Below are 136,792 nucleotides of genomic sequence, written 5' to 3' on the forward strand. Positions count from 1 at the left end.
ATAGGCTGGAATCAAATATATGGCGGGGCTCCTATGATACGTTTTATTTTGATTGAAATCTGGGCCTTTTTTTTAGAGTATAGAAGATTGCTGTAGGTATTAAAAGCAGGTAGTTTATTGCTAGAGACTACGGGTTTTCATACAGTAAATACATGGAAAATAATCACTTATAACTCAGAAAATATGCAGTAAAATCTAACTCGAAATAACTAAGATAGACACATAAAATTGAAATTAAACCATATGTAGTGTTCAAGTACGAGAAAAATACCTGATCACTGTAGAGAACATTTAAACAAAAAAATGTGTAGTTATTTTCATGTGTGCGTAATATGTAAATTATATACAGCTTTTTAACTTTGTGCAGCAGTCCAAAGTTCTGCAGCAACAGTCGGAAGAATAATATGAAGGGAAAGGGGAAAAAAAGAAGGAATGTCACAAAACTGCATTTTCGAGAAAACGGCGTTTTAATATTGGAAACCGCGTAAAAAGAATAGGGTTAGTTAAATCTTTTGCCCCTTTTTACATGGACATTTCTACATCTACGCATGCATGGCATATACAGTCAAATAGTACCAAGAGTCACCAACAGATAGGACAGAGCACCCGAAAAGGCACATACATGAACATTCCTTGTTTTTTCCCCTTACCCTTCATATGTTGAGCATTTCCGATGATCATAGGGTTAAGATGTGTTCGTTACGCTTTATTAGCAATGATGATTGTCTTAGATCGTACAACACATTTTTTAAAATCGAAAATAATCATTCTGTTTTCACGAATGTGATCGAGACACATTTAAGATATACAGGAACATTGAAATTGGTACACCTTAACTTTTTAAATATTTCTTCAATTCTCTTTCAGATTTTTCAGCCACAATAACTCGCAACATTTCTTACGGCAAATTCTTCCCATGTATCTGGGTGGAGCTTGACCTTGATGTGAACAAAGTTCGTTTTTGTTATTTTTAATTTTCTAGGGAGCAACAGAATCTTTAGCTGCCCAATTAAGTCCTGATTTTTATACTCAAAATGATTTTTTCTTCAATTGAAGCAGAGATCTCCCAGAATAATTTCAGTGCATCATTTTTGTCTTATCAGTAACATTAAGAAATAGAAATTTTGTCTTTAGTTATTACGTTGAAACCATTTTCTTTTCATTTATTTTGTTCTCTATGATCAGACCAATCGTATTTTGCTGCTTCTGTAAATTTTCCTGAACGTAATTTCCCATTACATGAAATACTTGTTTAATATTGCAAGATAATATTAAGGATATGTATATAAAGAACATTGAATATTCTAACTTACAAATTTAATGTCTTATACAAATCGTTATTCTTTTCAGTATGCGGTGCTGGCATGTCTAGGATTATACGTGTTGGTTCATCGAGAATGAAGCTTGGCAGATAAGAGGTGAAAGTGTGTTTTGTGAAGGAATCTGTTAAGAAATCAGAAGAGCTCTCTCAAAGAGAGTGATAAGATATTACGTATAGTACTTGATTGAGATGGTTGTGCGATTGTGTGAACTTAAGTGTGTCCGATGGTGTCGGGAAAAAGTCACGGAACAATTCTGGTCATGGAATTTATCTTTTTTTTTTTTTTTTTTTATTACCTCTTATCAACGGACGATTTGAAAGAGAAGAAAGAAAGTATTAACATGTTCTTTTGTTGTCTTCTGGCTTGTGTTCTTCCAATCAAAGATTTCATTGTGGTGGCAGTTTGGAAACTGCTGCTTTGTTGATTAATTAGTAGGAAACACTGTGCACACGACTAAAAATAAATTAAATTTAGCACAATTACTTGTTAGGATCGTGAGCTTGCTTGTTTTGTGTGTGAGGATGAGTTAGTTGGAAGTGACTGCAGGAGTGAATGCGGTGTAATTAACAAGTTCCAACTTGTTTTTGCTTATTCCGGATAAACCTTGTTTAATAGTATCGTATATTCACAATTTCACGGAGTCATGGGAACAATTTTTTATATGTGGACCTCATTTTGGAAGAATGTATTAGCATCAGTTCACGAATAAATAAGGTTAGAAATTATAAACATTTGAAAAATGTTTTATTTGGTATTTTAATACTAAACTGGTTTAGACGGTAGTGTGTTGTGTGAAAATGAACTGATTTAGAAGTAAAAATAAGATGCTAGATTTTATCAGTGCATGTTATACATCCACAAAATTTGACGTTAACCAACTCTTACGTTTTTACTTTCGAAGGACGATAAAACAATAAAATATGGTAATCGTAAATAAACCGAAAGGATCTCTTTATCTGACGCTTTATGAGTTACGACTTCACACTTCATCTCAGCTTACAGTAGCATACCGGTTGAGAATGCTCCAAGAGCATTGCAAGAACGAGCTTAAAAAAGAATGGAGTGGGAAGGATAACTGTGATTGTTCCTACATGTAAAAGTAAATCTTTCTATCCGCGTCTTGTTCTTTTTCTCGCAAAAATTAGCAAAATATCATCTCACTATGACTTACAGTTCCCAAGATATGGCTCCTTAAATCTCCTGAAATACGAACTTTTTTGGCCCTATCTGGGGAACAGTGGCCAGTTGGCCAGTACCAAGTTGATCAGTGGCCATCAGTTACTATTTGGCACAAAAATGTTCACCATCCTCTTAGGTATTGATCAACACCAATATCATCTCTCTATAACTTACGGTTCCCGAGATATGGCTCCTTTTTAAATCTCTGGAAATCGGTCATTTTTTGGCCAATGTCTCGGGAACGGTAAGAGTGACGCGTAAAGTTAATCACTTTCTCAGATAGTTTTAGATGCTTTATCGAATGCAGGGTTCAAAATTGAAAAATTCGCAAATAACAAATAGATGGACAGACACACAGACATAGAGAATTCAGTAACAAACTTTTTAAGTTCGTTGATAAGGAATCTCTGATTGCCAAAGAACCGTTTTCGTTTTTCTATCTTGTATCTTGTTCCTCTAACACACTCTTTCATAAAATACGTGGCTTTCCCCATATCAGGGCTCCATTATACAATGAACATACGCTGACAATACTGAGCAAAGTCTTTTTCTCTTTGGTACTAAGTTCGTTTTTACCTTGTGCTTCCTTCTAATTTGACATTATTTATTTATTTATTTGGGTGCTTCAAAGGATCTGAAATGCACTCCATAACGATATTTCGTTGATAATAATGTTTCTGGTGTTCTATAGGGTTATAAGTGACCTTAATTTCTCTCTCTCTCGAACTTTTTGGTCATCTTCGTACAGATAAAAAAATTTAAAAAAAGAAGAAGAAAAAGATTCTCATGATCCCCGCCCCCATGAAAATACAATTGTAATTACTTTTTATTTATTTATTTTTACATGGCTGCTGTTTTATGGGAAAAATCGTGAAAGCTCTTCTTATTGCCCACAAGTTTGGAAAAAAAAAATGAAGTTTTGGTAACGTGTCACTGAAAGAACTTGGTTAAACTAATAAATTATATATATATACTAATGAAGAAAGGAAACAGTCGATTTATTCATTAGTATTAGAATCGATTTCATTAATATATACATGAAATCACAACCGTCATAAGGTACTCGATATATGGACACAGAGGTCTGTGGTATAACCCACGTAGTCCGAGATGAGAGCACCGACCTTCAGAGAGAGTGGATAACTGTTCTGGGAAGCAGACTGGGTGGCGTAGTGGTTAACGCATCGGCACGGTATGCCGGAGGTCCTGGGTTCGAGTCCGGTCCTGTCACTTTCACTGTGTGTTAATGAATTATTTTATATAGCTGACGAGGAACGATCCCATAACTTGGACGTTTTTCTTATAGATTTTTTCCGTAGATGAATAGTATCTTCTTGCCTAGTAATTGAAAGGTCCCAGGTTTAAATCTCTTGAACGACCATCCTGACAATTCTCCGAAGATCTGATATTTAATTATTCTAATTTTTAATTAATTGATGGTACATTTAATTTATTGGCCTTGGTCAACTTCCTAAAAATATCCTTGCCATTTTCATCATTAGTGTTTCAGCTGTAAAATATTCATTTGACTGCGGATGATCTAGAGAGCAGCTAATCACAATTGGGTGAATTCACCTTCTGTAAACTCTCACCAATGATACACAATTTTTTCACAACTCTGTGAATTTTTGAGTCGTGAGCAATTCAACATAATTTGAGTCGTGTCACATAAACTTCATAACTAGAGTCAGCTATAAACGTTGATCTAATCAATAAGCAACAAATTTTTGAAAGCACTAAATGGCGTTCAGTAAAAATAAAAGTGTAATTATAAAGGTGGGTAAAGTTTGTGTGTAATGTCCAGCTAGTTATCAAATAATGGAAACATTTGTAATACCGGTATGCAAGACTTTGTTGTGGAAACATTGTGGATACATATAAAGAAATGAGTTAACATGTTTACTCAAGATTTTATGTGATGCAAGGAGGATATGAGATATTACATAAAAGACTAAACATTAAACGAAATGAAATAAAAGTACTTAAGAAGAAACCTTCGGTGGTACATCCGAAATTAACACGTTAGATGACTTGTACGCATCTGGGAACAAATCAAAATACATTAACACTTTTTAAATTTTTTGGCATATATACTATGTTGCGCATACATATCATCAATTATCACTCCCTGAAAATTATATGCTTTCTACAAAATGTTCCCCCCTCCCTCCCTCTCTTATGTTTAGGGGTATAACGCTGTAACGAAGTTCATTTTCCGTGCTTTGCCTTCGAAGATATTAGATTGTTACGTCACTGAAAGATGGACCTTGAAACGAAGCCGCACTTTTTTGAGCAAAGCAATATTTCCTTCTTCACATAGCAACAGTGGAAAGGATTGAATAGCTTTACGTATATTGCATAGTATTTTTCAAGGTATATTATAGTCAAGTACCTGTTGCCGGGACCGGAAAATTTCACTATTTATCCCAATTTTCCTCTTTCCGTACGTTATGAACACATGCACATGGTACATTTGAAAATTTGTTTTATTCTGAAGAGAATGAGGTATGAACTATGATACTCGGATGATTAGTACTGCGCTTGGAAATTTTTATTTTGTATCGTACATTTTCCCTATTTATATTTGAAATTTGGTATTGTCAAACAGGATTAAAAAATATTTTTCCCCCTCATAACTATTGTAGATATAGCAATGAAATTTGGCACATGCATTACGTACATACCATAGTAATTTTCAAGGTAGATTATAGTTGGGCACCTATTCTCTGAGACTCTGAAGGGGCGCCAAATTTTCAAAAGGGATTTTTGGAGGGAAATTTGTCTTCTCTTGTGCATCATATACACATGCGCGTACTACCATTTGAAAGTCTGCTTCATTTTAAAGAGAACGACATATGAAAAATAATACTTGGATGGATATTAGTGGAACAGTAGCTACTTAACTATAAGTGAACATTTTCATAAAACAGTACACGGGTTTAAAAGGTTTAAGCTTTAGAATGCAGATGGATTTTGGAGAGGTATGATGCTCTTGTTTAATTTTGAAGGAATTAACAATATTCATATGGATCGAAAATGATTTGATTCTAAGATACGTAAAGTTTGTCCGAAGACGATATAAAAAGGATTTTAGAATCATATGAAGGGAATAATAAGAAGAAAGGACAAATTTGGTTGCAGTACAAGTAGTAGCAGGAATAAATAAAAATGTTAAGAATGAGACATCAATCAGAGAAAGAAATTCTTGAGATGATGTTGCTCTTAAAAGACAGTACAGAAAAAAGTTTGGTTGCGAACACTGTAAGTGTATATTGTGCTATTGTGTTACAAAGACTTACTTCCTTTTGAGGTTTTATGCTTTCATTGCCTTTTTCAAATGGTGTTTCGCATACCACTGTTTACTTTTAAAACATGTACACTGAATATTTATACATTGGTTGAAGTATATTTAACAGTACCTTGTATACACTGACCTACTTGAACGAAATTCAAATCACAGAATGTGTGTAGAGGCAGGGTGATCGTAATGTCTGAGAAGGCATACCACTAGTAGTTTGATGGTCGTCGGCCACGTGAAGAATGTAAGTTGTGTTTGAGTCTCATCTTGTCTTTAATGCCAAGACGATGCCTATTGTGCAATTAAATGATCATATAGTGATGCTACCTTCCATACTAATCTAGTGCCTAACGCGTGCGTCTTTGGTGTACGGGTTCCCGGTTCTATTTCCGCTGGAAGAGCTTCATATACTCTTTCCTGTTGACTTCATGCTGTTCTGCCAAAAGTGCTAGGCATTTTGCAAAACAAGCACATACAACCCTCATTTTCAAATCCTTAGCTAAATTAATCTAATATTTTTTTTTTTTAAATCGTCTGAAGCGTGGTTAACAGATGATGCGTGGCTACTATCAGCTCTCGCCACTCCACGAAATTTCTCCATATTTATCTCATTTCTTGAAGTTCAAGCGAATTGTGGCCTTGGATCATAACATTTTCGCATCCATATTTGAAACGTTGTACCATCGGTTCTTGATAATGCTTCATCGCCATACAGTGTCCTCATCATCTGCAACGTTTCGGTAAAAGATTTATCCAATTTGTAACAAAACTTGATATTAGAATGATGTTCTGTTTCGGTGTGTGTTTCGTACGACATCACACTGCATGCATTTCTCACAGACTTATCCAGTTACAAATGTTGCCAAACCGGTTTCCTCCAATTGACTATAGTTTCCTGGATGCATGTTAAGGCAATTCTCCAATCTTTAACATCACTCAGAATACATGGTATTGCTTGAAGAAGAAAGTAGTGAAAAGATCTTCAATGAATTACGATTTCTTAGTTCGAAAATTAAATAAATGTGGTTCATTGAAATCATCAGGAAAATATTGGCTCATTTTATTCATTAAATAATTCAGAACGTGTTTAAAACAAAGGAGACGCTTCCAAAAAAATTAGTTACGCTGTGCATTGATGAAGCAAGGGATCTTCCCTCTCACTAACTGCAACACAAAACTGTAGAAGTAAGTTCCTAGTCTCCGACAAAACACACACGCAATGCTCTGTAAAAATCTAAATGTTGTTAATAAATATCCTGGAAAATGTGGTACATGATATTTGGAAAAACGCACTTCCCATTGTGAGCACATTTCAACTGAACAAAGTTGAGACAACTAGAAATTCTCAGGAAAGTTAGACCATATTCGATGAAATTGTATTTTTTGTGCAAGTTAACCACAATGTTGAACTTTTGCGGGAAGGGGGATTGACGTCAGCTGGAAGAATGGAGGTTATTAAAAAGATCAAACATCATATTATGTTAATTACAAAAGTTATCGTAGAAGATTTTTTTTTTTTAACGTTGGGGAGTAAGGGGAAGGGAGGGGGGATTTTACTCTTGTTAGAGATTGATTTTAAATCCAAGCAGTGCGAATTATGTGAAAGCTGAAAAGTGTATGACATATTGCATGAAAATCTAATATTTTTTTACGAAAAATACCTTGAATCATATTTTTTAATTAGAGGCGGGGGGAGTAATCCATGCCACATTAGGGGACTACATTCACCGTTCATTCTTTACTGATTCTATCCCAAGCACTTGTGGCTGCGGAAAAGACGATGAAAGTATACGTAATATAGTATCAGCAGCGAATACGTTATCGTGGAACTCTAAAAACAAAATCGGGCGAGGAACGAGTCACCATTGCTTTATTCTTTACTGATTTCACTCCATACAGAGTGAATGAATGGGAAGCCTCAAAGAAAATACACTAAAACCGAACAGTTGTAACTGAAATTGTTAGGGAACATATTTTTGAAAATTAGGGTGAGTGAATTCACCCAATCATTCTTGGCAGATCCTCGTGAAAGGACTGAAGTTGTCTATCATTCTTTACTGATTTTAATTCCAAGTACTGGGGAGTATGGAAAACGGAGAAAGAAAAAAATAAATAAACATTACATCTTATCGAAACAAAAAAAATTATAGTGGAATTTTAAGGGCTCTAGACGGATAAATCCCCTACTTTATTCTTCGCGAATTTTAACTCTCTGCATAGGGGATGATTGGAAAGCCTCAAAAAAAGCGTACGACATGTAGAACATTTTTAACTAAAATTATTGTGGAACGTATTTTTGAAAATTAGCGTGAGTGAATTCACCCCGTCATTCTTGTCATATTTAACCTCAAGCTGTAGGGATATTTATAGTGCTATAAAGAAAGTATACACTAAGTGTTATCATAATCGAATATTTTTTACGTGGTTTATAGTGGAAAATAGTCTTGCAATATTGTAAAGTGCAAACTTGCAATATTGGGCCGATTTTAACTCTTCTGTATTCAATAAATTGCAACCCCAAACAATAAGGTTATTTCTGAATTTCGAAGGAAAGCACATACCATTTAAAAAAAAAAAAAAAAAAAAAGATACGTTTTACGGGAGCTATCGTGGAACAGACAGATGCCCAAATACCAATCAAGTCGAGTGGTAGAAGCTTCGCTAATGCTCGCTTCAATAAAGTGTTATATTTTAGTATTATGATATGATTGCAAGTGTAAAGGTCATAAATAAGAAATCATAATTGGTCCCATTGAACTTTCTGCCACGGCTGTACAAATGAATAAGGTTCCTAGTACTGCATTTGTATGTTGTTTTATGTAATTCTGATTATTCGAATTGTTACAAGTGAAACCGTTATATGGGTTGCAAAGTGATTGTGCAATCTTTGGAAGAACGTGACGATTGGATAAGTAATAGAGTTTCATACTCACCTTTAATAATTTGTTACTCTGTGACACACATTGTTTTTAAATAACCTATATTTTTAAGTGATTTTTTAATATTAAGTGAATATATTCAATGCCATAATAACATATACTTTCATACCGTTTAAACGATTTCGTATTTATATACTGTAGCCGAACTTAAAATAAATAACACCCTTGTAGATGTTGGAGAAAGAAGCAGTTACAGAATATACTGTGCAAATCAACATTAATCAAATTTTGTTTATAGTTAACGTAAAGTGTTGTGACAAAATGATTCAACAGGTTACTACGAAGAAAGACTTGTCACGGTATATTCAAATTGAGGAGAAGTTAATAATGATCTATTTTACAGCTGCTTGGTGTGGTCCTTGCAAGATCATAACACCAAGAATTGAAGAAATGATCGATAGCCTCACAGAAACTGTTCTTGCAGTCAAAATTGATGTTGATGAAAGTCCTAATATAACAGAAGAATATGATATTCATTATGTTCCAAGTTTTGTGTTTTTTAAAGGTGGAACTCAGGTGAAAACTTTTGTCGGTTCCAGTTTGGATGATCTGAGACAGCTTTTGGACGACTTGACTGTAGACATAAATGGTAATGGTGATTAAGACTTGCTCTCAAACATTTCCATGTGTTAGTTATTTTCTTGTTTATGTAAATTTCTGTTACATATTAGCTACACTGCCAAAGAATCTGATTAATCCGTATTTGAAGTAAGTTATTGCTTACGCTGTAAAAATTGTAACAAGGCATGAGATTTGCATTTAGATTATATATTCGTTGACACATCTTTGTGTTTATTCATTCTCTTAGCGCAATCTTAGTACAATCAACTATTTGGATCTTATGAAACATAATTAGAGTGAACTTCACAATGCCTACTCTAGTCGGTATCCTACCAGACAATAAATTACACTCGATTAATTTTAACAAAATGAGTCCTAATATTCCTAACCCTAAACTAACTCGACCCTACTCTACTCTACTATGCCCTTTTAAAGCGGCTCTGGGATGCGCAGCTGGAGCGTGTATGGTAAAATATATCCCATAATTGGTTTGGTACTATCTTAGTTTAGGCCACCATATATGAATTGAAGGAGTAATTTGGATAAGGGCATTTCGACCTATTTCCGGCAAAATGAGATTTACATATTTTCTGCAAGTTTGAGCATGTCCGTACGTGTCTAGGTGCTGTTAAGGTAATATCTCTGCTCCGTAGCGAACGCCTGTCTCCAAAAATAGTGTGAGAATACGTTGGTTAATTGCATAAGGGCGTTTGTTTTTCTGCTCTCCTGAAAAATTGAAGAATTTCTAGTTACACCCTTATCCAAATTTACCCCTCAATTATTATTTATGTAGTTTTATCATCAGGTAATGCAGTCTAGTACCGTATGAATTATTTCTTGTGGGAGAGATTGTATTCCTGGGTGCAGATTCACTGTAGGAGTGCTTAGCCGTTATGGGTATAAATATGGCAATCGGACATATACCATAAAACGACAGTGCAAAAAAATAGCAACCAACCTACGCTAGGTGACCAAAGAAAGCACGAATTGTATCTAATCGGTGTAAGGTAGGGTGAAACTGGTAGGCCAATGCGGCTGCGGGAATGCGTCCGTATGGAGCAGGCGCGTCAGCAATGATGGGTATGCACATAAGCAAGGAAAGTGAAAATACATTATTCTTCATGTTAGTAGATGCCTTACGTGTTGGAGACTTTTATCATTACGGATCATCAATTAACACATTGCATTGACATAGAAATTCAGTTCATCACTGCTTTCTTATGGACCGTTAGGTAGTGAAAACCATACACTTTTCGATCGGCGTCAGGGGTAAAATTCCCATATATTTTGAGTACTTATACAATGCTCTTTGGAAGTAACATTACACAGTATATTTTCTATTAATCCAAACTAGGGGATAAGTTTAGAGTTACCCCTCCGCTTTTTATAAAAATCAGGAAAATTGACAGGAGAAATGAGGTAAAAAAAATGATAATTTGAAGTTTTTATTTGATGTTTAGAAATGTAAGTTCGGCAGGAGAGTTATGTTTAATACGAGAAAAGATATGTGGAAGTTAGTACTATTTGCCGGATGCGGAAGCATTGCGGAAGGTTTCAGCAGCATGGTAGTTGTAAAATATGGCGAACCGGTGTAACGGATGCGCAAAAATAATGAAGAAAACCTTTTAAATGTTTGTGAAGCACACGGAGTACTGAAGTTAAGTGAAATGTAACAATTTTTAATACTTTAAGCACTGTTTTTGTATGTTGCAAAGTCCTAGGGCACCTTCAAACTGGAGAGGAACTCTAAACTTAAGCCTAAACTAGAATAGCAACATTATTTTAAAATCCGTCTTCGTTCAGTTCTCTAATATAAGCTGTTTTCTGGTGTGAAATTCGATATTAAATCCACTGGATTGATGTTTACTTTATGGAAGCTGTCACAAATACTAGTGAAGAAATTATCATTTTATACACTAGAATGCCAAATAGGATGTAGAGTCTTCCATGTTTGCATGAGAAGATTTGTTTTCATAGATAACTCACGGAGGAGTGTGCAAATGCGAATGAATGCAGTTAGTAAAATGAAATGAAATAAAATTACCGACACCTTAAAATTCCTTATGATAATAGGGCAAAGTGTGAAGTATTTCTGTTCGGACCGATCCATAGGAAGAAAATGTACTGTAGTCTGCATATCCTTAGTACATTCACTAATAAGCTTAACAGATACACTGTGCTAAAAATGAGAAACCGAAGGCGATATTGATCATTTTATTGTATTTACTAGTAACTGCCACGTCTTTAAAGTTATTGAAACAGATGAACAAAAGTGTATAATCCTTATGTGACAATTTTGGATTTACAAAATGAAATTCACTCTTTAAACTTATACTTCAACTACTCGTACAAACCTACAACATTGAAGGATTTCGGTGTTCAATTTTTTTTTTCTGGATTACAGATTTCAAAATACTAGTCATAAAGGGACTGGTAAGAAGTTTGTACCGGTTCCTGGCCTTAATCAAAATAACAGCAATATTTCCCACCAGGCCGGTGAAATACCGGCCAGTTGGCAAGCCTATATGCCACGAGTATGCACCGAGCTTAAGGGAGGCAGTGATGATGATAACGAATAAAATTGTGGAATGAATATAAAGAGGAAGAAAGTAAAGAATTAGCAATGCATCTTCATCTCGAGAACCGTTTGTCATTCTTCAATGGATATTCACTGATCTAATGAGCTACTCCTAAGGAACGTTCTTACCTATAAAAAGTATTCCAATAATTTTGATATAATCGACTTCAAGAAAGAGGAAGGTTTTCAATTCGACCTATGTTGTATGTAAGTTCATATCTAACTTTGACGTAAATGAAATTGGCTTTGAATATTCTATTTTTATTTAAAAGAGTATACTTCCCTGGTTGTCTCATGTAAATTTCGTCAAGATATGATGATATTCTTCGGAGCTAGAATATGATACACCTCAACGGGAAGTGTATTAAAATACTGTAATTAACACACTTCTTTGTGTATATATTCACGTACAACTCCGACATAGGTGTACCGATTTTAATGAGTTTTCTTTTGTTTGAAACAGTATACTTCCATGGAAATTCCTGGTAAATTTAATCAGGATTTATAGGGCAGCCAATTTTATAGGAACTTAATGTTCTACGTCTGATTGAGTTGGAGTTTAGCATTTCTTTCAGTTGACGCTATATAAGACGGGCGTCAGCAACATTCTATATGGAAGAGACATTGTCCTACCATTATTTTAGGTGCCTATCTAAACAATTGGAGTAATGAAAAAGTGAAAAAAATAAATAAACCTAAAACAAAAATGGCCTATTTGAAAAAAAGGACTCGATAGGAGAAAATAAACACATTTCGAAAAATATTAACCAACTTAAAAAAAGATCTAAACAGCAGAAAATAATTCATTATTATCTATCTATATATATATATATAGAATCGGTCAAAGCCAAATATGATAATGCTTCATAAATTTACTATTGAAACTATATTTCATATTAGACATTAATTTGTTTGGCTTGGTACAGATTTCAAATTTTTTTAGATGATGATAATTAACAGTTTCTGGTTTTTGGTTCAAAAGATCCATTATGTTTTTCAAAAAATTTCTTGTAGGCCTTATATCTGGAGAACTACATATAGTGTAACCAAACCCAAACTACCACTAAACTCAGTATGATGTGCTATTCCGTAAAAAATTACGAAAAATAGATTTAGAGGCCGTTCAAAAATTTTGTGGCCCCCCTGATCCAAAAACTAATTCTTGGCCAAGATCGCAATCTTTTGATCATTCCCAAAATTCTTGTTAAAGCTTCTTTTTGAAGTACCGTAGGTTAATATTTTTTATTTTTTATATTTTTACTTAGTTCATTGATTGTATGTGAAATTGTTTTCTCTCTCTCTCTCTCGCTTTTTTTTTTTTTTTTTTTTTTTAATTGAACTGGAAGTTTAGTGGTTTAATTTTATCGGTAAAATTAAACGTTCATCTAAAACGTTAATTTTTCGGACTTTGGCGCTTTTACGATTTAACCTTAATGGCTTCAGTGGTCATTGAGGCTATAGATGTCTAAGGAGTCAACAGCTATCTGCTTGTGGAGGAGGCGTTTTCAGCCAATGCAAGCTTTTGTTTTAGCATATTACATGCTTCACAGGAATGATAAGCACATTGATAGTCTTTCTGCTTGCGGTATTACCATCTGTGTATCGAACTACTTTCATTGCAGACATATTAATATCATACCTGATTTGCAAACAGTTGCAGTCCGGGTTTTCTTTCCTTACCAATTTGGATTTGCTCCTTATACATTCCTCGATCCGAAGCATTTATGGCAGCCAATCTACTCCAGGTTTGTCATCAACTCGAACCTCCTATATTGGTTGTTGGAGACCTGAATGCGCAGCACCGCTTTTGGAACTCTATCCGCGCCAAAGATCGTGGTCACCAGTTGAGGGGAAAAAGGAATGGTTGGTCTCAACGACGGCAGTCCTACTCACTTCTCTACTGACTCCATCACATACTTGTACATTTACCTTTCTATATACAGAGTGACCCTCGCTGGTTCATTAACATGGAATGAATACCCAGATTTGTGTGGCAGTTATTATTTCCCGATATCCATTACAGGTCTGAGGCTATCAGCAAACTGAATGATATTAAAGCTTCAACGTAAAGCGTGCTGATTGGCCCACATTTCGGGATTTGAGTGAGTTTTATCTTTCTGCTGACCTCTGTAGTTGATGGTGTGGATCTATTTAAGCTGAGTAATAGATGCTGTTCATGGTTCCATTCCAGAATGCGGAGGCGACGGAAAGTTCCATAGTGGTCCGAGGTCATCCATAAGGCTATCCTGGCTCGTTCGCGGCGCTCTTTCCATTATAAATCGGCATCTCACTGCCGAAAATTCCCGACAATTTCATATTCCATGTGCTTGTGGTCGTTAAATTATTAAACCATCGAAGCGCCAGACTATGTCTCATCCTTCAGTAATCGAATGAGTGGCGTCGGATTCGATTAATAACCACAATATTTGGTGTACCTGCTTTTATAGTAGATAGGGTTCTGAAAACTTACCCTTCAGAGGTATCCAATATTTTGGGCTGACAGTTTTCTTTTATATCCGAATCTGGACTCTTTTGACGAGTATAATAATTTTCTGTACTCTATTGAGCGGAACTCGTTAAATCTTCGTTGTGTTAACACTGACTTCTAAAGTTCCAATCACGGCTCCCGATTTCGATTTTGCCTTTATGTAAGTTATCCAATGCTGGTCCAAGAATTGATCGTATATTTTATGTTAAGCAATGTCTCTCTCGATACCCAGCTAAAATTATTGGACCTGCTCAATCGTATTCTGGACTAGAGATGCAAGGGCTCGGAAAAAAACCGGCTTTTTTGGAAAAAAACTCGGTTTTTTCTGCTTTGCTTTTTTGCTTCGGAAATTTTGGGCTTTTTTCAAAATACTGCTTTAAATTGATAAAACAGACTTTGTATCGCTTCTATATAACACAAAAAATCATTTAATTAGTGGTTGATGCTGATAATAATATAAAACATCGAAAATAAACTATGAATTTCGAAAAAATATTTCAAACAATTTTTCTTCAACATATTTACATTATGAATTCCACAGGATTAACCAATGTATATAATAAGAATTTTTTAACCTCCTATATACAAAAGTAAGCAGAGTTGGCAAGAACCGTGGTTGTTTTTGAATATGCCAAAAACCCGTTTTTTGGGGATGTTTAAACCAGGCTTTTTTGGTTTAAACCAGGCTTTTTTGACTTAGATTTTTTGCTTTATGTATTTATATTACATATTCACAAAAATAGCCTAAGTTTGTTTCGCCTTGATGTTATTATGCAACAGTGGGGTTATGCCGGAAGAACTCCCATAAGCTTAAAGAAGTGCGGTCAGTAAATTTCTTAAGTTGAGAACCTCCCGCCCTAGCCATTGGGAAAATCCCGTCATTACTTGAAATGTAAGACAATAACGGGAAAATCCTCTTCCCAGATAGCACGAATACTTGCGGCAAATTTTTGCTTCGTTTAGTGGAGCAAACAATCTGAAAGTTTACGAAGGCAAAATTTCTTAATATTTATTAAAAGCTTTCAATATGATCTGCAAATTTTCGCTGATTTGTAAAAATAAATTCACCATTGCAATTAACTTGCATCTTTTTTGAAAATATAGAGTTGAAAGTTTGCCATCGCAAACAGTTTGCAACTCTGTAAACAACTTGTTTCGAAAAACTTGCTGAAAGCAAATATGTGATGGTATTACCGAGTGCGCGCGCATCGTACCCAGAATTCACTGCGCTACATCAACTGAGACAAAACAAGCGGGAAGTGAGAATCGAGAAAAAACAATACACCAGAGGACTCCAGAATAAACTAAACTGGTCTCTTATCAGATGTTTTTATTGACCCAGGCAGCCTGGCGTTATGTTGTGAATGTGTGTGAAAGTAAATACAGGGATATGATCGTTGAGTAAGTAGATAAATTGCGATATCCTTTGTCTGTGCGTCTATCGTTCGTAAGTTTCTTATCTTTGGCAAGTAGCTAAAGATGTTTAATGCTTGCCACTAAGAAAAGACGGATCCACATTATAAAAATTTTGATGTTTCATAAAGTTAGGTTTCACTTTATAAATTTGCAGCCAACATTATCTGATACATTTGCAGCAAACATGATCTTGCGATCGTGAAAACACTTTCTGCAATGTTGCTGCAAACCTTTTAATATTTTCACCAAATTTATCAGCTCATTTTCGGAAATTTTGTCAAAGAAAATTTGCACAAAATATTTGCAGCAAAGTCCTGGCAAACTTTCTTGCTGTGCAGTCGCAAACATTTCGTTTGTATTGGCAGATGTTTTCATTTTCTGAGGCAACTTTGCTGCAAACTCAGCCAGCGTCAACTTCGTTATTTGCATTGAACTTTCGGCAAATTTTCTCATTTGAAAAGGCAAGTTTTTTGCAAATTTTTTAGTTTGCCTTTGCAAATTTTTAAACATTTTTAAAACATTTTCTGTGCTATCTGGGTTATTGCTTTGCATGTAAAATTTAAAGGTCAACGTACCATAATCAGTACGCTAAAATTGAGGTATTAAATTACAAATTTAGTACCGGTACGTAGATATCATTGAAAGTCCAATCCAAGCTAATGTTGGAAGCTACGTAGGCAATCGATAAATTTTGCCAATTTCTATCAATATAAATATAATTTCTATCATGCCAATTTCTATCAATATAATTTAAGCAATATTGGCTTCTTTATAAAACAACACGCATTTAGGCATGTAGAAATATACAATTTGGTTTGTTTCGTATATTTAGGCTTAACATCCTTACGAAATACCGAGGTTATCAAGGAGAAGACTTTCGCTTAAACTGAAATCCGAACCGCTACTTGGGTTACGCATGAAAAAAGGATTGTGGTTCGACCGAGAATTGAACATGGGGCACCTTGATTAAAAGGTGAAAGGGAAATAAAACTATTGCAGGTGGTTTGATATCTGGAAACGTTACCATGAAGTTCACACGATTCGCATTTTTCATTCTTTTTATTTTTGTGGTTTAAACCAGATATTAAAAAAAAAGTTGGTGTAAATCAGCCAACCCTAAAAGTAAACACTTCTTTTTAAAGAATACACAAATAACTAGCAAAATAGTATGTAGTATTTTTACTTCAAAATATTCCATACCCTCTTTTTGAAACAAAATAAAATTAAAATAAAACATAAGAGAAATACTTAGATTTATATGATACACGTAAAGGCTGCACATCTAGAGCTTTTGGTTCTGTATATTCTTGAAATTCTACAGTTAAGTTTTATAGAACCACCATCACAGTTTACCCAATCCTCAAGTTGTCTGAATTTTTAACAAGAGGGATTCAACATATCATTACGGAACCCCCCCCCCAAAAAAAAAAAAAGACTACGGAATATATTTAAGTTAAGCTAAATACAACTGCACAACAAACATGACTGAGTGATTAGCTTTTGCGCTTCTATCGGGAAGTCCGGGATTCAACCAGCATTCGACCATTCTGACAAAGCTTTTCTTCATTCCATCTGTGAATGTAGAAATAGTGCGTGTACTGTGAGTTGGGCGACTTCCTTTTTTATTGTTTTTAAATCGTTATTATTACTAATTACCAGCAGTGACGGTTTTGCGAAGGTTAGGGGAGCGGTCTTTCGGACTGAAGCCCGTTCCTCAAAGTTACGGAATGTCTGCAACAAACGAAATATCTATTATTTATGACTTTACTCATAAACTTTAAGCTCCCGTCAAATAAAAATTACGAATGTTTAAAAAAACTAAACATTAGTAAGAAACCCTTCCCAAAATACTTTTCTAAATCCGCCACTGATTCTCAGTATAAAATGATTTTTAAAGTTGTATCCGGAAGATTATTGCTAAACATATAAACGAAACGAAATATTATTTATGCCTGTACTCATAAATTTCAAGCACTTCCCAAATAAAATTAGGACTTTTTAGGAAACGAAACAATCAGAAAAAACCCTCCTAAAGTACTTTTCTAAATCCGCTACTGATTATTTGTATAAATTGGTATTCAAGGTTGTGTCCGGAAAATTATTGCTAAATCACTTCACAGCTACAGTATAACAGAAATGTGGAAGTACGGTTTGACGGATATATTGAAAAACGTACGCTTTGACGGATAAATAGAAAAACGGGCAAGTTTAACTTTTGCGCTAGAAGCTAGAGTACTAAAAGCTCTTAGAAATGAAACACGGATGACAAACTAGAGAAGAAAAAGGATGTCGATAACTCAAAAGTTAAAATAAAGTTAAATAGCCTCTAAAATTACCCTCAAATACTACATTCTTCATGTTAGCTTTAATTCGTAAAACATGTGCTCCATCCATCTTGATGGTGAATTTCAGAGCGAAATATCACATTCAGGTCATGGAATTTTTATCTAACTATAGAATATACTATAAGAAAGCTATTTAGATAGAAAAATCATGAAGTTGAAAAAAGCCAAAATTTCCAAAATTCTCGGTTTTTTCCCAAAAAAGCCGGCTTTTTATGTGAAAAAACCATCGATTCAAAAAAGCCGGCTTTTTTGCATCTCTATTCTGGACAGAGGAGACTTACCCACCTCAATGAACTGAGCCTATTGGTACTTCCAGTCTTGAAACCAGAGAAAAGTGCAATGATTGACATGAGTTACAGACCCATTGCTCTCATGAATTTTATCTGTAAGCTCTTTGAGCGCATGGTGAGTATGTGACTGGTTGGTATTTGGAGTCAAACTCCCTATTGAGCAAATTTCAATGTGGTTTTCGCTCTTTCCGACCCACTACTGACCATCTTGCTGAACTTGAAAGCTAGTGTCAACTGTTTTCATTGTCAGCACCTTATTGCTATATATATTATTTTGGAAAGGTTTATGACACCTTCGGCCCAAGTAGACCTCGGTTGTATTAAGCAACTTAACACTTTACATCGTCTGGGAATTCGGGTAACTACTGGTGCTTTCCGTGCTAGTCCTGTTGTTAGCCTTTCTGCAGAAGCAAACGAACCACCGTATACAGTTCATGTCCGATGTATTTCTGACGACTCTTCCAGCTTTTCGTTGCATAGTGGCCTGGTTTATGATCGATATGCATCATAGCTTTGGGTTATATGCCCGTGATGCTTTTATAGTTACGAGAGTCTCACCGAAGAGAATTTGAATGGAGTTTGTCCTCTCCCGCCACGAAAGTTGACTTCACTAAGATTCCACCTTCGGTTTTCATCACAGTAAACACCGCACTACTAATACCCAGGAATTCCAGCAAGAGTTTGAAGCAGTACTAGAATAGTACCCCGATTTTAATGTGTTTTATTCGAACTGTGTATTTTATTGGTTATATAAGTGTCACGGATGAAGACAACTCGATACTTGTCCTCGATCATGCGTTTCACTTCGCAAAATCAGGTACTTATCTGTTCTGGTTTGCAAAGCGTTTTTATTAGCCTTCGGAATTTCTTTAGTAAACCACCCTAGTGCAAAACATTCCTGTGAGATGCTATCATCTACACCAACAGGACTGTGTTTCATTGTCTGGTTTGACTCCTACTTGGTTCTATTTGCTTTATAACACAATACATAATATCAATGTTTCTTCCAGGGGAGATAAGATAAACTCGTATTTTATGTCACTACGAGGAACAAGTAATCTACCTATGAGAGAACGACAAGTCGTAATTATATTGAACATGCTTCGTACTACCTTTATTGTACTCCACATCAAATATGATCTGTAAATAGTTTTCTCGTTTTAGATACTGGAGAAATAAGTGAGGAAACATGACAACACCGATACAAGACACAATTGGAACGACACAGTCAATCGATACATTCTCCGATATGGTTTATCGGGGAAGATATGTTGCAAACACTGGGAGATGAACCTTCATCATACATGACAAGTTAAATGTGATCGCCTGAGCCTCGCAAACGAACCACGCCCGGAACCTCTAGAGACAATGATCATTGATGAAAACGTCAAGATTTTTTATGATCGCCATAGGAATACAGTAAACATCACTAAGACTTTGAACATATCCAGAAAAAGAGTGCAGAACGTTCTTAGCAAAGAATTGTCAATGAGAAAACTCACTTCTCGCTGGGTTTCCAGAAATTTCCATTCGAACCAGAAACAACAAAGAATGGTACTTTCAGAGCAACACCCGTAAAGCTTCCGTGCTGATAGGGAGGGCTTTGTATCGCGGTTCGTCACACTAGATGAAAACAAAATTTAGCGTTTTGACCCAGAAACAAATCTGTATTTAAAGCAGTAACAACAAAAACCGTGTCCACTCCGAAAAAGTTCAAAATGCAGGGAAGGCGGTGGCAAGCATTTCCTGGAATGAAGGTGTTCTCATCAGTGGCGGCTAATGTTAGCGTTGCAGCGTTGCGCAACGACCAAAGTATTTCAAGAAAAAAAAAATATTATCAATAGTAGTACGAGTAAAGAACCTTTTAACACCTTTTAATACTCGCATATATACACTTTAAATAACATATTTTTTACTTCTGTAAGTGTCCGTTCTGTTAATCCGTTTTAAAAAGCGAAAAATAATCTGTCACAGAGTATCTAATTTATGTTGTGTAACAGCGAGCATACAACGACCAGATTCCTTCAGCGCGGCAATTGGAGCAAATGTTAAGTCTCCTTTCCCCTATCTCAGAAGTTAAACGGACTGGTCGTTGCAGTGCTTCTGCAACACAACACGGTTTCCAGTGAACGAGAAGGTTTTTCGCACTAAATAAGATTTCTGAATTTTCTTTCACTAGCAATTAACAAATGGAATTTGTTTTTATGCATTCATATTTTTAAATTACGGGACCATACTGAAGCAAATCAATATAATGACAAAAAAGTGATTGCAGAATTACAAAATAAGAAAGAAAATATCTAGTAGAGGAGAAAACAAATGAAAGTAGACCCCGCATTTACAAGTTAATTCTTAGCTTATATTGATAATGAAGGCTTCTTCTATAGTAATTTGTGAATCAAATATTAATAAATCAATATGTAGAATCGCTCCTTCCCCCTCTGTGGATAGTATTTTAGCATAAACACATTTCTTTTATAAAAATAAATACATTTTATACTCTTGATAATTTCCACATAAAACTGTATGATGGGGAACGCCACATTGAATTTGGGACTAGTTAGCAATGCTCAGGGGCGTATTCACGAAGGGGGTCCACCGGGTCCGGACCTCCCAAAAATTTCGAAACTTTACTAACATTTGTAGACTTTCTTAACAAACTATACTTGTTTAACAGAGAAACGATTGATGTAGGCTAAATATTTTATTTTACGCCTCATCATGTACTCTTTCTTATAGAAATAATCGTTCTATCATTTTTTCTAAAAATATAGGTGACAGTAAGTAAGAATTACTTATCGTCTTTTCGGGTGCAGAATAAGACAGGTTCCATATTATGTAGACGTATTAGACACCCTTCAAATACTTTGGACCCCTCTCAGTTAACATTTCTGGGTGTAGAACTGGCAGTGCTGTTTGTTTTATGTTCTTTTATTTTTGGCTCCTGTTACATGCTGATCCTTCATCTGGTGGGTTTTGAGGTTTCCTTTCCAGAACATATCACATTGATAAGCGTTGTTTCGCCTCATGTGGAAGTATATTGTGTTCATCGTGCATTGCGTAACAACCAAGACGGATGATTTGGAATGTAGTTTTTTTCTTTTACGCACATGTGTGTGTGTGTTAATGTATGAATATGTGACATTCCGAATTCATGTACCAGTACCTCTTTTGTATCAGCTGTTTTGTTTTTTAATTATTAGGTTTAATTTTTTGTGTGTGCTTTAATTCTGTAAATAACCTACAAATTCTGAATGAATTGTATACCATGACTTCTGTAAATAACTTACAAGAAACATTGACCAGCTTTCAACTGAGGAAAAATTTGCAATTAAGGCTTAGACAAAACAAGCAAAGAGCAGTTCAGGAGAGTATTCGAAAAAAAAAAAAATCCAGCTTAAAGTTACAGGATATCTTATGGCAGTGGTGTTGTTTGCACCAGATACATTTCCTCAATTTATTTTAAATTTTCCTGGATAAACTGTGAATAAAGTGTGTTCAATGTACATTTTTTTAAAAAAACACTAATCTCTGCTACGAACTCTCTTCAGTCAACGCTGAAGAGGAATTCGGATCACTGTCAGGGACTGAGTTTGCTAGAATGAATCGTTCGCAATAATCTAGAAAAAGTATTTAGTGAATCTACAAAGCTTCTGAAATTAATATTAACTGTACCTATGGCGTCAGCAAAAGACGAAAAGTTTTTTTCCACATGAGAAAGAATGGACACTTTCAAGGAATTGAATGTCCCAAGAAAGGTTATCACCATTGGTTATGCTTTCCATCGAAAAAGACCTGACAATAAGAATACCAGAATTCAACCAGCATGTATTAGACAGATTTGCTCCAATCAAAGAGAGGAGAATGAACTTACTAATTAATTAAGGTGATTAATCGGATAAAATGTTCTGCATTTTTTATTTTTTAAAAACAGAATTTTATTTAATTTAACATGTCACATAGCATTTGCATCTAAAATTATGCTGATTAGTCAATGAGTCAACTTTATATCTTCTGTCTCTTATCGTTCGTACTGCAACACCCGAAACCACAATCCACCGGCCACCACTGGTTCTCATTACTGACATCTTGCAGAAGAGTAGCACCAACACAGAACCATATTACACAAATTTGATCAGTCAGCTGTGAGATGCTATTGCTTACAAGCAGTGTTGGGAAGTAACGTAACGCAAGTAACGCGTTACTTGTAACGCGTTACTTTTTAAGTAACGTTTCCTAGTAACGCGTTACATTTTTTCCAAAGTAACTGTAACGGTAACGCGTTACAAATTTTTAAGTAACGTACCTAGTTTGCGTTACTTTTTTCGCGTTACATTTCGGATGAGTAACTACAATATATGTATTTTTTTTTTTCGGAAACAAATGTTTCTTTCCTGTAAGTGAATTTCTCAGAATGGAACAATGGAGCATGAACGATGTCAGTGACCGACGATTCCTGCACTGTTCGCCCTTTTTCGTTTCGCCTTATGACCTCTAGCAATGAAATTTGCATGTAAAACCTGTTATAACTTTTCATCTTAATGTAAGGCTGAATGGGAAATCTCGATGTGCATTTTCCCGTTTCGCCTTACGAACTTTATGTTGGTAGGCTTGCAAATACATTCATAGATACAATTTGATTTGTTTATTTCTATAACAAAATATAGTGCCACTTGCTGTTTTTGGACAGCCTCAGGGAAATCACGTGTACTGATTGCAAGCACCTGGAAGATTTTGTCTTAGATTTTGACCGCTTCAAATCAATACATTCAGTGACTGAACTACGAGTGCAATGGTACTTGTAGCCCCCCCCCCTTCCCAGAAGAGGAAACTTTCTTATTTTATATATATAAATAAAACCCTACCAAAGTTTGGAGCCCTTAAAAGTAGCAGTATAGCAACCCACCGTCCCCCCAGAAGTCGGTCCTGGATCCGCCCCTGCTTGTAGTCTATTTTACTTTGATTGGTGTTGAATTTATAAAGATGAAGAACGAAGATATTTTATCGCTCGAACATTTGAAAGAATGCTTTTTCTTAAAAGCTGAAGATGGTGGTGAACAGAATTTAAAAGTAAAGTGGTGCCCCGGCGAGAAATATTTATCAACAACTAGGGTGCCATAATTAACGACATACAGTAAGGGGTTAATATGAATAAACTGTGTTCTGATGAGCAGGCCTACTTTATTGATGTAATGTTGATGGTATGTAATATTAAAGTTCTTTTAGATCAATTTGCATATCCTAAAGTCCCGTTGATTATAGAGTTTGGAACAACTATTTTTAAAAAGCTTGTATCGATTTTAGAGTTTATGGCAAGTTTTGATTCACCCCCAAGTTCATGTGTTCTCATTTTGTCAGTTGTGTAATGTTTCTCTATATTCTGTCTTTTTAATTTTACGTAGCAACATTGTTATTATTATATAATTAGTTTAGCAGAATAATAATAAACAACCATTTTTCTAATGCATAGGGATGAGCACGAGCCAAGCTAAAACTCGACTCGAATCCAAGTCGAGTTTCAAGTCGAGTCAAAAGTAATATTCTCGAGTCGAGTTCCGAGCGGATTTCATGTTTTTCGCGTCGAGTTTTGAGTCGAGTCGAGTTTGATAAATGGCTCGCTCGTTTTAACTCGTTTTGAAATCATGGCCTGATTACACTGGAAAGTGAAAACCATGAGAAATGTAAGGTAAGCAGTAATATGGAATACTTTTAGTGTTGCTCACGAGAGGGGACACTGCTCGCATCTCGTCGCGTCTCGATAGCGAGACTACAAGAGATTTTTATAACAAGCTTAGCTCGGCTCGGCTTAACTGAGCCGATGGCTGAAGCCGGCTCGCTTGGGGTGAACCATCGGCTCGAGCTGGCTTGGTTGGGATGAGCCATCTGCTTGGGGTTCGACTAACTGAGCGAAGGGCTCTAGCCGACTCGGTTGGGTAAGCTGTTGGCTCGGCTCACTTCTCGGTTTGGTTCGATAGTGAATGAGCTGTGAGCCGAGCTGCTCGAGTCGTTGACAATTCTAAACCCGGGCCGAACAGTTTTGAAGATATTTGGCTAGTACCCTATAACTTCTAACAATGTTTGGCTCGAGCCCGAATACTCAACCTAGACTCTCAATCCAAATTCAGAAGCTCGTTAACATATCCTTGACTTCTAGACTTCACGACTACCGAGGTTGACAATCAACTACTTTTTTAGTATTCAGATATAAACCACCTATCTTTCATGTTTATACACAGTGTTGTTATAATAATAATAATAATAATAATAATAATAATAATAATAATAATAATAATAATAATAAGTTGTAGTAGTAGTAGTACCATTGACAATAATTATATTGCCTATGTAAGATACTTGAAGAGAGTACTCGAAACTATACACCAGATTTCGGCTCAACTCGACCCGAATTCGAGTCAAGTTGGAGGAAATTTTTCAAGCTGAGTTCTCGGGTCGAACTCAAAGATGTTTGTTTCTAGTCGAATCGAGTGTCAAAGAAAACTTGCTCGAACTCACTCGTGCCCATCTCTACGAGTAATGCAGTATGGCATTTTAGTCAATGTTACATTACATTAAAATGTTCATGTAGCTGTCAAGTAAAAATTTGTCCTTGCATTTACATAAATCGATCCAGAACGTGCAATATTATTATTATTATTATTATTATTATTATTATTATTATTATTATTATTAATAATAATAATAATAATAATAATAATAATAATAATAATAATAATAATAATAATAATAATAATAATAGCGGTATTAATAGTAGTACGGATAACTGAAGTAATAAGATTTTTTCACATATTCAAAGTTTTGGACCTAAAAGTAACGCATTAGTAACGCGTTACTTTCGAAGTAAAGTAACAGTTACTTTTTTGAGGCAAGTAACGCGTTAGTAACGCATTACATTTTAAGAGAAAGTAAAGTAACTTGTAACGCGTTACATTTTTAGAAGTAACTTACCCAACACTGCTTACAAGCCACACAGTTTCCTCAGATCTACCTTCATGCTCGGAGGAACTCGTAGTTCAACGTGTCGTTTCGACCACCATACTCACTGAACGTACCACTTCTCTTCCTCAAACTAAACATACGTGAAATACGTTTTCTGTCAGACGATGTTGCGAAGTGGGGGCCACCAGGATCAATCGTTTTACTGTGAGAACATATTTAAATTGAAAATTGGTGGGACACCTTTTTTACACTCCAGGAAGATGCAAAACCATACAAGTTGTTGCACTTGTGATTATTATTTCATAGGTAAGCACATTACTTGTCAGTCCGCCCTCGTATTTATGTGGTGCAGCTACCTCACTTTTTGATTTCACGCTTCCCTTCCCTGGGACGAAATTTCCTGGAAGAAGTTGGTATGGCGTAGAAAAAAATAAATTCAAGATGCAGAGTCTTGTTAGTACCATATATTAAAAAAAACAGTTATAAACCAATCATTGTTTACCAATTTAAGAAATAAAAAATGAAATCTTTAAGTTTTATGACTCACGGTTATGGCGGCTATGTTAAAGAAGACGGTGATAATGAGAAATGAATGAAAGGGTGGAATGAATAAAGTGGAAGGAACGGTAGAACCCTGAGAAAACCCACGCATACGGTGTTTGTCCTCCACAAAGCTCACTTGGTGCGGACTGGGATCGAACCAACGACCTCATGCACCAGAGATGAACGCTTTACCACTGAGTCACCGCAGCCCCAATTTAAGAAATGAATAATAAATTATTTTATTTATTTTTTAAAAGGTTATAAATTGTAGATTACATTTTATCTTGTTGTTGCTTGGAAGATTATCTGTTTTGATTCATGAACGACAACTTGTTTATCAGTAGCGATTATAATCAATCGTTCGGAATGAAATTAAGTGTACATTACGTTTAAAATAGTTTCTCAATTAGCCTATTATCTACGTGCTTGGACTATCTTTGTTAAAACTAAGTTAAAATAACTTTACTATTAAAGAAAAAGGAAAAAATATAGTACTTAGTATGCCCTGCAATTAAAACATTTAATTGAGAAGCTTTAAAGCGTTACATCATTAGAACTTAATTACCCCTACACGCACATACAAAATCACGTATTATATACAATAGGCTATATAATGCATACTGTGCTATTATGCTTTTTCTGTTTATTTTTAGTTACGTGAAGTTTACATTGCGTGTTCATTAGAAATTCTTATATCCGTCCATTGAAATGTTAAAACTCGTTAACGTTATGGTAGTTCATCACGCCAAGGAACAATTTACAAAAGTGGAATCAAAGGCAAGTTAGATAAAGATGGGAGTGGGAAACTAATCATTGCTTTGATGTGAAATAAATGTAAAAAAATCAATTAGTTTGTAGATGCTCGGCCAGCAAGTATTAGGTTATATACCACAGAAAAATGTAATGGGTAGTTGCTTCACTTGAACATTACCTTCCTAGGGTTTTTGAGCGATCTTCACCATGTTTTGCACGATGTTAGATGTTACCAAGAGATAAGTTCTTATACTTAGTTTTTTTAAGGACTGACTTTGTCGTTGAAAACTAGTGGACTATAGTTTATCACTGAGGCTTCTTTTTCTCCATTATTATTCTATACTATTCGGCTGATATTTTTCATGAGCTCTGTAGGTCTTCGCGGTGCACTTAACACAAACCACTTAGGATGTACTTGTGCCAATTCTCCACGTAACCACAATTTGGCCTCTTTGAATCTGCAAATGAGGTTTTCCATTTTGCATAATACCCAGCTGCCCACTTCAACACACGATCCCGTTCTATCTCGCCAGACGTATTACAGACTTACATGTAGACCTCACCACTTCGCCGTTGCGTTAGCAGAAGGAAACAACTACTCTCCTAATGTAGAGTTGAATATAAGACACTGACACAAATTTTAGCTGCTAATGAGCACTAGAAACTTGGGAAAACGAAATAGAAACATGAATGTGGGAAAGCCATATTCAATATAATTTGATAGTTGCAAGACCGATTTTTTTTTCGAAATAGATGGAGGAACAATAGTTATGACTTCAACTATGTAAATCGAGTAGAATGGATGTTTTTATGGCATTCTGGAGCATAACCGCCATCTTGAAATGCGCCATATTAAATCGACGTCAACTTTTTCAAATGGAAATAGGGCCATGTGAGGTATCAAACAACAATGATTTTTTCTCACTCAATCACATACACTAATTAGTTTATCCATAGCTAGAACGGTTTACAACTTACAGTTCTTTGAATGTTAAAAAGTTCGTTGTTTGTAGGAGATAACATAACTACAGTGGCAATGAACATAGCTCCAGAGATAGCATTCTTACAGGACAAAATTACGGCAATGCGAGAACCTCAAGTCCTCAGTTTTCATAAAGTGCTTCTGACCTAACCACTTGATATGTGTGTTTGTACATTCAAACTGAAACTATAAGCAATAGGGGCAGCATTATGAAGAGAATACAAATATTGTTTGCCAATGGTATTCCTGGTCGTAGCACCTACGGTATAAGGTTGGAACATATTGGCGTACCATATGTTATTATGCAATAAAGGACGAACATTTCCATTCAAAACTGCATGACAGAGATAGTATTGTCACTCTGCATTCCCTTATGTACAATCAATTTCAGTCTTCTCGCTTCACAGGAATGATTCAGTATGCATTTTGTAAATCAGGATATATTGATGATCCGATCGAATGGTTCGAGGTGCCGAAGAAGTATGCATTCAATATTCCCGGCATTAACTTTGTGATTTTTGTGACGCTTCATTTCTTATTCTGGTTAGACCATTTTATGAGTGCTGAGGACTTGACTTTCTCGCATTGTCGTAATTTTGTCCTGTAAGAATGCTATCTTTGGAGCTATGTTCATTGCCACTGTAGTTATGCCATCTCCTACAAACAACGAACTTTTCAACATTCAAGGAACTGTAAGTTGTAAACCGTTCTAGATATGGATAAACTAATTAGTGTATGCGATTGAATGGAAAAAATCATTCTTGTTTGATACCTCACGTGGCCCTCTTTCCATTTGAAAAAGTTGACGTGTATCCAATATGGCGGATTTCAAGATGGCGGTCATGATCCGGAATGCCATAAAAACATCCCTCCTAAACTTGATTTACATAGTTGAAGTCATAACTATTGTTCCTCCATCTATTTCGAAAAAAAAATCGGTCTTGCAACTATCAAATTATATTGAATATGCTTTCCCACATTCATGTTTCTATTTCGTTTTCCCAAGTTTCTAGTGCTCATTAGCAGCTAAATTTTTTGTCAGTGTCTTATATTCAACCTTACATTAGGACAGTAGTTGTTTCCTTTCGCTTACGCAACGGCGAAGTGGTGAGGTCTACTTGTTAGTGTTCGTAGGTTTCTGTAAGAAAATTTCCCTCGACTGACACAAAACTTTCCCTTTTCTTATCAAATTTTCCCTAGTTTGTTGAGTACCCATTTTCTGTCACAGAAGTTTAGTTTAGCTATATTAAACGATTTGCCAACCACATTTGTTTTATTCATTTGCTGTTTGCTTCTATTTTTGACTTTTAACTTCACTTTTTTCTTTTTCTTTTTTTTTAACAAAAAATACACACAAATATCCTAGCCAATAATGCAGGGGCGTCATTTAGGGGGGGCAGGGAGGGGCATTTGCCCCCTGAGTTTGAGATGTATATAGAGTTTATCAATAGAATAGTAGTAAATCAGTGAAAAACGCGAAATTTTACTTATATCAAGGGGTCTTGCCCCCCCCAAGCAAAATCTGAAATGACGCTCCTGCAATAATGGATTGCAAATTATCCTACTTTGAACACACACACAAGCTATTGTTATTGTATTGGTTTATTTATGAAGAACAAAATAAAACAATGGTTAATCAGTGAGCGCGAGAATTTCTCTGGATTTTCATGTTTTATGGGGAAAAATCCCTTTTTCCCTTTTTGCTGAATTAACCTACAAAACAAATTTCTCTCAAACTACGAACACTAACAGACGACAGACTTTCATCTATCACACCATTTACAAAGGCCACGCGCTGCACACGTAAATTCTGTGTTATAATCTCACACAACTTACAACACTTGCAAGCTATAGGTGTTTCCATTATTTTGATATCTTATATACTCTTGCCCTTTCTTCCGTACCTTAAAAGATAGGCGGGCGCTTTTGACTAGTAGTAAATGGAAATGATTTTCTTAACCAACCACATTTTATTTGGGGGGGGGGGTGCTTGTGTAGCTTTATTTGTGATCGACACGAAATGTGAAAACAATAATATCATTTCGGAGTTTGCCACCGAGTTAGAGGGTACAGATTATCCACCGACATAATATTTTGATGTTTTTTTCATTAGTATATTAGTATACAATGTCAATTTACTAAAAAAAAAAAAAAAAGTGCGTTTCTCAAATTCGAGAAAGGAGGGAATTCATTCATTCTGTCTTTTTAAGCATACGTATTGCACGATTACGTGCGCATGAATAACACTCGTCAAAGGTACAAAGATCTAAAACAAAACGATATAAAAGCAGTATAAAAAATATATGTTTTCAATACTATCAGTAAGCAAATTAATTCACACAACTAAAAAATTAATTCACGGAATTAAAAGCAGTGCTACAACAGGTATGTTTTAATTAAACTCTTGAATTCTCCTCTTTGTTCTGTCCATCGAATAGGCTATATTGAGGAAGTTTATTATATAATATGGTACCCATAAACATCTGATTATTCCTTTTGTATAACTTTGTTTAGTGCTGTTTGCTGGAGATTTTATCCTTACGCCTGGTATCATATTTGTGAGTTGATGATTTGTTAAATAAGTCAATGTTGTTTTTACATTTGAAATATGTAAAGTGAGGGCAAAGGCAATAATTTAAGTTCCTCAAATATTGGCCTACACGAGTCGTTTATTTTGACCCCTGCTATAGTTCATAAAAACCTTTTTTTAATCACGAACAACATATTACTTTTTCGGTAATTTCCACAAGTAAAAACTGAAAGAGCCCGAAGTTGCCCCCTGACTTCCCCGAATGACGTCCCGTTCTGAAAGTAATTAGAATATATCTTTTCAATCTACAGTATAAGCATATTGCTTTAGTATTTATATCTTCTCTTAGTTAAATACTCAGCGTTCTCACAATATTGAAGATGATGCTCGATTCCCGGTGGGACCTTAAGGGAATTTAGATTCCATGTTAACTGTATGTATAGTAAATCTTATACAATATAGTATCAATAGTGAAGAGGAACCTTAAACTACAAACAAAGTATTTCATACCTAATTTGTGTACACAAACTTTTCAACCAAATACATTATGTAGAGTCTTATTTATTTATTTATTTATTTATTTATTTATTTAAATTTCAATCTTTTTATTTAAAAAACTATTCTCAGAGCTATACATAGAAATTTTGGTTTGAAATAAACATTATAAACCCCAAAGTAGGTTTATATGCGTTTCCATTTCTCCCGTGTGTGGATAAGAACATTTGAAAGAGATGCGAGATACAGCTCACAGATGACGAGAACCCTAAAACAGGATTAGCGGGGAAAGGTCAACGACACGGTCAAGTCCATTTTCGGTTTTTGAGGTGTGATCTATACTTAGATGTCGTCTGCTACTCTGGATAGTTATCTGTGCGCTATTCCGTGGTGTCATTTAAAAACCCCGTGCGAAAAGTGGGCGAGTCCATACCTACGTCACACTACTTCTGCTAGGGTTCTTCTCGTCATCTGTGAGCTGTACGTGGAGAGGAGTTTTGAATTTGAGCGTTTTTGCTCATACAAAATCAAGGCTATGAAGATGGAGCCTAGTATTAACATGGACACCGAATCACGACTGGGGCTCGAATTCGTTGCACAGATTATGTAAGATCATCTCTCACAGAGTAGGCCGTGGTCTACCACGCCTTTTAACCTCCAAGAAAGCTGAGTTACAGGACGACGCCACGACCAGGATTTAGCCTATTGTCTTTATACTCTATCCAGAATAATGAGAAGCCAATCAAAGAAAGCCAATATTTACAAATCACGTTTGTTGAATTTTTAACCGGGCATAATATCATATATTAGATGCCAGTAAGAAGATCTACGATTATATACTGTATATACTTGGTAGTTGGTGTGTACTTCAAATTATATGCCCGTAGCCAATTCCCTCTATAAAAATGTTGCGTGAGTACCGCAGGATTCTGAAACATGTATTTTTGCATAGCGCACACATTAGTTCCTAAGTGAAGTCTTGAAACAACTACGGTAGATCCAATAGTTTTGGAGCTATGGACCTTTAAAGTTTTTTTCCATGTTTTCGGCAGCCTATAACTCGAAAGGAAGCATTTGTGCACCCAGGTTGGTCTATACTTTTCGTCTTATCTTGGTGTTAGGAATATCACCTCCGAAACGTCGTCGGTGTTGCTTTGAAACACCCTATATATACATACATACATACATACATACATACATACACACACATATATATATATATATATATATATATATATATATATATATATATATATATATATATATATATATATATATATATAAAGGTAACCAAAAAAGTTATGTTGCTTTTTCACCCACCACCTTCGAATATCGATATGTCACCTAAGACGTACTGTACCTGGAAGTTCAAAAATAGTCTCCATCAGCATCGACGACCTTCTGTCAACGTTCTGAAAGGCCATGGATTCCATCGCGGTAGAACTTGGTGGGCCGTGTAGCGAAGAAGGTATCAAGTGTATTTTGCACCTCTACTAGGGATTTGAACTGGATTCCTCTAAGGTGATTGTCCAAGGAATGGAACAGGTGAAAATCGGACGATGTAATGTCCGGGGAGTATGGCGGATGCAATAGTGTTTCCCATCCCAGGCGTAGAATGGTGTCCTGGGTCATACTAGCTACGTGTGGCTTAGCGTTGTCCTGTAACAGGACCTCTTTGCGATTCAGAAGTGCTGGCTCCAGGGTTTTGAGTTTTCCTAGAACACGGCTGCAACTGCGGTCAGTTGCATTCATGCTCTGACCAGCTGGTAGCACTACCCGACGCACGATGTCGCGAGAAATCCACCAAACACACCCGAGGACTTCTTATTGTGCAGTGCTGGTGTCGGCTGTTTTGGAACCGGTTCATGGGATGCTAACTAATGATGACGGCGCTGTGAAGCTTAGTACAGGACCCTCTTCTCATCAATGTCAACACTCTGTCCAGAAATGGCTCTCCTTCCTCAGACGAGACAGCAAAGAAACACAGTGTCTGCTCGCGTTGCCTTCTGGCCCGGAGTCAAAACATGTGATCCATCGACCCAACTTCAAGGTGACCAGACGTCCCGTTTTAGCCGGAACAGTCCCTTTTTCCAACCGTTGTCCCGTTCTTTTCTGATTCTCGAACGGGACGCCTAAATGTCCCGTTTTTAAGTAAAAATGACCTAGATTTCCCATAATTATTATTCAAAATATAAATCGTCAATGCAAATTCTACTCTCTTCCGTACCAACACTCGTTGCCAAGGTTCAGCCATGTCTAGAACTTCTGAATTTTCAAATGGGAATTGAGTGTTCGTGGTTCAAGTGGGAATTGAGTTGGAATTCTGAGTGTTCAACTAGTTAAAAGAATTGTTGGGTAGAACTTGCAATCGGGAACTATTATTTGTTGTGTGGTACACGTAAAGTTAGAAATGGTGTGTTATCACTCCTACTTGTGTATTTTGTAAATTGAGAACACTGCTGAGTCCCAAAATGCAATCTGGAAGTCAGATACCCCTCCCCCCTTAGCCGATTTGTATGCTTCCCGTTTTCGCAAGTGAAAATTCTGGTCACCTTGCCCAACTTGCAGTGCTTCTCAAGTTGATGGAAGTGGTGCCGAATGGTTTCTCCACTCACACTGAATTGTAGAACCTATCCCTCACATGTCTCGTCACTGTTCGCTTCAACTGCTGCCTTCATTTTGTACATGTGTTGGTCTTCCAGCACGTGATGCGTGTTCGAGTGTTTCGTCACTGTCCTTAAACTCGTTAAACCATCGCTGCACTGTCCGCTTAGTCACGACAACCTTACCAAAGGCCTGTCATATCTTTCGTCCCGTTGCAGCGGCGTTTGACCCTAATTTGAACTCGTAAAGCATACACGCCCTTCTGACGCTCAGTGCAGGTCCCAAGTTCACTCTGTCCTTACACATGTTCACGGTGTAACTGAACTGCCACAACCAGCTAGTATGTTGGATATGCCTACACCAACAATTGATCTTCGCCTTATGTCCATTCGCATTCAACTCACTGTTTGAAGGCCAATGGAAGACAGACCTCCACAAAAAGCGACAGAACTTTCTTAGTTACTTGTATATGATTTGGACAAATATGCAAAAGAAAAAAGCTGCGAAATAGTACCATCTGTTGAAATTTAAAGAAAATCTTCACGTATGTTCTTTGAAAGATGGAGCTCGTGATCTACTTCGCTGCTGCAGGTGAGGTAGGATAGATTCTCCCACCCAATGTCGGCAGTAAAATAATCATCGAACGTTGAACTATTGGTCTATTCATTTCGTGACTTAAATGGTTGTTCTTTTCACATGCAGCATCTTAATAATGAAATACCTTCTATTTTTACTTTCTACCTTCTACTATATGACTTGCTCCTACACGACTTAAATCAATAAAATTAATGTAAAATAAAACAATAATTTATGATCTAGTGTTGAGGTAACTTTTACAGCTGTTTCCCCATGCTCTTTGGTATACAACCCACAAGAGTTGTGCTATGGAGTCGCCCGCCAAGGAGGTATCAGTCGACTCATCTTCTGAAATTGTATAATTTCATCATGAAATAGGATTATGTCAAACAAATTATTACATATGTGAAGAAATAAGTAGTGCATTTATTACGCTTGCAGAAATTGCTTAGGCATTCAGTTCCTAATGTTAAATAGATACCGGTATTAATTTATTTTTGAAATTTCCCCAAATGTCTTGCTACTGATACTGTAAATTCTCCTGGGCAGATTCTTGGCCAATCGGCTAACACGCATACTTTCTGTGCGTGGTCCCGAGTTCGATCCCCGATACGGGTATCTTTCGGATACGAAGCTGAGTACTGGTTCGGATTCCATTATCAGGTTTTCTCTCATGTATATGCGTAGTACCAGTTCTGAAAATGGTCGTTAAACACTCATTAATCAGCACTATAAACTCTTCAGTAAACAGAAAATAAATAAGCATGGGGTTCCCCTTTGTGAAAAAATCCTTCATTCCTTTTGGCAAATCTTAATCTTTATTGTGAAAAAATAGCCTTTAGTTGATTTATAGCAAATCTTTATCGTAAAAATATAATCTTTTATTGATTTTAGCATTGTTTTGTTGTGAAAAAATCGTTCTTCATTGATTTTAGGAAATCTTTATTGTGAAAAATTCGCCTTTCATTGATTTTAGCAAATCTTTATTTGAAAAATCGTCCTTGATTGATTTTAGCAAATCTTTATTGTGAAAGATTCGTCCTTGATTGATTTTAGCAAATTTTTATTGTGAAAAAATCTTCCTTCATTGATTTTAGAATTTTTTTTTGTTATAAGTAGATATTGCATTTACTTAACGTTTAACAGGTCTCTTCCATATAGTTCCCCTTAAAACTCTTGTTCTACATAGCAATAAGTGATTTTGTTGTATTAATTGTTATTCCTAGGTATATATAACATTAAATAAAGATTATTAATATCACAGAAGTGAGTTTTAGAAGATTGTAATATTAGTATATCTGTCTGTCCGTCCGATATCCCACACACTAACTCTTGATTGTCGAATTCTGTTTTTCGTAATATACAACTAGAGCCAGGGTTCCCAAATGTCCTGGATTTTAACGGACAGTCCCTTATTTTATGAATTTGTCCCGTGTCCGGGGAGCTTTGATACGGGACGGCAAAAGTCCCGTATTTTCCCTAAGTGACAAATTTACCTCACACAACGACTTTAAAGTCCGCAAATTTTAATGAGTCTTCTGCCTGCTCGGCGCCGACAGTTGAAACTTGGAAGACAAGGTATCGTTAAACGACTTATGTGATGATTTATTTTTCAGTAAAAGACTGTATTGATATCATGGTGGTGGAAAAGGACATGTGTGTGGATAGTAAATGGCTAATGCTATTTCAGAAAAGCTCTGAGTTGCCAAATTTATCTAAGGTTGACTCCTTCTTCCTAAGCATCCCACCGTCAAATTCATTTGTGGAAAAAGTTTTCTCACATATGAATTTCAAATGGACTGACTGACACAAGAAATAGGTGTTCTGCCCAGTTGATGAAAGCTGAAGTTATAAGAGCAATCAACTCTTCAGACTCTAAGGCGCAATGAGTTTTTCGATAGCCTAAAGAAAAATCCAAACTTGAATAAGATTATAAGTGCAGAAGTTAAGTCAAGCGGAAAGTATGATTTTTTGAAGAAAGTTTAAGTAACCTAAATCCAATGTTTTAAAACTATGATTTACCTAATTTTTCTTATAACTCTTTGTATTAGTCCATACTTTTGTATTTATTTCAGTCTAAAATGATTAGCTACTCTTTTTATTTGATGCCTGGCTCATTTTTTTAAATCCCTAGATCATGTTTATCAAAACTCTTCCCGTAATACTTATTGAAACTCGTCAACCCGTCTCATATTTTGAGTATTTTTATTTCCTAACAACTAGAGTTATTATTTTGACCGAGTTCGTCAATGGAGTCGATTCGTTAGTATGTTCATGAGTAACGGCGACTTTAACCGTGATTATCCATATCCCACTTTCTACTGTCGAAATAAAAGTAGTAGAAGTTAGACATCGCGCCGTTAGATGGCAGCAACCATCCTCCAGCGCTTGACATCTACCGGACGAAATTGAAACTTCTAGGTTTTATCCTCTGTGCCCTTCTTAACAGATTTTATTTTGGAGTGAAGTTCATACTCCAATATTTATGCCTTATAAGTCATAAACCAAAGATTTGCAAAGAAAAATAATTTCAGGTGTGTACTGAGCGAGTCAAAGTCTACTTCCAGCCAAGTTTGATCAACAGCGGATGGGGTCTGTAATTCGCTTACAATATATACAGAGTCGTAATTTAGATTTTTTATGGAGGGCAAGAATTAATTTTTGCCTCCGTAGGAAAGTTTGAAATTACTCCCCTTTTTTCCAACTTTCTCTTACTCGGTGGACTCCCCGGAGCGTGTACGCTCTCCCGCACAACCCTGGGCCCGTTCCATACATGACAAATTAATTAACGGGACAATATTAACAAATCTCAAAGCCATACGAATAAATATTATTTCTAAGGCCCCTAATAGTAGACATTTTTTTTTTTAAATTGAAATGGGTTCACGACTCATTCTTGTTTATTTAGCTTTTGTGTGCTGTTTTGTTTATGTAATGTAGTGAACCTGTTTGATGCTTCATTTATAATTTCATGTTCGTATCGAATATGGAGTAAGAAAATGTTTGTCTTTAAGTGAGCCCTCGTCGAATGGTGGGGAGCTTCCCTGAGGGGGAGGAAGTTGGCCCCTGCTCCTCCACAAGTTATGGCCCTGGATATATTATGTCATTTTCTTTTCTCTTCTAAACAAAAATCAAATGAAGGAGGAGAACGTTATTTTATAAAATTGTATACGCTGAAATGCCCATTTCTCACACGGAGAAATTAAGTTTATGAAAATAAAATATTACAACGGCTTTCCTTCTTATAAATACAGGGGATGAATCTGGCTTCAAATAATTCGAATCCCTCTCCCAAAGGTGTGTAGTGATGAGACGACTCGTGGTTTCAGTCATGCATTCAAGACCGAGACCAAGACCAAAATGAGTCTTTCACGCGTACTACTTGAATATTTTTACTGCAGAAATTGTTTTATTGAGGGATAGGTATATGTCTTTATTGCTATTAGTAGTTCACATTCGAAACATACGTAATTCTTTGCTTTGTACTCACTTCAGGTTCAGAGTCTATAAGAAGTACGAAATTTAAAATTTATATACTGTATCAAAGCTAAATATAAAATATAGGCCTACAAATGTCATGGAATTGTATACGGATCCTTCTCGTTTTGTACAATATACATAGTTACTTGCTAGACTTTCACTCGGTACAACTCGACAAAATTCATACCGTGTTCTATACTGCTCTATTTTGGACACACACAACTTTTGGATTTATTTTAGATTATACTGTATAATCTAAAATAAATTCACTTTGGACGGTCATTTTTTTTCGCTCGTAGTGTCTAAATTTACAATTTTCGGATTCTTCTATTTCTTCTTTCCTTCTTCTTCTTCTTCTTAATAATAATAATAATAATAATAATAGTATTTTACTTCAGAAACTATTATATGTGTTATTATGGCAACGAGAGATTTTGGGTGGCGATGTTTCGGTCGCGAGATTTTGTCTTTACACGCTATGAATTGATGCATTAAGATAGGCTAAGACCAAGACTGGGTGTGCAAGACTGAGACCGAGACCAAGTACTCCAGTGCCAGGCATAAACCAAGACTGGAGTCCTGGGATCATGACTAAGACCACCCAAGTTTTGATCTTGGTTTTGCGTTTGCTCATCACTAAATGTACGTACGCTCTCCGTACGAGGATCATTACGAAAGTTTTGAGATGTGAAATAACTTAAAACATACTTAAAATCAATTTAACACTTACATTTTCTCAAAGTATTCACCATTACACTGTACACACTTTTGCATTCACGAAAACCACTTTTGGAAGCAGTGTTGCCAGTCTTTTTCTTCAAGTGTTGAAAGTTCATTCTCGTAAGCCACTATAGCTTCTTCAGGGCTGCAAAATCTCTTCCCACGCATGCGATCTTTGATCCTGAGGAACAGAAAAAAATCACACGGGGCCAGGCCAAGGCTATACGGCGGATGAGTCATAAATTTGACTTCCGTAGATTCTAAAAACTGAATTGTGATGTTGGTCGTGTGTGCGGACGCGTTGTTATGATGAAGCAGGATCCCACGCAATCCAGTTCTTGGACTTCGTTCCCGAAGCTTCTGGAACACTTTTGTTAGGCAAACAGTGGTGTACCACAGAGCAGTAACAGTCCTTTGTTCTTCAAGTGGATCAGTTGCAACATGGCCAGATTTGGAGAAGAAAGTTGCGACCATCTTCTTCCCCACACTTCGCGGTCGCTTCACTTTCGTGGGTGGATTTTCGTTTGGAAAGATCCAAGTCTCATCACCAGTAACAATGTCAGAGACGCGTCGAGAATTGCCTCCATCAAATCTTGCAAGCATTTCTTCACACCATTCCACACGCATGCGCTTCTGCTGTTCAGTCAAAGTGTGACGCACCCAACGAGATGAAACCTTCCTGAGCCAAAGATGATCATGAAAAATTTTTGTTACTACTGGCGATCCAATGTTCACTGTAGATTCAATGTCCTTGAAAGTTGTTCGAGGATTTTCTCGAATCATTTGTTCCGCAGCGGCAATGTTTTCATCTGACACAGCTGTTGCCGGACGTCCAGCTCTCTCTTCATCTTTAAGCGATGTTCGGCCTCCTCTGAACTCATCAAACCACCGAAAAATTGTAGCAGGGAAGGAGCAAGGTCCCCAAATGCCCGCTGCAAACGTTCAAACCACTTTTGAAATCGTAAAGGATAATTGCCCGAAAATGTTCCCTTTCGAGCTCCGTTCTAGACAGCCGAATACAGCTCACATCAACAAACAAGTGAAGGCGATACTGCCACGCCGATAAGCGAGGCGAGTTGAAACTTGCTTCGCTTCTTCGCTCTGGATACCACTACCGAATGCAATTGTTGAAATTCAAATACTGTGCCACAACAATGCGTATCTCAAAACTTTCGTAGTGACCCTCGTATAGCCACGAGAGAACTCATTTAAGAACAGTTCAAAATCCGACTATGCTCTACGGAAGACTCAAACAACATTAAGCTTTACCTTACGATCGTTAGGGTAACGCCTCAGACCGCTCGGCTACACCCTACCACCTTAGTCTTATATATATTGAATATACGTATATTTCAATAACAAGGGGCTGCGGTGGCTCAGTGGTAGAGCGTGGTGGATGGGAGCCCGGGCTCAGACCCTGCTCCTGCCAAGTGAACTTTGTAGTGGACAAATACCGTGTGCGTGGGTTTCCTCGGGTTCTTCCGTTTCCCCCTACTTTCTTCATTCCACCATTTCATTCATTTCTCATCACCGTCTCCTTTAGGCCGGCCGTCTAGCCGGCATAACCGTAGGACGTAAAACTCAAAAATTTCATTTCATTTCAATAATAATGCTTATTGAATTTCATCTAAACATATGAAATACTTTCATATCAGTTGTTTCTGAAACACAAAACTTATAATAATAATAATAATAATAATAATAATAATAATAATAATAATAATAATAATAATATAAAACGCATCACCCGTTATAGAGGAATGCAGCAATTTATCGTGGCATGCCTATCTCTCGAAAAGCTAACGGTCATGCTGCTAGTGAAAGGTACTCACGCTTCGATACGTAGACTATATTTCCAATTGCACTTTTTATACTAATTTTTGAGGATTCTGAATCCAATGGAACTATTTTCAAATATTTCCCTCCATGACGTCACGAGAAAAAATAACCTCAAAGTTCGGATATTTAAATTTATTTATATCCTAAGTTTGAGATCACTTTTTTAGGTACTCTAGGGACAAATAAGAATAAAACTAGTTCCATGGATACAGAGTCGTCTATTTAGTATATGAAATCCAATTAGAAATGTGTCAAAGCCAGTGGCGGATGTAGCCCGGAGCCGGGGGGCCCAGGCCCTCCCAGTTTTTTGAGTGACATATATACTTTAAGCTATTATTTATATATCTTTCAAAGTTTATAGTAAACTCATGATATAGGCTACCTACCAGAGTCTGGGTTCTGGCAGCCCCCCCCCCTCCCCAGTTTTAACCTTCTAGATCCGCCTGTGGTCGAAGCGTGGGAACTTTTACTATTGCCATAAAACAGTACTTCAAAGATCTCAACTTTGAGATTATTTTTTTTCGTGGCCCATACACGGATATATTTTAAAAAAATAGCTTCATTAGATTCAATATTTTCAAAATATTTCAGAAATTGATTCAAGCGTGGACACTTTTACTAGTCTCAAGATCGTTAATTCTTTCTAGTAGCTCCAATAGACACATTCCATCTCATCATAGCCATTTATAATTTTGTAGCCTGAAGTTCCTTTTTTTTTTTTTTTTTACCTCTTAATTCAAGTAAGCTTACGGCGATAAAAAAAAAATCGCAAAAGGAATCATTAAATTCAGAAATGCTAACCACATTAGGAAGATGTTATTAATACGTATTACAGTAAAAATAAAACTAAATTGAATAGTTTTCCTTTCTGAAAGAAAAAAACAACCCTCCAATAGGTATTTATCAATGAAAAGAACATACTATTCTAAGTTTTCAATTAGATACGGTAGCAGCTTACGCAGGCTACTTCTCGAATTCTCACAGCGAACACACACATTAATACTAGAAGAATCGCCGGTACGGAAGGAAGCGTGCGGAAGCGTGTTTCGCAAGCAGCGAGGAAGAAGAACCAGTTGCGTGGTTCGTTTATTATTTCCGACTGTGATCGATCGAAGAATCGAATCACGATATATTTTACCTTTACCTTCGGTTTGCGGTGAGGCGGGCCAACTGATCGATGCCCGTGACGTGAAATTGTGTTGTGTCACGTGACTTGTAGAGATGTCGGCGAGTAGTTTAGCGAGGACAGGAAGGTACAAAGGAATGTTGCTAAACGTCACAGCTCTGGATACGAACCAGGTAAGATTTTTTTTAAAAGTGTGTTTTTCGTTTTCTGGACAACATGATGCGATGTTTTTCTTATCCTTACGTGACTGTATGTTATTATTATCTCATGATCTCGTCTTTTGCATTTATTTGCTTTGAGCCATCGTGACCGAAGGAAATGGAAGTAGTTTCGCAATTTCCTGACATATAAATAAAAGAAAAGAAATGGTATGAATTTATGTATAAGTAGAACATAAATATTCTGGAATTAAACATGAGAATTTGAGTTATAGTCATTTCTACAAGTTACAACGTAATGTGTTATACTTTTATTGATTTTTAAATCACCCACGTGTTTTTGTTTCAAAGGTATTTATCTAAAACTGCCACGTGATGTATAATTACCATCATAGTATTCATCGTTTCCGGTACAAATGAATACACGTGAGCGTGAAGGGAAGGTGGGGGAGAAAGAAGAGCAGTGATAATAGAAAATGTGTGGGGCGTCACAGGAGGGCATTGCCCTTGAAATATCACTGAATAGCCTTTTCTGGCTGTTTACTCAAACTAAAATGTATTTTCTGTAGTTGTCATATTGCGGTAGAAGACAATATAAATGATTATATATTTTTAATTATACATGTTTTCACTTGGTGTGTGTATGCGTGCAGAAATTAATGGAAGAAAGTGACTAAAAACGTAAATTTTCCAGTAACTATAGTGATATTATCCATTCTCGTAGGTAGAAGTCAGCTAAAGTTTTCTTTTCTTTTTTTTAAAGGAAAATATTTATTGAATGGCTTCATCCATTTAGCCCTCACCATTTTAAATTCCAACTAATACAAATAAATCTTAATCCTGAATATAATATTTTAAACCAAATTTACCCTGGAATTTATTTTCAAATCGAAGGGAGCAAAGCAAAGGATAAAAAAACTGTTAATCTTTCATTTTCGGCTGATTTTAAACTTAAACAGTACGAAGGATTAAAGGGATTTTTTTTTTTTTTAATAAGCACGACTACACCAAAATTAAATACACTTTCTACGAATGCTCTTGTGGAATTCTTTTTTTTTAAAATTAAATTTAAGATTGGAAGGGGGTAACTTATTGTTCATTGCGAGCAAATTCATTTAACCTAGACATATCATGGAAGCTATTTCCTAAATTGCGGGTGAGAGTTCATTCCCTCACTCGACGTATTCGAGCCCCAATCTGGGGAAATGATTCGGAAACAAGAGAAAACTGTATCGTATTCCATATTCCACCAAAATGTTTTGTTGTTGTAAAGTTATGGTGGAATAGTAATTGTGGGGCCACAGTAGCTCAGTGGTTGATCACTTATCTCTAGTGCGTGGAGTACATGGTTCGATCCCCTGCTAAGTAAGTTTGTGGCGGACAACAGCGTGCTCGTAGGTTTTTTTCGGGGTACTTCCGTTTTCCTCGATTTTCTCATTCCACCAATTCTTCCATCATCATTCACTTGCTTTAATGATCATCTCCCTTAGCTAAAGGGCATAATCGTGGGATGTTAAACTCAAAGATTTCATTTTATAATTGCTAAATCGCGGTGGGAGTTCAGTCCCTCATTCTTGACGTATTCTAACTCCAATTTGTGGAAATGATTGATAAGTAAGAAAATATATATATATCGTATTTCATATTCCACCAAAATTTGTTTTGTTGTTGTGAAGTTATAGGGTATTTGTTGGAGGGTGGGGGGAAATCATATAATTAAATTAATAAAGTTAAATAATTTTGGTGAAAGATATCGAGGAAAATTTCTTATCATATTATTTAAATAATGAAATTTAGAAGTTTAGAGGAGTTACGTCCTTTTACCCAGCTATCATTGACTGATTTGAACCACACTCAGTTGAGATTATCAGAATTTCCTAAAGAAATACCGGGTGTTTCAAAAGTCCGGGGCCATGGGCCAATTCTGTTATGAGTAAAATTATTATTTTTTTTTAAATTGAAGGACAGGAAAGTTGCCGGAAGTAAGCAGTTGCAAATTTAATATGGTGGTAATTTTCCAATTGCATCATCCGTTTGGGTTCTACACTTGTAGGGCGCCCTAATTAAATCAAAAAGTAGCGCTTTCGGTTAATTAGGCTGTTTGGGCGGAACGTAAAGGCATGCAAAAATGGCATAGGAAACACACACATTGTTATGAGGAAGCATAAAAAACCTCAAATCCATTTCCCAACAATGCTCTATTGTTGATATGGTTAGAGCACAAGGGAACGTTGCTTTTTCATTTAACACAGGATGCGTTACCAGCAGGGCCGTGCCGTGGAAAATCAGCGCCCAGGACGAGAGTATATGACGGCGCCCCCATACATATATTCCAAGCAATTTTTCCTATCTTTTCCTTTTTTCTCCCGAATTTTTCGCCCCTTTACTTCGGCGCCCGGGGCCTTCGCCCCGCTCGCCCTCCCCGCGGCACACAGTGGGGCCAAGGCGGACAAAATGGAATGTCATGAAAGTGGCAATTTGGGCGATAATCTATACGTTTTCTATAGTAAATGAACCAAGGAATCCGGTTGTGATAATGATTTTGCAATTAGCATTCTTTTGCAATTTGTAAATTGTATTTAAAACGCAACAATGTTGAATTTGTTGAGTTTACGTAGGTTTATTGAGAAGTAAAATACAATTTTGCTTTATATATAAAAAACAGCTGCCTCAACGTGATTGATGTGAATACAGGCAAGCATGTGACAAACAATTGGTTCGCCAAAAAAAAGTTACATAGGAGGGGTAATTTGAGCAAAATAGTAAAATTTTCAAGGAATTGCACACATGTCTAGGCCTATAAAAATAGCTCCGCTGAACTCCGCTCTAATTTAAACGTTTTCATGAAACTACTGTAATAAACTACTTTCTCTGTAAATTGCATCACAATATGCCGCAAAATGTAGCCATAGCACCGTTGTAAGCTGGCTGACTGCGTTAAGAAAACCCAGTTCCCGTGGAACAACATTGTAGGAAGTATAAATAGGGCCGTGTGCAGCGAGTACTATAAAGTCAATTGGCTGTCATGAAGTTTCTATTTAGTAGTTACAGTAGTTGTTTCAGTGAGAGTTGCGTTCTTTCCGCATAATGGAAGAAGTAGTAAAATATGCCGAACTTTGTGAAGTGCTACTTACAGGTGGATCAGTGGAGTGTTTTATTCGCGAAAGATATCAGCACATACAAGAAGATAAACTTTCTCGAATTTGTGATGAAATAAAGAAAAGATTTTTGCTGCATTATGTACAAAAACAAAAAAATAGTTAATCACAGTAAAACATATTTTCGCAAGAAGTATCGCGAATGGATGAATATTGAATTTGTGATTAGTTTCCCTAGTGATGATGCTCATTCGCCGAAGTCTTCCAATCCTGTTGGAAGGCGTAAAAGGTGTTTTGAAGATTGTTGTGAGAGAAGTAAAAGACGCAAAGTTCACGATCTAAGAGCATCACAGTCCGAAAGCGTAATAGATGCTGCTGTTTCGTCGCATTCAGGAAACACATCGGAAAGTTTCCTGAATGCGGAATCAACAGATCGAAGTGCTGTTTTATTTGTCAATTTTTACACAGGTTAAGCTTTCCAAATATCAATACGAGGTAATCAGAGCTGCCACAAAAGAAAAAGGGTTCAATATTTTCCTCAGCTATAAAAAAAATCCAGCGCGCAAAGAAAGATTGTTACCCTAATCATAACAAAATTACCGAAACCTCCGCAGAAGCCCCGCTTCACCTTCCTCGACGCGACACTGTCGATCACTCAGGTATCAATTCATGAAAGAGACACCTGAAATAATAAAAACTGAGAAATTGAGGGTTGAAAGGGAAATCAAGAGCTTGTAAGAAACACGATTAAACCTAGGGCCCAACTGTATCACTGTAAAACATGTTTTACATTTGACAATGTTGGACGGAAAAGTTGCTCAACATATTGGTGAGACATCTGCAGCAAGTAACTGCCTCATTTTTGGGGCTCACCCATCGGAGATGAACGACATATCGAAACTTGAATGAAGCAATCTAATGAAAAAGGACTGAAGCTTGGGATTTCACCTCTTCATGCTCGAATCAAGTTCATGGAATATGTACTACATCTAAGCTACAATCAACAATTCAAGTCGTGGAGGACTACGAAAGATACTCTCCCAATCAAAGAAGCTGCAAAGAAACGCATTCAACAACGATTCATGAATGAGCTCGGGATTAAAGTTGATGTCGTAAAACAGGGTTATGGTTCGACGAACACCGGAAATACCTCCAGGATATTCTTCCGACATTTTTCTCTAACAGCAGAGATTACACACATAGACGAAAACTTGATTCGCCGGCTTGGTATAATACTGGAGGTAATTAACAGCAACTCTGCAATTGATTCAGATGAATTTAGATTGTACACAGCGGAAACAGCTAAATTAGCTATACAATTATACCCGTGGTACTATATGCCTTCCATAGTGCACAAAGTATTGATACATGCTGCCGAAATAATACAAGCTGCAGATCTGCCTATCGGGTTACTTTCAGAGGAAGCGCAAAAAACTCTTCATAAAAAATATAAGGATTGCAGGCTTCACCACACAAGAAAATCTTCCCGCACAGCCACCAATGAGGATGCATTCCATAAAATCCTCGAGTCGTCAGACCCATACATAACTTTCCTGAGGCCCGAACTAAAGAAGAAACATCTTCCTCTAAGTACGAAAGCTACAGGATTATTCATTTAGATTTTCTTCGGAAAACACTAGTCTTTTCAGTTCCTCCTGTAAATTATTTTTAAAGTGTGTTATACATAAAAGAAGAATATATACTTTTTACACCGTTGTTAATAGAATGAACAGCCGTTTCCCAACATGAATAAAGCAAGTTGTTTTTTCACTTCCAAATATACAAAAATTGTTTTTGAAGACTGCAATCTATGTTTTGTAATTTCCAAGTCACGGATTTATCAAAACACTCATATAAATGTACAGTTTCTTTGTATTATAATTAAGATATAAAATAACACAATATTGTGTTTAGCACACTTTTTTGTATATGTTATTTCTCTATGATTTACTTATTCTACAATATTATGCAGAGTCGGGCTTCCTCAAATTCTACTCTTTTTTTTATATATATATATATATTTTTTTTTTTCGACTAGTATCATCCATTGTATGCATCAGAAGTTCACACAACTCAATTTAATGTTCTGTTTGCGAAGACATCTCGCAAAATCTTGAGTGCAGTCAGTCGTAACGTTGCGGAAATGGTTTCATTTGATACACTACCACAACATACAAGGTAGCACACCATCATCTGTTTCTTCTACCAATATTACACTATTATGGAGAATTTTGTCCGTAAAACGGGTGTTTGGCCCCACTGTGCGGCACGGCCTTGGAGTGTGAAACCCAAACGACTGATTCAATAGAAAAAATAAAATAAATTGAAAGCCACTTATTTCCAACAACTTTTCCTTCTTCCCATTTTTTCGAATCTATGCTCATAATGGATTATTCCTATGAACCAGAGTCGGATTTAGGTTTAGTGGGGCCTTAAGCTGTTGGAGGTAATGGGGCCCTTTATGCATAAAGATGAACATAGGCACCCTATATACAGAAATGAAAAAAAAAAAAAAACTGGTGATAATTTAGGAGGCAGACTTTGCAGAAGGGGCCCCATACTTACATCAAAGAAGCCTACACAACAGGAAGCACTGTTGCTACGTATATGTAAATTTTATTTTATTTATTGATTTTCTTATAGTTCGGAAATGTATACCCAGCTTTCCCTTTAGATTTTGGGGCCCCCAAGACAGTGGGGCCCTAAGCTACAGCTTGTTTAGCTTATACATAAATCCGACACTGCTGTGGATCATATTTTAAATGTATTTGTCTACAACATAGAGAATATAGAATATTTTCTAAGTATCTTTCGAACAGGTGCCTGATCCTAAAACTCCAACAAAGAGGCCCAATTAAAGGGAAAAGAAAAACTTTCAACGGTATATCGGGACATTTTCCCCGAATTTGTGTGTTGTGACGGATGCATGTGATATCACTGGAAAGGCTGCTTCATTATGGAGACAATCATCCGCAACCACAAACCTAAAGTCAGTTATAGTTGGAACAGAAGGTTTCTAAGTTTTTATTTTTTTATTTATTCATTTTATTTTATTTTTGGTTTTTCGTAATAGGAGAATATGGATCAAATGTATTTGATATCTTAATATCTACCAAGCACATTTCAGTGTGCATCTTTAAGTTTTTTGGTGATAGATCATTAACACTAAAACATCGGAAACGTTTCCTCGCACCAAAAGATTTCTTTCTTCGCTATAACGAGTCATGTGGAAAATATGCCAAATTTTGATTGTATCTGCTTCATTGTATTGGCTTATATACATATATACTTTGCAGTTATACAGTGTGGCGTGAAAATAGTTATACACCGCTGCATTAATCAAGTATAACATTCTAGTTTATGGGTTTACTTGCTTCGGCTGTTCGGAGCTTAAGGCAAAAGAAAAAAAGGCATTAAGAACAAATAATAAAGAAACTAACTCTATCTGATGGATAACAATAAGAAATGATTAAAAAAAAAAAAATGGAACGAACTGATCAGTACAGTACTGTATACCTACTTTTGGCCCACCCTGCATATTCTACGGTACGTAGTATTTTTCAGTACATTTGTTTGAGCTAGTACTTGGCCATGGAGGTCCCGATAAATACGCCAAAGTAGGAAAAAAAGCAAATAAAAAACTCTTTTGGGAAGTTTTGGGAAGGAAAAACATTACAAGAACAGCTTCGCAAAGTGATTTTTAAAAAGTTCGGTTTACCAAAACTGCTTCATACAAGTATATTTACCCTGTTCGTATGTCCGTTCGTCCGGGAGACAAAATCTCAAGAGCTACTTGAATCGATCACTATCAATCTTAACCAGGATGTAGAGAGTCAAGTGTTAGGAATTAAGTTCGTTGCTGGAGGTGATATATAAACTGAAAGTGGAAAAAATCAACCACTTTCGCATGGTGAAAAGACTACAAGGTGGATGCAATGCAGTGCTACATTCTTGTCGCTCTGGCGCATGACGTCATCTTGGTCTCAGACGTGGCCAGCGAGAGTCAGATAACTTTTAACAAGCGCTTGCTCGCTGGTATCTTACACGCACTTCTCTTCTATTTACAGTGATCTTCAACGAAGTAAAAATTTTAGTACAAACAATAATTATATAAACGTAATATAATCAATGCTTAAGCTAAGTGGATTCAAAGGAAGATATTTACAATAGCAAAAGAAACAGCAATATCAGTTCATATTACACAACTTTGAAGCTTGAACAAGCCAATATTACTCACTACATTTTCTGCTTTTTTCTTTCTTTTCTTTTCTTTCTTTCTTTCTTTTCTTTTTTAACATCTGAAGTAATACACTCGAGTATGTATAGGCCTGAATAATCTATAACACAGTATATCGTTAATGCATTTCGTTATTATATATTTATGTATGCTCAAGTATATTTTCGTAACACATCGATCGGTTTTGATTTACTATTATTATTATTTTGCTTGAAAGAGAATTCTTTACTGATGACCCCATATAAATTTTGAGAATATCCCAAGGGAGAATTCATTCTTTTCGTAAACAGAAATGCACGTACTTATATTGGGAGCAACAGGATTGCGCACACTATAGATCCCGAATTGCGCACAGATCTCTGTTGGTCTTTCTGAACACAGATTTTTGCCCAACGTTGCCAGAATGCTAGATTTATAATCTGTGCGCAAAGAAGGTTTTCCTTCAGACTAGGATAGAAACAGAAATTAGAAATACAATTCATATTATATTGAGCTAGGTGAGAAATAAAATAAATATATAATATAATTTGGTCAGTAGATACAAGAAGTCATGATACCTGCAAATTTACAATCCAAATGTTAAAATTTTTCTTGTCTCATAATCTGAATCCGTTCGGAGTTTAGTACCTATTTTTAGGTGCTAAAGTAGCGTCTTCCTTATTCGATTAAAAAAGAACCAATAAAGCTTTTTACTTTTTTTTTCAAGTCTAGAGGCACTGTAGAACACGTTACGTATGGTTTCACGCCTTCCTGCGTCGAGACATAGGAGGTGATGACATCATAACTTTAAATTTTTTTGTTAGGCCTATTTTCATTATTTTTTGGCGGGCTTACTTTCGTACCTAGAAGATTGAAATTTTGTACAAACATTCAATCCACCGAGTACTATTTATTAGATTTTTTCAGATTTCTGCGTTAGCACAAGGTGGATCCAGAGGGGCAAAAAGGTAAATAAAAGAGATTTTGTGGTTTAAAAAATCCCTTTTTTTTAGCGATTTTCCCGCCTGAGATACATGATGGAGGCATGTGAAGGGTCCGTTTAAAAGGCATTTTTATTCTGTAGATAATAAAGGGCAAACTATGATTCTAGGATATATAGGGATGTCTCAGGAAATGTTCTGCCTTGAGATCAAAGTATTTTACAGTAATCTGGGGCATTGTGGGGATTATTGATATTTTCCCCGCCCTGACTGTTCAAGATAAAAGCTTGAAATTTTGTACAGGCATTTAATACACCCCTTAGTGTTTTCCAGTTGAGTTTTAGATCTCTGCATTAACACAGTGGGGGTCCAGAAGGGCTCAAAAATTAAAAAAAAGAAATATTTTCAAAGAAAAATCCCGATTTCTCTAAAAATTTCCCGACTCAGGGACATGATAAGGAGATGTGAATGGTACCATTTGAAAGGTTGCTCTATTGTAAAAAGAAAACGAGGCATGAACCATGATCCTATGATAAATAGGGATGATGCTGTAGTCGCTTGACTGAAAGTCTCTAATTTACCTTAAAAAGCCGGAATCTATAAGGGTTAAGCATTTCATACTGCTTCAATATAATGTTATGTTTCTTTAAATCTTCCTTCTCTTGTGTATTGGTATATCCTTTCACAATTGATCTTAATTTCAATTTTGTTTCTGATTGTATCTTCAACAAAGAAGAGATTACCTGATAAATATCTGGACCAAGTGAATAGAATTATTAATTGTAATGTTTGTGAAATGTTTCCGCCCTATTTTCGTTCGAGGAGCTACTGAGGGTTCTGAAGCCCATATTCTAGGTGGGAACCAATAAAACAAACCAAACATTTATGATGACATTCTTAATGCTAATAATAATAATAATAGTAATATAGTATACATACTTTCCACTACTAGCCAAGTTTTAGGGAAAAATTGAAAATTGAAAAAGTGAATAATTTTCTCCATTGTCGTAAAGTTTTGCTTTGGTAAATTTATTGAGGTCTGTCGTTAACGTCTGGTCATATAATAGGATACTCGTTACAATATTATGTGCGATACAATAAACTTAAATTACAATATTATTAGTATAATACAACGATGTGAGTAAACTACTTCCTCATACTAATTACACTGCATTCCAATATAATCCTTGCAAAATTACACGATTTACTTATTAATAATATGGCATCTGTCAATATATATCTTAAATCACCTTCCTAAATTTAGTTAGAATATATAATTACAAACAGTATTATGTAGCTATCTACAAGTTTTATTACATATACTACGACTATGCACAGTAAATGCTATCATTGTTCGTACCTAATGTTACTCGCACAAGTTAGGACGATAGTCTTAGCTTCTTCATTTATAAATAGTAACTTTTCTCCATCATAACTGAACTCAACTTCTCTTTCAATCACTTACTGAAGCAGCCTCTGTAATATTTCTCGGAAGAACTGGTGTGAGATCTTTCTTTTTTTCGAATGCAGTATATAGCTTCTCTATCCTTATGTGTTAATTCCTCTGTATTTTCTATATTAGCTCAATCCTAGTAATTTTATTCGGCCCTTGGTTCGGGTATTCCGCTGTTCTTTTCTTACAGATTTACATAACAGAAGAGAAAATATTTTCCATCTGACAACATTGCTTAATTTTTCTGTGCGCAATCCTGTACATAATGACAGCTTGTCAATGACTTATCAGGTAAAACTGATAAAACTGGAAAAGTGTGCGCAATCTCATTGCAGCCCTTATATTTTCCTTATGCTTGGACAGTTTTTTTTTTTTTTTTTTTTTTTTTTAAAGAGGTTGCTCCCGTGTAAGTTTTGTCAGAATCTCAGGGAAGGTTAAAATCTTTATTGAGCAGGGACACGCCTATTTAATATTTTAAACATCGTTTTTTATTTATTAAAAAAATCATCTTATTTGAAATCGCTGATCGCTTATATATAGAATTTGTATCTGAACAAAAGGTTTGGTGAAACTGACAGTTCTCTGAATATTAGTGTCAAAATTTACGACATAACAAACTGTATTATTAAACATTTGTTCGAAATAAAACGTTAAATATACTATTGTGTTCTAAAAATATATAGAAATAAATATGTATATACAAATCACCTCAAACAAAGAAATTGCAACATGACTATTTCAAGCAAGAAACAAAGTACTAGGCGTAGGTGAAGACGATGTAGGGGTGTTACAGCTAGACTAAAAAACATATAAACCATAAAATTACATATTTTTTTTAATTTTCTTGATAAATTTTCTCTTTTCTGTCCCGTGGATTAAAGAAGACAAAAGATAAACGCAAGTGAATGATTATGTGCAATTTGGTGGAATGAGAATGCGGGAGTACCCCGAGAAACTCACGGACACGATGTTGTCCACCACAAACTCACTTGACCGAGAAGCGGACCAGTACCACTTGCACTAGAGGTGAGCCTTCTGCCACTGAGCCACCATGCTTCCTTGATTGGTTGAGAATCTACCATATTTTTAAATTTACTGCAGTCATCCTTAATTTTGTAATTCTGGAGGGAACCCCTAAATATGTATCCAAAGTAAATTATCCAAAGTTATGATTAAAACGAACAAAAATTTCAAAATCTGAATCTAAAAATGTCCCGACAATGTCGCCCTGACATGGTAGGTGGATACTTTATTCTCTTGATCTAATACGTTGTTATATATCTTTGTAACCGTTAATCGTTATTACGAACCTTCCATTAGTTAATTTGAAGTGCAACGTCTCGTTTTAGCACCGAGGCTACAAGGAATGCAGACCTCCAGAATGAAATGGGACCTGAACTACTTAAACGCGTTCAATGCTCTCCATTTGCGTAACTCGAGGGAGGTAAGCCCCCTAGGTCACCCTGCGTCCCTTTTCGAGTTATATGCCTACCTCTGTGAGAAAAATTTTGCCTCAATATCTTATGTAGAAGGCAATGATGATAGAAATGATCACCTCTGTCGCTTGCCCTCTCTCATGATTTTGAACCCGGGTCTTACCTCGAAGTTCATCTTTTTAAATCGTACTATTGGATTTTTGTATACAGGATCAACACAAGCTACTGTAGCTCTATATACTACTATTACATACTATTAATACTAAAAAGAAAGTACATAATGAAATCGTCTTTATAGAATTTCATTTAACATTGCATTTATTTATTATTTTTATGTAAATCTTAACCATATTTTAGGTTTATTTTGTCCTGTCGCCTGCAAGCTAAAATCCATTTCTGGAGAGATTCCCCCTCTTCTTGAGGAAATCTAAAGTATTTGATATTAGTTCCTTTAGTTTTTCTGTAATCATTACTACAGCCGTACACTGCACAGTTAAGCATTCTCGATATCATTTAAAAGAACAAAGTAACAAAGAAATTCCACTTGTCACTTGAAGCCGCGCCGTTTCCCGTTGTCTCTTGCAAACCAGATGACGTCACAGCCACGACAGCGCTCCAGGCGACATGCGCATGCAACCACCTTGTAGTCTTTCCACCATGCACTTTCGGTTTTAACGTTGATCGCCATAGAATAAAAGCCGTAATAGACAGCGAAAAGCAGTTTTCTGTAATCAATTAAGCGTCGCTCAAGAACATATTCCATCTTCACTGAGATATATATATAAGGGGCGATCAACTGAAACCCGTTCAGTGGTCATAATTCATGAAATAAATTTTGTTTCGAGCGGAAACTTGTACACTATCTAGAGGCGCCGTGCAGTAAAAATATTGTTCAGAAGAAGTCACCATGAGCGTTGAGACACTTGTCCCACTGTGTCACTAACTTACAAATGCCGTCCATGTAAAATTTGGACGGCTGACTATCAAACCAATCACGCACAGCGTCCTGAACCTCAGCGTAAGACTGAAATCTCTGACCTTTCAATGACTTCTTTAGAGGCGCAACGATATGAAAGTCACAAGCTATGAATTGAATACTAATGCGTCTATCCGCAGCTATAGCCACATTCTTCTGTGACAACAACATGGGCTTGACCATGACGGGGATAATCAGTGGTTTGTTCGCGCCCCTTCAGAAACATTCTGGCCCAGTTCACCACTGTTGTTTTGGAGATGCATATATCACCATACCACGTCTTTCATACACCGGAACACTTCAGCTGGTTGACAACCTTCGGCACTCAGAAACTAGATGACGGCACGCTGGTTCTGTTTGGATGGATGGGGATCTTGAACGCCATCTTTCACTCGTTATACCTGCAAAACGGAAACACGTATCAACAACATTCCTATACCTAACACACAGGGACATTAGCCATTACACACTATTAAAGAAACAATATCCTCCTACACACTATACCAGTAATACATGGAACGAATGGGTTTCAGTTGATCGTCCCTTATATATATAGGGTGTTTCAAAACAACGCCGACAACGTTTGGGAGGTGATTCCTGACACCAAGATAAGACGAAAAGTATATAGACCAACCTGGATGCACAAATGCTTCCTTTCGAAGTTATAGGCTGCCGGAAACATGAAAAAATGAACTTTAAAGATCCATAGCTCCAAAACTATGGGACCTACCGTAGTATATACATATGTTTTATATATATATATATATATATATATATATATATATATATATATACACCTCTCGGTATATATTTCAAAATATCGCAATATATTAAAGAAAATGTTTCGCTCTTCGTCGTACTAAACGCAAAGTCACTGAAACTTGGCAAAAATGGTAGTCTATATCATTGAATACTTTGGGGATACATTTGGTGCAGCACCGATATCTAACAAACGTACATTTCCCGAATTTTTCCTGGTTTCCCCGACTTTACATTTTGTGATTTGTGTGTAGGTAGTATCACTCGGAAGTCTGATTCATTCTAACAAACAATAAGTGTAAGATAACTAGGGTACGAACAGAAGCCTCTTAAGTGGTATATTATTATTATTATTATTATTATTATTATTATTATTATTATTATTATTATTATTATTATTATTATTATTATTATTATTATTATTATTATTATTATTATTATTATTATTCACCAATTTTGCACTATACTTTATATTTTTGGTTTGACTTTTTAGAAATCTTCATACCTACTATCAGAACTCGAACAAATTCTGGATGGAAAAACTTGTTACTTTTAGGTCCATTTTGTGTAGGTACAGTAGTCCGTATACCATGGGTTCCGGTAGAAACGCCAATGAAGTTACCAGGCTTTCATTTTCTTGAAAATTTCTCCTGTGGTGCATGGGGTTCCTGGTTCGATCCCAGTTTGCGCCAAATGGGCTTTGTGGCGTACAAACATCGTGTGCGTTTTTTTTTCCTCGTGACTTCTGTTTCCTTCTACTTTCTTCATTCCTTCCTTTCATTCATTCTCATCATCACCATCTCCTTTAGTCTACATGGCATAACGTGGGACGTAAAACTGAAAGATATAATTTGATTTGATTTCTTGAAGATTCGCGGAAAATGTCCGAATTTGCATCCGCAAGGATGTGTAGCGTCATTCAAAAGCCTGATTAATTCCAAAGAAAATGGTGAACAAACCATTAGTCTGAGGTAATTAAGGTAGGAGCATCATATTCCTAAGTCAAAATCTATAATTTTCTTTAAAAAAAAAAAAAAAAGAAAAAAGAAAAAAAGACGTGATTTTTAAAAGGGTTAAGGGTAATCGCTGGAGATTTTATAGGAAAAGGAAAGGAAGTGTTTATTGAAATGGAAAAGCTTTAGTATGAATTTGTGAGTGTTGATGGGAGTTCTGAAGACGATTAGGTGGGGATGAAAGGACCAAACACTCATAGGAAACTTGTAGGGCTTTCTGTATGTGATCCAACAAGAAAGATCAATGGGAGTTCGACAGATATGTTGACTCCTATCAATGTCAATATATTGATTTACAAGAGATAGTGAAGGCAGAAGAAGAGGAAGAAGAAAGATGCACCCTTTTCTCGGTACAAGAGATAGTGAAGGAAGAAGAGGAAGAAGAAGAATAGATGCACCCGTTTCTCAGTACAAGAGATAGTGAAGGAAGAAGAGGAAGAAGAATAGATGCACCCTTTTCTCGGTACAAGAGATAGTGAAGGAAGAAGAAGAATGGATGCCCTTTTCTCCGATAGTTGAACTCTTGATGGGGAATCTGAGTATAAATGAACAGAACTTGAATATGATGCGAGGAAAAGGTGCGAAAAATACGAGATGCAAATAAACGTTGGGAATACAAAACCAGGGTCAATTGGAATGAAACGATCTATTTGAAATATTGAAGTAGAAAAGGGGTTAGTAAAACAGATTACTTTCCAGCACTTATTATTATTATTATTATTATTATTATTATTATTATTATTATTATTATTATTATTATTATTATTATTATTATTATTATTATTATTATTATTAGGATAGGAAGTGCGAACTTGAAATAAAAGCAAAGAAACCTTCGAAAGAAAATTATATTTTGTGAATTTTCGAATAATAAAGAGTTAAGAAAAACTCTCCCAAAAGAATATTTTACTCTACAAAGCAGAAACAAGGAGACTATGCAAAAGTATAAATAAATAAGATTCTTTTTTACGAAATGTGGGTGTGTAGAAGACTAGAGAAAATGAGTGAGTTGATTAAAACATCAGTGAAGGAGGGCTCCGAATATTAAGTGAGCTAATTGCATGCCATAGAGGAAATCTGGTTGGCACATTCTCTGAGAGGGCAGTTTATCCTTAGGGATGTGAAAGAGGAAGGGAAGACAGACTATACAATTATTGGGCGGTATTAAAATGGCTACTACAAGAAGAAGAAATTAACTGAAAACCACAGTGCATGGTAGCTTCTAAATTTATGGCAACTAACCTGCCAATTATGGCAGATATCCTATGAGAGTTTTCTTTTTTAAATTTAACTTCTCACGATTATGCACCGAGCTTAAGGGAGACGGAAATGACAATGTTAGATGAAATGATGAAATAAATAAAGTGAGAATCCCTAGAAAGCCTACGACACGGTGTTTGTTCACCAAAAAGGTTATTTGGAGCTAGCTGGGATCGAACTAGGAACTCAACACATCGGAAATGAGCGCTCTACAAGTGAGCCATCACGTCCCCATAAGGATGATGATAAAAATGAAATTGATTTTTTTTTTGTTTTGTTTAACGTCTCATGGATATGTCTTCTAGGCTAAGAACGATGATTAACAAAAGTGAATAATTGTGAAATTGAGTTTCTTGTACTCTCCTATCAGAAATCGAAGCTAGGAAGCTAGAAATCTTCTCTTTCTTTCTTTCTTTTTCTTTTTTTTTTTTGTGTAAATGGCACTACAGTTCTTTATATTTAATTAATTCCTCTGCAATAAGGAGTAATGTGCTTATCTCACAGAATTTCATGAAGAGTAATTTACTGATGAGCGAGTTCTGCCCTTGGAAAAGGAATTCGTTGATGAATTTCTTTATACAGTATTTCATAAATACCCATAAATATTTTTTTCTATTAACAACTTGACAAAATCGCATGACTCATTTCTCTAAAATTATTCAAGAAAAGGATTTTTATTGGTCATGTGATTTTTTTAACAAGGTTTTTTAAATGGATACAATTTCTAATATTTCATAAATTTTACATAGACCCTATACGAGTATATACAGTACACATAAATCATTAGCAGCCTTACCTTGTGGCGTAAGTTATTGAAAGAATTCAGAAAAGATCGGCTTCCAATGAGGTTAATTTCTTTTCTATAATTTTTTTGAAGGATGCCTACGATAATCTTGTTCATATTAATTTATATATATATATATATATATATATATATATATATATATATATATATATATATATATATATATATATATATATATATATATATATATATAATTATTAATCTATAGTTATAGCATTATATAAAAGAGTAAAACTAACTTATTTGTCAACACAGGCCATACAACCATTGATAGAAACAGGAAATTTGGACAAAGTATTCCCGTTGCGTAGGGGTAAAGTGTTTGGGAAAACGCGGGGGTACGTCGTCCTCCCACTTCCAAGTAATATCTATGATGTCCCTCCACTTCCTAAAAAAAAGTACAATGGGCAAAGATAGGCACGTGAAAGGGATGACGTCATGCATCTCCCTACCTTTTCAAATCCACTTTTATTCCTGCTGTTGAGACAAAAGCAAAGGATAACGCATTTTTCAAAACACATCTTAATCTCGGGTACACAAAAGTTTAAATTTGTGCCAAGAAGAGATTATCTCACGAATCCCAGAATTTAGAGAAATTAAACTCTTCATTACCAAAAAAAAAAAAAAAAGGAAGAAAAAGAAAAGAAAAGAAAAAAGAAAAAGAAAGGAAAGAAATTGAACACATGTTTCAGCGTTTTCAAAAATTTCCTTCTTAAAGGAAAAACAGAGCAATTTATATAATATTCAGACTTCAGATTCTTTACTTAGAAAATGCTCAATGTGAAAATTCACTTAAATTGGAAGTGTGAAATTAGACATATAGATTCTTTATTAAAAATAAAGAAATAATGGGTTTCAGCGTTTCTGATAATTCCGCCCCCAAGAGGGAAAGAAATGGAATTTCTGTAATAGTCAAGTTTCCGATTTTTAAGTTTTTTTTTTTTTTTTTTTTAATTCAGAAAATACCCAATATGAGGATTCGCTCAAGTTGAATATGGAAAATTAGGTATATAAACTTCCAAGTAAAAATTAATGAACACGTGTTTCTGTGCCTTCGATAATTCTGCTTCTAAATGGGAAACGGAGGCAATTTCTTCAATAATCAAATTTCTAGTTTTATATTTATAAACCTATATTTTTCCTGTGCGAAGAACTGGCACTTCTGGTAGTTTTATAATAAAAGTTATAGTCTAATTTTACCCCACTTCGGCGAAGCCATTTTGACATGTGTGTATGTGGATATTCATATCTATCTTTGTATCCATTAAATCCACTGTGGAGTCAAACGCCTGGACCAATTTCAATAAGTGAGATATCGTTGGAATCATGGTGACTATCCTAGTAACGCAGGATAGGTGACGTCACAAAAAGTCAATATAGCGGACATCAGCCTTCGTTATGTCTAAGCTGGAAAAAATCTTTCCCTACAATATGGATGTCAAAAAGAACTTCTCATTGGAGGAACAGAGATAAAATTTTGTGGCAAAACCCCCATAGAAATTCACAGTGCCTTACGTGAATTTTATGGTGAGACAACAGTGGGCCGTACTAGTTTCTCGTTGGGCTACTCTTTTCCGTAGTGGACGTGTAAGCATAAAGGATGATGCAAGACCAGGAAGGTCGAAGTCATCAACCGCTGAAAGAAGTGTGCAAGTTGTGGGAGATGCACTTCAGCAAGATCATCGTTTGACATATGAGAAACTTTCTGACATCACAGGGATTCCATCAATGTCAGTATACTGAATTCTAACAAATGATTTGTAGAAGAGAAAAATTTCTGCTCGATGGATACCCCACTTCTTGATGCTGAACGGAAGCAGACACGGCTGGACAATGCAACAGTGCTGAAACAAAGATTCAACGTTGAAGGTGAGGACTTTCTGCGTCGAGTCATTGCTATTGATGAAACGTGGATCAGAGACTTTGAGCCGGAGCTGATATTACAACCCAACGAATGGAGAGCTCCATCTTCTCCAAGACCAAAAATGGTCGCCTATTTCAATCAAAGGTTAAGCAAATTATGATTATTGCTTAGATCAAAAAAGCATTACCATAACGGACAGAGTTCCATGTAAAAGAAGTCTCACAGCAGCTTATTATTGTGGATTCCTGCTGAAACTGCACAGAAAAATACACAAAACCCGACCGCAGTTGCTCAGGGCGGGTTCACTGATTCTCCACGACAACGCTCGTCCGCTCACCGCTAATGTTGTGCGTACAAAGTTCCGCAAATATGGTTGAAAAATGTTACCTCATGCTCCCTACAGTTCGGACGTGAGTCCACCAAACTACAACCTATTCCCAAAGTTGAAACAACGTCCATATCTGGAAGAGCTGTCTGCTGCCTTTACCTGAACCATTCGACAGCTTCACAAAGATGGCGGTCTTGATGGAATGCAAAAGCTATCCGGATGATGGGCTTCCATCCTTGCCAAGCAGGGAGATTATACTGAAGGCATTTGTAAATAGATCCTCTTCAAACAATAAACGTGTAAGGCACTAAAAATTAATGTGTATTAGTTATGAAATGACCCTCATAGATAGTGAGAAGCGGTTTTTTAACGATCGATTCAGTGTCCCGAGAAAAATTTCCATGCCCACTTTTCTCTCTACTGAAACTGAAAGTCGGAGAAATCCACTACTACTTCCGGTTTCGATATTAATTTTCATAGAGGAAAACGGTAAGAGATACCGAGAAGTGGCTTTTCGATATGGGTTCAACATTCCTAAAATAAGTTTGTTCTCCATCATTATCTCTCTATTCTCTACCGGAATTATTGCCTATGATTTCCGAGTTCAACACTAACCGTTATAGTGAAAAAATGGTAGGAGATACCAAATACAGTAGGAAGCCGAAAATCAGTACTAATTGAGAACACAGGTAGTTCAGATTTTCGAAAATGACCAAGAAAATGCCATTTAGGCTTAAATATAATGTACGGTATGCTCTTTTATCGATACAATGGTTATACAGTACATACACTAATTGCAATACCGTACGTAAGGTTACTTACATTTAATTTTTCTGAAGAACCTGCTCGTACACTAAATTACAGTGTTCTTGTAACTCACACTTATAATTTAACTTGTATAGGCCTAAGGGAAAATACAAATAAAAATATGCATGACAAACAATTACATATGAATGAACTTTTGTAAAAACACTGACTTCACACAACGCCGAAGGACAATCCTATTGTTTGTTTATCACTAGCGCTAAGACAAAATGTAAAAAGATTCTAGGGACCGCGTTCGGATTTTTTACGTTCGGCCTATCGACATCCTACTGTAGCAATTTCTTAAAATGAACTGAGTACCGCAACAATATGTTCCATCCCCGATTTTCCTTTATCATGAGTCGAAAATCTATTACCAATTCTGATTTCAATATTAATTGTCATGGAATAAAAATAGGAAGAAGTAGCAAGAAGTGAATGCGGCATTCCAAGAATAACTTCCATCTCTTAGCTTATCCCTTTATTACAACTGGAAGTTATATAGGGTGATTAAAAAAAACGGATTTCATTTGGGTCTAGAATTTCTAACTGAAGTCCGATTTTCATGCGATTTGCGGCAAATGATTAAGGAAGGATGGGAGATTTATGGGACTATGTTTACTAGTTTAAATTCATCCGGGGTAATATTGATTACGCCTCAAGAAAAACAGCAAATGTTAGCCAGTGTACCTTACAATTGGAATGAAGTGCGGTGCGGTGTGGAGATTTGAGTTTTCTTCGTTATATGGCAACATCGCCAAGTAAGAAACAGGAAACTAGGTCGGCTGTATTGGGAATTGTGCTGTACAGTTCTGTGCTACTGTGTGACTATGATCAGCGCACGTGAGAATAGTGTACTCTTTGGAACAACATGACTTTATCGTTAAAACTTTGGAGAAGGGAATCTGTTGTTGCTATGCAAAGGGCATTCAGAAACAAATTTGCCTCACATTCTCCCCAGACAGGAGCATAATGTGGTCGCTAGTGAATAAATTGGAAGAAACAGGATCGCTTCTGAGTGAGACAGGAAAGCATCGGAACCCGCAGGCGGGTGTTGTGAAAGATGCCAGTTATCGACTCCTTAGGTCACCCAAGAAATCTCTCCGTCGTTTGTGGACAAGAAACCGGCTATAGCTATTCAACATGTGATTTATGGGTGTTAGCACTAACACAATTTGTTTTTTGCGGTTTCGCTTCAAAATCCAAAACCTCATTCTAATTGTAAGGTATACTGGCGAAAATTTGCTGTTTCTCTTGAGGCGTGATTGATATTATCCCGGATGAATTTAATCAAGTAAACATAGTCCCATAAATCTCCCATCCTTTCTTGATCATTTGTCACAAACCGCATGAAAATCGGACTTCAGTTAGAAATTCTAGACCCAAATCAAATCCGTGAGTTTTAAAAAAATCACCCTGTATAACGACTATTTGAAATTTCAGTATTGACTTAGAATAGTTCGGAAGAATAACATAGTTTTAGAAACACTGTCTTGTCGCTGAAGAACACGTAGTTAGATAATGAGAATCATTTCCTTAAAATATATATCCACTCGAAATAAAAAATTCTGGGTCAACATCAATGTTTCCTAAAACAGTGTAAATCCTTATACAATGTTGAATCTACTGCTGATGTTGTAGGAGTTATATGCTGTATATTGATAGAAAGCATCACGCAAACACGTTGTTCAATAATTTACAAAAAAAAAAAAAAAAGTTTGTATATTGTAAATCCTGCCATTTCATGACTGAAGGTTGATCAGATAAAAAGTTCGGAGATGTTCTGTATCGTGTTTGTATGTAGGCTAATATCCATGGTATCGAACGTGATCAATATACGTATTAGGCAGAACATGTATAATCAAAGGAGGAAAAACTAACTTATCATATGATTACTAGTGGAGGTTTTCAAAAACTTTATTTTGCGCCTTTTGTAGCAGAGTACATAAGATGGGAAGAAAAGACAGTGGTAGAAATATCCAGAATACAGTAACTGAGAATACGTAGGGGAACATCTACGCGGGGTTCAACTGGGTCCGGGCACCCATCCCGAACTTTGTAACTTAAAATACATTTTTTTAAAATGTTCTTAATAAAACTATACTTATTTAGCAGAGAAATGATTCATATAGCATCAAGATTTGCTCTTACACTTCATCTGTTTCTGTACTCTTCCTTTTCAAATACAAAAACAATCTAGTTCTATCATTTTTTTCAGAGAATAAAAGGCAGCAATTAACAATTACGTATCACCTTTCCAAGCGCGGGATAGCACCGGTTCAATATCACATAGACGTAGTATCTTCCAAAAAGGATCTGGATTCCTTCCAACAAAATTTTCTGGCTGCGCGCCAGGAACTATGTAATACGCTACTGTAGTTTCAAGAACTAATTCACATATGAACGCGCGCGCACACACACACACAAGCAAAAGTTCGAGCTGAAATTTAATTTAAAAATAATAAATAATTCCATAGAATATGTTACCACAAAATGAAAATGTAAAACACAACAGTCTTTATTATGTAGTTGAAAACGTAATAAAGCAATTATATAACGAACGTATAGGCCGAGACAATATTTAACCGTGACAATATTTTGTGTTTTCAAAAGGGCACAATCCAGCTTAATCTGGACGTATGGTTATTTTTGGAGTTAATATCACCCCGCGCCAATCGAAATATTGTTCATTAACATGTCATGAAACCATTTTTTCCCCTTTCTTAATTCTGTTTCTTCCAGTGTTATGATTGTTATAGTTTTCACAACACATATTGAAGAGAAACCAATATATACATATTTTTTCAAACGAATACTGTAGGAATGAAGAATAAACGAAATGGTAATAAGAATGGTTCCCAACCCTTTTTGACTCATGACATACTTTACTGTACGCCTATGACATTGCGACATACTTTGACATTTATTAAAACAATATAAATTATAATAGTGGCGTACTCAGAGTTTCGTCAAAAGAGTGTTAAAGAACTCAATCTCGAATCCTTTTGGACCATACATGACTTTTGTAAATATAATATAGTAAATGTTTGTTTTCATAATATCTTGTACCAGGGGATTAAAACATGGAAACCGTTCCTTGCGTACGCCACTGATAGTAGTATAATGCTATAAATGTCTATAAAATAGGAACTATGTGTAGTACTGGTCATTGTTGCTGCCGTTGGAGACGTTGAGAGATACAGTCGGTCTCAAAATTTATTCTAATAGGTACATGAAATTTTAAAATTTGCGACACATCTTATAGGACTGCGCGATATACCGGTTAAGGACTACTGATTAATAGGACTATATAGTATAATAACAGCTATTATTATTATTATTATATTTATTATTATTATTATTATTATTATTATTATTATTATTATTATTATTATTATTATTATTATTATTATTATTATTATTATTATTATTTTCAGTACAATCGACCGACGCAACACTGTTCGTAAGAGGAAATGTTAGTACGGTACACTGAAATTGCTCTTCCCATTGAAATGAATGAAAATACAATTAATCCGTTGTAGTCACAGAAACATAGCATTCTATGGATATTTTTCATGTTGAAATGTTTTCTTTGATGGATAATTTACTACAATAGAATGGAAATAATATTATCGTGACAACAAAAATAACACTAAATTAAACAAAGGATTATGAGGGATAAAAATAACCCAAAAAAGTAAGTTTCCATCACGTCTGAAGTATCAAAATGCGGGCGCTCTTCCATCTGGCTAACTCGTTATATAATTATAAACAGTGGCGAAGCGTGCTGTAAAAACTGAGTAGACAGATTCTAAGAAAGCGGTTGGGTCAACTTTACGGATGTTAAAAGTTGTATTCACCCAACAATACCAATTATGTTGTATTCAACTAATACAAATGAATGCTATATTCATCCAACAATACCAATAAATGTTGTATTCATCCAACAATACCAAAAAAGGTTGTGTTCATCCAACAACACCAATAAATGTATTCATCTAATACCAATAAATGTTGTATTCATCCAACAATACCAATAAATGTTATTCATCCAACAATACCAATAAATGTTGTATTCATCCAACAATACCAATAAATTTTGTACTCATCCAACAATACCAATAGATGTTGTATTCCTCCAACAATACCAATTATGTTGTATTCAACTAATACAAATGAATGTTATATTCATCCAACAATAGCAATAAATGTTGTATTTATTCAACAATACCAATAAAGGCTGTGTTCATCCAACAACACCAAGAAATGTTGTATTCATCTAATACCAATAAATGTATTCATCCAACAATACTAATAAATGTTATTCATCCAACAATACCAATAAATGTTATTCATCCAACAATACCAATAAAGGTTGTGTTCAAACAACAAAACCAATAAATGCTGTATTTATTCAACAATACCAATAAAGGTTGTGTTCAACCAACAATACCAATAAATATTGTATTCATCCGACAATTCTAATAAATGATATTCTCGCAACAATACCAATAAATATATTCATCCAACAATATCAATAAATGTTGTATTCATCTAACAATACTAGTAAATGTTGTATTCATCCAACAATACCAATAAATTTTATATTCACTCAACAATACAAATAAATATATTCATCCCACAATACCAATAAATGTATTCATCCAACAATACCAATAAATGTATTCATCCAACAAAATCAATAAATGATGTATTCATCTAATAATACCAATAAATGTTGTATCAACCTACAATACCAATAAATGTTGTATTCATTTAACAATACCAATGAATGCTGTATTCATTCAACAATACCAATAAATGTTGTACTCATCCAACAATATCAATAAAGTAATCATCTAACAATACCAAAAAATGTTGTATTCATCCAACAATACCAATGAATGTTATATTTATCCAACAATACCAATAAAGGTTGTATTCAACCAACAATACCAATAAATGTTGTATTCATCTGACAATTTCAATAAATGTTGTATTCATCCAACAATACCAATAAATATATTCATCCAACAAAATCAATAAATGATGTATTCATCTAATAATACCAATAAATGTTGTATCATCCTACAATACCAATAAATGTTGTATTCATTTAACAATACCAATGAATTCTGTATTCATTCAACAATACCAATAAATGTTGTACTCATCCAACAATATCAATAAATGTTGTAATCATCTAACAATACCAATAAATGTTGTATTCATCCAACAATACCAATGAATGTTATATTTATCCAACAATACCAATAAAGGTTGTATTCAACCAACAAAACCAATAAATATTGTATTCATCTGACAATTTCAATAAATGTTGTATTCATCCAACAATATCAATAAATGTTGTTCATCAAACAATACCAATAAATATTGTATTCATCCAACAATACCAATAAAGGTTGTGTTCAACCAACAAAATCAATAATGTAGTCATCTGACAATTCCAATAAATGTTGTATTCATTCAACAATATAAATAAATGTATTCATCCAACAATATAAATAAATGTTTTATTCATTAACAATACCAATAAATGCTGTATTCATTCCACAATACCAATAAATGTTGTATTCATCTAACAATATCAATAAATATTGTATTCATCTAACAATACCAATAAATGTTGTATCATCCAACAATACCAATAAATGTATTCATCCAACAAAATCAATAAATGATGTATTCATCTAATAATACCAATAAATGTTGTATTCATCCAATAATATAAATAAATATTTTATTCATTTAAGAATACCAATAAATGTTGTATCATCCCACAATACCAATAAAGATTGTATTCAACCAACAAAACCAATAAATATTGTATTCATCTGACAATTTCAATAAATGTTGTATTCATCCAACAATACCAATAAATGTTGTTCATCAAACAATACCAATAAATATTGTATTCATCCAACAATACCAATAAAGGTTGTGTTCAACCAACAAAATCAATAAATAATGTAGTCATCTGACAATTCCAATAAATGATGTATTCATTCAACAATATAAATAAATGTATTCATCCAACAATATCAATAAATGTTTTATTCATTAACAATACCAATAAATGCTGTATTCATTCCACAATACCAATAAATGTTGTATTCATCCAACAATACCAATGAATGTTGTATTCATCCAACAATACCAATAAATGTTGTATTCATCTAACAATACCAATAAATGTTGTATTCATCCAACAATACCAATAAATGTTGTATTCCTTAACAATACCAATAAATGTTGTATCATCCAATACCAATAAATGTATTCATCCAACAAAATCAATAAATGATGTATTCATCTAATAATACCAATAAATGTTGTATTCATCCAATAATATAAATAAATATTGTATTCATTTAAGAATACCAATAAATATTGTATCATCCCACAATACCAATAAAGGTTGTATTCAACCAACAAAACCAATAAATATTGTATTCATCTGACAATTTCAATAAATGTTGTATTCATCCAACAATACCAATAAATGTTGTTCATCAAACAATACCAATAAATATTGTATTCATCCAACAATACCAATAAAGGTTGTGTTCAACCAACAAAATCAATAAATAATGTAGTCATCTGACAATTCCAATAAATGTTGTATTCATTCAACAATATAAATAAATGTATTCATCCAACAATATCAATAAATGTTTTATTCATTAACAATACCAATAAATGCTGTATTCATTTCACAATACCAATAAATGTTGTATTCATCCAACAATACCAATGAATGTTGTATTCATCCAACAATACCAATAAATGTTGTATTCATCTAACAATACCAATAAATGTTGTATTCATCCAACAATACCAATAAATGTTGTATTCATCGTACAATACTAACGTGTGTTCATTTTAAAATAGACCAATCGCTACATATATATGATGTGATTAGTAGTAGCTAGTTAAAAATTGAGAATTTGATGTTCGTTTCACGTTCATACATGGGTTTCCCAGAGTTGCCGTTAGTCAATTCTTTTATTAATATTTCTTTGAAATATTACTCTGCAGAAAGTGAAGAAATCACCCACTGGAAGATTCATGAAAATGTATAAAAGGCACTATATAATAGAATTGCTTTCGATTATTCAATTTGAAGTAAGAAAAATACGAGAAAACTATACTTTTTAAAGGAAATATTTTTAATATACTTATATTGCGCGAAAATCAATCATACTGGAAGTTTTGTGTCTTTATATTGAGTGGTCAAAAGGAAAATTCCTTCTCTTCTTCTGCATCCACTATTGAAGTTGTTCCCCGCCTGTTTGGGATTGAATTTCCAAGAGTTACACAAGTTGATGATAATATTCGTAAAAAATTATTAAAACAGGAATTTCAGAAGATTTGTAATAAGAAGATAACAAATTAGATCTACATCATATATCAGGTTGTCTGAAAAGTATTCACCCTCAGGATATAAAAATTGAGAATATTATTGTGATTTGAAAATTACATTATGAATCCACATATGCATCACTTTGTTCGATACTCTGATCACTAATCCGTCGCTTCAGAATTTCTGTGGTTTCTCGTCAAAAAATATGGGACGTGGTTTTTACAGACCTCTTTTGAAATAACACCATTCAGGGAGTTCTACAGATATTGATACAAATGATAGTCTGACGGTGTCAGGTCCGAGCTATACGATAAAACTTCCCAACAAGTTCTTTTAATTTGTGATCGGTCATTAAGGATGTAAACGATCTGGCATTGTCAGCGTGATATAATACATCCTATCTGTTGACCATCTCCGTCCTTTTAAGTTGATAAGTGAACCAACGTTAATTGTTGACAGTACAGTTCCGACGCTATCGCTCTCCCCGGCGGGAGCGGCTCGTGACGCACGATATCTTTTCTAATTTCACCAAACTTACAGCATAATCTTTCTGGCCGTCGGTATGGGCGTTGACACAGATTGTGGAGCTTCTTATCGCTTCAGTCACGTTCTTCGCACATTGTTGTAAAATATTCACTTCTCATCACTCGTCATCAACCACTTTAGAAATGGCTCGAGTTTGTTGTTTCGGTAGATATTTAGAACTAGAAATTCTATCGAGTATTTGTTTTTGAGTCGGATCATGTGGCATCCAAACATCGAGCTTCTTTTAGTAGCCTGTTTTCACCAAATGGTTGAACACTATTTGGTGACGGATGTCTAGGCCATTGGCGATGTCGTGATTGCTTACTGCAAATCTTGCCTGACTTTTGCCAGAATATCCAACCTTTTACGCTGTGGTTGATTGCCCACTGCGAGGAGCATCTTGGACATTGAAATCACCAGAACAAAAGCGACTGAATAATCTTTTAGCTGTTGCTTTTGATAATATATCTTGACCATAAAATACAAATTTCTTCACGTATCTGTGCAGTATTCGCGGCTTAATCGAAATAAAATTCTAAAAAGTAGCGCAATTTTGCAGATAGTTAACTCATCTTTATGGCGTAATGCTTTAGGTCTATAAGAATTCCAACGTTTTTGCACATCTACTAGCTTTAACAATCAACTGTCAAATGACTTTATGCGGCTGACGCGCTGCAAGTCATATATTTTGAGATTTGAAACACTAACGCCATCTCGTGTGTAAAAGGCTCACTAGACTACCTGGTATAATGACTTAAAATTCACTTATGTAGTTATTAAAAAGTATGTCTAAAAGAAGTCCAAGAACGAGCACAATGTTATTAGTCACAAGATGAAAAAAATAAAAACAAAAACAAAAAACAAGCAGATTACATTTAAATTCCTGAAATTACAAGTTCGGAAAATTGTTGAAACACATAACATTTAACATTTTAATGTTTTTTGTCAGCGAGGCTGCATCTCCGGTCAGTAAAGCTCGTGGGTATATTGTTAGCGTACGTACCTTCGGCGATCTGGGTTCAATTACCAGTGAAAGTTCATGTGGTTCAGATCATTCGTTAACCTGTAGGACCATGTCTCATATAGCCTCTGTGCTAAATGGACACTGAAGTCCTAATCAACCGATGAATCAACCCGACTAGTTACTAAGTAAATATTTGTATGTAGAAAAGCACCCAGCAAAACCGATTGATGAGAGCAGTGATTGGTCGACTTGATGTTGCCGCCTCCAGTGATTTATCCAGAATTTTGAACTTAGGGGGTGTTCAAAATATCTGGGGGGGTGCAATCGTGCATTAAGGTCGTATACTATTATCGCTTTATTTAACTTTAAAATTCGTTGATGTAACGAACGATTGCATTGAATTTTCTTCCTCAGCCAGAGCCAATTAGCGTCGACTTTCTTATGCTTGGTGTGACGTCGAGATAAAATCGTTGGCAATCGATTGATCAAACATTATTGTGACGATCACAGCCGTGTAAAGGTTGATTTCCATTCAATCTTACATTGCGTGCTTTGCTTGAAAATTTATCTTGTCGGAAGTAAGTTGTTTTATTCTATTGGAACTTAAAAACAAGAATTCAAAATCTTTTAAAAAACAAAATAGCAAGATTTTTAATGGTATCTTCCCGTTTTGCCTAAAGGTCCTCCAGCACTTTGTAGAAACTATTTTAAATGATCTTTAGGCAGAACGGGAATACGACGAATTCTGTCCAGGAAGGGATTTCTTCAAGAGAATTTCTCTTTAGTAATTGTAACAGATCCAGTAAGAAGAATAACTATTTCTTTAAGTTTTATCATAAATTTTAGATGTTACTCCACTTGTTCTTCTCGGAAAAATGACAAGATACAGTTCTGTTATTAACAGTGTTGTTCTCATCTTGATATCTCAGTAAAAGTAAATGTGATTTGAAAAAAAAAAAAAAAAAAGCTACCTGCACAGAAATGGAAAATTGATTGACTCAGTTGCAAGAAAGCCGTTTGACATTATAGTTGAAACGAAGATAAAATAAACTTACTTCAGTCTAGTATTAAGTCATTTCACAACAAAATTTTTTATTCAATTTTAAAGTAGTTCACCTCTAATATGCTAGGGCTCGCAATCAGGGGGCAGCTTTAGAATTTTAATTTTGGGTAGGCCCGCTCCCTCGTGTATGGTTACATATGCACATTTGATTGATCATTGACAATAGGAAATTACTTTTACAGTAGTGGTTGATGCTGTTTATTAAATAATAATTTACCAATAATATAAAAAGTGAATAATATATTTTAATATATTTACTTTTTATTGTATCTTTTAGTGTTTATATATTTTTCAAAAATTTTTGTACCCGCTAAAACCGCCACTGCTCGCAGTACGTAAAAGGTGCCACAGTTCACATCCTCAAGACATGTTTGGCCATATAATAAACAAACAATGCAAAGGGATGCGTAAGACAGGGGTGCCCACAAGTGGGGCTATGACGCAAACTGCGTCATTGAAATATTGGGGGGGGGGTAAAAATCTATATAAATATGTTTGAGAGGGTGTAAAAATTAATCGAAAAGATTTTTTTTTAAGGAAGAACACCTACGGATAGGCAATTGAGGGGGGGGGGTGCGTCATGGACATGAGGGGGGGGGCACCACTGCGTAAGATAGCCCTTATCCTCGATTATCTGACCTTTTGATTTGATTGAAACTACAAGAAACATACAAGTATTTCGATATTGACATTTATATTTTGTATTGCTGCTATTTACATTGACAATATAAATATGAAAATAGAAGTCGAATATATATGATACTATTGCATATAGTATAGAATTATGTATATAAGACAAATCAGCTGATAAGGTGATGCCGAAAAAGGAGTTGTGATGTAGAGCACTAACATTCTTTCTTAAGACTCGCCTTATGCATCCTCTTGCATTGTTTACTTAATATATGGCCAAACATTCTTGAGGATGTGAACTGTGGCACGTTTTACGTACTGAGACTCTTAGCATGTTAGAGATGAACTACTGAAAAGTGAATAAAATCTTGATGTGAAATAATTTGATATTGTACCGAATTAAGTTTATTTTAGGTTCGTTTCAGTTACAATGTCAAACGGCTTTCTTGCAACTGAGTCAATCAATTTTCCATTTGCCGCAGGCATTAAAAAAAAAAAAAAAAAATCATCTTTACCAAAGTAGATGTGAATAATACTGCTGATGAAGAACTGTATCCTCGTCATTTTTCTGAGAACAACATCTAAAATTTATGATGAAACTTGAAGAAATAGTTATTCTTCTTACAGCCTCTCTGTTAGAATTACCAAACAGAATGCAGGACAAAATTCAAGAGGACAATGAAATTTCAAGCGCCAGAAAAAATCAGACAAAACGGACTAAATTCAAGCAGCAGAATCGTAGGTGCAGATTAATAAAAGAATGATTGTTTTTTCTTCAATTGTTATGCATCTAAAATGTTATCTGAAATTCTTTACTTTACGGAAATAACATTTAAAAAATGCTGAAAACCCAATAAAAGACGTAAGACTGTTATAGTAAGTATATATTTCACATTTGGTCTTTGCTTTAAAAAAAAAAAAATCTTGATCGGTATTTCAGAAATAAAATAAATATTTATACATTACTCAAAATAAAAGATTGCTATATGCTACCACACAAGAACGATATTTTTCAAATCAAATAGCATTACAGTTACTTTTTGTAATTAAAATGGTCTTATTATAATATACCAAACGTATTTCAAATGTGTTAAAGGTATAATAAATAGGAATACCCAGAACTTTTCATATGGGTATGTGTAGTTGTGGCGGTTGGACGTTAAAAGTGTGTGTGTATGTGTGTGTGTGGGGGGGGGGGAAGACATGATATCAATGTCTGTATATCAATGATAGTTTTCCTGGTTGCTTCTAACATTTTGTTTGACGAAACGTTGTATAACTATTAGGATAATGTTTTTTCCAGTTAAAATACCATATATCGTGTTTCATATTTTATTAAGTAAATTGACAAGAGCAACGCAAGTAGATACTACCTTTTGTATTCTCAAACAACGAAGGTGTAAGAAGAGATTTGATTCCTTGCTCATGAACATCTTAAAATTCTGTCTGGAAAATTATGTGACCAGATTAGGGGCCTATTTAATAACAAATTTGCAAAACAAATAAACAGAAAGGATAATATTAATCGAATAGTAACGAAAAATGAGTTTTGTTTTGCAAAAGTGATATTGAAACTGGGAATTAATGAACAACTTATATTTTTAATTCCACGCATGCTGTTAAATGTTATTGTTATTACTCTTAGAAAGACAGTAAATACTACAAGCATATACTGCGACATTTAAAGAAATAATTTTGCAGCTTCCCGAAACATGTTCGATGCCATTATGTACAGTTTTCACTTCCTTGGAATACATCAAAACTCAATAATACTTAGAATAACTCCACACTCCAGTTAATGCAAAATAATCCTAAAACCTAGAATTATGTTGAATTCACTAAATTTAATTGTATATACAAAAGTGTATATGTACACCCCTAAACACGTATATTACACTTTAAAACAATGCCACGCCTTTGAAACCCGGGTTGGATTCCTAGGCGAAACTCATGTGGTTCGTATTCCACGTAAATCCACGTCTCATATAGCCTCACTGCTGAACGGGATGTTAAGCTAAAAAAATCAAATAAAAATATTCCTTACTATTAGAAAGAAGAAAAGCCATTTTAGGAACTGTCTATTTTTGTGCAATTTAAGAATAACTTGTGAACAGTGTTTCTTCCATACATGCTTTTGGGGAGGTACTGCCCCCCGAAGGAGACCAAAATAATACATCTATGATATAATAATAAATAGAATAGTATCTCCAGTTCCCCCCCGGAACACGAGCTCCTCCGTGGTTAAGCGGTTAGCGTACGCGCCTTTGGCGTGGGAAACCCGGGTTCGATTCCCGGCGGGAGCTCATGTGGTTTGGATTCCACGTTAATCAGTAGGTCCACGTCTCATATAGCCTCGCTGCTGAACGGGACGTTAAACTCAAAATCAACTCAACCCCCCCCCCCCGAACATTGTTTCTGGAAGTAACACTGCTTGTAAAGGACTTCTTTCTTTTGCGAAAAGCTATCTCAGTTAGTTCCAAAGTGACTGACTAACATATCGAGCCCTTGTAAGAAGAAATGAAAGTACACTCGAATTGTGGCGCTCCAATAGCTTAATTTTTGGGCTATTTTTCGTGGCTATTAAAACGCAATTTCTATAGCTTTCTTAACTGCACGAGAAGACAACCAATACGTACTCACGGAACGGCAAATATTTTATGGCACAATTTTTATTCTATGAACTATTAATACATACAAAAGCTTTATATTTCCAAATGAAACTATATACAGTAATGGGTCATTTCTAAAAAGTAGGGGGCAACTGCCCCCTTTGCCCCCTGATCGCGGCCCATGGGTATGTGTGAAAGTAATTAAAGCTAATCTGCCCTTTTATTTAAACATTATTACGGTTTATTGAGTTTTTAGCATTTTAAAAGAAAGAAAAGTTATTTTAGTTGAAAAAATACAGATAACGTTTTAGAATATATGACAATTGAAGGGAAAAATAATCATATAGGGTGTGCCCTGGTACATCCAATATATACTCCAGTGACTTTGTCCCTTGGATTTTGTCCTCGTCAAAATTTTCCTTGCATTTTGACCGTTTGGATTTAGTTCGCGCCCTCATTACTACAGGCATTCCGATCTGCATACAAACACGCTAGGAGTCATGCTTTTCGGTGCTGCATTTTCCCTCCTCGCATGGAATTTATTGTCTCCAACGATTAGGCAGAACGGGAATTACTTTTCTTCCTAAAGATAAGATCATTTAAAATATTTTCTACAAAGTCCTGGGGGGCTTTAGGCAGAACGAGAATGAATCTTTTTAATATTGCACACCCTCCTAGTTGGGGGAGTGTAAGGAATTCATTTCCGAGGGTGTCCGAAAATTTTAGGAGGGTTCTGGTGGGTGTTAGGGGGGTGTAGATAAATCACTGGCCGCCTCACTCCATTTCATATTCGATAGCTTCCGCCTAACAAGATTGCACTGAAGCGAAGGTAAAGTGCTGCCGCACACACTCAGTATTCCTTGTTTAATTATTATAGGAATAAAACCTGCAAAATGAGCCAAAAAGTTTTTAAAAGTGAAAAAAGTGATGACATTATTAAAAGGTACAACAACGTGCTTGCATTGAAAAAATATACAAAAACCTGCAACTAAAACACAGTTGGGAGTGCTTATTAATGTTTTCTCTGCAAGAAAAGCTTATTTTGGGTATTTTAATAATTAAAAAAAAATACTGTGTATATTAAGGTTCAGAACGTAATATTCCTAGCTCTAATTATAACATTTAATGTTTGAAAGGTTCCGTGCCTAAGTGCAGAGGTTGCGGCATCCCAATGGTTGCGTCACGATGCTTGAGAAGCGATGGTGCTTCCAGGGGAGACGGATTCAGCTAACATCCATCGACGACGGGAGCGAGAGCGTCAAATGGTAGAAGAAGGAATAGCTTTATGGAAAAAGAAATTACAAGAAGAATGGATACAAAAGATAAAAGAACAGAGAGAGGTAAGTATTAACTAATTAAGCATAGAATTACTATATTTTCAAATTAAAGAATAAAATAAAATAAAATAAATAGATTCAAATTTCAAGTCGGTTGTTAAAATACACTGCTTGACATTAAAACTGTAATACCACGAAGGAGACATTATAAAAAGTCCAAATTTATAGAATATGTAGAGCATGCAAGCAGGCCCCTATCCACTGAGAGGCATGGGGAGCGGGCTCCCTAACTTCTACCGCCCCCTTACATTTTTGGTCTGGCTACTGCCCTGCATGGAAGGATAAGCAACTGATTAGGACAGCGCCGTGAAACAGCAGAGGCTCCAGCAATGCTATCTAATGACAGCAAGTGAAGACTGGCCAGAGGGCCACAGTTCAAGGACAGACGAAGGTTGGTGTGGCATGAGTGTGTACATGTAAGTAAAAGATGCCTCGTCGTTGACTGCAGCAGACTTTCCAGCAGATCTCGGTCTTTAATAGGAGATGACTAGTGGCTTATTGCGAGTGTTGTCTATCTTTTGGCGACATCAGTGCTCATATAAGATAGATTGCAGCTATAGTGTAGTGCATATGGATTCGATGGCTTCACACCGGATCCCAATGACCACGCCATATTACGGGAAGCGAATATAGATGGCTTGTGCCTTTAGCTCTGTCGAATCGGACAACCACATTCTGCACACTGTCGGAAGCACTGGAGGCTGTTGTGCAGCGACCAGTCTCCCCACAAACAGTTCTACTCGTACGTGGTCTAGCAGAGCGATAAATTTTTGCACGGCGCCCATTACTGCTGTTTCCACTGACTACATACCATAGTTATGGGAGACTACAATGGGTGACGGATGGAGAGATGCCAAATGGTAGGATATCCTCTCTTCAGACGAATCCCACTTCTGTCTACAGAATCCATATCTGGCGCTACCGTGGTACTAGATTGGACGACGCCTGTATTTTCATCGCTATGTCGGTCTGGCACTAGATATTAGGGTGTGGGGTGTCATTGAATTCCGTGTGTGTTCATGCCTCCTACACATTGACATGTATTTAAAAATATAATAGTACATTAAAATGTATTGGACCCCATTGTGATCTCTTTAACGTAGGTTCTGCCGGAGACTATATTCCAGCAACATAACGCTTGTCCTTATGTTGCACGTAATGTCCTACACACTTCCTGACAGGACACAATATTCCTCTACTTTTTTAGCCGGCGTGTTTCCCCGATAAATCACCGATTGAACAACTCTGGTCAATAATAGCACAGCGCCTCTCAGACCGGCGAACTCTTCAGCTTCTCATACCCCAAGAGGACATCGAAGTATTCATCCTCTGGATGCCTCGCTGTATTGCAGTCGTTCTGACCGCTCATCATGGGCCCATACGATAAGCGCGCCATAGACGAACGCACTTGCATGACCAACATGTATGAAAGGTTTCTTTCATCATGCATCTTGAAAGAATTTTTTGCCCACACACGTACCAACATGCTGTCCAAGTTACTGAAAGTAGTTTGAGAAATGTGGAGGACGAGGAAACGCGTGCTTTTTCTTTCTGAAACTGCACGACCTTGGCATGCGACGGAGGAGAGTGTCACGTGATTTCTTCCGCTGTCGTGATTGGCGGACCTAAATATAAAACAGCCACTTTGCATGAACGAGCCCATACACGGTAAACATGCATGCAGAACGGCAAAAACATCAAGCATATTTTCAGAAGATTTTGAAAACTTTCAACATGAATGAACGAGGCCATACACGATCAACTTGCCTGTGGTTTTGTCATTTTTCATGCAAGTCGGGCTGTTTCTTCAGGCATGTGTTTACGTGTATGGGCCCCAATACTGTGCGTCAGTAGTTTTGCTCGGGTGTCGCCACGTTGTCACACGTCGCACAGATACAAATTTTATCATCATTTGCTGCTTGTACTATCAGAAATATGCCGGCTATTTTTGTCGCTACTATCTTATCTCCATTTTGGGTTGTATTTTTAATGGCGAGCAGTGCAATATCTTAAAATTTTTTCAACACTCAGTGTTACGTAATGACTCTGAAATGATTTTTACGATCTTTTTTCGAAATACTCTTTATTTTTATATTAACATCTGGTGATTATAGAAAATGAATTATCTATTTTACCGCATGCCAATTAAAAATGATAGAGGTATTAGTTTAATAGAAAAAGGCCAATTTCTCAGCAGTCTATGAAGTTCTATGAGAAAGTATTGACGTTGGTTTTGATATTTTTCACATTCAAATATAAATGTTTCATTGTTCCGAAACACATTTTTAAAAATTGTAATATCGAAAGTGTTAATCTACACGTTTTCGGAGTAAATATATACGTTTATTTTGATTTGTGGAACAAATTGTTTTAATTGAGAAACATATAAAAAATTCTGTTCGAAAAGGATTTCGTACTTATCGCATATGAATTGGAGACACGGAATTTAATTTTTAAAAAAGTACTGAAGAATGATTATCATTATTTAAGGGTATGGAATGTCCATAATTCATTTCCTTAATGTACAACAGATTCAACTTTTTTCTTTCTTTTATACATTTTTTTGAGTAATAAAATTTGCCTTCAGTTAAACTTCAACCTGTCGTCATTCATTTCCTTTTAAATTAACAATAAAAAAATCATTTCTATTTTCTTCTACCCCTTCCCCAATGGTCCTAATACTATTATTTGGATTTGTGTCCTCGTACAACTCTGATCTTGGCTTCTTGAACAAGGCTGTCACGCGAAATTACAACGGATGATCAGGAAAATCGTTGTTCGTGTATTCAGAACTTTTCTCTATTCTTGGAAGAGTTGTTGGAAGAGAATGATAAGACATTCTCTCCGTATAACTAACAGAACGTAAATGGGATTGCACATGTTATTTGACTCAGTTAAAACCTTTTTATTTTCACTGCCGAGAACAATTGAATCAGTGGAAGTCATGTCTTTAATTTGTAGCGAATTGTCCGAAGTGTCATCATTACCTTTCGTGTGGTTTGACTAAGGATTTTTATTATTTTTTGCACGTAAGTATGGAAGATAATAATCACTAGAAACTCAAGTTGTTAATTTTAGATTCAAACTCAGGTAAAGTTCCTGTAAGTAATTTTGCTGATGTGAAGACAAATCATACTAGAAATGGTTGTAGCGCTAACGTAAAATACAATTCTACATTAAGATTTGTTTTGCATATTCAATTAGCACTAGAATTTTAACATGTTTTCTACCTAGTAATTAAACTGGATTGGGCATATTATAATATTTAGACTTTATAAATTATATAACAAACTACGATAGACTAACGAGAAAAAAAATATATAATTTGTATGTTGTATTTGGAAAATGAAATGAAATTTTTGAGTTTTACGTCCCACGGTTATGCCGGTTAGGCTAAAGGAGACGATGATGAGTAATGATAGAATGAAGAAAGTGAGAGGAAACGGGAGAACCCCAAGGAAACCCACGCACACGATGTTTGTCCACCACAAAGTTCACTTGGCGGGAGCAGGGTTTGAACCCGGGACCCCAAGCACCAGAGGTGAACGCTCTACAACTGAGCCACTGCAGCTCTCTCTGTTGTACGTGAGTATCAAACAAGATTAGGCCTATCAGCCGATGTTTTGGTATTAATACCTTTGAGTTATGTAATGGTCAGCATATTGGCATCCGCTCTGCTACTGGGTTTCCTGACTGGACTTCACTACTTCTCACCGGTGACCTGTTAGTCCCTCCCCTATGGAAGCAAAATTGATCGAAATAGGACCAGATCGTATCATCGCCACGCCATGATTTTGTAGAGGACTAAGAAGTTAATCTGTTAGTCCCCACCCCCTATGGAAGAAAAATTAATTGGAATTGGGCCAGATCGTTTGATTGTGTGTGATGGCCACGTTCAGTGACTAATACGCATAATTTGTAGAAAGTTAACAAGTTAACATGTTAGCCCCAGATGTAATCATAATTGATCGGAATTAAGCCAGATTGTTTGATCCTCATTTGGTTGCTTTAATCGACAACGATAATCGTTTGCTCACCACGCATAGTGATGTAATAAGCATAATTTTGTAGGGGGTTAAAAATTTAACCTGTAAGTACTCATGGAATCAAAATTAATCGAAATTGGGCCAGATCGTTTGATCGCCAACATCATCGTTTGATTGTCACTTAGTGACGTAATATAATTACAAAATTTTGTAGGGTAGTAAACAAGATAACTTGTTAGACCGACGAAAGCAAAGTTGATCGGAACTAGTCCAGATTGTTCGATCGTCGTTTGACCCCATTAGTGGCCAACAATCAGCGTTTGATCGCCACACATAATGACATAGTATGCATAATTTTATAGGTACAGCTAACAATTTAACCTGTTAGCCTTCCATGGAAGTAAGATTAATTGGAATTGGGCCAAAATTTTAATCGACATGCGTTTGTCCGTGTGTCCGAGATACAAAAAATCTCTAGAAACTTTTATGGATGAGCATTAGTTGTAGCCAGGATAATTTTGTAGTGGGCTAACAAGTTAACTATAAAAGCAAAATTGGTCGAAATTCGACCAGATTGATGGTCATTTGATTACGGTTGATCGCCAGTAATTCTTGTTTGATCCCACGCCTATTAGCGTAGTACGCATATTTTATTAAGGGAGTTAACAAATTAACCTGTTTTCTTCCACGAAGACAAAAATGATTGGAATTGAATCAGATTGTTTGATGTTCGTTCCATCGCGCTTGATCGACAACAATCAGAGATTGATCACCACCACACATAGTGACGTAATGTGCATAATTTTGTAGGGGGTATTAAGTTTACCTGTTGGTACCCCATGTAAGCAAAATTGATCGGAATTGGACCAGTTTTTTCATCGTCGTTTGGTAGCGTTTGATCGTCGAGTAATACGCATAATTTATTAAGGGGCTATCAAGTTAGCCTGTTAGCCCTACATGGAAACAAAATTGATCGGAATTGGGGAAAATCATTTGCTCGTCATTTGATCGCGTTTCATCGCAAACAATCAGCGTTCGGTTGCTATATAGTGTCGAATTTGAATAATTTAGTAGATTGGTTAACAACTTGACGCATTAACCCACCATGAAAGCAAAATTGACCAAAATAAGGCCAGATCGCTTGATCGTCGTTTGGTAGTCAATAATCATCGTTTGAACGCCATGCATACCCACGTAATACACACACATTAGTAGGGAGCTAACAAGTTAACCCATTAGCCCTCCACCATACTGGGAGGAAAATTGGTCGGAATTGGACCAGATCGTTCCATTGTTGTTTGATATCGTTTGATCGGCAACAATCAGGGTTTGATGGCCACGAAATACACATATTTGTTTTAGGGGATTAACTAGTTAATCTGTAGCCCCCATGGAAGCAAAATCGATCAGATTTGGTCCAGATCGGTTGATTGTCGTTTGATTATATTTGATCGCCACGCGCAGTGATGTAATACTCATAATTTTTTAGGGAGCTAACAACTTATCCTGTTAGCACCCCTTGAAAGCAAAATTGATTTGAATTTGCCCAGATCATTTCATCATCACGCCTGGTGACGTAATACGTATAATTTCGTAGGGGCTAACAAGTTCACTTGTTAGCCCTCCATGGAAGCAAAATTCATCGGAATTGATCATAGAGTTTGATCGCTGAGTGTAGTGACGTAATACGCGACTTTGTAACTTCCTAACCTTTTGTATTTTCGAAATGCCAACACCCTTTACAGAATCCCGGCGTTCACCTGTCCGAGCCTAACTAGATTCAGGCTGCTTGACTTCGGTGATCTCGGTACGCTTGACCCAGGAACCGACAGGAGCAACGTAGGTAGTGTCATATAAACGCAAATTTATACTCTTACAATTCAAGGATAATATATTGTGAACACAATTCTAGGTTTAGAAATTTATATAGTAAAACAGTAGGAAAATTTACATCAGCTTTGCAGAATAATATAAATTTGCATTAAAAATACTCTCTCGATTTTTTTTTTTTTTTTTTTTTTGTTGTTGTTGTTGTTTCAACTTGAAGTGGAATTGTAAAGATGGTAATCCAAATAATGGAAACATGTGTGGTTTGCAAAACACAAGATGTGTGAGGTAGTAATGCTGAGGATGTCTGTACAGTGTCTGCCCTTATTATTGGTGTATTAGGTGATTGTTTACAGTACGTCAAGATGAGTAGCACAGAGATGTATATTGAAGGGGGCAGACCTGGTGATGCAAAAGGGAGACACTGTATGAGTTTCGGAGGCTAAATTATTGATGTTCGGTTAGTTGTTGTACTATATCTGAGATGACCAGTGTGTTGCTAAGTCACGAGGAGCAGTGTCTAAAGTGATGATAGTTTACAGAAGTCATGGCAAAACAAAATCGGCGAAGAGTAATAGAGGACGGAAGAGAAGCCTTAGTTACAGGAATCGTTAAGCAATGAAGAGGATTGTCACCAAAAACAGTGCAGAAAGGTACAAATGACTGAGGAACTTAATCAACACCTGGACAGCCTATTACGACAATCACTGTTCGACGCGAGTTGCATAACCTGAATATCAGAACAATTTCCGAACCGCCTATCATCGCCAACAAAGGTTTAGCGAGACGAAAATAATACCGAGAATCTGCAAAGTGGATCGATGACTGGAAAAGCAATAATATGGTGCGATGAGTTTTCTTTCACTTTTTTTTTTCATCCAAGTTGGACGCCCAAAGAAGCTTATGCTCCGAAGTACAGTGAAATCTGTCTTTGTTGGCCACCATCGGTTCCATTGAAAAGTGCCCAACTTAGACAGGTGGCCAACTTACAGAAAATAAGTGTGATTGGTGTATTTTTAGAATAAAATTTCTAGTATTACTTGATTGTAAAATTTTAATAAGCAATACCACGACAGCTACTTTTAAGTAATGTATATAGAGTAATCATAACAATACACAGTACTAGAAAAAATACTACAGTATATTTAATATATGTACATTTTTCTTCCTGAAAACTAGTCTGGTACACTGAATTATTCACACACGTACGCAGTTTATTGAAATTGGTATTGTAGCACACTGAGTTATTCAGATTAGGAAAATTATAAATTCAATAATTTATATGCAGTTTATATAAGTTTTTCGGCAGTGACAAACATTTTCTGTAGATACCTTTCGAAAAGTGCAAATCAGTTATTAATAACAAATTAATTCATGATGGTTCATTCTAGACGTATGTCTTTTATTTTTTGCAGATATGCACATTCTAATTTTGTAGTAACTACCTCTTGTTAATGAGCTACAATTGTTTCCCTTGGAGCGAAAGATGTTTTGAGAAAATTTTAAGGGAATTCATATCTCAAAACATCCTATACCTTTTGACAAGCAGTCAGGTGCTAATAAATGACAATTGAGATGGTTAACTTTAACCTTGAGAATTTTCCGGAATTACTAAAACTTCCCACTGATGAAAGGAGCCGATAAAACTAATGCTTTTAAACCAAAACAGACTGGGTAAACAAATACGTACAACCATTTCCTGAATTCCTGTACGTGATTTTTCTTATTCGCATCTTCCTTCACCACCCCTTTGCCAGGGTAGTGTTCTGGCCATTGACCTCCAAGAACAAATCGTGGGAATCTATGCTTCTCTGTCTCCATTGACAAATACAGAACATTTGGCTCTCATACGGGAATACGAAACAGTTAAGAAAAATAACAAAACTTATTCGCGTGGCCAAGATACGCAGGTAAATTTATCATTATCAACATAGGATAAACATTGCTTCAATGCGGCCAACTTCCAAGATAGACAGGTGGCTAACTTACAGAGTAATAAGTAACGAATGCCTTATGGGAAAATGCAGGTTCAAGACGAACCAGGCCAAGATTAGCAGGTGGCCAACTTAGAGAGGTGGCCAAGTTGACAGGTTTTAATGTATCTCATCCCTATTGTGAAACATGGCAGAGGCTCTATGACGCTGTGAGCCACAATTTCCTGGTATTCCGTGAATCCTGTGTTTACTCTCTGATTTCATGAACATCGCAATTAACTACAACACCTCCGCTGGCTCGCTCAATCCCCAGAGCTCAAAATTATTGAACATCTATAGTCAGTTACCTATTAGCAAGACGATGGCGGATAGCTGGTGGAACTCAAATGACACAATGACAGACCACCATCGATTGCTACTGGACGAAATTAGATTTATGCTGCCAGCGATCTTGAGTCCGCGATTACCCGCAAATTCTCTCTCTCTCTCTCTGAGAAATATGTGTACAAAACTAAATAAATATATTTAAAAAAAACTTTCCCGATGTGGGTTCGAGCCGCCAATCCCGCGACCAGTAACACCCTGCCTTTACCCATTGGCTAATTCCACGCTATATCTGTAACGTTACTAAACGCATGCATTCGTGGATATAACAATTAAAAATTTCCTATTATAAGTAAACATATTCTAAGTTACTTCCCAGATTTAAGATCCATGTAACTTTTATACATTTGTGGATTTTGTCCCGATCTTTTTAGCAAAATCTATTTCAACATTTTCCCCTATTACCTGAACTATAAACAAAAAAATCCACTCACCAAATCCAAATTTAATCCTTAAATGTACAGCTACATTCTACGGAACAAACTTTCATGTCACGAATTATATATAACATGCGTGAAGACATATGAATAACAAGTAACAAATTTAAAGCGAACATGGCTTTAGAAACAATTCAGCAAACCAGGTTTGGTTCACTGTCATAGTGCCGCTTCTAGGTCAGAAAAGGCGAATCACACTTTATCTGGCTTCGGTTCGAATAAGAAATAGAGCCGCACCAGTGACAGAAGCTCAAATATCAAAACTGATCCGAATGTGCTTACGCATTCGAGCAGCCCTGTCGCCGTTGTAGATGGAGGACCGAAAGTGCGTGGCGGCATTAGCTAATGGGGTTCTGGAGCTCTGACTCCAGAGCAATGTCCTCCTTCATCCTCACAAACGAAACGGAGTGCTACACTGCACAAGGAACCGAGTGCTATACAATACTGAATGTTTATCTGAAAACCATTCATGATGTATACCTCCAGCCCATGACGAATCAGAACTGTTCTGCAGATTAATGGTCTTCCCAGCTGTATTAATAAGGAAAGTTGCATTTTCTTAAGGTTTTCCGTTAATTTATAACCTTCTGTAGATCAAAATGTAAATAAAGTATTTTAGTATCAGAGTGCTTATGTTCAGGGTGTTAGCAGGTAGATCACAAACCATGTGAGTTTCTGGTGGACAACAGCGTGTTTACGAGTGTTTTCTGGGTAATTCCGTTGATTCAGTTTAGTTCTATCGATAATTCTTTAATCATTCATTCTGATTTATCATCCAATTCTTTTAGCCAAGCGCACAATTGTGAGATGTTAATCTCAAATTTTATTTATATTTTTTTACAGCCGTTAAATTTATTTCTTTTAATGTATATTCTGTTAATTGAAGTTTACTAATATCACATGATAAAATTCAAGCACATTTGGACCTCATGAGAAGTTATATTTTTCTGTTTCCATGAAAAATATTATTAGCGTTTTAACGAAATTAAATCAATGTTAACCTCTTCTCACAGTAATTATTTCTAAGTAGCCTGCACAATAAAACAAGATGTTCAGTCACAACAAAGCATTGAAGAAACAAAAGCCCCGTGAGCTCCTTGCAGTATTAAGATTATTATTCTTGCTTGGCACTTAATACTGTTTTCAATGCAAGAGCGAAACATTCTCCATTCAAGAGCAGTGCATATTTCCAGCCAATTATCTCGTAACTCTTGATGCCTTCATATATTAATATGAAGATTAAGAGGCCAAAACAGTGTAATGTGTACCAATGTAATCTTTCATATTAATTTTATTACCTGGGCAGGATTTAGGTGTATGCCAGCATCTGTTTTATAAGTGATAGTTTGGGTTTGGCTACACTATATGTAATTCTCCAGATATAAGACCTAAAAGTAAATTAATAGGTGTCCAGGAAGATAGTAGGAGCAGCGATGAGTCAACAAATGACGAAAGTGAATGAGATACAGAGATTAATATATTTTTGGATGTGTTACTTCAACGTTTTATTTCGATTACATTGAAATACGTATATGCATTGTTATTATTTTTAAGATGGTTTGAAAGATTATTAGATCTTAAATACTTTTTTTTCCTATTACATTCTTGTGAAGGAGGCTCCGCGCTACAAGCTTTCTGAACGCGACAACTCAGCACGATAGCGTTGCCGCACTTCCAGTTACTGTATGCTGTTTCTTCATATAAGCGCGGGGAATTTAAAGGCAGGGCTGCAACATGGCTCTCCACTTAACGCATAGAATATGTTGAAATAAACATTTTCTTTAAAAAATAAATAAATAAATACTCTACCAACTAAACCCTTTTTCGCTAAAAGTTTCAAATATTTGGAACACTAAAATTCCAAATTTTCGAACTGTATTTAGTACGTTTCTCTACCTACCATGCTAAAGGAGATCAGAGCGACATATATTTATTTTAATTACACAAAAAGTATCAAGTGATGAAAACTGAACTTTCCACAACTTACAGTTAATGGATGCATCTACATATTGTAAACAGGAAATTATTTCACGTGATCTCCTTTCCGAGATATAGTCTTATACGCATTGATTTACCAAAAGAAGTACTATAAAATACGCACTTTTTCATTAATTTCTGTTTTCTTTTCTCTCACTCCACAGTACAAAGAAAATTGTTATGTTTTAAGTATTGAAAAGACAACATTCTAGCAATTACAAGGAGGTACGATAATGCAATATAAATTTTGAATGAACGTCACGGCAGCACCGCGAAGTCAGGGGCCTATCTTTATGAAATGGATAGTAATTACCAAAACTCATACGCATAATTTACACAAAAATCGCTTAGTTTCATTATAAACAGTGCAATTTTGTATCCCCTGTAAAACAAACTTAGTATTCGATTTTTGTTATCTCCAAGGTTAGCTTAACAGTTCAATGACTTTGTACTAGTCACTGTTGACATTTTATCTTCAAACTCAATATTCAACTTTAAGTTGATTTACAATAAATAATAATTTTAGAATAGGCTATTTTGATAATTTGCCTTGAACTATTATACCTCGATATCCATACAAACTCTTAAGTTAAACTGGGCCGCAGTGGCTCAGTGGTAGAGCATTTACCTCTGACGCATAGGGTCCCAGATTCAAACCCTGCTCCCGCCAAGTGAACTTTGTGGTGGACAAACATCGTGTGCTTGGGTTTCCTCGGGTTCTCCCGTTTCATCCCACTTTCTTCATTACACCATTTCATTCATTTCTCATCATCACCGTCTCCTTTAGCCTACCCGCATAATCGTGGGACGTAAAACTCAAAATTTTCATTTCATTTTTTTAAAAGTTAAACTATGTTTATGCTTGGTAACAGTTTATTTGAGTCATAACAAGAAAGTAGTTTCTCACCTTTCATTTTCTCTTTCAAGTACGTAATTAAATTGTATATTAACAATGACTATTTTTTCACCATTTCAGGCACGAGAAATGTTGGCATCGTATTCTCCTTGGGGTAAGCCTGGCTGTGGTGCTCCTAATTGTACAAACCGTAAGAAGAAATTACTGGAACCCCAACTAGATGTCACTGATACACCAGAGCCTAAGGTTGTCTGTTAACTATCTTTTTCTTACACCAAATATAAGTTACTGTTAGATGCTTATTTCATACAATTTTAGCGTATAATAATAAACTGTCACAATGACTGTACTAATTTTTTGGCTCATGAGATTTTGTTTTATGATTTACTAGTTGCGTCTAACACGTAAACCATCGACCCTCTATACAGTATAAGTTAAAATCGTACTTAATTAAATTCTCTAATTCTTTACTTGTTCTAATAATAAGCAGCAAAGTGTGTTTATGTTCAGTTATAATCATCAGCCATTTTCAAGTAATTAAAGAGAAACAATCCAGTTTTTAAATTACAACTAAATCGTCACAATAGTTTTAAATCTGCAAATTGCCTGCACGCTAGCGCCAGCTGTTGACATTAGGCAGGCACATAGCTCAGGTGGCGACATCTATTAGCGTGATTGTGTAATATTAGGAATTAGCATTACATACAGATTAACATTTTTGTATTATAAATAAGATTTATTTGTAAAAGATTAGCTGTAACAATTTTCAGGAGTTATACTAATAAGTGTTATAAGCTATGGATATTCGTTTGATATTATTTCTCATAGTCTATACAAGAAAATAAAGTAATGCCATAGCTTATTCCGTTAAAAAAAAAAAAAAAAAAAAAAAAGAGAGAGAGAGAGAGAGAGAGAGAGAGAGAGAGAGAGAAATACTTTTAGGAGCTAATAGGATTGAATCAATTGAATTTATTTTAGGCATTTATATACATACATTAGTATAGAATCAATAGGAAACAAGTGAAAACAAATACCTAGGTACACTATATGCCTTCAAAATTATGTTGTAGTAAGATTTTGTTACTATTAAGTTATTTCATTTAAAGAAAAAGAAATATCATCATAGCACAATTTCACGGAAAACGCATGCAACTTTATCCATCACGACTCTGGAACTCACTAAAGAAATAATAAACACTTCTGACCAGAGTATATACACTTGTTTATTAAAAACTAAATTTCAGTGTAACGGTTTCGACAACTTAACGTTGTCTTCATCAGACACTAACTGCTGTCTAATGAAGACAACGTTAAGTTGTCGAAACCGTTACACTGAAATTTAGTTTTTAATAAACAAGTGTATATACTCTGGTCAGAAGTGTTTATTATTTCTTTAGGAAAAATGCAATGTTACTATTACATGAAATAAACGCGTTCTATTAATATTTTATTTTTAAGATTAAAAGAAAAATTTTTGTTTACTTATTTATCAACCTTGGTAATAAACATTTATCAAGAGTACATCAAAATCGACACACATAGAATCTATATAGAATTCTTGCAATACTTCAATCAAAATAAACTTGATATAATGCAATGTAGTAAATGTCATTTATGTATTAAGAAATGTTTTTAAACAAATTCACTCAAAAATCTTGTCACATTTTCGAATATTGTCTGAATACTTAGTAAATAATTATAATCTTACTCTGTAATATTAGTTAGCAGATATCCACATTTTGTAACATTTATTAATTTATTTTTTTCATGCAAAGGATAACTTTTCTGTTCTAGATATTGGTTATTTTATTATTTTCTTCATATTATCTGTTAGAGTGATACTTTTGATTTTGTTAAATTAAATTGACATGTAAAACATACAAATCACACACAAATGTACCAACTTGATTCCAGAGTAGTACTTTTTGAATAACACTGTTAATTGAATGGTATTTTGGAATCTGTTAAACAATGTCTCTCTGTTGATATTTGCTTGTTATAAAATTACATTATAGTTAATTTTTGTCGAATAGTTTAAAAGTTACATGGCCGTTTCAAGATAAATGGTCCACCCTCTATATATTTTAATAAAGACAAGTTTTATTGAGAGTGCGCCACCCGAAGATGATTGATTTATCGCCCATAATTTTTACACATTTTTCAAAACCAATTTGACAAACATTGATTGTCATGCATTTTGAAATTCAATGACTTTTTTCGCTCCACTCCAATGTACCGTATAATGTAAATTATGAAAATACAAATGATCTTTGAACTTTTAAAATTTGTAGTATATATATATATCTTAAACGGATTTAGAACTATCCACTCGCACAACGATTTAATCAGTTAAATGTTATTTATGATTTATCAAAGAAGTATAACAGTAGCTTCTTCATTTTCCAGAGTGTACTAGCTATGGGACGTCCTGGATATGGAGCTCCAGTAAGAACATCTTCTGGACGAGTGAAAGCGCTTATGCACGCTGATCCAACTATCAGGTTCCAGCAACAAGGAGCAGTCAAAAAGAGCGTGGAAAATAAATTTCGTTATAGGATAGGAGATCAGGAGAAATTTGCTTATAGACTAGAATTGGGTATGTTTGTATGTTTACATACTTTATTAATTATACATTTTCTTTACAGTCAATAGATTTCTTTTTATTTGAGACAATTTGCATTTACTAACCACTATTTCAGAGGCACTGAAGCCATACTTGTGATTTTCGTACAGTACAACAAAGAGAACAATAGACTTTAAATTATGAATTAAGGGATTTCTAGAAAGAATACATATTGCAAATTTTCTGGGAATTAATTTAGGTGAAAATCTTTAACTTGAACAGTACATAAATAAGCTATGCGATAATATATTTTCAATGTGTTTTACATTCTAGGTATCAAAAGTGTACATTAAAATAACAAAATTAGTGTTTTTCGCAAACGTTGAATCCGCTTTACGATATTCTTTTCTAGGAAACCTTTTCATAAGCATCGAAATTTTTCTTTGCACAAGAAGTTACTCAGTAGAATAATAACTCTCCAGAACTCGAATTAACACTATAAAAATCTTTTAAGACAACGAGATATAATGACAGAACTGTATATTCTAGAACGTTTAGTATCTATTCATCACAATAAACAGTATATGAAAAACTACAAGATGATGTATTCATACAATGCTTGAAAACATTTTTTCATATGAATGGATGGACTGTCAATAATAAAAAAGAAAGGCTTAAGGAACATGAGGAAAATATTGTACAAGGTGACGCAACAAAACAAGAAAATTCTAATTGACGTAAAATATATTAATCAACACAGGAAATAATACATTTAATGATTCAGATGGATTAGAGAGAATGTCATTAACAATGACATTGGCTATGGCACTTACATGTCACTTTTCTTTTTGAATATGACATCGGAAACATGTGCCCCATCTTGACGAACACATTATAATACGAGTATGTTTTTGAAATTTGCTGGAATCCTCAGTGTATGACGTCTTGAGGAACGCCAGTGAGTCCTTCTTTAACCTTAATTTCAGTTCAACGATGTTTGCAGGACGTGTACTATACTCTTTGCTTCGGAGATGTCCCCGTAGATTCGCAACAAACAGAAATCACACACACTGAATTCAGGGTATCTCGGAGGCCATAGAATGCCACCATTCTTATCAAACGCTTTCACCACGAACACACGTTCCGCATAACTTCAATGCTTCATTATTACTAATTTTCCTGCACCATTCTGTACTTGTATAATGACTACCGCCATTGAAGATAAATGATAAAGTTTAAAAGAAAAACAGCTAAAATCATAATAAACTATTAATAAACTATTTTATGTAGTACAATAGTTCTCACAATGTAGGATTTAGAATCACTTTTCTTTGTCTATTGTAATTTTTTAGGAAGTGGAGGAACGCCATACGTATTTTCTGGAAGTGGGGCAATGGCTTCCCCCTCACTTTTACCCTGTATAACAGTATGTACTTTTAAGCAAGATCAACACTTATTAACGATTAAATTAAATCTAGAAAACTCATTTGGTACATTGGTGTCAAATAATCACATCAAAGAGATATTAAATTATGCGCTGTTGAAAGATATAAATTTGAAGAAAACTCAGAAATAGAAAAAAAAAAAAAAAAAAACTTAAACCAGTGAAAATTGTATATTAACACAATTTTATTAAAATATACTTCACTTTCACTCCTTGTTGTCATTGTTACTATAGTTATGTTATGTAGCATATATATTTTAATATGTAAAATACAATGTGTTGTACTAGTTGATGCATTTTAATGTCTTTTTCTAATGCTTGTTCAGAGAAAATGATTGCTGAGAAACGTAAAGCACAGCAACGAGAATACCAAAGAGAAAGGGAATTGGAACATAAGTTGGTAAGCATATAATACAAATTGGCTATCTTTCCCTTTATATTAGTGTATGATATGTTAATTTTTTACGGTTAAACTTCGCTTAAAATTTTAAACTGCAATTTTATGCAAAATACTTCTACATTCGATTTTAGGTAAAAAAAAAAAAGTAAAAGGTAATACTTTTACTTTTTAAAAAAAATCAGAAAAATAGTAAAAACAATTTACATTTAGGGTATTTAATTTTTTTCAATATCTTGCTTTATCTTGGACAAATTTGTAATCACAGAAAAATTACCCTACGCGTATTTGATACAGTTTCCTTTTGGAAGATTTTGTATAACACATATCTACAAAATTTTCCTCGGATACACAAACGATATTTAAAGTATATATTAAAAAAAAAAAATACTTGTAATATTTATTTTTATTAGAGTTAACTTATATTCAAACATGTATCCAAATAATTCACACTTCTTAGTAACCTAGGGTTCATTTACATTGTATCCATACAAGAATTCTATATGCTAATTAAAATTAATGCGCACAAATTAAAAGAACTAAAGATATTAAAACAAAAATAAAAATTATAGGACATTAGAACTACGTAAACGACACGAAACAATAAAAATCAAAAATTGCTCTTGTATAATTGCAATACCTTCGTTTGCTTGTTTGTGTAATGCAATATTTACTAACATGGTAATATGCCAAATTTGAAGCATTGGAAGAGAAATCAATATAAAGTCTGACACAGAAAATCTTACGGTATATGAGAAAGGGAGAGAGAGAGACAGAGAGACAGATAGAGAGGAAGAAAGAAAAAGAAAGAACGAAAGAAAAAAGAAAAGTAAAGTAAAAAATGTTCAAGTCAAATGTCTCCTCGTACACCGTGGTAACTTACCACTTTTAAATAACAACATCCTCCATCAGTATTCACAAATATTCTGTAATTCATTAACATTTATGTTCATATAACCTCACACTATACAATAATGTACATCTTTTTTGGCAGTTCTATATCCGAAGTACTCCGCTAAACAAATAAAAATATATTAGCATATGAACGTGTAAGTTAGAAGAATAGTTAGGCCCTCCTTGCATTAAAGAAAACTAAAGATTATTTGTATACTTAAACTTTGTGAAACTCAATTGTTTTCGTAAGTTCTTTATTTCGATTTACATTAAAATATGAAGAATTAACATATTTATTTATTAACATATAAAATTAACTTGTAGTTTTTTATTCAAAAATCAATATTTCAAATTCAAATAAAAGGTGCAGCAGGAAATACGAGTGTCTTGTTCTTTCACCTCTATAGATTTCTTGAGTACAGATTACTTATTACTTCGAGCAACTTAGATTTTTCTTTCTGTCATAAAAGGTCCATTCTCAGTTAGGCATAGTAAGACTAGTATCATGGGGGTTAATAATTATTATTACAGTAGTTGCATGAATTTGGCAGAAAAATGCCGCTACTGTTTCCTTTAAGCATTGCCAAAAATACAAAAAAGTTACAGTATTATTAAAGCTCGCAATAGTGCAGAAGCCTTACGAATAGTTATAGTTCCAGTTCCAGTTCAACGCAATGTTGATAGTTTTTTTGACCACGTATGAAAACAACACCTACTTTAATTCGAACTGTGCTTTAATTTTTTTCTTTTTTTAAAAAAAGAGTTTTATCTATGCGGTTTTCTACAATTAGGGAACGAATTCCATTTTGCAGCCTTCAAAGTCAAATATTGCAAATTTAATATAGACGTTCAATAAATCAAATGTAATGAGTGTAATGAATTTGTGTACAAATAGGTATGAAATTTACATAATTACACTAAATTCACAAGAACTAATAAAGTGGTTATGAAAGATATTCGTCTACCTACGTTACATCAATAGATTGAGAGTGTGTTCAGTAAATTTGGTTCAACTTACAAACTATGTATTATTTATTAGTTTACTTACAATTGTTAGCAATCTAATGATTGTGCTGCGTAAGTTCGATTCCTTTAAGAATCTTAAAAATTCAATATGTAATTGTGATTTTCAAGTTTTTTTTTTTTTAATAGAAACTTTATCGTGAATTCTTGTTAAATTTATAGTATCATTTTTTAAAAACATTTTCATTTAGAAATATTAATTTGACATATTAAAAATAAAGGTCTTATTGCCTAATGCTTTTAACATTACTTTAATATTCCTGTAATCTTCGACTTATAATAAGAGTCAAGGCCTGGACACACACACACACACACACACACACACAAAAGTTATTTTACTACATATCTACAATAGTACATCATGTTCAGATTAAATAAAAAAAGATGACGAAAATGTCCGAAAAAGTTCTGCTGTAGATATAGAATGATGATTTGCTTTCATTAACTTTTATTTATTCACTTTATCCTCTTTCCTATCAATTTTCCTTCTTCATTTGCATTTTGTGAATCAACATTAAATAATACTGGTGAATGTCTCTTCTTAAGTTCTAAAATTTTTAGATCCAGAAATGAGATATTTTATGTATGTTACTGCTTTTGCTGTACGTCGTATGTATGTATGTCGTATGTTTTTGCTTGTACAAAAATTCTTAGAAAAATTTTGACACGTTAAAGTACTAAATAAGTACCACGAAATTCCAAATGTCCTACTTTAAAACATTATTTTGTTTGGGCATTCTGCTCAAATGTATTCTGTTTTACCCATTAGTGCTTTTTGTAAATTTTGTTCTTTTTTTGAAGTCCTCAGTTTCATTCTTCTATACAGATAATAAAATTTTGTTCACTATTATATTGCATTGAATAAGTAGCAAAATATTTCATGTAATAATTTTTATGGTGCTTCATTCATCATTCGGATTTTAATATTTTTTATTAATAAAACATTAATTAACCAGTTGAGAATGCTGCAAGAGCATTACCAGAACGATTTTTTTTAAAAAAGGTAGTTTTTCTTATTAACTTCTACAGGCTTTATATTACTTGTTCTATGTACTTTATTATTGTCCTCATTAAACAATTCTTGTAATCTATCTATCTATTTATAATTTCCTTGAGTACTAAATTATTTCCCACATGTTTTGCTTAAAGTTGTGTTAAAACGTTCTACGATATGTTGTTTTACGGAGACATATGCTCAAAATAAAGGCTCAAAACTGAAAAATTCGCAAAATCATCTCTCGTGACTCTGTGACTTAAATCTCCCGAAATTGAAACTTTTTTTGGCCAATATCTCGGGAACGGTAAGAATGACGCGATAAATTCCATCACTGCTTTAAGATAGTTTTTGATGCTGTATCGAATGGAGGACTCAAAATTGAAAACTTCGCAAATAACACACACACACAATTCAGTAACGAACTTTTTAAGTTCGTTGAAGATGTGTGAATGAGAAATCAAGGACAATATAAATTATTACGTATTTATTTCTACAAAGATGTTGTGTTATATTAATGTATTTATCTGCAGTAACAATTGAATAACACAGTTTTTACAAATGATAGAACATATGTATATTTCGTATCATTTTTTATCTATCTCAATCAATTGGATGTTTTATTAAAGTAGTGAAGTCAATTTTTATTTATATTCTTTTGATTTTTAATTGTTTCCCAGTTATAGCTCTCAAACAATAAATACTTCATTTAACACTTCATTTGAAACATTAAGAATCAATAAAATAGTGACTCCATATTCTTCTCATATAGACATCGTTTACTAAATATAATTGAGATTACGTAATAATTGATAGTTTCCACTAACTTGCAATGTAGTGTATGTATACCACATCACTATACTAATTTACACCAATATATTGCACTATTAGAGTAGATAACATACTGCACTAATGTCTATTGTTGTCCAGTATTGTTAATGTGTGTAGATTCATATTGCGTTGCACTAATAGAATGAGTATATTTATTAATTAAATAAATTTACATTTATCTATATTAGAGATAAATTACTAGACATACAACGGAAAATATGATCGTAAAGAATTAATTTAATTAGTACAACATGATTAAAGAAAAATACCTTTCATCGTATCAGTTTGTCGTATCGTGGAAAAACATAAGAAATTTGATTTGCCTACCTTCACATATTAGAATAATTCATATACTTGACATTTCTTAATCCTAAATATCACGTTTTTTGTTTCGTTTTGCTACTTTTATCTAGTTAATTAAAAGATATTTCTGACTGGAGGTTGTGTTTTTTTTTAAAAAAAAAAAAAACACTGTAAGTTGGCTATTGACTTTGAAATTAATTGCTAACACAAAGAACTGTGAAGAATTACAAAGCAATTTCGGAAGGAAATTATTAATGTTTTCTAATATTTACGAATGATAGGAATCACTCTCGTAAATATTATTAAAACAGTCTTAAACGGAGAAAATAAAATTAAAGTTGGATTCATCTGGAACGAAGGTAAGGAAGGAAGGCGCGGTGCTCAGTTATATCAGATAGCTCACCTCTGCTATGTGGGTCCGTGGTTAAATCCCAACTCTTTGTTAAATGTGTTTCATGATAAACAAATACCATATGCGCATGTTCTCTCGAGATTATTCCATTTCTTGCTGCTTTCTTCATTCCACCATTTAGTTCATTAGCCCGCAGCATCGTTTTTCTCCTTTAGCCTTGGAGCATAACCGAAGGACGATAAGCTTTAAAAAGAAGCTAAGTACGGAGAGCTGATCTATTTTAGAAAACACATCAATATTTGACTTTTTTTCATAGAGACGAATTCAGATTGAAAATTGTGATGCTTAAGATGTTAGGAAATTATATTAGGCACTTTTACGTTTTGCATACTAATGGTCACTTAGAGAAGAACGTATAAAAGATTGAAAACACCCTGTAAACTTACTATATCACCTAACCCCTTTTGCATGATTTTTTACTACAATTGATTTCTTTCTTTTAATCAAAAGTACCAAGTCTGAAAATGTTCCACTATTATCACCTCACTTCTCTATATAATTGTCATAAGTGTTTGTATTCTACTACATGTTGATTGACCGAGAGCAGTTGCATGAACCATCCCCCTGGGGGCGACCGGGTCCAGGAGGAATGCCCTGGCGTAAACCTCATGAGATTGGGCTCAATTTCTTCGAGTCACTGGTATGTATATTCATAAAACGCAAAAGCCTTATACTTTCCCGAGATTAATCGATCTGCAAAGTTTTAAAATGAAATAAGCTTAAATAATTTAATAAAATAAATGAATTTAATATTTTGTTTACAATGACGCTCAAACGAAAAATACTGGTCCTTCTCTATCAACAAAACTGCAAATAGACAAACGTGTAATAGACTTGATATTAATTATATTTTCTCATATGATATGCTTACGTAGCATAAGCTTAGTAAGTCAACTAGTCGTTAAACTAGATGTGCAAGTAAATCATATTAAATACAAATATAAGGAATGCATTATTGAGAAAGTAAATCCAAAAAATCGGGGAAATTTTCTAGAATAATAAAAAATTTAGACATTAAGACGAACCTTGCTGTCTTAAATCGTTTACTGTTCGTACATAAGATTTTGTGACGTTTAATAGATATCAGTTTCTTCCAATGAAACACTAAGAATACTCTTACACACTCGAAATAAAGCAAACTGCAATATTAACTTATGTTTAATTATGAAAGGAGTTGGACCAGTTCATAACACAGTGCATAACATAAAATTCTAACAAAACTATAAATAATTTAGATATTTTTGCTTCTTAATCTTAATATTTCTATTTTGTGAATTCCATATAAAATTACACTATTTAATGTAACTTATATTATTCTAGAACGTTTTAACTCTAGAATTGAGATGTATATGTTACCTAAATGTTCTTAGTTTACTGAAATTAAAGTGCATTAAAGTGCAAAATTATTATTATAAATATCCAAACATTACACTTTTAAAGATTACTTGTCTGAGTGTTCTGCACAGAAGCAGGTTCTCTGAGTCACTTACCTAGGTGGGCCACTAAATCAACAGAAAAGAGCAGATAAGCCAGTTCTTTCCAAGTCTTTCAAAAGAATACGGAAAATTAGAAATTGGAGAGCAGAGTTGAATCTGTACCCTAAGAGTTATTATTAAGGCTACAACTAATTAATTATGGCTTCATTATACAGGTGTTCACTTAAATTGCCAATCAATATTCCTCCAATATAATCTACCTAGTCTCTGCATCGAAGTTACTTCAAAGAAATAGGTGACAATATATTAAAAAAAGAAAAAAATAGAAAAATAAGTACACCTTTGTACTTTGATACCTTCACTCTAACAATGACAAAATCCTTGATTGTTTGTTTCACAACTAACTTGAAACATTATTTATATAAACACACACACACACGTATATATATATATGTGTGTGTGTGTGTGGGTGTAAAGGAAGATCATATACTATAATTTATAAAATTATTAACAAAGTCACATGCAATTTTCGTCTCTATAACTTCTTTTCCTCACTTTCTTCTCCACTCTGAGGACGATTCGTTCAATCTTTCGAAAGCTAATTGTCTATATTTACTTCTTTCAGAGTGTTTTGGTTATTATAATGAAATAACTTCTTCTTCTTCTTCTTTTTTAAAATTTTTACATACTCATGTTGGAATGTGTTTGTTGCAACCACTGAATTCCTCAAATTATGGAATATATTGATATACTACACAAGAGTGCCTTTTATGTTCACGCTAAAATTTTCATAAATATAACCTGGAATCTGTATCGTAAAATACGCTCAATATTAAAAAGAATTTTGAATTTGTTCAGAATTTACTACAAGATGTCTGAAGATAATTATCTGAAGATAAGATAATTATAATTTATCGCTATTTTCTTATAAATTTATACGGAAATAATTGTTTTAGGAAAACAATGTTGTCTAGAACTTTAAATATCAAATTTCAACGAACACATCCTTATTATCAGTTTCCTCTTAAAACTTGTAGATATTTTGTTACAGCATCTTACTTTTAAACCTATGAAATAAAATTATTATTTTTGGTATGATGTAGTCGTCATGGTTTTTCATAACCACTTTCTCAAAATTCACTTTATAAGAAAACAGAGATGAAAATGTTCACTAATTAGATGCTTTGATTGAAAGACACACAATTTTGTAATTTGGGGAAGAGGATCGGTTCAGAGAATAATGAATTTCTCATTCACGTGCAGAAGTTCATTATGAATTATTCAAAGGAAGAGGGCGTAAAAAGATGTATTTGGTGTCGGGACTCCAGGCGGGTAGATTAAAGAAAATTCTATTTATTTAAATATTTAGATTGAATCTTTTTCATAATGTTTGTAAGAAGTGATTTTTTTCCCTCTTGATATCACGAACTTGGAAAGAAATATTCAGTTATTTTTCCGCTTTACTTTGAATAATAGTATTCTGTGTCTAATTTAGTTTATCTACTTCTGAAAGATAATAACTTAATAGCATTAATAGCTTCCTCAAAGATTCATTGTATCACTCCAAATTTGCAAATCATGGGCAGAAAGTTTATATAAAACTCAAAGAGGTTTTCGTTGCCGTATATTATTGCTAAAGAAAATCAGAATAAAATAGGATTTAAAAAATTACGGAGTACTTGATGTTCCACTACAGTCTACTTCAAACGCAGCATGAATAACAAGTGGTCACTTTTAAATGAACCGTCAGTCCCAAAACTTTTTATTTGTTAATGAAAATAGAGTACTTGAAGGTTGTTATTAGTATTTACATCACTTGTTCACGTTTTCTAGACACTGTAAAGTCAGAGATGATCTTTCTGCTGAGTTGCTCCCTACATTCGACGGAATAAAGTTGTCCGTGTTTCTGTCTTAAGCACACTTCTTCAGTTCTTCATTTGAATATATGGGAAATAGAAATAAAGTAAAATGAATTTTGAATTGAGTTTAACAATCTAGTGCTATTTTAACAATATGAAAATTCCAGTATGTTTAAACGCTCGATAAGATTGATTATTTCAAAGTTGGAATCATTATAGGAAGTTACTATAGATACATGAATTGAAATTTATCATCACATCTCCTGCACATTCATAGTCTCCCATCCCCACTGTTTGGTTTTTCGTATGTATTTATGTCCATGCATGATCAACATATACATGTATATGCACCTATGCTTGAAAGATTTTACACCTTATTTCCACCCGCTTTTAATTTAATTTTCCTCACAGATTTGCAACGTAAGCGCAACGTATTTAAGTTAATGAAGAGACCCTTATTTAAATACCAGTGGTTATAATTTAATTTTGTATATTCTAGGGCTGGTCCAGTGATCAAATGTTTATCAGAAAAGAGACGAATGAGAAGGCCCGAACAACTAATCATGTAAGTATTTTGTACTTGTACATCAAGCTATAACATGTAAACGATACAAGACTTATTCTTCGTTTATATAGTGTTATAGGTATCTAACCCTATAGCATGGATTTTGAACCCAAAATTATTATTATTATCTTCAATTTTGAAGTTGTTTTCTGTAATGAGCATATTTTATTTATGTAGTACACTAAAGGTAGAATATGTAGTGTTATTTCAATTATTTTAATAATAATTTTCATAATCTATATAAAGAAAAAATAAGAATAAGGCTTATCTTAATGCTGTAGTCTTGCACGTGGTTATGTTACATTGTATTTTGTTACACTCTGAGTAAATGTTTTCAAAGATATATTTTTAAAAAATAACATTTCAACCAATTATAAGAATTAGCTGAATGTCTGTTGAACAACTTGATCGAAGGCCTTGTGTCAGTATATTGGGTTATATACGACCTAACTATTGATACAAACTAATGCAAAACAGACATTGGAAAACCACGCTCAGGAATTCTATTATTTACTTACAGATTTCTGTAATTTCTGAATTTTTGTAGTTCCAAGCTTTCGACTCTCCCCTGGAATCTTGGCCACGGAGGTTAAAAACAGGAAGAAAAAGAATAGAAATATCAAGGAATTGAAAGGAACGGATTTACCAAGAGAAGAGCTGTGTTGTTAAAATACCCGTTGTACAATGCATGGGCGATCTCCAAATGAGGTGAAGTGAACTAAAATATGGCGGAGTCAATTTGCGCGCCTTTGCTGTTCCTTGTTGGAAGGTTGCCAACTCATGTTGTTATTTTTATTACCATGCCAATGCTGTGAAAATTTTGTGATTACTGCCTCTCATTCGTCACTCAACCATCCCTTGTCTAAATTTAATTTAGTTTGTCTTTTATGAATAAATACATTTTCAAAAAACAGCCTCTCTACTTCATTACTATCTCTAAATAAAAATATTAAAAGAATTAAATAATATCCACAGAAATTTGAGATTTGCTGTTGAGAAAGAAAAGGACGGCAATTTTACATGCCTAAACCGTAATATAAGAAGGCATAACAACAAATTTATTACTAGTTCCACCATAAGCCAACAGCAGGTACACAGTACATTCATTATAAATCTGCACATTCAGCGGGTACCAAAGAAAATATTTGGACGAATTTTTCTTTGCGAGTCATAGGTCTTACTTCCTTTAAAACAGATTTACAGAGAAAGATTGAATACCTGATGAAACTGGGTAGTTTGAATGGGTACCTAGCTTCATTATTAAATAATTAGTATAATCAGGTTTAAAGGAATTTACGTTCCGATAAACCTGAAACCGACATAAAGGATAAACACTGGATTGGACTAGCTATATTTCCCAGATTGACAAGTACATTAAATAGAATATATACACAATACGGTTTCCGTACAGCCTTAAAATCCCCGAAAACTTTAGAAAAGAACATCACCCAATTTAAGACTTATTACACGGATCCCAATGAAAAATCGGGTATTTACGAAATAAAATGCAGTTGCCAAGAGAGTTATAAAGGGAAAACAAAAAGAAATTTAAAAGTACAAGTGAAGGAACACATTAGAAATTCAAAAGCAGAAAATCCGGTGTCGGGTTTTCGAAACATTTAAAAGAAAACAGGGTAGAACATTTAAAAATTTTATTTGGAGCTAGAAATAAAGTAGAGAGACTGTTGTTTTGAAATTTTCTATTCATTAAAAGAAAATTAAACCTAGATAAGGGACTGAGTGACGAATGGGAGTCGGTAATTACAAAATTTTCATAGCACTGGCATGGCACTAAAAATAACAATTGGCAACCTTCCAATAAGGGGACATCAAAGGGGCGCAAATTGACTCCGCCATATTTTAGTTCACTTCACCTCATTTGGAGATCGCCGATGCACTGTACAACGGGTATTTTGACAACACAGCTCTTTTGGTAAGTCCGTTCCTTTTTATTCCTTGATGTTTCTGTTTTTTTTTTCTTCCTGTTTTTAACCTCTGTGACCAAGACACCAGGAGAGAGTCGAAAGCTTGGAGCTACAAAAATTCAGGAATTACAGACATCTGTAAGTAGAATGATAATGCAAAACAGTTTGCAGAAAAATGAACTGCACTGAGCACAAACCAGTTTCCATAAGCATGTTTAGACACAGACAATAAATCACAGTTGCCAGAACGGTGAAAGTAAAATAATTCTATAAGGTTATCGGTGACTTTACTGTTCAACGAATTCATTGATTTCACTATTACAGGTATTCCTTTGGTATATACAAAAAATGTCTTTTGATAAATGATAGTCATGTACGACGATTTGTTTCTGTTCTTGTGAATGGTGTGATTTTAACTTTAGTATCAATTACAGATAAATATATTTGTTCGACAGACTCCGTCACTTCATCAAACATAATTTTATCCTGTTGATTCGTATATTGTTTTATATGCTATTTGCAAAAGCATATTAAAATTTAATGAAACAACATTTTTTTATTTACATATAATCGATTTCACAGGTAGAACATACATATATGTGCTCATGATAGAAAGACGAATAAAAATTTCAGTAATTTTTCTCTTAAACGACCAAATGAATTACATTTTTTCAAAATTTTAAGAATGACTTCCAAGGCCTTCCAAAATCTATTAACGATTTCCATGACTTTTAAAAGCCTTGGAAAAGGAAGAAACATTTTTCCAGTTACAAGAATGTAAGAACGATGAATATTACTGGTATTCTTCAACACTTCAGCTTCAATATTGAATTTATTTACCATATATTTACTTGTACCAATATTAAATATAAAGATTAATTTGAGCTATGTCAATTTAAAATTTTCTTGAAGCGGTGGAGTGTTCATCAGCTTCAAGGCCAGAAAGTTCAGTTCAGTTTCCGTTCAAGTCGACCTTTGTAAGTGCTTTGCTGATTTGTTGTGGACATTCACAATAATTAAGTTAAAATTTATTTTGTAACAAAGCTTTAGTTGTTTGGAATTATTTTTTCAGGAAGGTATAGAACTCGTACCTTTACTATGGCGGGCTAAAGTAGGCAAACCAAAACGTGATGACTCAGGAACACTGATGAACCATCCCTTATGCACAACGGATATTACGAAACCTTTCACTCCACGACCAACTGGGTAAGAAAAAGATTTTGTTGTTGTTGCTATTGCTAAGTTTATTGTAATGGAATGTTAGACCTTTTATAAAGTAGTAGGCGAGGAAAAAGTGATTCGGGCTGTCAATTAAAAAGGAAAGAAAGAAAGGGAACAACGATAATTTCTCTGCATTCGGACACATCAACACATTGTCGCTTTTAGATATAAAATAGCCTTGTGCTAGATATTTATTGCGTAATTTTAATATTTTCGTTGTCAGCGTTTTATGTTCTCATCACCCCTCAGTGTGGTATCACATACAATCCTCCATAATGGAAAATGGACACGAGTAGGACAGTGAAAAAAAAAAAAGTTTTACTGCTGTCAAAAACCTCGACTTCACCTTCTTGCATGTCACTATCACATCAATTTCTTCCTCAAACTGACAAGAATATTGATATCTTACAAAAGAAAATGTGATATATGCTATTGTGAAAGAACGACCGAAGAGTTTATAATTTCTTAACATATGTTGAAAAGTTTATAGACAAAGACATGTGTCAACAACTCGATTATTGAAGTTGAAAAATGAGAATTGAAAATGAGGGATGTATCTGAAGATAGAAAAAAAATCCTATAGAAGACTCTGAAATAATTGACACAATTAAAAAAGAAATCCAATATTAGTAATTTTAATATACTTGATTTTATTACGTTACTTGAGGCCAAAAACACTCCTTTTCCTTTTTCATTTTCTTAACAGTATTTTACCTGCTTCAAAATCTGATTTGATGATTTTCTGAGCTGCAAAGAGAAATTGAGGGTGATACGGAATGGCAATACAAAGATTTATCCTATTATCTCTGGCAAAGAAGTACGGCTCGCCACTGGGATGTAGTCTAATACAGACCATAGCATGCATCTGTCAAATATGTTTGTAGATATACAAGATGTTTTAAGCAGAAGTGACAATTTAGCAAAATGTATTCACGAATTTAGTTTGGAAATTAACTAGAACACATTGAATCAAGATGATTGTTTGTGTTCCTGCTCCAGAGGACACACCAATACGAGCGCAAAAGCAGTGCTAAATGATTAGGCCTCAACAAGCGAAACAAATAATACAACTATTAGAAAATTATTACAAGCGGAAAAGGTCCTGATGTAAAAGTAAAATATGACATCAAGTATATGTATGCCCCCGACTTGTTCACTCTCTCAATGAAATTCGTAACAACTTTTATTTGCATATCTATTTGTCGATTTCTCTGATAATTCGTTGAATTTCCTCTTGGCTTTCTTTACTGTTAGGAGTTTATTTGCATACAGCTTTGACTTTAGAAAGTCCTCAAAGGAAGTAGTCGCAAGGAGTAAGGTCACATGACCCTGCATATAAATTTCGATCACTGTTGTGAAAGAGTACCCGCTTTGAAATTTTCCACGCAACGAAGCAATTGTTTCCCGGGAAGTGTAGCAGGAAGTGTCATCTTGTTCAAATCATATGCGTTCATTTTTAACAGAAAGTTTGTTTCAAAGGATGCACGAAGCTTTCTTACAGTTTCTGCGTAACATTCGCTACTTCTATAGTGCGTTTTCACTTTCAAAATGCGTTGTTTATTTCTGTAACGCTCAATATCTACTAACCTGCAGTAAGTCACAGATAACATGCTCGTATCAACAGTACTTAAACCTAACGAAAAGAGGGGGTGTGCAAATTAAAACTTTCATTATAAAATCGAAACACTCATCCTATGTAATGATATAAAAATATAATACGTTGTTATTTATGCTAGCTTTATATCAAACATATTAAATCCGTTGTTCTTATGGGGACACCCTTTACTTTACGATCAATAGATTACAGAGCATGTACAGTCTTGTGCAAGAAATTTTGGCCACCCGCCTTGCTTTACAAGTCTATGTTCTGACAGCAGTACGTAGAAAATTGAAATATTTTGGCTTGAAATAAAAATCTTAATCGGCTAAAGAAGATACACATTTGTTTGATTTAGTTCCAGCTGTTAGTAAGAGTGCATAGCTTTTCAAAGAGAGGTGGGTGGCCAGTTTTTGAACAAGAATGTACATATTGATATGTATAATATAGAATTTGCTAAAATAAATTGGGATATAAAATAAATCCACAATTGCTAAGTAACACGGATTATTCCTTCACGTGTTGTACTTCTACATAGTCCTGGGAAATGTTTCCAACGAATTCAGCAGATAAAACATAGTTATTGAAGAATGTTTAACAAGTCGATTTCGTTTCGTCCCGAATTCCACTGATGGTTATACATTCACATCATTCATCTGAACAACCGACTGCATCTTTTCCAGAAAATTTGGACACAGCATAAACAGTTTCAACCTATCGAAAGACACATACCGTATTTAATGTATGCTTATTTGCTTTCATGACAGGAACAAATGGTCAAGATGCTGACGTCCTCTTTCTCCCACCAATCAATCAATACTTATTTGTTCACCTCAAATGATTATACAAATAAAGTGTAATTCTTAAATTGAACGCTATAAAAGAAAATTTATTATTGGTCAAGGTCAAGACTAGTTTTCATTGCCTCTGAGATGAGTGTAATATTAGTTAACCCTTTCCCAGCCTTGTAAATAGAGTGTAGAACCTCACGGCTATGTTAAGCGGAGAGAATTAAGTAACAAATAGTGCAAAGCGTCGTCTTCGACATCAGATACATCGGAATATTCAGTCACTACATTCACTCTCCTCTTCCTCCGGAACATAATTTGACGAACTATAACCCTCCTCTTCCTCCATAGTCTACTGCTTTTGTGATGCAAAGTACACAAGACAAAAACACATGTCTCATAAATAGCAGGGTTTCGTACTCTCAGCAACAGACGACATAACGATCGTGCTTTGCTCATTGTTTGCAAAGGTCACGCGCTTTAATAATGTCACAATAACACATAGACTTCGGTCCTTCCCGACCAGAATTATTCGTACGTTTTCGTGGGCATTACCATGCAAGAATATTTCCTCTTCAGCCATTGGGACCAGCTACGTACAAATAATTCTGGACCAGCCCGTACGTAGTAATAGGGAAGAATGCAGGCTCGGCTACGTATGGGCCGTACGTAGTGGTAGTCAAGAGGTTAAGCATCTACTGCTATGCCTTTCTTAAATGTGTGCCCATTGAATTATTTCATAGTAAACCATACATCCATTATGTAGATTTCTTTCTTGAATTTTATTTATAAAATTTTAATCTTTGTAATTGAATGAATTTTCATTTAAAATGTGATGTATTTCCAGAGAAAGACAAAATATTTGGAAGCTTCCGTTGACAAATACCTCAGATTATTTAAAAGATCTTGCACATCAGATGACTCAAAAGCATAGCAAGGTTCAGGTAAGTGTTGTTAAAATACGATTATTGCTTAATCTGTGTATCAATTATTTTGTGCGCATGATGTCTGATAATGACTGAAAGTTGTCGTATGTCAGCTCCTTATACAAAAGATCCATTTTCGAAAGCAGATTAGAGCTGATACCTTTTTTCCTCAGTAAGTAATCATTCAGTAGGTAGATTTTTTTTACAAATTCAAGGGAAAATAGAATAAAACTTTTAATATTTCTAAATGATTCTAAATTAGGTGGAAAAGGACTTATGTATTTTACAAATTTTCACCTACATACGCGCTTGAAATTTTCAGAAAAATAAAAAATGAAGAAAATAATAACAAGAAGGATAAATGAAACCAAATTAAAGTTTGAAAACACTAACATACAAACTAAAATTTTAAACCATAGTGTGTTGCAAAATCTCCTTATTAGTTGTCTTCACTTGCTATCTTTTCTGAAGATGCTAACCGTATATCCTGGTGAATACACTATTGGTGGGCACAAAAACCGGTTTTTCGGTTTCGGTTTTTAGAAAAACCCAAACCAGTTTTTGAAAATTAAAAAAAAGTTTCGGTTTTGTCCAAACTAAAATTTGTTCTATTTCTGACTAGAATAGTGTTTCGTTGTTCTCGGGAAACCGAATCCGTTTCCACAGAAATAGTTTTATGTGTGTTCAAAAAGTATTCACCGAAACCAGTTTCGGTGAAAACCGAACCGGTTTTGAAGAAAACTGAAACCGGCTTCGGTGAAAAACCGAACAGGTTTTTGCAGAAAACCGAACCGATTTTGGAGAAAACCGAACTGTATGAGACGAGAAAGTAGAATTTAACCTGAGATCTCTGTCACTTGTGCTCCAACAGGAAAATCGATTATGAAACGTTATTCTCTTCGAAATTAAACATTTTCAATAAATTAAGCTAGATATTACTTTTCTCATATCTTATACACAAAATACTTCTCCTAAATAAGCAGAATATATTATATTTTTAAATGATGTTCCAGGTAAACAGAATGTGTATTTACACTTAGAATCTTGCGCAGCCTTTTCGGAAGATATGTGAGGGTAATATTTCTTAGACGTAAGAATACACCTTACATCAGAAAATACTGAAATCATCATTACACAACATTAAAAAAAGGTACTCTACAAGCGCTATCGCTAAATGCTTCATTAGATAGGGAGGGGCTTGGAGGTAAAACGGAGCCATGTGTTCTAAGTAAAGAGCACTGACTTAAAGAATGAAGGAGTGTATAGCTGTTCTGGGAAGCGGATTGGGTAGAGTAGTAGTTAACACATAGGCACGGGACACTGAAGAACCCAGGCTCAAGTCTCGGACCAGTCGTCCACTTTTCCACTCATTGTATATACAAACACATCAGATCATGTTTATTGCTGTTTCATATATGTTTTAGTAGGAACCTCATCGAACGCAATTATACATTGATGCATCCTTCAGGGCAATCCTTCCAGGCATTGAATCAATCAGTGCCTAAGTGCCTTCTTATGGTATGTCTCTTCTGTCCATATGACTTGTGTTGCCAATTGTTGCACATTTAAAATGAATTATTATGTGACATAAAACTCCTATTTATGGCATTCCAAATACTTGATGAAGGATTCAATGACTGCACTGGCCAATCCATAAGCTCATTGTATCAGGTTGCAATATGAAGAGGGGCATTATCTTTTTTTGGAGTATACAATTTTGAGTGGCGGATATAACTGCATATATTGTCAGGAAGCCATCAACAACTACTGAGTCCCGCTTTCACAGGTACTAGCCTCAAAACCATGCAACCAGGGCATTGATTTACACGGTTTTCTGCAATCACAGCTAGGGTACTGTGTTCAGTACGCTGTTAGACGTGCTACTAATTAATACTGTGCTTTATACAATATCTGTACCTGTTACTGAGCACAAGTGCATATCATTCACATGCCCATCTAGCAATACATCACGCATGTTGCTGTCTGTAATGAAATCGTTAACGGAACACAGTGGCGTATTTAGGATCATGTTTCGGGGAAGGGGGCTTGAGAACCAATAAGAAGCATTTATATTGTACGTATAATGCGAAAAAATAATAATGAAATTATTTTGGGAGGGGGGCTTGAGCCCAATAGCCATCCCCCTAAATACGCCACTGATAGAACATTATACAAACTAATTTGAAACAATCTATTTGTAATTATTTATGGAGTAACTCTGGTTCCAAGTACTGGCTGGATATATGGTGCAATCATGTACTCTTTTGCTAGCAACTGCCATCCACACAATTTGGAGACCTTCAGTGGGTATATTACTCTATATGTTTGTAATCAGTTAATTAATACTAGAGTCTTCGTGCACCCAGTGCCTACCCATGTGCTGCAAAGACATTACACTAAAACCGATCCTACAGGCATTTTTACTATATGATGTTCTACCTAAAACAGGTAAATTATCCACCAAGTTTCAAAGTTAGACAGTTGACTACGTGATTTCCTCCCTACGTCTTGGTATAGCTCGTCACAGACAACTTGTAGTCAAAGAACACAAGTTCACGAGTTACGCGATACATCAATACAATTTTGCATGACATATAGCTCTAAATTTTCCTTTTTACTACAATCCAATTTTCAATCCTGAAATATTCTTCATATAGAGAGATTTTGGTTCGATTTTATTCATTTCGTGCAGTGTTGTCTGAGTGCAAACTTTTAGTATCCATCACTACTCATTCTACCTGTATAAACTCATAATGAAGTTTCTGATTACTGTAAAAAGGGAAGAAACAAACAGAAGAAAGACGATCCAACAAGGGAAGGAAATATATAGACAGTATTTTCTTCAATTTGTTTTCCCTTTCCGTGGTTGGATATTACTTTTAGTTTTATTTTCCATTCAGTATTCCTAGGCTGGAGAGTAACGAAAATCTCTTCAAAAGAATGGTGAAAGTTTGCAAAGCTATCTATATGTCGACGACAATGTTTAATTTTCGTAAAAATAATGATAATGGTACATGTTTACTATTACTTGTACTTGTTGAGAATTAGTAAATACAAATTGTGATATCTGTATATTGTCAGTAGTTGTTGATATACTTTGTAGTATTTATTTCGTTATAGCTTATCCAGAGTTAAGAGTGGACTGTTGGTCTTATGGGAACAGCGATGCCAAGTTGAGCATTAAAAACAAATGCAGAACAGATCGCGCTTCTATTATACTGTCGACTGATGTTGCCAACTCAAGTAGTAAAAAAAGAAATCCACACCACAACGATTAATAATAATAATAATAATAATAATAATAATAATAATAATAATAATAATAATAATAATAATAATAATAATAATAATAATAATAATAATAATAATAAACAACTTACCACATTGAATCAATCGCACTCCAAAAAATCAATTCCTTCCATATCATCATCATCACCACCATCATCATCATCATCGAAAGTTTCAGACGATTCTTCTTCAGAGGAGTCTTCACCCAAATGAATAATCAACGGCTCAACATCATCTTGCAGCTCATCTGCTTTCCACATATCACTTTCGATGTTTACCACATGCCTGACGTAGTTCTGCCAATTTTCTGTTGTTACACGCTCAAACGCTTCATGAATTAAATTTTCAACGTCTTTAACTTTGAATGTTGTATTATTTGCCCCAACGTAGTGTTTTACTTGAGACCACACGAGTTCAATAGGATTGAGCTCACAGTGATAAGGGGGTAATCGGAGAACAGTGTGTCCTAATTCTTTAGCCCATTCGTCAGTCTTATATTTTTCATATTTAGGGCGATGAATGCTTATTAGATCCATCAAATCTTTCTTTAACATATCCTCATCATACTCAATATTATGTAAGGTTAACCACTGTCGCATGTCGTCTTTCTTCCAAGATTTGGTTGGCAGTGGCTCCTTACGGCGACTATGATAGGATGCATTGTCCATTACGATAACTGACCCTGGAGGAAGATTTGTGAGTAACTGATTCCGGAAGTATTCCTCAAACAAATCTCCATCCATTTCATCATGAGCGTCAGCCGTATTTTTCTTACACAAGAAAACCAATTTTGCCCCAGCTACGAAACCCTGTTCGTTGCCAGCATGAACCAAGGCATATCGCGGCCCACGACCTGTCGGAAGTTTAAGTCCGCAAGAAAGTCCATACATAAAAGCTTGTTTTGCTGTTTTAATTGTTTTGTCTTTCCACTCTTTATCCACGGCTATCCCAATATTTACCCACGATTCGTCCATGTATACTATGTTTCTATTTTGATTTCGAAATTTTCTTATTTGCCGTAGATATTTGTGACGCAACGACACAATATCCTCTCTCTATATAAGCATGGCCTTACTCTGTCTTTTCTCATAAACAAATTCAAGCTCTTTTAGAAGTACGTGGAACGTGGATCTTTTAAAGTTCGGTAAATCGGGATCTGAATTTACCTGTTTTAGAACGGAATCGAGTGTTGGTGGCAAATTTCTAAAGAAGAACTCATGGACCTTTTGTCTGATCGCACTCCTAACAAATTCATTATATTTTACAAACCGACTGTTCTTTGAAATTTTCTTTCTTAATCGCTTCTTGTTCGGTGTTACTAAAGGTCCACGTGATAACTCGCTTCGAATTTTGAAAACAGTTGTCCTGGAAGTTTTCGTGGCTTCAGCTGTTGCACTCGCGACCCAACTTATAATTTTATCCGGGTTGTTCTCCTTTAAATAATTGAACACGTTCATAACAATAGCCCTTTCTTTGCTCTTCAACACTTGACCACTGTTACGCTTAAAAGAGGTGCTGGCTGTAACTTCTTCCATTTTATATATATTAACACACACTCACGCACCTATGCACACAGACACGCGCGATTTTGTTCCCAGAACAGCACAGTACGTAAATAAACACAATCAACAAAATGCCGAATGCTCAGAGGCCACGCTCCGACACACACTGCACAATAGCAAAGACACAACAGAGAAGAATTTCGTTTGGAATTTGACATGAGTCATCTAGTGCGACAATAGACGATACAGTAGGTAAGCTATTAGCCCCACCCACCACACCAAACAATCTGCATATTTCCTGGTGTAGTTTCTGACACCAATGTTATTATGAAACCCAACAGAAATCATAGTCAGTTATGAACTCCTAAAGAAATTTCAATGCATGAAATATAAAAGAAATATGAAATGCGTCCTGTAGCAATTCTCGCTGATATTTCCTTCCCGACGAGGAATACATAGGCCTATATATAATTAATAATCGAACTCAGATGTTCCGAGAAACACTTCATGAATCAGTGTTTGGCCTAAGAAGTTTTACACTTACCGTTTATACTTAATACAAATAAGTTAATAGTTATGGAAAGATATGGATTATGCCTATAGCTTGGTTAATAATAATAATAATAATAATAATAATAATAATAATAATAATAATAATAATAATAATAATAATAATAATAATAATAATAATAATAATAATAATAGACCTAATAAAACTGAAGTACTTGAAAAAACATCCCGCAGACCATCCCCTGAAATTATTACTGCCTTTTTATTCAGAGTGCCCCCGTGGATGAGTGGTTACGCTCGCAGTTTTGTAATCAAAGGGTCCTGGGTTCGATTCCCGGTGGGGACATAACTTGTTCGAATCTCGCGTTAAGCTACAACAACTTTTCCGCTCTCTTTCCTTTTCTGATTAAAATATTTTTCTTTAGTTGAGATAGAAAAAAAAAAAAAAAAGAAAGAAAAGGAGATGGAAGTAAAATTTTACTTTTTCTTAAAATCAGAAAGATTTCATTCAATTCTTTCTGGCCGTACTTTTATTCCTTTTTAGCTACCTTTTTTCGTACTTGAAATCAGTGGAAGTGACAATAATAATGAGCGCACGAATGTAGGTTGACACTATGGTAAAATTTCTCGTCAGTTGGCAACGGTATCTTTGAGCAGACACTTTTAGTCTCGTGAAAATGCACTGGCAACGTTCTAGCAGCCGTTACGCTTATCGTGTCTTCCCCCTTCAAGTTTGAAAAACAAAAACTAGCTATTAAAAGCTAATTACATACTTTATAAGGAAAAGAGAAGTTATGAAAACTATTTTTGTATCGTCGGTAAATATTTAACATTTTTAAAGATAAACTACAGTAGTGAAATCTGTTCTCTTTAAGGGGGTAAGTACGCAGAAGTAAAAGCCCATAAGCAGCCACAGTACAGACTAAACGCTGGACGAGCTTTAAACACGGAAGTAAATATACCTTGGTATGAGTATAAAATAGCCCAGACAAGTATTATCCACTCATTCTCATGTAGCCTGGTTCAGAAACGTTAAACCCAAAACATGTTTAGTTTTTAAATTATGTGTATAAATTATAAAAAATATTTCTTCTTTGTAACACGTCTCTTGTTGCAGCAGCAGCGAAAAGAAGAAGTCGAAAGTAGTATTCGACACTTTGAGACTTGGGACCAGTTCTGGGGCAGACCAGGTCATGGAGCGCCTCGACCCAATGGCATCAATAAACAAAATCTCTTTATGCTACTTCATCAACCTCACAAGGTTTGTACCATTGCATAAATTTTAAGGGATGCATATCGTTTTACAGAGTGAGATAACAGTCGTTTTTTCCCAGTTATTGCACATTTCTTCACAAAGTTTGTTCTAAATAGAGACTTTGATTCTAATACCAATTAATATAATTCTGATACCGATTCACAGTTGGCAGAAATAAGAATTAGATTTCTGGGCTTTCGGCATTTAAGGCCATTTAGCCCGTCACGTACATGAGGGATGACGTCCCTCGGCGAGTACACTATCCGGGGGAAGGGAAGGAAGGAAGCGGCCTGGGACTTATGTTAGGTACCACCCTGACATTTGCCTGGTGTGAATGAGGAAAACCCAGGAAAACCTCATTCAGAGAGGCTGGCCTGAAAAAGCTTTTTACACAAGTGCCCCCACCGGGAATCGAACCCGGGACCTCTTGCACCATACAGTTGGCAGAGCATTAATTGTTGATACTAAACTAAGTTTTGGAACGACTGTTCAATTAACTATTGAAAAATTTTAGAAAATCTCTGTCATCACCAATTGTGGATTGTGGCCTTGTATTGTATTATTATTAGTATTGTTGTACTACAAAAATATGTTATTTCTTGGTTAATTTGCGATTCATTTCTAGAACTTAAAAAACACGTGTACGTAACAAAGCGAAAACCACAATTCAACATTGTAACACAAGTAATAATGATAAAGACTGTCATGATTTGGTATCCCATCACTGGCAAAAGTTGCCAGTGGTATATAAACTGAAAACGATTTTTTTTCGAGGAAATTACTATTACTTCATCTTGTATAATACATTAATGGTTTCTAAAGTATGCATATTTAAATCCTAAATAAAAGGTACGGGCCACCGCACTAAACTTTATCGCTCCAATTCTTTAAATTAAATTATGTTGTGTTGCAGTTATTAATTAAATATTTTCTGGTGAAATACAGACAAAATTATAAGGCGTTTCCAGAAAATTTCACCCAAAGACAACTCACCCCCCAAAAGTAAACTAGTCCTTGTAGATTTTTCCATAAGAAAATGACTTAAGCCATATGTTATGGTTACCAATAAAATATTTGTATATAAAATACTCGTATTTCAAAAAGTTTAACAAAAAATAATAAAATGAAAATAAAATAAAAAATCGCCTGTGTAATTTTTGAGAAAATCGTCCGCGAAAACTCACCTCCAAGGATAAAATATCCATCGTAGATTTTTCCCAGAGAAATGACTTATACCACATGGTAGAGTTTTTTTTTTTGGAAAATTGACATGAAATATAAACAAAATCGTTAGAACCCGTTTTTGAGAAAATAACATTTTTTTTATTTTTACCCTTAAGTAAACTACCCTTATTTTTAAAGAGTACAAAGAAAATTCAAAAAGCCCCCGTAGAAGATCACATAAAAACATTAAGTTTAAAGTTTGGTTAAGATACGTTGAACAGTACATCCTCTATCTGAGTGTACATCAGTACGAACTTGAAAAATCACTTTTTGTGGTGTCTATGGACTAGGGAACGTGTGAATTCGTTGAAATATCGAATTCGATTTTTTAATGATCACCAAACTTTCTTCTCTTCTTTCGCTATTCGAAAGTTAATAAATAAATAAATAAATAAATAATTTTGTAACGGAACATGACTGGCATAATTTTGAAACTAAAATATTCACCGGTGGAAATGCATTTAAGAATTCAACCAGTAAGAATTCACCAATATGGTCCAAAGTTGTCATACAAGAATGTTGTAGTTGGTGACCCCAACCTGGCGCCCCTGAGCTATCTCTAAGATGTTATATAAGTTGTTCATAAACCTACAATATTGAACTTAGCAGCATGTGCAACCATTCTGAATGACCACACAAGCAGCTGTTTGGGTAGGTATTCCGTTGTACGGACATTGAATATTTTGTCTGGAGTATAGTACTCTATGCTCGGTACGGATCGTTGTCGAAGCTCAGCTTGTGGTGAGACGCCGTTTCACCATGCCTCAGACAAAACTGATAGAGTTTAGGTCCAGAGACATAGCAGACACGGCAGAAAGCTTATACCGACTACAGCATCCTAGAGAGAGCCATGATGACCTCGGAATGTGTGTTATCCTGCTGGAAGAGGGCGTAAAATGTCCACATAACTAACGTTGGACAGAATTGAGGACGTTTCACTAAACATATACTTTACAAGTTATGTCATATGTCTGTTAATATGTGTTTGAGGCCTGAAAATGATTGTTCAGTATCTGCCGATGCGACAGGATCATATTGAAATGCACATCATAACCTCGGATCCATACCACTCTACGCTGGTCTAGTGGCTAGTGCGCACCCCCTTTAATGCATGGGGCCCTGGGTTCGACTCCTGGTGGGAGAGCCTTAAAAACTTGGAACGCATTACAGATTTTTCACATAGCCTGGGTGTTGAAAGAGATGCTGAAGTCTAATCCAATCAATAACTTTGAATTCATAGCAACAGCAACGGTGCTTTCCATGTATTTGGTTGGTCAAAATAATGCATATCCCTCTATGAGGAACGTTAAATTCCATATCTCAGGTAAGCTGCATTCCACGATAACATCAAACAATGACTTGTATTTTCGGTAGAAAAGTGAACAAAACTTTAGAAACAACCATTAAATTGTAAATATACCCAATGATCGGAATAAATAGCACTTATTCACGATTTCTTGTAAAAATGGCAAATTATGGGACTTTGCCACAACTGCCGTCTTTATTCATGAATTATAGATATGTTAAATGAACACTAGAGTGGAATTTAAAATTTATAAAAAATACTTAACCTTAAAAAAACCCGTACTGGCATGCTCCCTTCGAGCACTCAATTTCATTTGAATAGATTTGGCGGTTACTGAGTATACCCTTTCAAGAGAAAGAAATCTCTTTTAGCACACGATACATATATCAACTTCTGTGCGGTGAATCTTGGATTAAGTATTATTCAAAATTTTCAACAGTAAAGTTTTCTTTGGACAGTAATATGTGTTTCGACACTGACCGTTTGCCGTTTGGAAATCAGACTGATGTATTTTGTCTAAATCTGTACATTCTTGAAAATACATAAATAAATAAATAAATAAAAATAAAAAAAAAAATGTTTTCCTTCGTCATGTTGCTTTATCAAGATATAATTAGAAAATAGCAATATTACTTCTGTGTTTCCCATACAAAGCACAAATATAAACAAATATTTATGTAAAAAAGAAGTTGAAATTCAGCATATTTCGTACTTCAATACAGCTTTTTCCTTCTTTCTGGTACTCAATGGAGTGAATTCTAAGTAAAATTCCTCTGATAATTATCTACAAGAATGCACTTTCATAAAATAAAGCGTGAGTAATAAGATATTTCAAGTATGTGCGATGAATCAAAATGGCATCTGTTTGTTAAATAGATTTCAAAATATGGCGAAAATGCTTGGGAAGTTTTTGGTCCAGGCCATAACAAATGTGCTGGATGTAGTTGAATTTTCCATGCAACTCATCATGGTTTGAAAGCTATTTTATTGACCACTATCCGAAGTAAGTTCAGTGATAACATTTCAAAGTAAACGACAATAATTTGAAAAGAATAAATAACTCAGACAACATACAAACATGAATACTAGCAACTGTCTTTTGTAGTGTCCTATTTATTTTATACATAATAATTGAGTTTTCTATTACAGCTGATTGTTTAATTCTTGACTTTTTTTTGGTTTAATTTGGAAAGTAGTAAGATCTGGCAACAGTATATTTCGATGTCATGAAAGAAGAGAAAAATTAGGAAAACCATAAAAGAATGACGATAACATTAATAATAAATCAATATTTTAATTAACTTCTTATTACATACATAAAAGTTATAAAATCCTTAATCCATTCTTACCTGCAGGGTTTGGAAAGAAGATGGGCCTTGACCACTGAAAATTCAGCAATACAAAAATTATACTTGAAAGAATAAAACTAATTTTTCAAACAATGTGCCCTTTCCATACTGTTTGACTCATTATTTACATGAAAACAAATTTGTATGTTCTTGAGGAAAGGAAAGAAATGGGCATTTAGGCAAAAGTCCCTCTGTACTTGTAATTAAGTAAATTTTAAAAATGAAATAACTTGATATACTTGTGTGTTACACAATTACTAAGAACGATACTAATTTATAATGTGTTTTTCGTTACAGATCCAAGCTGGTGTTAGTTGAAGATAGGACTAACACACATCTCCTTGTTCTCACTGTACATGTGAGAGTTTTCAGGAAGATGTGACGAAATGATGACTATTCTGGAGCAGCTTAGGAAGACTAAGTTTCTCACAGATTTACAATAAATCGTCCGAAATTGCAATGTACAAAAGGAAAACTGAACACTTAATACTGTGGACAGAAACTATGAAATTTCTAACAGATATTTTGCAGACAACGGGAATTTACTGCAACTAAACTACAATGTATCATGTATTTTGTTAATATCTTGTTTCTTGAATAACCAAACAGCAATTGCAATTCTCGTTCATTCTTATTGCATTATATGAAGATTTTTAAAAAGAAGTGAAAAAGAAAGTGATGTGTATATTAATATATGTGCTCCGCGGCCAGTGTTGTAGGATCCTTATCAGTGCAGACTACAATTCTCCGATTAAAACCCTCTGGAACCCTTGAACTGCAGCATCGTTATTATGAATAATTATAACTAACAGTGAGGAAATCCCATCGTCATACATAATAAAATGTAAAGAATTACGAAAAGATATGAGAAGAAATGCAATTGCTTTGAACGTAACTTGTAATCTATCGAAAAGCTTGATCTTGAATTAACGAACCAATTTTATCAATTATCATTTTCTTTTATACCCCTACCTCCTTTTCTCCTTCTTTCTGATCTGTTTTTTTTTTATTTGCCATTATTTTGCACAAACAAAATTAATAATATACAAGGTATCAAAAATGAGAATCTACCTTAGTGGATGAAAATAACCACTAATAAAAGTGATACTTGCAAGATCGTTTATCAAACCCATATCCAGTTGAATCTTACACAAGTTAAAAAAAATACTTAGTAATTTAACATTCTTTTATTAGAAATAGAAGCCTTAAGTAGAGGCTAAGGTTAAATATATATATATATATATACAATCTTTGTTATTCAACTGGAACCTTGTCTATATTTCATTTATAGTTTCTTATTCAGTATAATATATACAAGGTAGCGTTCCTAGCACAAAAGAAACACACTCCCATTTATTACACACACGATTAAAAAAAAATCATTGAAAACGAAGAATATTAAAGAACTTGAAACAAATATTTCGTACTTTAAATATGTATATGTTAGAAGGAAAACATTGTTGTTTGTACTTTTTAAAAAAATGATACTTTTATATCTATAGCAAATGTTAGTTGATATGTTATCAGTTGAATAAATAGTTACATTTTTTACAAATATATTGTTTATTGCTTTTAGAATTACTGAACCTCTAAATTGGATTTTGTTAAGCGTCATAGAATAGTTATTATTATTATTAATTATTATTATTATTATTATTATTACTACTACTACTACTACTACTATTACTACTACTACTACTACTACTACTACTACTACTACTACTACTACTACTACTACTAATAATAATAATAATAATAATAATAATAATAATATCAAGAAAAACAAAACTTTATCATAAAATAGTTGTACGTTATTATTTAAGGAAAATATTCACCCTAAGTTAGAAGATATCAAACAAATAAACCCTAACATCAAAGTAAGAAAAGAAACTGAAATTATAAATTTTCTGGACTACATCATACATACGAAATTAAACAAATTCCAAAACAAGGTACCTAATTCGTACACAAATTTGGTACGTCCAAATAAAACGACAGGTAACATTTGGAAGAATTTCTTTCGGAGAGCTTCAATTGTATTCCAGTGAGAATGATAGAATAACTATATTCATCTTTTTATTAAACATCAGAAAGACAACGGTTACATTAATTGAAACTTTGGAGGAAAAAAATCAGGTTGAAAATCGCTCAAAGCAAACAGTACCAAAACAAAGGATTATACCACGAAACAGATGAACATCACTGAATTCATCCAAATTACAAAAAGTAAGTTTAACAAAGCATTAGTGCCTTAAAGAACAGAGAAAAACAATATGATATTCAAGTTTCTTCATTAATCCGGTGTGTATGTGGTGATTTCTCTATCAAACAAATAATTAAAACGATAGACAAATAATTAAAGCATAATCTATTATGGAAATTTCTCAAAATTCATCTTAAAAATGTCCTCTTGCTTATATATTCTCTTTGCTTCAGTTCGAGAAAGCGCCAGCACCTCACAACGAAAAAAAAAAAAAAAAAGTCATTCAGGTATACCGCTACAGCACGGCACGCAACCATCCTACGCTTATCAAAACTAGGACTCTCAAAAGAGCGTTGAGAAGGTGCAACTCGTCTCAAATAGCAGACAATTGACCACTAAGTTCTGCAAAGACTTAGTGGTTTCTGCTCAATCGTACAGAGGAGGAAATGGTTTTGTGATCTCCTGGAAAATATTTGAAAACTGTAAGCAGGCGACATGAAATCTATTGCTTCTGTCAACACAAAATTAATTGTACTTACACATGTTAGCATATTTTATCAATTCTGTAGTTAAATTTCTCTAGTATCTGTTTTCAAAAATGTAAAAGAAAGAATATAATTCTCATACTGCCATATAGTACAATTACCAAATATTATTTTGACACTAGTTTCGGTAAAAGTGAGGATTCTGATTAAATAGCCACTTTAATTTGTTGATAACTCACCGTGTATATTTGCATTAGCGACTGACACTTCATTCTTTACAAACCTTGTCTGTAAAAGTGTAGATTACAGGGATGCAAACTACTTTTGAGGTCAAAATTACTGACTTTAAACCTGAAAATACTAATTAAATATATAAATTGGCCATTTTACTTCCCACTAAACAGCTGTAGGCATATGTTAACTCAGTTATTAACAAATCTTGCAATATAATATATTAAATTCAAGAGATGAAAAAATACCAAGACTGTCTTTGTAAAACTGTCTTAAGCAAAACCAAGTACATAGAAAACTAAATTGCAGTAAACTCATTTTCGTAAGATGAAAAAATAATTACAGCTGCTCAGGCCAATTCCCCTTGCCTCCTTTTACTCATACAAACTTAAGAACCTTATTATGATGTTTACACCTTTTTTTCTTTCTTGCAAAAAGTAGTAATTAATAAAGACTTTCGTTTTTCTACTCATTTCTGAATTTTATCAGCCTTTTTGTTTCTTTTCATCAACTTCTTTCTTCATCATTGTGGCACTGTCAAGCATTACTTGTACTACATCGGCTCCAACAAGACCCTTGTTCTTAATGACCTCTCTCAACCGTTCATTTGATTCCTTCAGTAACTTATCAAATGATTGTCTCTTTTCTTCTTCATCCCGTAGCCGTTTTAAAGTACATTCTTTTTCTTCAATTGTTCCTTTCTCAAGTTCTTTTTTTTTTCAATTCTTCTTCAGCTGTCCGTTGTTTTTCCTTTGCTTTTCTTTCTTGTTGCTGTTGTTCCTTCATTTTCTCTGCTGCTCACTATAACTTTGTAAGCAGTATGTGTCAGATCCAAAAGCCTTTATGTACGATGTGCCTTTCCATCATATATCTCATGTAGAGCTCCCTAAATGTGCAAATGAGCATTGAGAGCCCCCTCTGACATGTTAGCCCTATTAGGGATCGCAAAGGGAGCTTGGAAACCCTTTTTCAATTTCAGCTGAGCCATGTGAAAGTGAGAGGGCTGCTTTCACAATTTTTAACACCGTTGGAAATGTATGCTCTTCTAACATGTTAGTCTTTTGGAAAAATTGGTTCCAATAAACATCTATTCTTTTTTCACTAGTTGTGATCTCATCGTTTTCTAACCTTAATAGTCTCAACTCATCCACGAGTGTGTCTCATACACACGTGTGTGTCATCCACAATACTGATTTCGTCAAAAATACTGACTTTACTGACCAGTTTGCATTCTTGAGATTATCGCTTGATGTCAAGTTAGAATTGCCATTTTAATTTGTAGTTTGGTAGTGTGTATAATGCGTAAAAGCACTAGCCAATACTAATGATTGGCATAAGTTTTGTTCCGTTTCTCACATGTGGCAATTTTGACTTGACAAACGTGACAAAAATTGGAACAACTTTACTGACACAGTCACTGTCGTCATCAGCAACAAAAGAAGCAGTGCAATGACTTGAAACTTGTATATTGCGAAACCCCGCACTGGAAGCCTCAAAATGTGTATGTTTACAAGTGTTAATATACTAGTGTATTATTTAATTTCAATCCATCCTATTCTATTAACATTATTATTATTATTATTATTATTATCATTACATTTCCAAACTATGGTATGCATAAGTATCGGAAGTCTTATTGAACGGTTTTGTCTGTTCGTCCGTCTGTCCACAGATATCACAACAAAAACATTAAGAGACATCGAGATACGGTTTTCTACAATCGTTCAGGATCTCAAGAATACTTCCGTCTCCCACAATAACTTTCTATTCAAACCTAAAGTGGATAAAATTAGTCATTTCCCGTTTCAACTTTTATCACCATAGGACGAAAACGGTAACAGATAGCGAGAGGCAGGTTTTCTTACACGATTCAGCGTCTTAAGGCAACGTACCATGACTATAACGAATACTCTACCAAAACCGGAAATGGCTCAAATTCAATATTCCGGTTTCAATACGGATTTCCACAAAGCCAAAACGGTAAGAGATATTGAAATATGGTTCTCTGCAATAGATTAATTGTTCCAATAATATATTCCATCGTCTTCATTAACTCTATATTCAAACCGGAAATGGTTCAACTTAGTCGTTTACAGTTTCAACACTTATCGCCATAGAATAAAAATGGTAATAGATAGTGGCAAGAGGTTTTCTGCAATCGATTCCGTGTCTCAGGAGAGCATGTCGTCACAAAACGCAACACTATATCAAAACTGGAAGTGTTTGAAATTTACGACAACTTCCGGCTTCAATACAAATTTTCATACAGCACAAACGGTAAGATATGCTGAGATGAGGTTTTTTGCAATTAATTCATCGTCCCAAGAATAGACTCAATCTTCTCTATTAACCCTATATTCAAAATGAAGTGGTTAAAATTAACCATTGCCGATTTCAACATTTATCGCCATAGAACAAAATTATATTCGATAGCGCCAAGTGATTTTCTACAAACGATTCAAGGTCTCAAGAGAGCAAACCATCACAACCCGCAACATATTACCAAAACCGAAAGTAGTTGAAGTTTACTACTACTACTTCCGTTTTCAATCCTGATCTCCATGGAGCAAAAACGGTAAGATATCGAGATGCATATTTTGCGATTGATCCAGTTTCTCAATGTTCCGCTTTCTCCATTAATCCTCTATTCAAACCGGAAGTGATTTAAATTAATATTTCCGGTTTCAACTTTCATCGCCATAGAACAAAAATGGTAATACATTGCGATAAATAGTTTTCTGGAATCGATTTAGGGTGTTAAGAGAACATATCACAACCAACAACACTCTACCAAAATCAAAGGTGGTTGAAATTTATTACTACTTCCGGTTTCAATACTGATTTCCACAGAACATGAATGGTAACAGATATCGAGATACAGTTTTTTGCAATCAGTTCAATTCCCAAGAGCAGGATCTATTTCCTACCTTAACATCTATTTAATCCGAAACTATTCAAATTAACTATTTCTAGTTTCAGCCTTTATCGCTGTTATTATTGTTATTAAGTATTCTGCCTTTCGGCACGTCCTGGGACTAATGAGTTTTTTTTTTTTTTTTTTTTTTAATTTTAGATTTTGGCCTGGAAATGTTTCTTCCACTTTTGCCAATATTCAGTTTCCTCTTTTAACTCCCAATATTTTCTCCTATCTTTCAAATCATCGATAGCTGTGTTCTTCTTCCCAATCCTCGCTTCCCTTCCATCTTTCCTTCTATGGCGGCGTGAAGAAGACAATTTCTTCGCAAGATGTGTCCAATCCCATTGGCCTTTCTATGAAGGATGGTGGCTAGAAGTGTCCTCTTTTCTTCTATTCGTTTTCAAACATCTTCGTTTGTTGCTCTCTCTGTCCATTTTATCTTCTCCATCTTCCTCCAACACCACATTTCGAAACTTTCCAAATATTTCCTCTCTAACTTCCGTAATGTCCAAGTCTCTGAACCATACAGTCTAATGCTCCATATATAGCACTTGACCAACTTCTTCTTAAGTCCAATATTGAGCCTTCTAGTTACGAGTGATCTTTTCTTGTTGAATGCTTCTTTAGCTGTGGCAATTCTTGACCTGATCTCTTTGGTGCAGTAAGCGTCTCTCGTCAAAATACTTCCCAGATACTTGAAATTATCGACCTTTTCAAGTTCTCCTTGTTCTACTCTGATCCGTAAGGGCGTGTTCCTATGGGATATTCTCATGACTTTCGACTTTTCGATGTTAATTTCCATTCCATACAGTTTTCCAGTGTCAACTATTTTGTCAATCATTTCCTGTAGTCCTCCTTTGGTTTTGGCTATTATAACCGTATCATCTGCATACCTGATCTTGTTAATGATCTGCCCTCCAATCTTGAAATCTCCAATTCCCATTAATGCTTCCTTTACTAAACATTCACTGTAAATGTTGAATAATTAGGGCGTCAAACTACATCCTTGTTTGACTCCTCTTCCAATCTCCACACTATTGGTTTCTTTTCATTCAAGCGCAGCTTCACTCGTTGTCCTATGTACAGGTTTTGAATAAGTCGTCGATCTCTCCAGTTGACTCCGATTTCTTTAAGTATTTTCAGAAGTTTTATCGCTATAGAACAAAAATAGTAAGGCATAGCGAGTAATAACTTTTTGATATGGATTCAGCGTCCGAGAAGCAGGTTCTATCTTTGTTCTTATTAATTGATCTATTGCAACCAATAGTTATGGATATACTACTTGAACTTTAAGTATTGAAGTCCCATAGTTTGGAAGTCTACAGGGGCTTCACGCTATCAGAGAAAATCCTATGATTATAGTAAACGATTTTTTCAATGACGTAATGGGATATAATAATAATAATAAAAAAAAAGCAAGGCGATTACCTTTTGAGATTAACATTTCTTCAAGCTGTTTACATTAACTACAAATATCTTCTGCTACATCGACTAATTTAGTTTTCAATTTCATTTACAAGATAAACTATGAGTATTTCGTATGAAGGAATTTTCCTCTAATCACACAAAAATAAATAAAGCGAGATGAGATTAGAGCATCAAATATTTCGGGAACCTGTAGTTTCTATGCTCACCAATACTGACGATGTGACTTTCGTTTTTTCTTCCTATCTTTCTTCTTTGTTTCACATTCTGATAATAGAAACTCATACATTCATAAGCATACTTGAGTGGTGGGTTTCTTTTCTGTATCGGCGTTGTGTAATTTTCATGATAACTACGTAATTGAGTTATAACATACGAAATCAAATTCACACCCAATTTCTGCTAGTACCTGAGTATAATTTATTGTTTAGGCAAGATAGTGTGGTGGGAAACGGCCTACAGTGTGAAGGTTTGTCGAGCACGATGATTTGCGCACCCACTAACTGCATCGGATTCAAAGCTCGGTCGTGGTTCGGAGCCCATATTAATAATATAGCCCGTCTGTTACAGAGGTTGTTTCCGATTTATGGTGAGGAAATTACACATCTTGTGCACCACTACCAAGCACCAAGAGAAGGAAACTGCCAGTCGTGTCGGCACTTTGGACCATTGACTGTGTGTGACAGGTGTGGTAAGTGCATATAGGGGCAAATGCCGCCGAAAATAAGTGCTAATTGGGAGGGCTGCATAACTGCCCTTTCCGACGTGAACTACAGCTATAGTGCCATTATCAAACTGTGCAAGGATCGTGGATTCACTGTCCCCAAAAATGACATATCACAGGCGTTGAAAGGAACAGGTAAGGCGAGGCGTGGGATGATTCCTCTGGGGCAGAAACAGGCCAACCCCCGACCTGCCACTAGCCGCACCAGAGCTAAAATTCGGGGCTCTGGTCAGCAGAGAGAAGCCATCCACACAGAGGAGCATCGCGAACTGGCTACAGACATCACAGAAAACAGTGCACACCATCATTCACCGCGATTTGAGATTGGTAAAGCGACGGAAGGGGTGTGTTCATAAGTTCTTGCCAAAACACATTCAGGAAAGTCGCACCAATTGACGAAAGCTGTATAAGCGGTACCTGGCCCGGTAAAAAATGAAAGTTTGTTGTAACACTGGATGAGGCATATATTTATCTGGATGACTGTCACAAGCCACGTGCTATTTTTTTTTATCGATCGACAGGTGCGAGGGACTTTCAAAGATGGTTCACTGAATGCAAGGAATGTTTTGGTACAAGCTCATTGTTGGATACTCGTATCAGGGCAAGCTGACCATGCATCCTACAGAAAAAAAAAAAAGAAACGAAGGTGAATTCGGAATATCATCAGGAATGTCCTGACACCCGTTTATAGTCATGACATTCCCTATATCTACACGAGGGACAATAATGGTGTGTGCATCAAGACACATATCTCGCTCAACTCGCCTCTTCCTCCAACAAATGGCAGCATAAATTGGAATTCGTGCCATTCCATTCACAGATATTCCAATGAAGTTCCCTGACGCGTCGCCGATGGACTATTGCGCCTTCGGCCTCCTGAAACAAACCTTGTTTCAAGGAGACCTCGCACCGTTGAAAGGTTATAGAAAGCCTGTTAGGAGGAGTGGTTGCGGCTCGACATTACTACACAGCCTGCCAGTTTCCTTCACTGGATACTTCGCTGTCGGGCAATTGCCCAGATGCAGGGCCACCAAATAGAGCACTTTCTATGGTGACGACAGGGTTTCTTTTTAGGTAAGTGCAGTTTGAAATCGCCACCATAGATCGGAAACAACCTCTGTATAAGCTGTTACGTAAGGGCATAAAACACAAAATCTCACATTCAAAGTTTATTTCTTTAGTGTTTCAGTTAATTCGACAGCCTTATTTAGGAAAAATGAGCATTTCTGAAAGTAACTAGAAATGAAAGTATTTAAAACTGCTGAATAGGGGGGAAGGGAGGGGCACGGTAGTAGAGTACTTACCAGTGGTGCGTGGGGTTCCTGGTTCGATCCCCAGATTTTGTGGTGGACAACATCGTGTCCGTGGATTTTCCCGAGGTACTCCCACATTCTGATTTTTACCAATTCTTCCATCATTCACTTGTCTTAATCATCCGTTTCCCTTAGTCTAACGGGCATAATCGTGGGACGTTAAACTGAAAGATTTCATTTCATTTTTAAAACTGCCGAAAAATATATAATTCTGACCAAAGTATGCTCAAAAATGACATTATTTTATATTCTTAGAATGGTTGACAATGACATGTTTACCTAATATCACTTAATATAACTTGGTTACCACATTACGTACACTCATGTCCAAAATGATTGTCGCATATTTATAACTGTCTTCTTGTAAGAATATAATTTGATAATGATTTTGCCGGATACTTTTAATACTGATACTATGTGTACAATCGGGAAATGTATATTTGTGATAAATTTCATAGGAAAAGAATTATAAATACGAAAATTAGAATGAATAAAACAAAATGTTGCTAAATGGACACGAAAGTTTTATTTTTGTTTTGTTCTTCTTATTTACTGCTCTTTTGACATGAAATTTGCCACATACATATCTTTGCCGATTATACACGTACTAACATTGTAAGAAATACCGGGCGAATTCGTTATCAAATTATATTCCAACATGCGACAATAATTTCGGACATGAGTGTACCTCTTACATCAATTCTCACTCAAGAATTATATATATTGTTTACATTCACTTAAGATTATTGGTTATCAAATCTTTTAATTCTTGCCACTGAGCTGGTGGAAGTTAATATTGACAATGATGTTCATATTGATACTCACATAATCCACAGTACGGATTACATGTGGTATTAAAACCCTCCAAAAGTTCGGATAAAAGTATTCTCCAACTTAAGTTATTACATGAATCCGAACGAAAAGTCGGGGATCTGCTAATTTATTATTATTATTATATTATTCACAAAGTTCATGAAAAGGTAAAATACTTTATCCGTTGAAGCGTTGTATTAATTAATTATAATCCACTACGTTTTTTTTTTTTTTTTTTTTTTTTTTTACCTTGCTGTAAACATCTGGTACGAATAATTAGAATAAATCTTGATTGCTAATAGTTTACATCATGCAGGTTGCTTCTGTACGAACAGAGAAACTAAAGCTTCCACTTTTCACCTTGAATAACACTTATTGTTGAGTAACTCCTTTGGAACAATTTTAACGGATCGAGTTAACTGAAATCTTGCACGTTAAGAACATGGGGGGAAAAATTTCATGCGTTTTGCCTAGTTGTAGGGGCTGGATATCAATATTTAGGACTTCCAAGAAAATGTAGTTTACGAGTAAAAGTTTTGCTCAGCCATTTTAAAAAATGGTTCACGTGACTCTGTCCATATTTGATAAATATTTCATTAACAATCCTACAGTTCGATGTACATAATTTCTCTTGAAAAACTTAGAAAGGATAATTTACTGATGGGGTATTTTGTTCAGACAACTTTATTAAAAATGGCTTTTGGTATTCATAAATAGATATTGGATAACTAGTACTACAATACAGCATAATCCATTACAAAATTCCAGACAGGGCAATTTACTAATGAAGATGAGTTCATTTTGGACCTGTTTTTGGAGAAAGGCTACCACAATTTTATAAAATACGTAGTATAACTCTTTTTCTAAGAAAAATTTAGAAAGATTTTTCATTGTACAAGCTTTGCTTTTAACAGACTTAAATCTGATGTAAACTATTCACTGAGCAAAACAATACGTTTATTGTAAAAAAATATTAACGTATAACAGTTTCATCAACTATCCACTTTGGCTTCATCAGACACTATCAAGTTACACACGTCACAGACACTGTCAAGCCAAGTGTTGATAGTGTCTGATGAAGCCAAAGTGGATAGTTGGCGAAACTGTTATACGTTAACATTTTTTACAATAAACAGGGGCTGCGGTGACTCAGTGGTAGAGCGTTCACCTCTGGTGCATGGGGTCCTTGGTTCGATCCCAACTCGAATCAAGTGAGCTTTGTGGTGAACAAACACCATGTGCGTGGGTTTTCTCGGGGTTCTCCTGTTTCCTCCCACTTTCTTCATTCCACCATTTATTTCTCATCATCACCATCTCCTTTAGCCTAGTCGGCATAACTGTGGGAAGATTTAATTTCAGTTTTACAATGAATGTATTGTTTTGCTCAGCGAGTAGTTTACATCAGATTAGAAAGATTGGTTTATCAGCATCACCATCATAGGCATTTTGCCATTATCGGCAGCTTACTTGCCGCAACTAAGAAGCTTCCATGCTGCAAGATCTTCAGATAATCTCTTCGTCTTCACGTACGATTTTTCTGTCTTGATACATCAATCAATTGTAACCTCCTTCGCCTTCTCCCTTCTTACTCTTCCCTGCTACCATACCCTCTTCTAACACGTCCTTCATGATACAGTTCCTTCTTAGCCAATGTATTATTAGCAAAGTGAGTTTTACTTGGTGATTTTTTTTCGAAAACTCTTGTAACAGTTTGTTCACATTTCATAAACAAATATTTGCCACTAATCATACAAAGTGGATAATCCTTTATTTAAAAAAAAAAAAAAAAAAAAAAAAAAAAAAAAAAAAAAAAAAAAAATGGTTGAGTGAATTATTTGTACACGTACAGTAACATTTTATAAGAATTGTGTTCAAATTTCGTAAGCAAATATTTCAATAATAATCTACAGTGTCGCATGATTCATGATCTAATTTTAAAAAGATGAGAATAAAAAAGTTCAATGTGATCGTTTTTTTTTTTTTAAAAAAAAAAACTTTACTTACCTCATTTTCGAAATAATAAAAAGGAAAATCTTAAGAAGAAACCTACTTTTAAAGTTTTATTCTAATGCTGAAAGTAGCAACACTTCAGTTAGCGCTGAAACTAACAACAGAATGCCCATTCGGGTCAAGCGACCCCACATCATGAGATTTTCCTCAGAAAGCAAGTGACTTGAATCACTTGTAACAGTGAATCAAACAGTTGTTCCAAAACTTACAATAAAAATCATTAGTTATGTTGTGTCATCGGTGAATCAAGAGAATGAGTTGCGTATCATGGTCTCTATTGTCAACAATATTTGTAAAGAAATGTGCAATAAAAGACAATGAAACTGTCGGTCTTTATTACAATTTTTTTTGATAAAGTGATTTTTATTTCACCCTGTACTGTATATTAATTTAGCGTAAAATTAATTCTAGAATTCATTGCACAAATTAAAAACATTTAAAAATTAATTTGTCGTTTTCCTGTATCAGATTGGAAGAAAACGATAAAAAAAATATCGATTAAGTTTTTTTTTCGACCCTTTATAACACTACTAAGAAATTCGTCAACACAATTTTGTTGCAATGAATTGAGTTTGTGAGTGAGCATTCTTTAACAAATTAAAGACTGATTGGGGTAATTATTTCGGTTGCCCATCTGCAATAATTAGCAGGCTAACCTCAGAAGCAGGTTGGAATTAAATTTCTTTACTCCATTTCTTGCACAACAATTACCTTTGGTAAACAAATGTGTAAATACAAGATCGTAAATTACACACAAAGTTTTGAATTCTAACCGGTTTCTAAGGTGGGCTTGGTAATGACAGCCGAAGTAATTACCCCGATAAACTAAATCACTGTGCAAATATGCATTTCCTTAATCTTCAGCTCAAATTCTATGATGGGTTACGTGGGCGTTATAAATTATTATACTTATATATTGTTCTAATTCCTGTAAACGATTATTAAAATCTAATCTTCGATAGTCTACCATGACTAGCAAGGTAGTCAGCACTGCTTCGCCCTGGCGAGTTACTTTTTATTCCCTTGATACTAATTACACTGTACAACACGAAAGTTGCCATTTGCTTAATTTTTTAAAAATATATTTCTGCAAGTAAAACATGAATCTACGTTCTTTTCTTTTTTTTTTTTTTTTTATCACATACAGTTTCCCCGAAAAACACCATTTTATACGTTACGTATATTACGTAAGAAACAACTGTGAATTCGTTTAAATGTTTCTCTCCAGCGCTTGATAAGAGTTACATCGCTATCAGTTTACCATTGTTACAAAAAGAAACGTTACGCTGAATCATATAGTGATTAATTTGTTACATAACCATCACCGTGCTGGCACAACTGACGAACAAGCATTACCATCTGTTTGTGCTATGTAACATGAAGGTTGTCTTTGTAATTGCAGGTGTTTGTTAAGTTTTAACGTATGTGTTGGGTCTCTACCAGTGAGATGTGTATGAAAATGTATCAGAAAATCTCGTCTGTGTTCAATGTATTAGAAAGTCTCGTCAGTGTAAGAATAACCCCGATTCATTTTGTTATATATGCGGTGAACTGACGTTGAAAAGTCAAAGAAGTAGCCTTACTCCTGTTGTCAAAAAAATACATATGAAGTGTATTTCGGATGCCGAGAAGGTCATCATGATAAGAGATTCTCACCACATATCTGTTGCAGGAACTTGCGAAACTGGATGCAAGGAAAGCGAAGTGGGTTAAAATTTGCCATACTAATGGTTTGAAATGGGCTTACAGACCACATAAGTAACTATTTCTTTTGTTTGATTCATGAAAAGGATTTCTCTTCAAAAGAAAACCATCACATCAAATATTCTAATTTGAAGTCAGCAAGGAGCCCAGTGACTCATAGTGAAGAGCTATCTGTGCGAAAGCTCCTCGAAAATTGTAAATTTGATGTAGAAGAAGGAAGTTCAGGCAACGAGGACGTCGACTTCGAGCCATCATCCCTCTCACGTGGACCACATCCCATCACACAAGAAGAGTTAAACGATCTGGTACGGGACTTAAATCTATCGAAAACAAAAGCGGAAATCTCGGGCTCTTTACTTCAGAAGTGGAATCTATTAGAAAAATATGACAAAATCAGCATGTTTCGGACGCGACAAAGTAACGTTTCATCTTACTTTTCGGAGACTGGAGGAAATGAGTTTTGTAACAGTGTTAATGGTTTGTTTCAGGGGTTTGGGCATGAACACAATCCAATAGAATGGCGATTTTTCATTGATTTGTAAGATAAGTCTGAAGGCAGTGCTGCTCCATATTGGTAACTTTATCCATCCGTCCCACAGGCATATGCTATTCACACAAAGCAAACATACATATGAAATAATGTGTGGTACATTCAAGTGTCGAATCTGTAGAAAGGTTAAAGTTATTGGAATCATTACAGGCATGCAACAAGAGTATACCAAATTTTGTTGCTTTCTGTGTAAATGGGACAGCCGGGACAGAGTTAACCATTATGTGTGGAAAACATGGCTATCATGACAGGAATATGTTCCAGAAATCAAGAACACATTACGTTAACAACTCATGAGCCTTGAAGATGTTTTTCTTCTACCTTCACACATCAAATAAGTTCGATGAAAATCTTCGTCAAAGCACTAAATCGAGATGGACCAGCTTTAAACCATTCAAGCCTAAGTGAAGCAAAGATATACGAAGACGTGGTCACTGGCCCACAAAATAAAAACTGTTATGCAGAACAGTGAATTTGAATGTACACTATCGGACATAGAAAAGGCAGTATGGCAAGCATTCAAATTAATGTGTTATAATTTCCTTGGTAATGCTAAAGTATCAAATTATGAATATGGTGCACTGCTTCCAAACAATGAGATGCCACATGTCCCTGAACATTATATTTTTTGGATTCACATTTGGACCACTTTCCACAAAATCTAGGAACTGTTAGTGATGAATATGGGGAACGGCTCCACCAGGACATTCGAACATTTGAAAAAAGCGGTCCAGTGGACGATGGAACAATAGAACGATTGCTGGTCTATTGTCACAGAGACTCCTTCAGGTGGATACAAAAAAAAAAAAGATCACAATTTCATTTCCGTAGAAATTTGTATAGACTTTTGTTTATATACGTAAATGTCTACCATATGTCTGTAACAAAATGTCATGTGACTTCACAGTATAAATAGTACGTGTTGGAGAAAAGTACTTCGCATATCGATTTAGTACCTCTTTATTTAAAGTTACATGTTTTCAAGCAAAGGACATATTCGTAGAAATCTGTATAGTCTTTTGTTTGTATACATAAAATGCCTGTTTCATGTCTGTGTAACAAAATGTCATGTCACTGTACAATAAAAACAGTCTATCTTAGAATAAAACGAACTTCACATATTGATTTAGCATCTGTAATTTAGTTGACGCCTGTTTTTAACTAAAGAACAGAACATAACCTCAAATTGGTTGTACACTGTTGGTTATCCATCAACTGTGATCAAGGGGTCGGGAGACAGCTTTCACAGGATGCAGAATAAAACTAACAAAATATCTAAGTGTGCCATTAACTCAATGAAATACAATAGTTCGAGTATCAAAAAAGAGGAATGAACAAAAACTTCCTTTACGGAAGCATTAACTAAGAATGACGACTTGACTCATTATTTCTCACTACGTAATGGTAGACGGTAACTTCATACAGCTTTGCAACTCTATTAACAAAAAATAGTACGTTAGGTAAGTTCTTTTCCTTCAGTGTGTACGTAGCGATAAAATTAAATTTTTTGCCGATGTGAGTTCCACTGTCTCAATGATAAAAGTCCCTTCCACTGAACTGTACATTATCAATGTTGAGTTTCGAGAATGTTTAATTTAAAGTAGCATGTATACAAAGAAACCTTGAACAAGACCATTCAAGATTTCAAATTTACACGTTCAAAGGAACACTACTCAATACGCTTGAACAAGAGTATGGAATGAATTTGAATCCCTTTGTACACGGTCGTAGAAATATGGAATCATGTTGTACATGCTTGTTGATATGTATCAGTTCAAAACGAGTGATCGAAAATATGCAAAAAATGAAAGTGAAATTGTGTATTGATTTAATTTATATTTTGCGTCGTAAGCCATATTTCTTTCCTAACTTTCTGCAGGCATTTGGAATTTAATAGATTACATTAAACATTTTAGAAAACATGTCAGTTGATTTTGCAGGTACACCAGCAAATGTTCTCCAAGTATCTTGGCTCTCGTACATGGAATGTAGGTTAGGTTAGGTTACATTAAGGAAAGTACAGTTCAGCTTAGGTACAAAATCCTCCATTGTATTCCGATTTTTAATTTTATTCTTCATATGAATAACAGGATGATACGGTACTCAAGAAAAAATTCTCAAACCATTTCCAAAAATTGTGGATCAATACCATGAGGTAATGAGTACCTTGCTATGGATCGAAGACTTTTTTTAAAGAAGTGACTGTGAAAACAGAGGAAAGCGAGCTAAGAATATGATAGCAATGAAAAGATTAATCTTTTCTATCTACAGGAATTACAACTCGTATCTGCATCAAACTTTCTCACAAACCTAGCTGATATTCCTGGATAGTAAATTCTCAAGTTAATATTTACACCTATAATTGTTTTTATAATTTTAACAGTAACTATAGGCATATAAACATCGCAAGTACATAAACCGTGAATACTATCACAAGATTATTTGCAATATCTGCCAGCGTGGATATTCGTTTTTGTTTGTTTATGATAATGCACACTTTGAACATCACATCAAGATTCAATAAAAAATATTAATTTTACCATTGCCGCTCGTCCCACGACCCAACACAGCTGTTTTGTCTTTTTATGCAATGAATTTGGGCGTTGATTGCGTATTGAACACTCTTGAATTGTATTGTTTAGAACAGGGCCGAAACGAAATCTCTTAATGGAACTATTGAATTCAGGACGAAAATAACATTTTCATCAATAATTTTGAATGATCTTGAAGCGGAGTCTTGTTTAAGCTTTCTTTAACCGTGTACAAGCCCCTTAATACAAAATTAATACTGGACCTGATAACCCTTCAATAAAATTCTTGGTAATCACCAGGGTTTGCTGGTAAAAATAAAATAAAATAAAATAAAATAAAAAAAAATAAAATAAAAAATAAAAATAAAAAAAATGCTTTAAATCGTGTGAACTTCATGGTGGCGTCCTCACATATCAAACCATCTGCATTACATTTATTTACTTTTCACCTTTTAATCAAGGGCTCCCGTGTTCAATTCTCGGTCGAACCACAACCCATCTTTCAATTGTAAACCAACAACCCATCTTTCAAGTGTAAACCAAGTAGCGATTCCAGGTGTCGCTTTAAGAGAAAGTCTTCTCCGTGATAACCTTGGTATTTCATAAGGATGTTAAGCCTAAACATACGAAACGAAACCAAATTATATATTTCTACTTGCCTGAATGCCTGTTGTTTTATAAAGAAGCCAAGGTCGCCTAAATATATTGATAGAAATTAGCAAAATTTATCAATTGCCTACGTAGCTTCCAACATCAGCTTGGATTCGACTTTGTTTTAATTTTATTGAATGATACCTACATAGCAAATTTGTAATTTAATACCTCAGTTTTAGCATAGTGCTTATGATACGTTGACCTTAAAATTTTACATACAAATACATTTAAAGTAATAACAGGATTTTCCCAATGACTAAGGTGGGAGTCTCCCGATTTATATGTAATTCTGTATAATGTTTTTACTTGTGTAACTCTTTATCTTTTTGTCCTTCTGAAATGACTCTTGACAACGTATTTTTATCAGGAGTCCTTCGTGAGTGAGTCAACAATCGAATTTGTGACCAATTAGCCCCAGTTTCGTGTCGAAATGGACAATTTCTCTTGCATGTAAGCCGAGAAGGGGTTTGGATTCCGCTTTATGCCTATGTGACCCCTTCCAGCATAACCTTGTTGTTGCATAATAACACCACGGTGAAACAAACTAATTTCTGTCCATATCTAATATATATACATAGAGTAAATTATTTAAATAAAAAAGAATGTTTTTTTCAATAAAAAAAATGGTTTTTGCCAACTCTGGTAATTACTAATATACTTATAATGGCGATTCAGAAGAAACAAAGATAGTATGTATATAAAATAAATAAAAATTAGACTATTTTCCCTTACTAGAATACGAAACTGTTTCTTTCCTCATTCATCATTTGCTATGTTATTCGCCTTCTTTATAACATATCAATGACAGAATTATTTAAAGGTAGGTTGTTACAATAGTGTAGTTCTTCACTCTTTGCACTGATAATAATGTAAGCACACATCTAAATGAATATGGAGAAAACAATTTCCTGAATGCTTGGAAAGTGATATCTTTTAACCGCTATGGATATTTGAAGCACTGCAATTTAATGTCCTTTCTATTTTTTTGGGGGGGGGGAGGAGATGGCCTACATCTTAACGTGGGATCCAAACCACATAATCTTGCACTGGAAGTCGAATGCCAGTGGTGTTCGGCACCAAAAATGCGAGTGCTTACTATACAGTCATTACAGCCCCATAGTATATTAATGTTCAGTAAAACCTATTTGAGGATTATCTAGTGCGTTTACATCTTACATTTTCTTTGCCATCTGTAACAGCCGGCTCCAGGGCTAGTTCCGACCACCTGAACTTTTTCATCCGACCCGCGTGACACGTTATTGAAAATATATTTCTTACGTAATCTCTTAAATTCAACTGATTCCCCCCCCCCCCCCCCTAGATAACTGATGTTCATCTTGAAAACATTCCTCGCGTTAAAACATTCCGTGTACCACCAAATATTGAGAGACTAGTTCAGAACATAAAGAGTCAAGTTTCCCATTAAAATGGTAAATACGCCTGAACAGATTTTTCTACTTTTCTTCAGTAAGTAAATACGTTAGTTATGGTTATAACAGTTTTTGTGTAAATGTGATGTTAGTATACGATAAGCGATTCAAGTCCCAGTCGTGGTTAGGAGCTCACATTAATATATTAGGTTATTTTCTTCATAACCTCGGTGCTACATAACGACTGAAATCACAAAAATACTTTAAAATCTTCTGTGACTTTTACTGTATAAAATTTATGGGTACTGAGCTCTTACTGGAAGCTGATTTCAAAGATGTAATTGGCTTTACTCTTTCAGACTGTAAATAATAAACAATACATTATGCATCTATTAAAGTTCAAGAAACTGAATAGTTATCTGCATTCAAATATCTTTCGAAACGATCTACGAGAGCCGTTCGAAAAGTAACCTCTGATTGGTTAAAAAAAATCAAAATAAATAATAATTTATTATATACATTTGAAAACTATTTCTTTGCTCTATTTTTCGACATAGTTTCCATAAACATTCAAGCATTTATCATATCTCTGCACTAGCTTAGAATTTCCATCAACATGAAAATATCCCTCCTGTGCCTTGAGCCAGCCTGTGACCGCATCTTTCAGCTCGTCATCACAACCAAAGCGCTGAGATCCAAGCCATTTCTTCATATGCACGAAGAGATGATAATCCCGATTTTCACGAACTTTTCCATTAATTTCTGAATGAGTTCATCAGTAACCACTGACGGCCTACCACCCCTCTCTTCGTCGTGAATGTTTATTCGTCCAATTTTAAATGAACGAACCCATTCACGAACAACTCTACTCATCATACTTGGTTCATACACGGCACAAAATTCCCAATGAATAGCTGCTATCGAATATTGTTTTGCCATAAGAAAACGTGAAACAACTCGCACCTCGCACTTGGTGGGATTTTCCATTGCAATACACATTTTGAGACGCTATAAAAGTGGAACTAGTGATCAGACAACCTTCACTCTACCACGGCTTGATGCAAACTGATCTATCGCGCATGTCTGAGTAAAGACGGAAGCACTGTCCCCACTACTTCACGCACAGTGGCCAATCAGAAGTTACTTTCTAAATGCGCCTCGTAGATAATTTTTCTCACAGTGAACAACGTTTTCATATAATCAATATAATCCCACATTCACATACAGCGTTGACAATATATGTGGAATAATCTTTAGTTTAACGTTCCGCAATTATGTTTCGTAGGCAATGCGTAAACTCATAATGCAAGCCGACAGCAGTCAAAATTGGAATGAAGTGAGAGAATACGGAAGAATCTCGGGAAAGGTCATGGATACATAGTTGTCTACTCCAAACTCACATGGCTTGGGATCGAACCAGAGACCCTCGCACCAATGGTGAGCACTCTATCACTGGGTCACCGTGTTGCTCACTTTTGGAATCAGAAATGAGCACTAGCGGGCACACCCATGGGGTGTCCACATCCCTCAAACTTCCTAATTTAACATACATTTGTACACTTACTCAATAAAACTATCCTTGTTTAACAGAGAAATGATTGCTGTAGTATGAAAATTTGATCTTACACTTCATCTGCACTCTTTCTCTTATAAAAACAATCTTCTGAAAATATAGGTGATATTTAAAATTACTTATCGTATTTTCGGGTGCAGAATAATACCCGTTTAATACTACATACACGTAGTGGACTCTTTCCAACTAAAATTTCTGGGTGCGCGCCTGATGAGTAAGCACTCTACCTCGGAGAATAATGGATTTCCTCCTTTTTGTTTCTTTGAAGATACTCGGATTGTTCGGTATAATGTTATCTACATTATATGGGTAATTGTGAAGATACAGTTTTAGTGGGTTGTATGAAAATAGAAGTACAGTGAAACATCAGTAAACAGTCAGATGTTTTGTCCCGGCAAAAATATATGTACTAGTACGTTACAGAACTCTTCCTTTTATGGACAATGACAGTGTTTTTTTTTTCTTTCTTTGAATATTTAGTAACCTCTTCAAAACGGCTCATTCGTGTTTACCACAGAAAATATTTTCTGCAATGTGGAATAGACTTGCGATACGCATTCGAACAGTATAAAATATAGCAAATTTCGAACAGAAACTATCAAAGTACTGAAAATTGTAGTTTTAATATTTTA

General features: G+C 34.9%; 2 protein-coding genes and 1 pseudogene across 4 annotated transcripts; all 3 read left to right on the forward strand.

Annotated features, from left to right (window-relative positions):
* Window positions 1-1,348: 1,348 nt before the first annotated feature.
* On the forward strand, window positions 1,349-2,062 carry twr (signal peptidase complex catalytic subunit SEC11 homolog C twr; the record flags this gene model as incomplete). The annotated part of the gene is given in 1 exon segment (XM_081749135.1): window positions 1,349-2,062. A coding segment is annotated over 1 exon segment (53 nt), but the record flags the coding sequence as incomplete, so codon positions are not given.
* Window positions 2,063-7,359: 5,297 nt separating this feature from the next.
* On the forward strand, window positions 7,360-9,523 carry LOC145678708 (thioredoxin-2 pseudogene; annotated as a pseudogene).
* A 6,095-nt stretch (window positions 9,524-15,618) lies between these two features.
* Window positions 15,619-117,353, forward strand: LOC145678709 (uncharacterized). Of its 3 annotated transcripts, none has more exons than XM_081749137.1 (10): window positions 15,619-15,766; window positions 74,444-74,647; window positions 86,166-86,291; window positions 88,452-88,641; window positions 90,379-90,452; window positions 98,701-98,766; window positions 101,764-101,897; window positions 105,145-105,241; window positions 111,641-111,784; window positions 115,955-117,353. In XM_081749137.1, the coding sequence occupies exons 2-10, from the start codon at window positions 74,507-74,509 to the stop codon at window positions 115,973-115,975; spliced, it is 993 nt and encodes a 330-aa protein (XP_081605263.1). In that variant the 5' UTR covers window positions 15,619-15,766; window positions 74,444-74,506; the 3' UTR covers window positions 115,976-117,353. The 3 variants fall into 3 exon arrangements, with proteins under 3 accessions (XP_081605263.1, XP_081605262.1, XP_081605264.1); XM_081749136.1 differs by lacking the exon at window positions 15,619-15,766 and adding an exon at window positions 40,907-41,194 and having other exon boundaries at window positions 115,955-117,352; XM_081749138.1 differs by lacking the exon at window positions 15,619-15,766 and adding an exon at window positions 40,907-41,194 and having other exon boundaries at window positions 111,644-111,784; window positions 115,955-117,349.
* The last annotated feature ends 19,439 nt before the right edge of the window (window positions 117,354-136,792 follow it).

Source organism: Thermobia domestica, chromosome 2 (genome assembly GCF_964235325.1).
Source record: "Thermobia domestica chromosome 2, izTheDome1.hap1.1, whole genome shotgun sequence".
NCBI classification, from domain to species: Eukaryota; Metazoa; Arthropoda; class Insecta; order Zygentoma; family Lepismatidae; genus Thermobia; species Thermobia domestica.

Coding starts and splice junctions, on each gene's coding strand:
- LOC145678709 (XM_081749137.1), top strand. CDS start 74,507: ATGGTGCTTCCAGGGGAGACGGATTCAGCTAACATCCATCGACGACGG. Junction 88,642..90,378: donor TGCTTATAGACTAGAATTGG/GTATGTTTGTAT, acceptor ATGCTTGTTCAG/AGAAAATGATTGCTGAGAAA. Junction 111,785..115,954: donor TACTTCATCAACCTCACAAG/GTTTGTACCATT, acceptor TTTTCGTTACAG/ATCCAAGCTGGTGTTAGTTG.